Source organism: Telopea speciosissima, chromosome 9 (assembly GCF_018873765.1).
Source record: "Telopea speciosissima isolate NSW1024214 ecotype Mountain lineage chromosome 9, Tspe_v1, whole genome shotgun sequence".
Classification (NCBI taxonomy): domain Eukaryota; kingdom Viridiplantae; phylum Streptophyta; class Magnoliopsida; order Proteales; family Proteaceae; genus Telopea; species Telopea speciosissima.
The window spans coordinates 56,363,807-56,507,985 of record NC_057924.1 but is presented as its reverse complement, the minus strand read 5'-3'; the positions used below and the strand labels follow the sequence as shown (position 1 = coordinate 56,507,985).

Sequence of the window (144,179 nt, the reverse complement as noted above, 5' to 3'; positions counted from 1 at the left end):
GGTTGTCCCTGCTGAGGGGCTAACGGATGAGGTCTTCCACTGGTCTTTCCCTTCTCTCTATCAGTTCATCTCTCTGGTCACTGACCATGTTCTCTAGGTAGAGTGTCATCCCGTGGGTGTTACCATTATTCTTCTTCATGAAGGTGGCGTAGCACTCCCTTGCTTTCTTCTGATCTCCTCGGACTTTGCCTACCCCATTTTCGGTGGGGAACTTCATCTTCAGGTGGAGTGGTGATATGACTACTCTAAGGGCTATTAGAGATGGTCGCCCTAGGAGGCCGTTGAAGGACACCATGGTCTTGACAACCATGATAGTCACTTGTCAAGGGTGTACCCTGAAGGTGACGGGTAGTTCTATGGTACCTCTGATGGAGGCGGTGGCACTTGAGAATCCATGGAGGTAAGTGGGCTCTGGTTTGAGCTGATCGTCCCCGAACCTGAACTGTCGATAGGCGTCCAAGGAGAGTACGTCTACAGATGCCCCTCTGTCTATCAATACCCCGTGTACAGGTCGGTTGGCTACCTCCACCTATACTACCAGGGCATCCTCATATGGGAAGCTTAGTCCTTCCAGGTCTTCATCCGAGAAGGAGATCACCGTCTCGATCTTGGCTATCTTGTTTGGCTTCTCTGCCACTCCCACGAACCTGGCATAGGCTTTAGCCTTTCGGGTGGACTCTTGCCCCGATCCTCCAAGTTTGGTGAGGATGGGAGGTCCCTTGGTGCCACTAGGTTCTGTTGCATCTCTCCGCTCTTCTGGACGGTCTCTCTCTCAGCTTGTTCTGCTTTCTTCCCTTCTCAGTTCTACTCTATCTCTGTCACGACCTCTGTCTCCTTGGCCTGAGCGGTTGTCATGTCTCCCCTTCACATACTTGTTCAAGATTCCTGCTCTTAGAAGTTATTCTATCTCTTGCTTCAATTGATAGCACTCCTCTATGTCATGCCCATTCTCTTTGTGGAAGAGACAGTAGTTGTTAGGGTTTGGCTTCTCTGGTCCTGCTAGCATAGGTCGTGGCCAATGGAGTAGGTCACAGTCTTGGATCTGCATGAGCATCTGAGACCTGGTGGTGTTCAGTGGGGTGAACTCAGGGTTGCTTGCCCTCTCACTTCTCTTTGGGCGACGGTCAGTCCTCCCAGATGGGCGGTCGCTCTTCTCTTGTCGACGCTCTGTCCTCGACCTCTTACTTTCTTTGCTGTCATCAGGTGCTGACCTCTTGTTGTCCTACGGCTTGGCCTCGATTATCTTCGTTCTAGCTTTTAGTACCTCGACCATATTTGTAAACTCTTTGCACCTCTCTAGGAGCTCTTTTATAGTCCTGGTCTCATGACGTGCCAGGTCCTTGATCAGGTCTAGGTCCTTGATACCTCCTGCCAAGGCTGCATGCTGGGTCTGGTCATCCAAGTCTCGAACCTCCAGGGACTCCTTGGTGAACCTGCTAAAATACTCCCTGAGAGATTCCCCAGGGTTCTGTACCGCATTCAGTAGGTTGATGGTGGTCTTCTTCTGCTTGACACTGCTCTGGAAGTGGGTGATAAACCGTTCGCATAGCTCTGCGAATGAGCCTATAGATCTCGGTCGTAGCCTGGAGAACCATGATGTGGCTGCTCCCTTGAGGGATGCAAGGAATACCCAACAGGAGACCATGTCCGACCCACCATACAATGTCATCATGCCATTAAAGTAGTTGATGTGGTCATTGGGGTCCGTGGTACCATTGTAGAGTTCAAAGGTAGGCAGTCGAAACCTGGAAGGGAGCATGGCTGACATGATCTCTGTCGAGAATGGGTGCTGTCCAGGTATGGAATGTGTCTCGCCTTTGGTCTGCTTCTTCAACCATTCCAGCTTCTCATCTAGGTCGCGGAGTCTTCGATCAAGCTCCTCATCCCGTACCTATCCCTCAGGCCTGGCAGGACGTTCACTGCGACCTCTCTCACACTCTCTCCTGGAGTTCCCCTCCCGCCTTGAGTGTTGGCGGGATGGTGAATGGTCACGCCGCAATGACCCCTATCGCGAAGGTGAGGGGCTTCCCTCTCTGTAGGTCCGGCTTCGTCGTGGTATGTGACCTTCTTCAAGTCAATCGTCGAACACAGACATCCAGACCAATCTCTCGAGGCTAGGCACCCTCGCCCTGGGTGTTGGTGTCCTCCCACGCTCTAACCGTGGCGGGAGGTCTCTTATTCTCTTGGGACATTGGGAAGGCTCCCCCCGCTGCGGAGTGGGGGTTGCCCATCGTGCAAGTCTCTCTGATCCCACGCCCCTGGGAGATGATCTCCTAGGGTTTGGCTCTTGTCGAGGTACGGACTCTGCCCTTGCTGACGGTGACGTCCTTCGGTGGTGAGATGTCGCATGCTGTGTCAAGTAGTCTCGAAAGAGTTGTCGTTCTTTAAGGATTTATCGCTGCAGGTCGTTGATCTGACCTGCAGTTGCTGGTTCATTGGGGTCAGGTATCACCTCCACCACCACATCGTCTACCTCGTCATTGTTGGTCTCGTCGACCACAAACTGGTCATTAAGGGGGATCTCTTCCTCCAGAGGGACATGGTCATGGTCATTGACACTGCGGCAAGAGCACTCTAGGGGTGGTGATCCATTCCTCGCTACGTTGTTGGTGGAGGTAGTGGTCTTCCTTCATGCCATTGAATGAATATGGAAGCGAGCTAGTAGATGTAATGGCTAGCGTCGTTCCCACAGACGGCGCCAATCTGTTGTGTCAAGAAATCGTCGAGTGGTCCTACGAGTGCCATCACCTGCAAGTGATCCAAGGGATCAATAGAGAGAACCGGTGTGCTTCCGGCCTAGGGCTCTCGGATGCCAAAGTTAGATCTCCTGAGCAAATAGATGAATAGTGATATTCAATATGAGTTAAGATGTCCCCTGATAGGGTTGTGTACCTTACCTTTTATAGTAGTGTATGGCGGTGTGGAGAGTCTGAGTTTGATGGCGAGTGTGCCGTTGAGTGGATAGAGGTCCTGGATAGCAGGGCTCTATCCTGATTGGCCGTCTCCCCGCGGGAGGGAGTGTCCTGGTGGTATCAAGATCCTTGGCGGATAGATACTCGCGTGTGATGATAACATCATTGGTGCTTGAATCCATCTGGGTGACGTGACTTCTAAGCGGTGGCCCAGAGCCCTGGTGGTGGGATAAGTTTGCAGTGACAAGATTGGGTCATAGACGAGCGGCCTCGGTGTCCGTGGGTGTACATCATGTCTGAGTCCACGATGCCGCGCCTGGGTGTGAGGCCGCGCCTAGGTGAGGCCGTGCCTGGGTGCAGCCCACGCCTGGGTGTGAGACCACACCTGGGTGCAGCCCGCGCCTGGGTGTGAGACCACGGCTGGGTGAGAGGCCGTGCCTAGGTGAGGCCGCGCCTGGGTGTGAGACCACCCCTAGGTGAGGCCGCGCCCGGGTGGGACCCCAGATTGGTTCTCCTTGGTTCTAGAATGAGTCGCTTGGTTACACGTGACAACCGCTGACTGGTTCGATGAATCTTGGATGTATCAAGATGAATTCAGCTTTGGGAACATAAGAGCTGGTGATAGTGAGATGAACGGCGAAGGGAGAAAAGTGGGAGACAACAAGGCCAAAGTTATGCCTCCGGCTAGCGTGATTACGAGGCTTATTCTGATCATGGTGTGGAGAAAACTCATTCGGAATTCAAACACTTATTCTAACTTAATCGGCATGATCTAGGCTCTGGTTTCATGCAAGTCTGTTTTCTGGAAGAACATAATCAAGATTTAATTTTCTTAATTAATTTCCATTCCATTCCATTCAATCTTCCATGATTTATGACTCAGACTGTGTGAGCTTATTAATCTAATCTAATGGCAGAGTTGTGCTACTACTGCTTGTAGGTGGAAGTGGTTTAACTTCGTGGACTTCCATTCTTGATTTCTGATTCAAGAGCTCATCTTCCCCAAACCCTAAACGATTTGAGGAAGATGAGTTGCAGTTTTTTTTTTTTTTTTTTTTTTCTAGGTAAGGTCATCGTGGTCATTTTACCCTATCCAGGGGCAGAATGATCCATCGAAGTTCAAAAACTGGGATCCGTTATGTTATAACGTCTCTATCTAACGGTAGGGACTATAGTGGTACTTAGTTTGGAAAGCAGGGGTGCACGTGGAATTAGTGAAAATTCAGGGGGGCAACTGTAAGTTTGGCCATTTTCAGGGGGCATTTGGAAATAACCCAAAAATGAAAGCACCCACCTGCTTCTTCTCTCTCCCGTTTTTTACACCATTCTATTTTTTTTATTTTTCTTCAAATTTTTTATTTAATTAATTTTGTATTCAACATTTCATCCTCATCATTCTTCTTTGAACAGATCATGGTTCTAAGTATTGCCGTATTGGTATCTTATCGCCCATATCGGATGATATATACCGATTTTGCTAGTCACCAATACCGATACCATGCGATACTGTATCGGTAGCATGGTATGAACAAGGGGTAAAATAGTCAAAAAACTCATTTTTAAAGAGATTCAGGGGTAATTTTACCCGATACAGCCGATCCAAGCCGATACCGTATTGGTATCATATCGATTTTGCTGGTTACCGATACCCGTTCCGATATTGTGCACTAAAACCATGGAACAGATCGATTCTCTACAAAAATAGTAAAAAGTAAATTGAATAAAAAGAGGAAGAGAGAGAATAAGTGGGGTGTTTTGAAGAGAGCCGATCTATTCCATGGTTTTAGTGCACGGTATCGGAATGGGTATCGGTAACCTGCAAAAGCCATAAGATATCGATACAATATTGGCTTGGATCTGCTGTAGCAGCCAAAATTACCCTTGAATCTCCTTAAAAGTGAGTTTTCTGACCATTTTACCTCTTATCCGTACCGTGATACCGATACAGTATCGGTATCGATGACTAGCAAAACCGATACATATCACCCAATACGAACGATGTGATACCAATACTTAGAATCATGATCTGTTCGAAGAAGAACAATGAGGATGAAATGCTGAATACAAAATTAATTAAATAGAAGAATTGAAGGAAAAAAAACCGAATGGAATGAAAAACGAGAGAGAGGAAGTGGGTGGGTGCTTTCATTTTTACTATTTAATGACAAAAATAGTAAAAAGTAGAAGATGAATGATAGGTTAAATAGATTAGCAGATTACTAGGTGAAAAGAAGGGCAATCTGGGTATTTAAAAACATGAGGGTAGAAGGAGATGTAAAAGTTTAAAAGTAGGGTAGTATTAGAAAAGAAGTTTAAGTTAGGGTAGCTTTATTAATATAGATTAAGTGTAAGGCAGTGATAGTAATTGCCCCTAATAACCATAAAGATAAAATCCCTTAAGTCGATGCCACTAATAACTCTTAACCTTCTTAAGTTAACTTCAACCCTACTTGAGGAGCTTTTCTAGATTGAATTAACTTCGCACTTAATATATGGGACTCACAATCTTATCCATGTACTTAATCTGTGAATCCCAGGTGCCACTAAGAAAAGTTGGGGGGGGGGGGGAATCAGTGGATCTCAAAATTTCAATATTTCATAGAAATCATAGTAACAATATTTTCTCAATTGCAATTCAAAATTAGTTGAAGCAATCTCATAATTATTAATCACACATAAACACGTCCACCACACACCATAATGTGGCTGGGTCTACCAGTTTCCCACCACTTTGCACAGCAATCACTTTAAGTATATAATGAAAACAAAAGTAATGCAACAACACTAGATATACGTGGTTCAACCAAAGAGTCTCTACGTCCACAGAGGAATAACCGTAAAGGGTTTTGTATTTCCCCAATACTCCACCCAATGTTTTGATTACTACAATGATCCAGATGCCTGAACACCTGCTTCTGATTAAATCCTTCATAGTCTAGGGTAACAACCCCACACCAATCAAACTCCAACTTCATTGGAAATACAATATAAAATAGTAAAATCAAATTACAAACCCTTTCCCCAATACATGAACAGATCTGGGTTTTTTAACAAATATGCAACCCTAATTCAGAAACCAGGACTTGTAGTTTAAGAAATACCTCTACCCTATGCATTTCAGAGATCAATCTGCAGAGGAGGATCTCAAAGAATCGAATCATACATCCCAATGTTCTCCATTGCTTCACAAACAAGCCTTCAATGGTTTTTTCGTTCATATCTTGTTTTACCTATGTTTTCAGCTTCTGAAATTGCTTCTAATGCTTTTTTTTCTCGAAAAAATACACAGTTTTAAAAAAAATGGCGCTTGATGTTTACTCCGTATATGGTAGTTATGGTCTCCCAAAATGGATTGTATAAAAAGCCTGACCAAAGGGCATAACGAGCATTTTCCAAAAAGATCCGTGTGTATTCAGTCCATTGTACCCGCGAAGCATCGAATAAACTCTGTTATATACCAGAATGCAGTGTTGTTTTTTATTTGGTAATGACCAGAATGCAGTTACGCTCCAGTATAGCGCTAAACAAATTATAAAAGTCACGCATGGATCATGACGCAATGTCTCTCTCCGTTTCAATCAAACACCTCCATTTAGCATCTTTATCACAGATGCTCATCAACCACTCACAGGATTCTGGAAGTGTAACCAGATAATGGAGAACTACTGTTCACAGAATACCCTAAATTTTAAGCCAAAATTTTTTTGGTTAAGTATGGAAAACGTCTTCTCCAGATTCGCTCCGATTTTGACATCCTGTACAAAAATTTTCATAACATTTTCATTTCATATCGGATTCTAAACGAATCAGTTGCGTTTGAAAGAACACTCGACGAGCTTCAACTCCCATGTTTACCACTTCTTTCTATTCTGCTAGTGAGCCTTTCAAAAATAGCTTCAAAGACCACCCTTCACTAGAGACATGTGATGAAATTTTTCAATATTTTTTCGAAACATCACCTGAAGCTTCCACATGCCGCCAAAGCCTTTGTAAGGTTGAAATATGCAACCAAATACCATCACACATGCCCGAATACATCTTTAACACTACCAAAATACCAAATTGTCCTTGGCACTCAAATTGACTTGTTTGCATTGCCGACGTACTGTCTGACACCTCTAGTGCTGCCACATCATCAATATGACCAAAAATATTGCCAACAATGACAACAACACTCCATTTGACCAACATAATTCAATGGGTTTCTTAAATCCTAACTTTTGGGGTTATTAAAAATGCTCATTACGATAAAAAAATAGGGTGAAGGTTCTCTAAGCAAGCAGTATGAGGAAACACATTAATCAAATGCAATAAAGCAATATCATACATGGGAGGACACAATACCCATAGAACCCAATCACGGGCCAAAATACTTTATTCCAATATACCAAATTGGACACCCTTCACTACATCATTTCTTAGAGGTTAAGAAAGCACAAAATTGGAGTTCAGATTTGCTCCCCACATGGGGACGGGTGGGGACAGATCTGAACCCTCCATGGAGCATGGGTCCCACACCCCCATGGAAGGGTCAGATCTGTCCCCAACCGTTCCCATGTGGGTAGCTGATCTGGACTCCAAAATTGTGGGGTGCCATCAATTTACACTATTTTTATTAGGGTAAATGGTACATAGGATATCTAATGTTTTAATAAATTGTAAGTTAGATACCTGGCGTTTCATATATTGCGTTTGAGGTACCTAAACCAGATTAAAAGTAACCTAATTACTCAATTTTTTCCCCATCATTGTCCCTTCTCCTCCTCCTCCTTCCTCCACTGTAACCCCACTGGCCCCACAACCTGTTGCAACCCAACCCCACCCGATATCTTAAGGGGGTGCTTGACGGTCCAGCTCCTGCCACGGCTGAACAGGAGCCATATCGTAGAAACTGGGCACTTTACCTTTCACACCATTGAAGCCGGCTTCTTTGACTCAGGAAGATGCAGAAATTAATCGCAAAGAGGAGGGACAGAAGGACCCATTTGAGCTGCAACTTCCATGAAGATGTAGAGAAACTTTTTCCATTTAACCTATCATTCATCTTCTACAATGGTAGAAGGAGATGTAAAAGTTTAAAAGCAAGTTTTTTTAACAAGAGGGTAGCAATAGTAATCTGCTCCGTTCTAAAAATTCTTAAGGAGATGTTCTTTTATCTAGTCCTCTAGTCCAAGTGGCAACATCTTAAGGGGGTGCTTGACGGTCCAGCTCCCGCCACGGCTGAACACGAGCCATATCCCAGAAACTGGGCAGTTTACCTTTCACACCATTGAAGTCGGCTTCTTTGACTCAGGAAGATGCAGAAATTAATCGCAGAGAGGAGGGAGTGAAGGACCCATTTGAGCTGCAGCTTCCATGAAGTTGCAGAGAAACTTCTTCCATTTAACCTACCATTCATCTTCTACAATGGTAGAAGGAGATGTAATAGTTTGAAAGCAGGTTTTTTAACAAGAGGGTAGCGATAGTAATCTGCTCCGTTCTAAAAATTCTAAAGGAGATGTTCTTTTATCCAGTCCTCTAGTCCAGGTGGCAACATCTTAAGGGGATGCTTGACGGTCCAGCTCCCGCCACGGCTGAACAAGAGCCATATCCCAAAAACTGGGCACTTTACCTTTCACACCATTGAAGTCGGCTTCTTTGACTCAGGAAGATGCAGAAATTAATCGCAGAGAGGAGGGAGGGAAGGACCCATTTGAGCTGCAGCTTCCATGAAGATGCAGAGAAACTTTTTCCATTTAACCTACCATTCATCTTCTACAATGGTAGAAGGAGATGTAAAAGTTTAAAAGCAAGTTTTTTTAACAAGAGGGTAGCGATAGTAATCTGCTCCGTTCTAAAAATTCTTAAGGAGATGTTCTTTTATCTAGTCCTCTAGTCCAAGTGGCAACATCTTAAGGGGGTGCTTGACGGTCCAGCTCCCGCCACGGCTGAACACGAGCCATATCCCAGAAACTGGGCAGTTTACCTTTCACACCATTGAAGTCGGCTTCTTTGACTCAGGAAGATGCAGAAATTAATCGCAGAGAGGAGGGAGTGAAGGACCCATTTGAGCTGCAGCTTCCATGAAGATGCAGAGAAACTTCTTCCATTTAACCTACCATTCATCTTCTACAATGGTAGAAGGAGATGTAATAGTTTGAAAGCAGGTTCTTTTAACAAGAGGGTAGCGATGGTAATCTGCTCCGTTCTAAAAATTCTAAAGGAGATGTTCTTTTATCCAGTCCTCTAGTCCAGGTGGCAACATCTTAAGGGGATGCTTAACGGTCCAGCTCCTGCCACGGCTGAACAAGAGCCATATCCCAAAAACTGGGCACTTTACCTTTCACACCATTGAAGTCGGCTTCTTTGACTCAGGAAGATGCAGAAATTAATCGCAGAGAGGAGGGAGGGAAGGACCCATTTGAGCTGCAGCTTCTATGAAAATGCAGAGAAACTTCTTCCATTTAACCTACCATTCATCTTCTACAATGGTAGAAGGAGATGTAAAAGTTTAAATGCAGGTTTTTTTAACAAGAGGGTAGCGATAGTAATCTGCTCCGTTCTAAAACATCTAAAGGAGATGTTCTTTTATCCAGTCCTCTAGTCCAGGTGGCAACATCTTAGGGGGTGCTTGATGGTCCAGCTCCCGCCATGGGTGAACAGGAGCCATATCCCAGAATCTGGGCACTTTACCTTTTACACCATTGAAGTCGGCTTCTTTGACTTAGGAAGATGCAAAAATTAATCGCAGAGAGGAGGGAGGGAAGGACCCATTTGAGCTGCAGCTTCCATGAAGATGCAGAGAAACTGCTTCCATTTAACCTACCATTCATCTTTTACCATTTGAGCTGTAACTTCCATGAAGATGCAGAGAAACTTCTTCCATTTAACCTACCATTCATCTTCTACAATGGTAGAAGGAGATGTAATAGTTTAAAAGCAGGTTTTTTTAATAAGAGGGTAGCGATAGAAAGAGAGGAGAGTAGGGAGGCAGAGAGAATAAAATAGAAAAAAAACGCAGAGAGAAAAGGGGGTATGAACGAAAGGAGAAGAAAAGGGACATAGAATGAAAAAAGAAACGGAAAAGAGAGGAGAGTTAGCAGAAAAATAGAGAGCAAAAGGAAAAGAGAGAGAGAGAGAGAGAGAGAGACAGAGAGAGAAAAACCGATATGGGAGAAACAGAGAACTGCAGAGGGAAGGAGTAAAAGAAAAACAGAAAAAAGGCACTAAGACAGTGAAGTCGAGATTTCTCTGAGCCGAAGAAGACGCCCAGCCAGTGTGATTCTTCTTCTTCTTCACATTTTTATTTTTATTTTCTTCTCTTTTGCTTAAACTCCAGCCATGGTTATCAGCCTTCAGTGGCCAATGTCATCGAAACCCCAACAGAACCCATCGGATCATCTCCATTCTCCTTCCATTTTCCCAACCCCTTTCACTCATAACTGACTGCCCCTTCTATAAATTCACTACTGAGCTCTATTCCCTTTGATAGCTTAGCTGTGACTAATCCTTCCTTGCTCTTTTCTACGTTATTATGGATTCACAGGAGATGCATTTCAATGTTGATTCACTCACTGGTCCATTGTCATCGAATTCAGTGCCGTCGTCAAAATTATATGTGGTTGGACAATTTCTTTTGGAGCTGAGCAGATCCATATGGAAAATTTTCTCAACAGTAATCTGCTTCGTTCTAAAAATTCTAAAGGAGATGTTCTTTTATCCAGTTCAGAAGTTGTTTGTGATTCTCAGGAATCAGAAGCGAAGAAGAGGTAGTCGTGCATTCGAGAATTTGGATTTGGGAAAAACACTGGTGGGTTTAGCTTTACAGGGTGTGATAGGGCTTGTGAGTGTAAATATATCACAGGCTCCAATGAACCATCATCATGAACATGTGTTTTGGTTTTTGATTATTGGGTTTGGAATTTCATTTGCTGCTTCATTCATGGCGATTGTACTTCGACAGAGTTACCCAACAATTGCGAATGCTGGAGAGACGTTTGGTGCGATTTCGATTGTGATTACCTTCTTCACCTTCATGTCTTGCTATGTACCATCCAATCTGGTCTGGGTTATGGGACTCTGTTGTATTCTTTGCCTTTTTCCGTTCGTACTTCTATTTAAATCATCCGATGAATACGCATCAGACGTTGGAGGATCGTCAGTTAATATGGGTTTGCCTCGAGTTTCAATTGTATAAATCAGGTGACTCAGAAAAGATTTTCAAGGAGGAGTGGTTCCAGTTAGTCAAATGGCTGCTTTTTTGCCATTTTCTTCTTCTACAGAAAAGCCCAGCAGTCCAGTCCAGCATCTTTTTAAGGAGACCGTACTTGTCTTTTGTACAGCATAATAATATTTTTCCATGACTTGTTTTTTCTTTTGAGGGGACGTTTTCATATACGACCGCAAGCAAAATTTTTTTCTAAATTATATAATATAAATATATTTACGGAATAGTTTCTGGTAAAAGTCAGACAGAAATAAATGTAGACAGATACTATTTTGTCTTTGCTAATTATGAAAAAGGAATTCCCACTTAACCGGTCGATTTTGACTGGTTGAATGACTTGACTGGGTGTTAATTTTGAAAAGATTGGCTGTTTTTATTTAGTTTTCACTCGAGTAAGTGATCACAGTACGTACGTGTCAAATAAGTTTGCACGACGTTCTTTTCTGGTGACCATTGATTTCACCTAGTCCAATCTGAGTCGTTGAACGTCTTCCCCCAGTTCAATCGAAAAATCGACGACAGTAGGTCATTATTTGAAATCCTATCAACGGCTATGTAGCTGAATCCCGCGGAACTCTCTTCCCTTTCGGAATCTTAGGGAGAGTGGGAGAGTGGACGTCTCTTTCTACGATCGGCGATTGCCTTGCAGAAATCTCATGTCAATCCCTCTCTCTTCTCTGGTCTACCCTGCGGTGAAATGGTTTATCACGCGAGTCCTAAAACCCTAATGAGGAGCGATCTTCTCTCGTCTTCAGCCATCTCTCTTGTTTTCTTCTCCAAGGAACCAAAGACGAAGACAATCTCTGCAACTCCAAGGAAGTGAAGACAAGCTCTGCAACGGTCAGGTTCTTCATGACACTCTCTCTCTCTTTGTTTCTCTGCAACTCCAAGGAAGCGCAGACAGTCTCTGCAACTTCAAGCGAAGACAGTCTCTCGTTCTATCTCTCTATCGTTCTCGTTTTCTTTGTCTCTCTCTCTCTCTCTCTCTCTCTCTGTCTGTGTCTCTCTGTCTTTCCCTTTATCGTTCTCGTTCCATTGTAGTTAGGGTGTTTTTAAAAAAAATTGGAGTTATTGATTGCTAACCAATTTTTTTCTCCATTTCAGGTTCTAGGAAGTTCATTTGAAAATCTCCATTGGAAGGAACATCTTGGATTAACGCAGGCATGGCATATTTCTTCTCTCTCTCCCTTATCTATCGTTGCATTATAGTGAGGGGTTTTTCATGGTTTGTACTGATTGCATTCCATATTTTGGCTTTCTTCTGTGATTAGCCTGAATCTCACGGTTGTTCGACATTTGTTAATGTTCATTAGTCCTTTATCATGATATATTTATTACTTCTATTTTTTATTTTTTTTTTCTGTATTTGGGATTGGTAGCCTGGGAGAGTGATTAATTTGGTTATCAGAGAGGTCTACTGATGCCAAAGATTCTGGCATTGGAAAGTTTGGTAAGTGGCCTTTGAGGTTACAACCAGCAAGATGCACATCTGTGAGGGGCTTATTTCTAATCCAGTCAGGAACATTTGCTGAATGGAGTTTGTTGTAGGGTAAGTCTATTGACAGTAGAGATAGGATGCAATTTGGAAGGATTCATGGTGAGGGATCTGAAAACCCATTTCTTGACAGGTTAAGTTGCCAAAGTTTCTGTAGCCTTGAAACTGAAACTAGGATTTGACCAGTGAGCTGATTATCACTCAGAGAAAGGGTGGTAAAAGAAAGGTCCATGTGATCTGGGATTCTACCTGTGAGCTGGTTATGGCTCAGAGAAACGTCCATGAGATTGGGCAAGTTACAAAGGGAACTGGGTATCTGGTCTGAGAGCTTGTTATTTGAAAGGTCAATAGAGGTTAGATTATGAAACTGTCCAAAAAAATCTGGAATCAGCCTAGGGAGAGTGTCTTCAGCAAGGGCAGTTGACCTAGACTTGGAGGAATGGATCCTTCAAAGCTGTTATCTTCAAGGACAAGTTGGGTGAGGTGGGTTAATTTTGAGAAGCTCTCTGGAATAGGACCTCCAATCTGTTTCATCCCACTTATCACCAGTGTCTCCAAGAACTGGAGATTACCCAGAGAAGGGTACAAGGTGCCCTTCATGTACATACCACTCTCTCTGTCAGCAGGTCTCTGCAACTCCAAACCAATCACCCTCCCTGTAGGGTTACACTGAATGCCCTCCCAATCTCCTCCACAACAATCTTTACCAATCCATGAAGAGAGAATCTCTGTTGTGTCCTTCAAAATCTTGCCTTTGAATCCAAGTAGTACAGCTCTGTCTGTCTCTGAACAAATTGGGGTTTAATTAACTGTTTGAGTCAGGGTTTCTGGGAATAAAACAGAGAATTGAAAAAGAAGGCAAACTTGAAAACCCATTTCAGATCAGCATTTTGGGAAGTGGATTTTGATCTACTTTGACAAATTTCTTGAAAAATATTTGAGATTTCTAACCTGCTAATGGGTTCTCACTGGTGAGAACTCTACTGGAAGATGAAAAGCTGAAAAAGGGAATTTCTGTGTTTGTTTCTTCGCTTAGGGTGGAAGGTATGATGATGGAAACCAAGTGGGGAAGAGGTCCAGAATTATATTATGGTCTGAACCAGATGCAGGGTTCCTTCTGCCTTCCATAATATAAATCTTTTGAATAGTCTCAAGGCTGGCTTTTCTCTAAAAAGGCATAATTGCCCTTTCAGAATATCTATTTTTATTAGTCTTTAGTTGAAAATTCTCCAATTTTCTTTGACATTTTTTTTGCTTTGTAACTGTGAAAGAAAGTTTATAATAGAGATTTTGGCTGAAAGGGTTGTTATTTAGTGATCATTTTCATTTTTATAAAGCACCTTGGATCAATGGGTCCTTCTGGAATATCTATTTCTTGAAGTCTTTCAATGGGAATTCTTCTAAGGTCTTTGTAGCTATACCAAGTACCAACAGAGTCACAACTTATAATAAAAAACATGTAGAGACCCTTTTTGTAATATTAAATTTCTTGAAGGCCTTATATGAAAAGTATCTATCCTTAAGTTTGCTTATATAGTGAGTGGTAACAGAGGACCCAACATTTATATCAGCTTGTCTGTATTTTGTTTTAAGTTTTGAAGTTATAGTCAAAGTAGGAGTGGGAACTAGAAACTATGATGGACATGTGGTGAATTGGAAGAGCAGGGAAGGGTCAAACAAGTACCACAAATACCAAAGAGAAGAAAATAGAGAGAGAGAGAGAGAGAGAGAGAGAGGAAGAAGATCAAAGAGTTTATAATTAGTGCAATCTACAACTAGCATTAGAAATTAAGGCTCCAATACAAGAGCCACGACGGGCAACAACTCAACTTCAATTCAATAAAGCAAGTAACAATTTAATTATATAGTTTGTCCCACATCCTAAATGCTTTGAAATATAGAACTCCTCTGATTTTATTAAACCCAAAAGTTGATTTCCTATTTGAGCAAAACAGCAACCTTATAAACCTTAGATATTCTAAATTACTAAGCACCAAAAGTTCTATGAAGAAAGAATCAAAATGCCCTGTGGATGCTCTTCTTCATTTAAGAGTTTATGATCCTCCTATAGAATTGGTTGCAGCCTAGCTATTCTACATTACGGTGAGTCCTTTCAGTTAAAGAAATAGGAACTCTAAAGTAGAAATTGAACTAAAACTCCCAACAGGATTTGAAGTTCTAGAAGTAAAAATCTTGATGCAGTATGACACCCCCTTAGTAAATTGGCCATAACAATTCCCAAAGAATAGAATATGTATACCACTATACTGGCCAGATTTGAGCTGTTTATCTTATTTCTATCGTGGTAAATTAAGTTTTATCATTGAGTTATTTGAAAAAAATACTATTTGTATAACAAGTATTAAAATTGCCCTCTCAACCAATTCTTTGGGCTCACTTGCTCCATTTTCACAAGAATTCACCTAAAACCTGAAAACACAAACAAAAACCTTGAGTAGTTCCGTTCCAAGTATAAAAATGCATGTTTTATGGCCCTAAGATTTCACACATAAATATGCTCATCAGACCTCTAACGAAGGTTTGGACTCACCTCCCCAATCGTAGGACCTCCATGGTTCCATGAATGAAGGGCTGGAGGTGAGGATCTTCACAGATTTCAAATGAATGGCGATGGACGCACGATCGAATTCACTGTCGTGTCTCCACCCGTTAGTCCGTCCAGTATTGCCTAGCCATTTAACTTGGGCTAAGCCACGAGCGGACCCACTTGGTAAATCCGCCCGTAGTCCAGTTCACTCTCGGGAAAATCTCAGGGTTTGGACTGATGCACGAGCGGATCCATGTTCCACATCCGCCCGTGAATCCGTTCCATATATTTTTTGGGTTTGGCCTAGACGGATTCACGACCGGACTCACCTGGCTGCCTCTGTTCTTGCATCTGCCCTTGCTGTCTTGACCCAAACTTCAAATAATTTGTCGGGACCCTTAATGGGACCCCCCTATATACTTCTAACATTGTTCTCACTCATCCTCAGACTTCGAAATCTGTATGAGGGTACACGCACCAAAGCAAACCTTACCAAACACACCGCATGACAAGCAAGGCAAACTGTGAGTGGGCTTTGGGTGATGTTTGGGCTTTATATATATATATATAATTATATGGATTACATGATGGTTTATATGCTTGCATTCATTCTTGCCATGTTGCATCTTTGCATATAAAACCATGTTGGATACGAATTGATGGAATGTGGATATGTTTACTTTACTTCATACTATTGGGTTACGGTGTCGGGTATGCCGGTGCCGAAACCCCAAGATTTCTATTATATTCATTGTTTGCCATCCTGGTTTGTATGCGCTGTGCCGTGCTGGTACCCGGGTACTAGATGGAATGGAACGTTGATGCACCCGGAATACCTCTCGGGACGATAGGACTTGCATGTAGTATAACTGTGGCTAGAATTTAAGCTCCCTTATGCTACGACCCTTGCCAACAGGGGTTTATGTGTTGGATAGTCTGAGCACCTGTTGTCTGTGGAGGTGGGAGAGGCTAGGTCAGGGGTAGTGATGGCTATCGGGGTCTGCCACTGGGTGATCTATGGCTTCTACCAGCGTAGGCTCCCTTGTGATAATTGAGGTTTCACTGTGGTCATAGGTTAAGTGACCCTCAGTGTCTCTCGAGTTATCATAGTAGCATATACCATGACTTAGACTGTTTGTTAGGTGAAAAATATATCTAACATTTTATGCATCATGGACTATGTGTGATTGTGTGTTTGTGCACTCCCCTTTCCCCTCACTGGCTCAGTGGAGCTAACCCCCTGTGTATAAAAATTTTAGATTTTGATGCAGGTGATGATTACTTGGCCGACTTAGAGGTTCGATTGACAGAGAATGATAGTATCGGTGCAGAGGAGCCTAAGTTTGTGTTAGATGAACACGGTGATGGTTGCCCCTGTGATGACGGTGCTTACAGACACTGATGTTGTTTGGGGATTGTCCCCTCCTTTTGATTCTTTTGGGGCTTTGTGCCAGTTATAAACACTTTTTGTACTAACTTATTATTATTCTGAGTAGTTATGTAATGGTCAGTTAATGGTCAACACTAAACTATTACTATATTACTTAGTCAGGTGAACAGACTATAACTGCTTATGTAAATATTGCTTTTGCATACGCTAACTCTGACAATGATTGGAATATTTATTTTCTTTTTCTCAAATGTAATTATTTGGGTGGGTCCTTGGTTGTTGACTATGGCTTGAGACACTGTGTCGTTGATCCTAGTTGGAATTGGGGTTTACGCATGTCATCCTAATCACCCTCTTGACTGTGCTTATAGCCTAAGCTTGGGTTAGGGGCGTGACAGCATGGTATCAGAGTGTGATGCTTTGCATTAAACATGGTTCACCAAGAACTCTTGATTTACTCTACACAATAGGGTCTAAATTAAAAGCTTCCAACTTACATAATTGGAATGTGTGCAAAACATAGGGAGAAGACTAGCTAGGGAGGAATCCGGGAACCATAGCAAATAATAGGGACAACATCTGATTTAAAGAGTTAATATATATATATATATATGTAAGTTCCAAATACATCCAGTTGTTTGTTACTCAACCTCCTGAGGAGGTGAGCAAACCATACACAAACCCAACAAGAAAATTTCCCAAAATTTCAGCCAGAAGAACCATAATTACATATTCAAAAAAAAAAAAAAAAGAGAAAAGAAAAGAGCCAAAATAAAATATTGTTCACAAACATCCAACCAAACCATAAAAAGAAATTGTAACTGAGATGGTTAAAATATAATTCCAGAAGCCTTGGAGTCTAGTCCCCCATCTCATCATCACTACCCTCCTCCTCTTCATCATTGCCTTCATAATACAGGTAGGTGTTGATGTCATGAATGTCGTTCTCTACCCTTTCGAAGAGATGGTTGTGAGAGGCAAGCTGTCCATGGATACCCGCAAAACCCTGTAGCATGTCTGAATTGAGCTTGGCCATGTTGGTGTTCAGCTGACCCAGGGCATTAAGAATAGCATTCATATCTGAGGTTCCAGAATTGGAAGCTCCAGCGGCATACTGCACTGGAACTCCTCCCTCATCATCACCATCATCTCCTTCTGTACCCACCTCCTCGCCACCCTCTAGGACCACTGGCTCCCCATCACTGTATGTGTTGCCTCTGATCTGCATGCGGGCCAGGGAATTTCTCCCAAAAGGTTCCTTGTAGCTTTCATAGGGTGGCTCATCCCCCAGGTTAACCTGGAAATGCTCGAAGATGCGGGTAAGAAGCCTTCCATAGGGTAGGGTCTTCTCTATTCTAGACTTGAACAACACTTATTCCATGTGTTTGACTATGACAAAGGGCAGGCTTACTTGGACACCCTGATGTAAACAGTACCCCAGAGTAGCAGACATGAGGGAAGGCTCATTGTTGTGCCCCTTGACAGGCAGCCGATTTGTCTTATCTATCATAGTCAAAATCCACTGAGAATTGCCAAAAGTGGTCATGTTCATCCAGTATTCATATCTGTCATTGGTCATGGTGTTGTACAGCTGCTTGTACTCTGCCTTGGACATGCAAGTCAAGGGATCCCTCCCAGGTGGATGGAATACCTAGGCCCCAATAGAACTCATTCCTAGGATAACACCTAACTCTACCTTATTGAATGATATTTTGACTCCCTTCACAAAAGAATTTATTCGAAGTCTCCCTGCATCCTCTTAAATCACTGTCATATTGGAGTAGAAGTACCCAATCAATCTGAGGTAATAGTACCTAGGCAAGGTTAACATGTTGGACCACCCCAAGTGCTCAAATCTCGGTCCACCATGAAGGCGACTAACTCCTCTGCAATGACATCTCTTCCCACTTCAATCTTTCTGTAGTGAAGCTTCCGAGTGTATAGGTCCTCCGCCTCCGCTGACACAAAGAAGTTAGCATCAAAGCAGGATAGGGCCGGAGTTGGTGCTGTTGCTACTGCAGGAGCCTTGGTTCCCCTTGTCTTGGGAGCCATCTTTTCACCTTAAATAATCTACACACTCCAAATAAAAACAAAGGAGACAATGTGAGTGTTTAATCACTCCAATGTTAACAAAACATAGGAAACTAAGGCTAAAACACAATAAGTAATTTATTCACATCCACTAAGACGTTAAGGGGAGTTAAAAGAAAGGTAATATATATACTCAAGGCATAACACAAATTCCCTCTTAATATACCAAGAATCCAAATTTTCTTCAAATTTCCATAGGGACATTGACAATGGTGCCAACCAAGAAATAGTACATCAAAAATTTACATCAAACCCATGTAAGGTGGGGAGAATGAGAGATGCATTCCATGCCATAAGATATATTAGCCAAACCAGTGGGGGTTTTCGGTTTTGGCAAGGGTTTAACCAACCCTAGCCCTAATCGATGGGTGTATACATGGTCGAACATGTTCACATATGAATTGGAGCATAAAGAAATAAGAAAAATAAGGTTTTAACACTATTCAAGCAATCAAACACAAAGCCATAAAAATGGGAAGGGAAAACCTAGTTAAAAACCCTAGAAGAAGATAAAAAATCAACCCAAGGAAACCAAAATGGGAAAGCATCTCATACCTTGAAGTGGGGAGTTGAGATTTGAGGTTGAAGAGGTTCAAATCCACAATCTCAAGGCCAGAAATCTCGAGCGGACGAAGTAAAAGCTTCTCTTGCTCTATGTCTCCGCCTCCCATAACCAACCCAAAATGAAACTAAAAGGCGCAATTTGTATTCTTATCAAAAAATTTCAAGTGGACGCACAACCGGACTCACTATCGTGATTTCGCTCGTGGAACCGCTGAGTATAAAAAACCTAACTTTTCGTTTGTTGAACTGTGCGGACGAACGAACGAAACCACGATTTGAGGGTCCGCCCGTAGTTTCGTTTGGCTCGGTCTTTTGGGCCAAAGTGAACACCCTGAGAATGAACGAACGAATGGACTCACGTTCCCCATCCGTCCGTTAGTCCAGTCTAATTTTGCGACGGAGTCACGAATGGACTCAGAAGATTAGATCCGTCTGTCAGTCCGCCTGTGTTCCAAAGGGCTATTGGCCTATATTTTTGGCTCAGCCTCACTCTTAGGACCCTAGTTTCTCCTGTGTGTTGGTACACACACCTTGTGTGCAAATTGTGCTTGCTTCCCTTAAGGTCCCTTATCTTGCATTTATTTCCCTTGTCCTTGTGCTAACATGTGAGGCATCTTATTTATATCAGGTGCTAAAACATGGTCAATACTCGCAACCGAAATTGTTCCCCTCCTAGGGATGACGCCAGTGACATTTTCGAGGAAGGTTTGCCTACACCGCCTCAGGTGAACACTAATGCGAATGTTGTCACACTCTTAGGGAACATTTTACGCGATATGCAAAGGGAACACCGGGAATTCCAAGATGAGCAGCGCCCTTTTATGCAAAATGTGACTGCCCAGCTTCAGAATGTTGTGGGAAGGACCGAGAGTGCCACCTCCGGTGCACGAGGTCCCTAATCCCACAGCTAACACCACTCCTATCATTCTTCCTCCTGGGCTAGCTGCAAATGAAGTTCCTGTAGTGCAAGTGGTCCAAACTCCACCTCCTCCTACTCCGGCTACCCTACCAGTAAAAAATGTGGTACCGGAATGGGCTGATGCTTCCAAACTTTCTGAGAAGTTCCAAAAGCACCGTCCACCTACTTTTTACAGGTTGATCCATGACTCTATGTTCCCGGCTACTTGGATACAGGATCTTGAAAGGATCTTTGAGGTGCTACCGTGTAGTGACCTTGAGAAGATTCGGTGTGCCACTTTTCAACTTCGAGGTGACGCTAATGCGTGGTAGCGTTCCTCGAAGGAACATTTTTGGGCCAAGTACCCAAATGCAACTTGGGCTTAATTTAAAGAAGCCTTTCTCGAGAATTACTTCCCAAGGAATTTTTTAGAGAAGAAGGAGATTGAGTTCATGACCCTTAGCCAGGGATCCAAGTAGGTCCTTGAATATCAACAGATCTTTGAGGAGTATTTCTACTTTGCTCTGACCCACTTGAAGATTGAGGACATGAAGGCAAGAAGATTTGAAAGAGGGCTTAGGGCCAGCTTAAGTACTTCTGTGGTACTACACAAGTACCCCACCTATGCAGAAGTGGTTGAAGCCGCCAAGTTGATAGAAGATTAGCAGAGGGAGAATTATAGGGCCATACAAGCGGGCAAGAGGCCAATGCCATCTCATGACTCTAGGGGACCTAACAAGTTCCAGAGGAGAGGGGCTTACACCAATGTAGCTCCAATTCAGTCCCCTAGACCCGATGTGGCCCAGGTGCCTAAAGCTACATCTGCTCCTTATTATGGGACCCAGACTCTTATTTGTTACAATTGCAAAGAGTCTGGCCACATGGTTAAGGATTGTCCACAACCACGACAACTGGGTTCATGGCCCGCTATGACTTCTAAGGCACCCCAAGTAAAGATTGCTATTCGCCCACTTATTTCTCCTCCGGCAAGCAAGACTTAGGGGTGAGTTTATTCAATTACTCATGAAGAAGCCCAGTCTGACCCTGGTGTTATCACAGGTATTGTACTCAACCACCTTAGTAAAATTCTTTATGTTAAGTTTATCATGTTTGGCTATTCGGTGTTTGTCAGGCATGATTTCTGTGTGCTCCTTACTTACCTATGTGTTATTTGACTTGGGAGTGTCGCACTCCTTTATATCACCTTCCTTTGCTGAGAAATTACCAATTGAACCGGTCAGTATGGAACAAAAGTTGATAGTTAGTACACCGACTGGAAGCAAAGTCGAGCTTGACCAAGCCTTCAACTCTTGCCCTGTTCGGGTGATTGACCATGGGCTTGAGGCCAGTTTGATTATCCTAGATATGAGAGATTTTGATATCATTCTGGGAATGGATTGGTTGTCCACTCATGGAGCTAGCATGATCTGCGCAGAGAGGAAGATACTCTTCAAGACAGGGGAAGACAATGAGTTTGTGTTCAAGGGCAACAAAAGTAAAAATCCTAAAAAGACAATCATTTTGGCACTCCAAGTACAGAAGCTCTTAGCTCAAGGTTGCCAGTGTTACTTAGCCTCCGTGTTGGATACTGAAGCCCAGGTTACACCTATGGAAGAGATAAGTGTAGTGAGAGATTTTCCTGATGTCTTCCCGGAATACCTCACACGATTACCATACAGACTGGCCCCATCGGAATTGAAAGAACTTCAAGAGTAGCTTAATGATCTACTGAAGAAGGGCTTTATCAGGCCAAGTGTTTCCTCGTGGGGTGCACCTGTCTTGTTTGTAAAGAAGAAAGATGGTAGTATGCGTATATGCATTGACTACCGTGAACTCAACAAGCTTACAATCAAGAATCGGTACTCGTTGCCTAGGATCGATGATTTATTTGATCAATTGCAAGGCGCGAGGGTATTCTCTAAGATTGACCTCTGCTCGGGGTATCATTAGCTAAAGATCAGAGGTAGTGACATTAGCAAGACCGCGTTCAGATTACGCTATGGACACTACGAGTTTTTGGTTATGTACTTTGGGCTGACCAATGCCTTGGTAAATTTTATCGAGCTAATGAACAGGGTGTTTCACGATGTATTGGATAAGTACATTATCATGTTTATTGACAACATCCTAGTCTACTCCAAGAGCGAAGAAGAGCACGTTGACCACCTTCGCTTTGTGCTGCAGCGCTTGAGAGAGAAGCAATTGTATGCTAAATTCAGCAAGTGCAATTTTTGGTTACAGCAAGTGGCTTTTCTAGGTCATTTGGTTTCTGCGAAGGGTATTGAAGTTGACCCCGGCAAGGTACAGTCCGTAGTTGACTGGGAGACACCCAAGAATGTGGCAGACATTCGCAGTTTCCTCGGTCTAGCTGGCTATTATAGGAGATTTATCAAGAATTTTTCAAAGATTTCCACTCCTATGACTCGACTGACCCAAAAGGGCGTGAAGTTCGAGTAGTCAAACGACTGCGAGAAGAACTTTCAGGAATTGAAGCAACAGCTGATATCGGCTCCGGTACTCACCATTCCAAATGATACCAGAGGGATGGTAGTTTATTGTGATGCTTCCAAGCTGGGCCACGGCTGTGTTTTGATGCAGAATGAAAAAGTGGTAGCTTATGCCTCCCATCAATTGAAGGATTATGAGAGGAATTACCCAACTCATGACTTAGAGTTGGCAGTGGTGGTCTTTGCCCTGAAGATCTGGAGGCACTAGCTTTATGGAGAGAAGAGTGAGATTTACAGTGACTATAAAAGCCTTAAATATTTCTTTACTCAGAAAGAACTCAATATGAGACAGAGGCGTTGGTTGGAACTCATGAAGGACTATGATTGCACCATCCATTATCATCCCGGTAAGACAAACGTTGTGGTGGACGCTCTTAGTCAAAAGTCCCAGACTTTGTCCATCGCATCCTTGGTTATCAGTAAAGAACTTGTTGAAGAAGCTAGGAGGATGGATTTAGAACTATTGGTAGAGGGTGTTACTCTATCCCTAGCAGCCTTATCTGTGTAATCAACCGTAGTGGAAAGGATTCAATCAGCTCAGGCTTCAGATGAACGCTTTCAGGAAATTATTGAAGCTATCCAAGGTGACACACAACGAGATATAGATTTCACATTGACAGATGGCGGCATCCTCATTTTTGGAGAGCGGCTATGTGTTCCTAAAGACAATCAGCTGAGAAAGGAAGTGTTGTCAGAAGCACATGATTCTCCCTACTCAATTCACCTAGGTAATACAAAAATGTACAAGAACCTGAAAGGACACTACTGGTGGAGTGGGATGAAAAGGGATGTAGCTGAATTTATGGCCAGGTGTCTCACTTGCCAACAAGTGAAGGCAGATAGACAATAGCCCCATGGCCTGTTACAATCATTGCCTATGCCAGAATGGAAGGGGGAACACGTCACCATGGACTTCGTCACTGGACTACCTCGTACACCCAGAGGTGTCGATGCTCTATGGTTATTATGGATAGATTGACGAAGACATCTCATTTCATCCCAATCAAGGTCACATATTCTATAGATAAGTTGGCCCGCTTGTACATTGATAACGTGGTTCGCCTGCATAGAGTTCCAATTAGCATTATGTTTGCATAAAATAATAACCGCAAGCATACAAATTAATCGTAGCTACGGGTCAAACTCAAGGAGATACACGCTACCCTATTTTACTCACTTTAATGTAATGCAAAGTGAACCAAATTAAAGTGTTAAATTAAACTAATTAAACTAACAAAAATTAACGCGTCCTAACTCACAAGCATCTAACGAATTAAATTGGCATGAATTAAATTAGCGTCCTAACACATTTCCATCTAACCTATCAAACTCACGCGAATTGGAAGGGATAAATTGCAGCCACACACCACAATCACATAAAAAAAAATAAAAGAAGAAGGAGAATGAGATAAAAGAAGAGAGAATGAGATAGAAGAGAGGGAGAATGAAATTAAGAGTTTAGAGAGTAAAAACCTAGATGTGCTTGACACAGACTGAAATTGCTTGCACGAATGTAATTGAAGAGCTTAAATACTTGAACAAACCTTGCATGGCTTCCTCTTCTAAATCTCCAAGTCTTGTCATCAACTTAGGAACTTAGACTAGAAAGCTTGAAACTAAACTAGAATTATTACAACCACATTGAAGACATAAAATTAAAGCATGAATCAAAAGCATTACAACCATGGAATTGAAAGCATGAAATCAAACTAGAACTTAGAAATCAAAAAACTAGAAGAAGAAAAGAGGAAATTTCACTAATAAATTGAACTAAAAACTGAATTAAAACTAAACTAAAACTAACTTAAAAACTGAACTAAAACTAACTAGTTACAACCCAAAGGGCAAGGGGTATTTATAGGGGGAAGGAGAGAAGGGAGAAAAGGGAAGAGGGAGAGAGGCCTCCACGATTTTGGGGGCTCTTTCCTTCTAAAAATCGTGGAGGGGAGAGAGAGAGAGGGAGAAGAGAATTCAAAAATAGGGAATATTCCCTTCTCCTTCCTCCTTTACAATGCTTAACTCCCAAGAAAAAAAGAAGAAATAGAAAGAGGGAGAGAAGAGAATCCGAGCTACATAAACCTTCTATTTTTACAAAAGTAATTTTCTAGTTCTAATTTGTGCTTCATTTTCTTTGTAGATATCTTCTCCAAGCAATGAGATCAAGGCATCTTTGACTTTTCAACCTTCTATGGATGTGTAGACGCTGATATTTTGTCACCCCCTAATTGGCGATGATGACAACGGGACATGGACGATGGATGACGTACTCTCCCTCTTTTTAGACCCAAAGATACTTGACCCATAAGACCAAGAACCATGCTGAGCACAAAATGGCCCATTTTAGGCTCAAAAAAAGGAAAAATGGCACTGTGCTCCCACGACACCGTGGGAATGTGTACCGGATTTCCACGGCGTCATGAGGGGGTGTGACATCAACCTGCTGACGTCACCCACGGCGTTGTGGAAAAGTCCCCCACGGCGCCGTGGACATCTCCATGACGCCGTGGAGGACTTATCCGGCCAGGAGAGAGAAGGGGTCCCTCCCTATAAATAGGAGGGTCCCCTCCCACATTTTCCAAAGAATTTTGGGTGGAGAGACCCTCCCCAAGTGATTCCTAGCCTCTTTTCTTCCCTTTTCACCCTCATTTCTCCTCCTTTTCTCATGGGAGTGTGAGTGCTTGAAGTTTTCTTGTGGCGGACAGATCCTTCGATTGTCCCTCTGAGTATAGAGCGCTTTCGCTCCTTGGCATTGGTATCCCGTCTGTGCACGGATAACCATCAAAACTCCTTTGTTACAGATGTTATTCTGTCTGTTTACTCCTCTCCAAATCACTTGAAAGAGCCGTTACTCTGCCGAGAAAGAAGCAGTGTCAGTCCATTCGTCCATCTCCCCTGAGCCAGGGGAATACAACCATACAGGTATAATTACTGCATTTTTGTTGATTCAATGTAGTCCTTTCATATTTCATCATTTTAGTCCATATTTTGCACATATGTAATGTAGTTTATTATGCTTTAGTTCAATTCATAGCATCTGAATGTAGTTCATAATATTTCTCATCCCCGTAATAAAAGAGAGAGAACATCCGTCCTTATGTAGCATCTAACACAGAGAGACCGGCTGTGGCCGGACGAGGTGGGTGCCTAACACCTTCCCACACTCGTAACCTGACCCCTTACCCGAACCTTTGGTCGGACCATATGGAGTCACGTAGCCCGATTCCGCTCACCACGGGTAGGGCTACACTTAATGGGTCCTAGGCCCTAATCCTAGGTGGCGACTTCTCATCATATTAGCATATTTTAATGCATGATCCCAATCCCCTATTTATCAATATTATACATTGACAATATTATCCATATCCATATACGCACACACTCACATCTCCCAAAACCCCATGTCGCCATATACCATAAGGGCCTGGAGGAAACCCTCGTCCCAAGGGACCACGGTACTTACAGGATGAAAGAATATTTTTCAAAAGAAATCTATCCCAGTAAAATTCCAAAAGTGCCCTTGAAAAGTTGGAGGAGAGAGAATAAGGGTGATGACTAGGATTCCACTCAAAACAATTAATGCAATACCCATCATGCCCTCTAAAAATCGTGGATAACATGTGGGCCTCCAAAAACCATGGAAGGTATAGGCAGTGTGGGTACCCCCATGTGGGTAGCAATCCTTCTCTTTCTTCAAGAATGAAAAATTACCGAAACAATCCTATACTTGCAATAGATCTCCACCATTGTTTAGAAGTACCTTCTTTAATGTAAAAAATGTCCTTGGGCAGTGGCAAAATGACTATGGGCTTGCACTACAGCTCCTTTTTGACCCATTATCCTTTCCTAGCCTAAAAAGAATAATCGATTGCATGGTGGCCTAAACGAATGCATACTTGCGTTCTATCACATCCATCTTGCTCCGAATTTAGTCCTCTTTAGAGCCATGGAAAGAAAAATGGCAACTTTACGTGTAACTTGGGACATGCAGCTCCCGATAGTCCAGAATAGTCCAAAATAGCCCAAAACCTGAAAAGCACAAGAAAGCACCAAAGTAACTCTATCCAATGTGATAAAATGTATGCTTTATGCCCTAAGATTTCACACATAAATGTGCTCATTAGATTCCCCCACACTTTAACGTTACTTGTCCTCAAGTAAAGCAAAAGAAAAACTAACCTAGAATGCAGAAAATCCTAACTCACTTTCGTAGGAATCAGGTTGCACTTAGCATGTGCAACAAGCCTTTAAACCCCTAGGTTACCCCTAGTGGACGAGTTTTGTCTCGTGGGTGTTTGCAGTGAATATACACCCAAAATTCAATTGTAAATGAATGCTGTAAATTTTAATTATGGCATAAGTAAGACAGTGCACATAATCCCAAAAAGTGCTCAACTAAAGATCAAGGAGCCAAAGGTTCCCCCACACTTGAATTTTATCACCCCACATCAATTCAAGTAACAAACATGCATCAAGATTAAGGGATCTCCTCATATCTTCTGAACACTACTCACGTTCAAGTAAACCACTCATAATATCAATGGAACCAAAGACTTAGGCTTTGAGTATTTTTTACCATACTTTTTTTTCAGGCATTAAGGCAAAAGCTTTTCTTTCACAATAGTAAACTCTATTTCTACTCCACTACTGTTCTCTAAATGACATGGTGGAGCATACACCAGACACCCAAATACTTGGTAGCTTCACTTTTTGCATATATCTATAAAGACTTTGAGACATTGATGCAAGAGTTTTTTTTTTTGAGTTTCCTTCCAAAGAATTTCGAACAAGTCACCCTGCTTTCTGAGGCAACAGTGCCCTGTTTAGTCCCAAGGAATTCCACTTCCCTTTCTGTTTATATTTTTCATTTTTTTTTTCTTTTCATACACTTTCATGCCTTGTCTTGCCACAAACAAATTGGTCTCAACTACTAGCCAAAAGATCAAAGGGTCCATAAAACACATAGAGTAATCTAGCCATCTAATGAAATAATGCTCATATTTTCCAATTCAATCCCTCTCATCGGATGTATACCAGCTACCATCCTTGAAAAGGGATTTTTTGTATTATTTCGCATGCTAGGGCACCTAATTCCCTCTTTCTCTCGCTTTACAATCAAAGAAACGTATGCACAACACCAAACTACCGCCACAATCAAAATTTACCAAATAAACAAGCTCACACACCCCCCACACTTAAGTCATGTAATGTCCTCAGTGCATGCAGAAAATAAAGAAGAAGGACAAGGGAGGAGATGAAGCACTACAAGAAAAAGGGTTTTTTGTGGCATTTTTAGACGGGCCTTAGCGACGTTTACTGGTAAACGCAGTCATATAGGAACATTCGATGGTGTTTATTAACAAACGTCGGTATATAAAGTATAATAAGTAGAAATCGTGGCGTTTATATGTAATTGCCGCTACAAGCACATCTGTGGGGGCGTTTGGTTTGAATTGCCGGGGTATGTAACAATACAACGACGTTTATTTGTAATCGCCACAGTAGCATACATTTTTAGGGGCATTTGTTTTGAACTGCCGGGGTATATAAAAATACAATAACGTTTATTTGAAAACGTTGTAGTATCATACATCGTTGGGGGCGTTTGTCTTAGATTGCCGGGTATGTAACATCGTTTGGGGCGTTTACTTGTAAACGCCGTAGTATCATACTATATTCATTTTAGGGCGTTTAGGAAAAAATGCCGTTATATGGGGAGTTTCACGGAAAAACTCCAAGCTCTTTTCATTTCCCACCTCTTGCCGCGCGCTAACAATATCCTCTCTAAACTCTCAAATCACAATCCCTCACGTTTCTCTCTCAATCTATCACGATCCCTCAAATCCCTCTCAATCTCTCACCGTTCCTCTTCCCTATCTAATCTTCACATTCTCTCTGAGATTTCTCCCAAATCTCTTTCAATCTCTCTCCCGCTACAACCGTTGTGGACCATTGGGGGCTAAAATAATTGATTGAGGAATAAGGGGAGGATTCTAGGGTTGGTGTTGCTCTGGCCACCACTGCTAGGAGCTCCAGCCTACTGTAGTTGACATTGGTGTTTCTCTTGTCCTCCCTGCTCGAGGAACATCTCCTACTCTGAGGTACTTAGTACGTTCTTACTCTTGTTATTCCTCTTTTCTCTCCTATTTCCTCTGCTCTTTCTATTTGCAGTTTAAGCCAGAATCTTGTGACATTCAGGCTCATAAAGGTGATAGAATCAAAGTACACTATAGGGTAAGTGATCGTATGCTTCAACTGAATGTTGAAATCTATGGGGCGTTGCGATAGGAATGGGAATCACATGACTTATTCAGCCTGTACATGACCCATATGATAGAACCTGAAATTAGACTCCCAACATCTATTTAGAAACCTGCAAGACTGCCTGGATTAAAGATCAAAACAGCATTCTAGAGCCTTTGCTTTTTTCACTTTATTGCAGTGTAAAATCTCACCTCAATTTTTCATTACTTTAATTGTTATTAGCTTTTTATCCCTATAGACAGACATTAGATATAGTTTGAGTCTGCTGAATATTTTCCCTGAAGAGATCCGTTACTTTTGCCCTCAGCTTTAGATGATTAAATTAAGAAGATTGAATTTGGCGTAAGTCATTCCAAGGTTATAATTTTATATTGAAGTTTTTATACTTTGAATCTAATTTTCCCTTTTGGTTGCCATGATTTGCTGACTCAGTACACTGAGCCTTCATTGTAGAATGTTTAATTCATTAAAAAAATCTATTGGGAAAAAAAAATTGAAGAATGTCTTTCACATTACATGGTTTAGGGTGTTAATTTCATGGTTGCTGGAGGCCTCTATCTTTGTAGATCTCCCCTAGAGGTTAGCTAACCAACACCTCTTGCATTGTAATTTGGTAGGGAAAAGATACCATTAAAAGATTGGAGAATGTCTCGTTATATGAAGCTGATAAAAGTAAAGAATGCTCTAGTTTGGTGATCCTAACCAACTGCCTGAATTCTCATTATTGATCACTTGAAGTGGGACCAGGGTATGGATGCACATAGGGTGGGCTTGGGTGTAGCATTTGTTAAATTTCAAATACTGTCCTGATGGCTATCTTATGTGTTCAGATGTAAATTACTTATGGACTGGCCAACTAACACTCCTGGATCAAGATAGGAATTGGGGCAGACACAAGGGCTTTTCTAATGTCATAACTTTTGGCTTCTATCAGAAATTTGAAATTTGATAAGAATTCCGATTCTTCGGGGGCTGATGGGAACAAAATCTAGAAAGTAAGGCTTCTGGTGGGATAGGATGGAAACTGAAGAAAGAGGAGAAATAAGAGAGATATGAAATAGAAAAAGATGACGGTTGACCCCCACCCCCCCCCAAAAAAAAAAAAAGAAGTAGAAAGAATAGGAAGAAAAAGGTGGAAAGATTAAACCATTCGGAGTAAGGTGTCTTGCAACAACTTTCTTTGTTTTTAATGCTGGGAAAATGTATTGGTATACCAGTACAACGGAGGCTCCAAGATTTATTTGATAGGGTTTATAAATAGTTTATTTTGTGTTTTCCTTTAGGGAGAAAGAACACTACCTGGGTTATTTTATTATATTGTTGTTCTGAATTTAATGGTTGCAGTGTTGCACTATTGTATTGTTTCTTCCTGAGGTATCAGTTTTATTGTGCTTTGGTGAGTCTTTCATGTTGGGATTTATTGACAATAGTAAGGCATTGACCGGCTCTGCCACAACTTCTCTCTCTAAGGAGATACCCAGCGGCGGATTTCATGGGTTCTACATACTCTAACGAAACCAGTGCAGTTCTATTTAGATAAAAGACAGCACTAAACTTTGTTTTTGGGTAACGCACTTAACTAACGTTGGCTATTAAAGTGTACTTAATAGCCACATACTGACCCACTTGGATGGGTGGTCCATTGTTTGGGCTTTTTTCCTTTTTACGCCAAGCTGTCTAATGTAGTCAATGATTGGAAAATCATTCGCTTCAGAATTCAGTCTAGACATTGAGAGTGATTGGAGTAGTTAGACCTGATAATGGTGTAAACCCAAACAATCTCTTCTGTTCAGCCCTAGCATATTCTTAATCTTCTTAGTTCTCTGCTGTTCTCACTCTCATCCCAGGTTCAAGATAAACAATGTTTCTTATCCATCTTTTCTATTACATGTTATTTCATTTGGTTAACCTGGAATCAATGTTGTTTTTCACAATCTCCCTCCCTTCCTAACCCCACTTCTCTTATGAGGAATGTAAATCGGTGGATTTCTGATTTGAAACTTTATCCCTCTCATCTTAGTTTTATGATTCTAAGCTTCTTGTCCCATCCCCCTCAATTTTGGATTACTTAGAATTAACACAACCTGACTCTCTGATCCTCATCAGTGAGTCAGGTAGTTTTGCGACTGATACAAGAGAGGCTGGCTGGGCTGTTGTAGTAATTTATAGAAAGAACTTCATCTGAAAAAATTGTGTGTCCAATAGAACAACACATTTTGGGTTCTCTTTCAAGGCTTCTATGAGGATTACAGATAATTGGGTGTCCTTGTTATCTCTTCCCTTGTTCAAGTGGACAAGGTGATCAGTAGACCCATAAATTGACTCAGCAGTTGCAAGTGCCAGTCTTCTCTTTCCTATACAATCCATCCCTCGAATTAGAAACCAATTCCCATTCTTCTTGGACAATTTGGAGGAACCTATTAAAGCTTCTGCAATGGAAGGGATTATCGCAGATTGCCAAGGGATATTCTCATGCAATACCTTACAGAGATCTCTTTTTGGGTCCATCTTTCCTTCCTTTTTTGTACCTTGGATGCCATGGAATCTAAGAAAAGAGGATTGCCAAGAGCAAGAGTGGTCTTCACTTCCTGGCTTTCTATGCTTTTCAGAAAATCCAAGCTCAATTCTGACTGCCGGTGTTCCCATGCCTCTTCATTAGTGAAACCAAATTCAATTGTTCGTGACTGGTGACTTCTCAATTGAGATGCAATGCTTGTGATATGGTTGGTCTCCGATTCAGACTCGGTGAAAGAAATCGAAGTCGATTCAGGGAAAATGCTGGTTTGATTGTACTGAGATGAGGAAGGCCACCAAGGGTAAGATTTTGAATAGGTATAGCTCTTGGCACTTGAGTTTTGGTTGTTGAATAAGGAAGAGCCTTTCTGGTGGAGGATCTGATTAGGCCTTGGATGGTGTGGGCTGTGGCATAACCTGTTCCATCTTTTCTTCAATTCAACCAAATCATCCTGAAAAAAATAAAATATTAATAAAGGAGACACGTTGTAAGAACAGAGGAAGAGAACTTAATTGAAAGTTGTTTAAAACATCATCATCAACATCTCTTTACCTTGTGATGGGTGTCAGCTTTATATGGCTGCAACCAGTAAGGCAAGTTGGTTGGACCCTTGACCATGTCTTTGGAATTGCAAGAGCTAAGAAGAGAGGAAGATGGGTTTTGCTGGCCTGATGTGAATATGGCTGCCTCTTTTTCAAAATTGGAGATACAATCAGCACAACAGGTGAGACTGTCTGGTTCTTCCTTAGGAGTGAAAGGTTTTGTTTCTGGCACTAGAGATGTGTTTGGAGAGAGAGATACCTTTGAGTCAAGGGCACTACAAGAATGAAAAAAAAAGAAAAGATTAAATCTAATGCAAAAAAGGAATTTAAAAAAAAAAAAAAAGAAGAATCTCTAAATTTTTATTTTTCTATTTATTGTGGGTACTATATTTTATTCACATTTGGTGATTATCAAAAGAAAATTTCTTCTAGATCTATTCTAAAGAAGGGAAAGTGCAAACTGAAATGGTAAATAAACTTGTGGTTTAGCTGAAAATAAACAATTAGATCAATAAGTAAATGAACAAATAGAATGTATAAATAAAAAGATAAAATAAAGAAACCAGATCGAAGTTAATAAGTGGACCCTCTTTGAGAAGGTAAAATTAGAAGATATTTGGAAAAAATTAAAAAAAATTAAAAAATCAAAACAATGAATATTAGAAAGACAAATCCAAGCAAAAATTCAAGGATTTCATTATAAATCTAAAACTTGATGCATTTGAGTGAAGCAATTAATGGTTGGCTTACTTGGAAGTATGGAGGCTCAAACCCAATCCACCAGAAGGAACAGAGACAGCTTGAAGATTCCATTGAGTCTCAAGAGAGGGTTGCTTCATCTGGCACCTCATGAAAGTTTGATAATTTACAATGGCCATTAACCATACCTTACTGTTTAACCAGCTATAGTCTGAGAGCAACCTTCCTATTTCTGCAACTAGATGATCAGTAGCATTAAAACTACATACTTCTGCTGAGAATCCTCCCTCTTTCTCACCAACACCACCTTCAACTACCCATTTGAGATCTCCAGCATAGATGATTGCTCCCCCACCTCCTGTTACAAGAGAACCCACCTTCCTTCTCAAGTCTGCAACCTTCATCTCCATATCCTCTCTCTTCATGAACCTCAAAGAGACAGAGGATAACTGAAATTTAATAAAGTGGGCCGATCTTAATTCGTCAGGTACCTCGCCTCCTTCCACTTTCCCCATGAGCTCTGCAACCAGTCCTTTAGTAGTTGAAACAAAGTCCCCAACAATCACTGTATTCCTTCTTTTCTTCCTCATCAGAACCTCCAAAACCAACCTGAAATCCTCCTTTTCAGTGGCTGAATCAGTGAAGATGGAACTTAAAGGCTTCTTTGGAGTAGAAAAGAGAAGTGGGTTTTGCTCAGAATAGTAGTTCAACAAATGGGTCTACCAGAAACTGCTGTGGTTGCTAATCTCTCTATGAGTTTCAATAGAAGGAGAACAACTAGAAGAGAGAATCCCACCAGAGCTGCTATAGCACTGAAAAACAGAAGAAGCTGAAACGTCCTCTAGGTTGTTCTTCACAGATGTACTGGAGAATCCAGCTTCTCTCATTACCCTACTAACACTAGGGTCATCTAAAATGGATATAATGAGCTGCTCTAGTGCTACCTTAATGGCAAGGAGAGGTTGTTATTGCTGCTGTTCTATGCAACCTCTCCTCTGGTGTGCTTGAGCTCTCTTCAGTGCTGCAATGAGAGCATTTTAGAGAGAAGGTTGGCCATGAAGGAAAGGACCAGGTGTTGTTGGAAGTCTATTAAGAGCCACATTGAAGCAAAGTTCAAGAGCTCTGCATTGCAGTGGGTGAGAAGTTGAATGTGGATGAGACTTGAGACAAGCCCTCCTTAAGAGACAGCATCTTGGACTCAATAAGGTGGTAGCCTCATTACAGCTTGACACCAGCACCCCTAGCCCCTTAATTCTCCCCTCTTGGCCTAAGAAGATCAAGATTGGGATTGGAAGTTGGAACTAAATATCACTTGTATGTATCTTTGCGATTTCTATTCATCTTGGGTTTTAAAACATAGAGTACAGAGAAACAATTCTGTATTAAATCAATTATATACAGAGAAACACCAAAAGACAAATATAGAATCCAGCCTCTGGTTCAAACTTTGAAAATTTTCGGGTGCACAACCTTAAATATTCCTCAGTTCACTATTTCTTCCCCTATGCTATGTTGCTACTATATTTTACATATAGTTATTTCTCCTTGGATGTCATTTGTCCATCTGTAGTTCCATAAAACCATCCAAAACAAACAGATAAAAAATGGAACAGAAATCCAAAAATCCCAAACAAACAACAAACAAAAAAAAAGAACTCATTTAAGATTTCAGTCTATTTACAGAGAATTAGAAGGGAAAAAAAAAGACTAACCTCACAAAACAAGGACGCCTTTTCTTGTAGTGACAACCTTAAATATTCATAGACAAAGACATTGTTTTACTTTGTTTTCCCCTCAATAAGCAAACCTTAACAAGTGAAAGGAGACTATCTCAATTCTCCTGGCTGTTTGTTATGAAAGTTGAGTACCATGGGTTTTGGGTATATATGGAAAAGATTTTACAAAGTAGTCTAGAAAGACAAAAAATAGAGAAAAGGAGGGAAAAGGGTAATGTGGAGTTGGTAGCTTTGTCAATCCCTCTTTCTCTCTCTCTCTCTCTCTCTCTCTCTCTCTCTCTCTCTCTCTCTCTCTCTCTCTCTCTCGATTCTTGAATATTTTTTGTTCAGTAGACAATATCCATAAGTTCTATTCGTGCTTTTGTGAAAATGTGTGTTCATGACTCTCCCTCTTTGGTGCTTTTCTAATATTTGTTTTGAGTGTGATGAAAGAGTGCAATTTGTTTCCTCATCCGCCATGAGAAAGTTTCATTTTATGAATAGATCAGCGAGGTCTTTAAAATGGCTTAGGTGGTGGAGTAATGATTGGACACCATCCATGTAGTTTCTTGGGGATGAAAACATGATGTCCTATGCTCGAACATCTATGGTAATTTCAATTTGACTTCATACTTTTCTCTTGGCCTACTAACTTATTATTTTTATAATGAAAATGGAGATGTTGATGAGGTAATGGATAGTCTTTTCTTCTTCTGTAAATTGGTCTAGATGTTTTCAAATGAGTAGCTTTCCGTGTAGCAAACTTCACTTGATGGCATAGAGTTGTTCATGATTCTTTCTCAATAATTACTCCTCCTGTCATTCTAATTCCCATTTTGTATACTGCACTCCCCATTGCTATTGGCTCCCCAATGCAACTCTAGAGTACATGGAAATTTGTTTGATTCATACATGCTCTTTTTTTTTTTTTTTCTTTTAATGTTCTAGAAACTCCGGAAACAAGCAGAGATAGGTGTTGTGGTGTGGTGTGGAACTTTGCATGGCAGTTCAGTCATGAAGAAGTTGTTTCATCGAACAAATTTTATAAAAAACACGACTTCCTTCTCCACATTATTTATTTTTAATTGTTGCTTTGTATTTATTTTCTTCACTTTCGAATAAATGTGTCTATATGTTTCCCTTGTTAGGTCAATGTACATTGCTGTAGAGTTATATGAGACGAGAGAGAGGAAGGTCAGAGAAGAAGAATAGAAAAACAATGAGCATTTTCAGCCAAGTGAGTAGTAGTTTTCTAGGTTCTTTGACTTTATTATCTTTTTCTAACTCAAGTAGGGAACCTACTCCATTTGGTTTAGGATTTCCTTTGTTCTCTTTTCAAACTTGGGTATTTTTGGAACTCTATTTTCAACCTTAAAGATATAGCTGTTAGCATTATTTTTTTCATGGTAGTTTAAGCATGTTCATTGGTTGAAATTGGATATAGATGATGTACTAAAAATCTGGTCATGCTTCGTAGCTGAAAGTTAGCGAAAGTGTGTCTGCAGTAGTTCTTTTTTAGTTTGTTCTTTTGGGGATATCATCAGAAGATATGATTGAACTATACAATGACATAGAGATGGTGTATCAATCATTGTAAATTCTTCTTCATTGTTCTCTATGATACTTTATGCCGATATGAGCTGATAAAATTGGTACATGGTTATATTGCTACAGGTACTGCCTATTGCGAGTTTGATTTCAAACCATACACTTTGTCGACATGATCAAGCTAATAAAGATTGGTACATGGTTATATTGCTGCAGGTAACGTCCATTTGAATACTAATGTCAATGAGTGATTGCTAAATTTTGTGTGTTTACTGGAGTTGCTTGGCGATTTAAAGCACTCCTTATCTAAGGTGTTCATTGATTGAAGACATAGAGCAAAGTACATACATTGTTTATTTTATTTTTTAATTTTAATAATTAGTCATAGGTTGTAAGTGTCCTTTGGGGTAAGGTAGACTAAATGTAATTAAGTTTCAAACGGTCATTTGTACAGGTAAACTTAAACTATTTTGGATCTTGTCATTATTTCATTGTTTTTAGGGATGAATGTTCTCTTCTTTTTTTTTTGTCGAAGTCTTATGTCTCTTCACATTAATAGGTTAAAGGATAAGATAACTGAACAGGTTAAAAGATTTGCACCACAAAAATAACAGGTTGAAGGATTAGGTAAATAATTATATATTTTTTTAAATACTATATGTAGCGGCGTTTCTTACTAAATGCCGCTATATGTACCTTTTACCGACGTTTAAGAAATGCCGCTCTAGGATATGTTACCGGCGTTTATGTAAACATGCTGCAAATAAATCATATTATACCAACGCTTACCAATCTATAGCGACATTTCAGAAAACGCCGTTATAAAGTATATATAGCGACATTTGTTAACAAACGCCGGCGAAAGTATACATACACGGGCATATGGCATAAACACCGTGATACATTTTCGGCGGTATATTTGACGACATATGTACAAACACCGCTGAATCATATAGCGGCATTTTTTTTTAAGCTACGACGACATTTAAAAAATACCGCAAAAGACGTCTTTTCTTGTAGTGAAGGGGCTTACCAGATATAATAAAAAAGAGGATCATGAAGAGTCATGAGCTCTACAACAAGTACTTGGGGCATCAAAAAAAATCTCAATCCATGGCCGGCAAATGTAGAAAGGGCTTCAGAATCAGAAAACACTCGACCATGAATTTTAGTAAAGCGAGAAATAATATAGAAGTTAAGCACAACTGAGAAATATCCAATAGAAAAATCTGTCCTCATGGGACAGTGGAAAATGAAGGCATTAAAACTCATGCCATAAATCCTCCCCTTCTCTCCCGTTTGCAATGTAGAACACATGTCATATTTAAAAAAACCAACCAAAAACGGATCGCAGTAAGCATCAAAAGGATCATAAATATCAGTAACCTAATCAAGATAATCATAAAAAATGGGAGGTTTACTCAAATCAATCCTAGCAATAAAACTATCCGCTCCTTGCAGAACTTGGTTTGCCAAATAAAGATCACGATAATTTGCTTCAAAAGTATCATGACTAACATTATCCTCAATAAAATCATCAAACCTAGGAGGTTTGGACAAATCAACATGTGAGACAATGGAATCCTCAAAATGACAATTATCTGGGTTTTCCAAAGAGAGAGGGGGAGATCGAATTTCCAGGGTTTCTATACTAATATAAAAATCTGATTCTAAATCAGTGGAAACACTAGGCTCACTAAGATCAGAAATTTCAAGCAAAAGTTGGACGTCCCTAGGTAGCTCATCAAACTCCGCTTCACTAACATATTCAGGAGGCTCAATCTCAACAAATAAATCATCTTGAAAATCATTGTGTTGGGAGTGACTCTCATTAACCTCAAACTGGGGTGGTGGACTTTAAACATCATTAAACTGGGGATGGGGTGGTTCATCCTGAATAGGAATCTAGTAACATAGACTAGGTTCAGGCTGACTAGGTAATGTACCCATTTCCTCCTCCTGTAATATGGTGATCAGTTGAGAGAGTTGCTTCTCCATTCTATTACTACTTTCTACGAAAAGGGCAACGTTCCTGTCAAGCTCACTCATTCTTGTTGAATGCATTGGAGGGTTAGGCATTGGAGGACCAAACTGACCATGACATTGGAAATTGGGTGGTCCAGCTTGGTTATTCCATTGATCCCACGAGAAATTGGGATGATCACTCCACCCCTAATTGTAAGTGCCAAAAGAATTGTATTGAAATAGAGGACTCATATTCTCATCACAAAAGCTACCCCCATAAAGATTAGGGCATCCTTCCACAACAGGGATAGTCTGGGGATGTGACCAATCAAAATTTCCCGAAAGCCCATGGTTGGGTTGGGGAGCAAAATTGTACTAGGGGGTGCAAAATTGTTCTCTATCTCACTACTTTTGGCTTCCCTAGCCTGTTTAAACCTTTCCCCCAAAGTCATGGTTGCCTTAGCATAGTTCCATCTTTCCCCCAAAGTCATAGGTGGAAGTGTATCTCCCATTATTCTAAACTAACCACCCATCCCAAATTGAGGTATCCCTTAGAAAAATTAAAGAAAAATAAAAGACTAGAAAAAATTCACTAAAAGCATGAGGGAATAAATAGACAGTTGGTGCATTGCCCTAAAAAAGCGAAACAATGGTTCCAAAGCTGTAAGGTTGCCATATAGGTTGACAACAAGGGAACCCGTATAGTCTTCAGGAGCCACCTACGGGCGACTCCAATTGGATTCTAATGTAGAGTGGAGGACTACTATACGTTTCTGTTTTCGAGGCACTCACTATGTCGTTTTTCTATTATCAAAGTTGGTCACCTGCAAAGATAAGTCATATGCCATTCCACCCAATCAAGTCAAGATGCAGCATCATAGGTAACTTAATCCTATGAGGGACACCAAAAGAGGTTGGGTTTGAGCATAAGAAGGACTTTAGATTGGGCGCACAGTCTTTGAAACAGAAGAGAAACAAGATGAGGTTTTCAAATACTGGTTTTTTTTTTCTAGAAGAAAAGATAAAATAAAATAAAGCACTTTGAATTACTTAAAAATCAAAAAAATAAAGTGGACAATAATCTCCCTAGCAACGGCGCCAAAAACTTGTTTGCACAAAATAATAACCGCAAGCGTACGGATCAATCAAAGCTACAGGTCGAACTCAAGGAGATATACGCCACCCTATTTTACTCAATTTAAAGTAATGCAAAGTCAACCAAATTAAAGTGTTAAATTAAACTAATTAAACTAACAAAAATTAACGCGTCCTAACTCACAAGCATCTAACGAATTAAATTGACATGAATTAAATTGGCGTCCTAACACATATCCATCAAACCTATCAAACTAACGCGGATTGGAAGAGATAAATTGCAGCCACACACCACAACCACATAAAAAAAAAAATAAAAGAAGAAGAAGGAGAATGAGATAGAAGTAGAGGGAATGACATAGAAGAAAGGGAGAATGAGAATAAGAGTTTAGAGAGTAAAAACCTGGATGTGCTTAACACGGACTGAAATTGCTTGCATGAATGTAATTGAAGAGCTTGAATACTTGAACAAACGTTGCATGACTTCCTCTTCTAAATCTCCAAGTCTTGTCATCAACTTAGGAACTTAGACTAGAAAGCTTGAAACTAAACTAAAATTATTACAACCACATTGAAGACATAAAATTAAAGCATAAATCAAAAGCATTACAACCATGGAATTGAAAGCATGAAATCAAACTAGAACTTAGAAAGCCAAAAACTAGAAGAAGAAAAGAGGAAATTTCACTAATAAATTGAACTAAAAACTGAATTAAAACTAAACTAAAACTAACTTAAAAAATGAACTAGAACTAACTAGTTACAACCCAAAAGGCAAGGGGTATTTATAGGGGGGAGGAGAGAAGAAGGGAGAAAAGGGAAGAGGGAGAGAGGCCTCTACGATTTTGGGGGCTCTCTCCTAAAAATCATGGAGGGGAGAGAGAGAGGGAGAAGAGAATCCAAAAATAGGGAATATTTCATTCTCCTTCCTCCTTTACAATGCTTGACTCCCAAGAAAAAAGAAAAAATAGAAAGAGGGAGAGAAGAGAATCCAAGCTACATAAACCTTCTATTTTTGCAAAAGTAATTTTTTTGTTCTAACTTGTGCTTTATAGATATCTTCTCCAAGCAATGAGATCAAGGCATCTTTGACTTTTCAACCTTCCATGGATGAAAGAATATTTTTTTCAAAAGAAATCTATCCCAGTAAAATTCCAAAAGTGCCCTTGAAAAGTTGGAGGAGAGAGAGAATAAGGGTGATGACTAGGATTCCACTCAAAATAATTAATGCAATACCCATCATGCCCTCTAAAAATCGTGGAGCATTGGTGCTCCCTCTAAAAATCGTGGATAACATGTGGAACTGCAAAAATCATGGAGAGTGTAGGCAGTGTGGGTCCCCCTATGTGGGTAGCAGTCCTTCTCTCTCTTCAAGAATGAAAAATTACCGAAACAATCCTATACTTGCAGCAGATCTCCACCATTGCTTAGAAGTACCTTCTTTAATGTCAAAAATGTCCTTGGGCAGTGGCAAAATGACTATGGGCTTGCACTACAACTCCTTTCTGACCCATTATCCTTTCCTGACCTAAAAAGAATAATCGATTGCATGGTGGCCTAAACAAATGCGTATTTGCGTTCCGTCCCATCCATCTTGCTCCAAATTTAGTCCTCTTTACAGCTATGGAAAGAAAAATGACAACTTTACGTGTAACTTGGGACATGCAGCTCCCAATAGTCCAGAATAGCCCAAAATAACCCAAAACCTGAAAAGCACAAGAAAGCACCAAAGGAACTCTGTCCAATGTGATAAAATGTATGCTTTATGCCCTAAGATTTCACACATAAATGTGCTCATCACATTATCTCGGATCGGGATCCCAGGTTCACATCCAAATTTTGGGCCAAATTCCAGAGAGCTATGGGTACCCTATTGAGTTTTAGCACTGCCTTCCATCCACAGACCGACGAGCAGTCGGAGAGGACAATACAGATGTTGAAAGACATGCTTCGAGCCTGTGCCATTGATATACAGGGCAATTTGGATGAGCATATCTCGCTTATCAAATTTGCCTACAACAACAGTTACCAAGCTACTATAGTGATGGCTCCATTTGAAGATCAGTATGAGAAGAAGTGTCGTACTCCATTGTACTGGGATGAAGTAGGTGAGCGGTGTATCCCTAGGCCGGAATTGATCCAGGCAACCTGTGAAAAGGTGGACTTGATCCGCGAGCAAATTAAGGCTGCCCAGTCTAGGCAGAAGGGCTATGCAGACCAAAGGCGGAAGGATCTAGAATTCCTCATTGGTGACAAGGTATTCCTCATTGGGCCCTGTGAGGTTCTTGCAAAGATCGGACCGTTGGCTTACCGGTTAGCGCTTCCCCCATCTTTGGATGGCATGCATGATGTCTTTCATGTATCTATGTTGCAAAAGTACGTGGATGATCCTAGTCATGTTCTATCTCAAGAACCACCAGAGCTGGCAGCGGATATGCGGTATAAAGAGCAGCCTGAGAAGATCATGGACAGTAAGGTGGTGAATCTCCATAATAGGCCAATTCATTATGTGGAGTTAAAGTGGTGCAACCACCCGGAAGAGGAAGTGTCCTGGGAAGCCGAGGTAGAAATGCGAGCAAAGTACCCTTCCCTTGGATTCTTACAAGGTAAGATAAATTTCAGCAATGAAATTTTTGTAAGGTGGGGAGGATGTTACATCCGCACCCGGATTTGCTATTAATTATAATTTCTCTCTCCAATGACGTGTAGATTCTGTTGTCGTGTATGCTGGTGAGTTATTTTTACTTGTGGTCAAACCTAGCCACAAGATAGTTGACCAATTCACGAGCCTGCCTGTGGAGGAGAGGTTCCTTAACTAGCAGTGGGGAAGATTATCGATGGGGACTTCATCGATCATCCTCCTAGCATGAGTCCCCAGAGTGAAGAGTACTGGAAGGCATTCCCTGTGTCCCCACACCTAGACACCTCATTCGACGATGAGCTTAGCATCATGATCGAAAAACTCTTCAGGATCATGAAGGATACGTCATGATGGTCGAGGGGTAAGATACTGCCTTCATGAATGTTAGTGTACCTTCCCCTTGTTGGCCTTGAAGTGTGGGCCAAAGCCCGACCAATATCCTTGAAGTTCTGCCCTTTAAAGCAGCAATGGACGCACGAACGGACTCATCAAGACTGCTACCATCCATCAATCCGACCATGCTGTTTAATGGCTTTTGGGTGTTTTCCTTGTGTGGGACCCACAGCCTATGCCCCGGACACCCTATCTAGGCACCTAAACAAGGTTGGCCCCACCCTTTGGTCTCCTTGGCTTGTGGGTGTGCCATAAAGGTGGACCCATTTGCCTAATGGGCCTTTAAATGAGTTTTGGCTCACAAGGCTCAAGCCAAACAGGCCCTAAGTAGGGATTGGTCTTATGAACAAGACTTAGCCTTTAAGTCTCATTACTCCTTCTACTAACCCAAAACGTTGGGAGATGTGGAGCATTGAAGGCTTGGAGAAGAAGAGCTTGGAGGGGTTGTGGAGGTGGAGAATCATCCATAAATCCATCCTTGAGGTAATGTCCTCATCTTCCTCCCTCTCCTCTCCATTTTCGGGTTTGGAGATCCCCTTGGGATCGATTCCAAGCTTGGGGTTTCTCTTGGAAACCCAATAATCTTTAATGAATGCTCCCTTTCAAACTTACCTCCTCTTCCCTTAATGCCTTCATGGATTTGATAACTTTTATGTTGTTCAAAGCATTGGAGACCTAGTTAGGTTTGGGAAAACCTTGGAGATGGATTCAAATCCCTTGAATCCCCTAATTTCCTTAATGGACTATGTGTCTTGGACCTCTAACGAAGGTTTGGATTCACCTCCCCAACCCTAGGACCTCCATGGTTCCATGAATGAAGGGTTGGAGGTGAGGATCTTCACAGATTTCAAATGAATGGCAACGGACGCACGATCGGATTCACTGTCATGTCACCGCTCGTTAGTCCGTCCAGTATAACCTAGCCATTTAACCTGGGCAGAGCCACGAGCGGACCCACTTGGTAAATCTTCCTGTAGCCAAGTTCACTCTCGGGAAAATCTCAGGGTTTGGATGGATGCACGAGCAGATCCATGTTCCACATCCGCCCGTGAGTCCGTTCCATATATTTTCTGGGTTTGGCCCGGACGGATCCACGATCGAACTCATCTGGCTGCCTCCGTTCCTACATCCGTCCTTGCTGTTTTGACCCACACTTCAAATAATTTGTTGGGACCCACCTATACACTTCTAACATTGTTCTCATACATCCTCAGACTTTAAAATCTCTACGGGGGTACGTGCGCCAAAGCAAACTTTACCGAACACACCGCACGATAAGCAAGCAAACTGTGAGTGGGCTTTGGGTGATGTTTGGGCTTATATATATAGATTACATGATGGTTTATATGCTTGCATTCATTCTCGCCCATGTTGCATCTTTGCATATAAAACCATGTTGGATATGAATTGATGGAATGTGGATATGTTTACTTTACTTCATACTATTGGGTTACGGTGCCTGGTATACCAGTGCCGAAACCCTTGGATTTCTATTATATTAATTGTTTGCCATCCTGGTCTGTATGCGTCGTGCCGTGCTGGTACTCGAGTACTAGATGGAATGGGACGTTGATGTACCCGGAATACCTCTCGGGACGATAGGACTTGCATGTAGTATAACTGTGGCTAGGATTTATGCTCCCTTATGCTACGACCCTTGCCAACAGGGGTTTATGTATTGGATAGTCTGAGCACCTGTTGCCTGTGGAGGTGGGAGAGGCCAGGTCAGGGGTAGTGATGACTATCAGGGTCTGCCACTGGATGGTCTATGGCTTCTACCGGCATAGGCTCCATTGTGATAATTGAGGTTTCACTGAGGCGATAGGTTAAGTGACCCTCAGTGTGTCCCGAGTTATCACAGTAGCATATACCATGACTTAGACTGTTTATTAGGTGGAAAATATATCTAACATTCCATGCATCATGGACTATGTGTGATTGTGTGTTTGTGCACTCCCCTTTCTCCTCACTAGCTCAGTGGAGCTAACGCTTTGTGTACACAACTTTTAGATTTTGAAGCAGGTGATGGTTACTTGGCCGGCTTAGAGGTTCAGTCAGAAGAGTATGATAGTATCGACGCAGAGTAGCCTAAGTTTGTGTCAGATGAACACGACGATGGTTGCCCCTGTGATGACTGTGCTTACGGGCACTGATGTTGTTTGGGGATTGTCCCCTCTTTTTTATTCTTTTGGGGCTTTATGCTCGTTATCAACACTTTTGTAATAACTTATTATTATTCTAAGTAGTTATGTAATGGTCAGTTGATGGTTAGCACTAAACTATTACTATATCACTTAGTCAGCTGAACATACTGTAACTGTTTATGTAAATATTGCTTCCGCACATGCTAACTCTGATAATGATTGGAATATTTATTTTCTTTTTTTCAAATGTAATTATTTGGGTGGGTCCTTGGTTGTTGACTATGGCTTGGGACACTGTGTCGTTGATCCTGGTAGGAATTGGGGTGATGCGTGTCATTCTAATCACCCTCTTGACTGTGCTTATGGCCTAAGCTTGGGATAGGGGCGTGACAGCTGATCTTGTCAAGTGTGTTTGTGTGTCTTTTTCAGATCAGTCGCCCTTCTTATATAAGATATGTCCTCCCTCCTATCAGTTCGTGTAGTTCCTCTCCACCAAATCCCCCTTTCTCGACCCATATTTCCAAGCCCCATTTAGAAATCTCCACGCGTCCCACCAGGCCTACACCACCTCTAATTGCTAAGGCCATGGTGGGGTCCACCTCTGCCTCATACTTTCACGCTCCTTGAGCGACGCTAATCTCGTTGAGCCTACACCCCTGACACATGGCATAGTCCCTGGAAGATGGGGTGCAACCACGTCTCACACAACCCATCCTTCTACGGCTCTTAGCCTGGCCGTCCAACCCTGGTCTTGTAGCCCGGCTTAATCTGGACCGACGGTTTTTGGTAGCAAACAATGCCCCTCATAACCTCCTTGAGCAGCCCCACGTGGTTCGAGCTCACCAGGAGGTTGTGCTAGATGAGAAAACCGAAACGGTAGCGACATCTAGCTGATTTTTTGTGCCAAAATCCCTCTGCCTCTTCATCTTCTCAGGTAGTCAGTCTAGCAACTTTTGAATTTAAAAAATTCCCGCTGCCTCATAAATGGTGGCTCAAGTCTCACCTCCTCCTACTTAAAACCCTTTCTCTTTAACAAAGCTTTAAAAGCCCCTTTTCTCTCTTCTTCTTTCGATTCCATCCAATCATCTCTCAAAGAACCCTCCTGCTCATGTCACCGTGGTCAAGAGACCTGCAGAACCCTCAGTGGCCCAAAAGGTGGAGACGGTGCTCGCGTAGAAACGCCCACTCCTGTCTACTTCAATCCAGGTTGAGGTACAGATTCCTTCCCCCGAGCCTCCATACTTCAAGCTTGGCCCTGCTTTCTCTTCTCGCCCTGTTGGCCTCTCCAATTTCCCTAAGTATGAGGCGGAAGAGCTCTTCTTCCAATCGCAGGCCCCCTTGAACTCAAGGACAAGGCCTTTGGGCATCTATGGCCCCATTACCTCCCTGATTGGAAGACTTGGGTGGACCATGTAGTTTACGATTGTTCTAAACTCCTGACCACCCTCGACATCCTACAAGCCGTTCAGCTCTCAGCCACTTCCATTCCTCTTGATCGTCCCTTGCTCTAGGCTACCTTTCAATTCTGGTCACGGTCCTCAAACACCTTCCACTTTCGCTTTGGTATGGCAGCCCCAACTCTTCTGGATGTAGGAGGCCTAACTGGCCTTAAAGCTGAAGGGGAAGAATTCAACGGCTCAGCACCTGGCCTGACCAATACCCAAGGGGTTGAGATGGATCACGGCCTTGAACTCACAAAGTCTGCGAGTTACAACTTCTATCTGTAGACCTACCGCGAAACCCGTGGTTCAGTCTCAGCCCAAGAAGTCACGACATTTTTCCTCTTTTGGATCTACCATTACCTAGCCTGTGTTCATTCAAACAAGATCTCCAAGACTTACCTGCATCTAGCCAATGCTCTAGTCCAAGGCCGTTCCCTTAACCTAGCCTCCTATGCCCTGGCCGCCCTCTTTTTTTGGGGTGCCATGATATTATTGAGTCCAACTACGCATACGGTGGTGGCCTGTTCTGGCTCCTCTAGATGTGGCTTTGTGCCTATTTCATGGACTTGTACGCCATGCCCTCGGCTCTCCCGGTTTAGACCGTGGCCGGCTATTTGTTCGCTTCCTCCCCTCACCATGACGTGAAGACCCTAGAAGAGTATTACAACTTCTTTTTCTCTTTCAAGCCCGATCCAGAGGGTGATTTCTTTACCCATTTCATTCACTGGAAGCTATTCCCTCATGTCTCTCGCTGGCCATCGATCATCCCACGTCCGCCCCCGCCTTATGGGGCAAGTTCCTAGTCTGCCGGGATCTCCATATCCTGGAGCCATCTGGGAACAATACCTGTGGCCTTGAGATGTACAACCCCCATTGATGTGCACACCAGTTCGGCTTCTATCAAGCTATTCCCTACCCCAACTATTACTCCATCTCTAATTGCGAGCTGGAGCGGTTGGTGTATTCAGACGTGACCGAGATAGTTCGAGCCTCGGCCATGAATGCTCTGGTCCTTTCCCAGTCCAAACTCCAGTTCTTCATCCATCAGCCCATGGCATCTGAGGAATTTTTGTCCTGGTGGGGCACATAATCAAACAGCCAAAGTCAACTCAACTCCATTTCGCAATGATCTCGCGAGTAGGGATTCCTGCATGTAAAACACGCCAAAAAATAATTTAAATTTAGGATGTATTGGCAATTTCCAAAAAAATGTCCACCATTTGCTAGACTTTGAATTGAAAAGAGTGGGAGAGGTATTAAGTATCAAGAATCACGAGGCCCGACGCGTAGAGAATCAGTCGTCCTTGGCAAGAGTATACCGCCAACAATCATCACAACTGATAGAGGAATGTTAGTAATTTTTGGGAGAAACCAATAGGGAATAGAAGAAGTAAGCAGAGCAGTATTCCATTGAGAATTAGAGCAGAAATAACTTACCTTTTCATTCCTCTGAGTTGGATTCAAAGAGGAAGGTAAAGAACGCAATTGGCTATTGGGGATCCACGGGTCGTCCCAAAAAAAGGAATTGTTTCCATTACCTATTATGCAGAAGGAGATTCTCTTCAAAGAAGGAATCATACTGGCAATGTTAATTATTCCATGTCCATTATCCTTGCTTAGACATGACTTTGGGATTGAAGATCGATTTGGTAGGAAAATATTTTGCTATGAGAACACAGGCCCAAAGGGTATTGGGTTGTAAAATTAATCGCTAGGCAAGTTTGAGGATTAAGGCAGAGTTAGTGACCGACACCTTGCGAGTGCCCAACCCATCGAACTTGATAGGAAGACAGATCTTGTCCCAAGCAATCAAAGATGGCTTCTCGGTTGAGGTTGAACTCCCTGTCCAAAATCTTATGCATATCGAGTTGAGTGTTTCGCAAGTCTTAATTGGGAAGGAGAAGCACGACATAAGGTAGGTTGGAATTGAAGTAAGAGCCGATTGAATCATGACCCAATGACCTGCATAAGATAAAAAAAAAATTAGATTTCCAACAAGCAAGTTTATTATTAACTCAAGAAACTAAGTTGGTCAAGTCCTTTGTTTTGGATTTGGAATGAAAAAGATTGACCCTTAGATAAGTGGCTTGTTTGGATATTTCCTTAATTCCGATGACTAAGCAAAATGAATGTCTCTCAGCAGGGGTAACATTTTTGCTGAACCAAAGGCCACTCCTTCCATAGTTAATTTCTTGTCTAGAAAGGTCAGAAAAAAGATCGAATACAGCTTTGATTGTGCGGAGATCTTCGACTGTGACCTTGCAAAAAATAAAAGTGTCATCCGCGAAAAGAAGATGAGATATTTCAGGAGCATTTCTAGCAATCTTAATCCTATGGTATAGATTAAGGTCCCTATAGGTGTCCAGGAGTCTGGATAGCACTTCCATAGCAGAAATAAAAAGGTAAAGGCTTAAGGGACATCCTTGTCGAATTCCCCTGGAGGCTTTAAAGAAGTCAAAAGGGCTGCCTACCAATTTTATAGAAAAAGAAGTGTCGGTAATGAAAGCATTGAGAAGACGCCCCCAATCATCGCCAAATCCTAGAAAATCAACGATAGCCTTAACAAAGAACCATTCTAATCTATCATAAGCCTTACACATGTCCAACTTTATAGTAACAAAACCACCCTTATCTTTTTTGTGATTGAGATAATTGAAGATTTCCTGGGCAATAATAATGTTGTCAGAAATTTGTCGCCCAGATAAAAAAGCTGCTTGAAATGGAGAGATAAAAATAGGAAGATGAACCTTGAGACGATTGGCAATGACTTTGGCCAAAATTTTATAAGAGACATTACACTGACTTATTGGTCTAAAATTAGAACCTTTACAAGCAGAGTCCAATTTAAGAATTACACAAATTAATATGTGATTAACCCCAGAAGGAAGAGCAATCGAGCGAAAGAAATTATGCACAAAAGAAAGAATATCACTAGCTAAAAGATCCCAAAATTTTTGGAAAGAACAAACTTGAAAACCATCCATACCTAGCGCTTTCCATGGCCCCATCGAGGAGACCACCTTTCTTACCTCTTCCAAAGATGGTAAATCACAAAGGGAAACCTTGGCACTAGAAGAGAGGATTGGAAGAAAAAGATATTCCACAAAGGAAGGATCCAATGGAGAAGTTGTAGTGAAGATTTGTTTCAAATGTGAAGCAAAAGCTTGAGCCATGCTCTTTGGATCCTCCAATTTAGTACCATCTTCAGAGATCAAAAAATCAATCCTTCTTGTGCATAGGTTGGTTTTCGAAGACGTGTGGTAAAACATGGTGTTCCTGTTCCCATCCTTAATGTAAACATGGCAGGATTTTTGTAGCCAGAAAGCTTCTTCCGCATCATAAATCCATTGTAGTTGCTTAGAAATCCTATTCAGTTCTGAAACAATTGGAACATCTTTGTATTCCATAGTCAAAAAACCCTCCATGAGATTTTGTTTTATTACATCAATATGACCAAACACAGAATGGTTCCAGTCCTAATTATATAAATTAGTTAGGTTTCAGTAGGATCTGATTTCAATTCTTTTCAAGTTCCAGAGATATTTATTGTTTTTTTATTTTTCTCTGTCAGTAGGCATAATAGGAATATAGGATACGACAGATTTTGATGGAATTGACTAGAAAGGGTACTGAAATTGTTTCACCTTAAGTAATATCGGAATCGAGATTTGGAATGACGTCAAGTGAGTGAATACCCCGCCGAACCATCTATATTATTTTCTATAGAGTAAATTTCATGTACATCCCCGTAAGTATTCAATATGTCACGAACATCCCATATTTTAAAAAAATATCACAAACAATCTTTATTTTATGTTTTTATTACAACTTAGTCCATTCCATTAGGTCAGTGCACTTAAGTTGCTGTGAATTTTTTTATAATGGTCAAATTACCCTTATAAAAGGATGAAGTCACCATAATATCCTTAAGGGTAAAATCCCAAATTTACCCAAAAACAATCACCACATCGTTTCGCTCATGGGATGCAAGAGCAGTGGAGGCCGTGGGGAAGGGGAGTTGAGTTGCAGAGGAACTCAACTCAAGGACAGAGGCAAGGGAGGGGAGAGCAGGATAAGGGTGGAGAATGGAATGAGAATGGGAGGCGAGGTCGAGAGGGGGGTGGGGAGTGATCCTATCAAATTAGAGAATTAAAAGCACAGACATCTGGACCAAAACCTTTTCTGCTCATTCCCCGAAGAACAGTGTAAGCTTCTTTCACTCTCCCTGCCTTGCACAGGAATGAAACCATCAAATTGTAACTTTCCAAATCTGAGAAGTAATCCTTGGAAGAAAGAACCTGAAAAACCTCCAACATCTCATCAATCTTGCCTCTTTTACTTAGATTTCTACTCAAATTGCTCAAAGTAAGAAGAGTTGGTAACCTTCCTTGCCCAAGCATGTACTTAAAGAACATGATTGCAAACTCAGGATCAATGGAAGAGACTGATCCTATCAAAGCATTGAGAGAACATCCTCCTCAATTGGAAAATTTCCACTGACAATAACTTCACCCAATTCTTTTATTTCCTGTACCCGTCTTTCTGAAATCAAAGCAAAGATAAATTCTCTATAATTTTTGGCCCTAGCTGCCACCCCTAGCTCTCTCTTCTTCTTCTTCTTCAAGACCACCTCGGTTTCCTCTGATTCCCTATGGAACGAAAAGCTTCAGCCACAATCCTGTATATATGCCATAAAATCGGGTTTACATAATCTGCTCCGGAGCTCCTCCAATACCTTGAAAGCCTCTGATATCCTAGACAGACACCCTGCAAAGTCCATCAGGCATCAACTATCAAAAGCGCTATTAGGACTGTAAACAGATCGGATTCGGCTTGGATAGTACTATATCCGCATCCGCATCCGCATCCGATTAGCTATCGGACGGATTCGGATAGTACTAAACGGATACGGATTGGATATTTTATCCGTTTACATGTAAATATAGATTTTCGGATAGCTATTATAGCCTATCTGTATCCTCATCCGTTTAGCTTTTGGATGGATTCGGATAATACTAAACGGACACGGACACAAATACGAAAATGGATTTCAGCTATTCATTTACACCCCTGAGCGCTTTAATCGACCCGTTCATCTCCCAATTGCCATGTTTAATGTCGTCTAACAAACCCAATCACTGCACAGATCTGTTTTCAGCCGAAAACCCATGTTCATAGACCCGCATATGTGCAACCTAGGAGATTAAACAAGCGCAAAATAATCTCGATGGATTAAGTCTTGGGTCCGTCCATGATTTTAAAAGTCAAAATCAAACCAACAGAATCATCCGCATATGTAACCTAGGAGATTAAACAAGCACAAAGTGACCTACCCCCCTCCCCTCCCCCCTTGGGTCCATCCATGATTTTAAAAGTCAAAATCAAACCAACAGAATCATCCGCATATGTAACCTAGGAGATTAAACAAGCACAAAGTGACCTACCCCCTCCCTCCCCCTTGGGTCCATCCATGATTTTAAAAGTCAAAATCAAACCAACAGAATCATCCGCATATGTAACCTAGGAGATTAAACACCCCCTACCCCCCCCCCATTTTCTTTTCTAGGAAATCAAACTAATTTCTTGTTTCACTTTCTGCAGATGGATGATGATGCGTAGCTGCAATTAATGGTCATCGGAGAAGAAATCGCTGCACTTGATTGTCGACAGAGCTGGAGCTGGCGCAGGTGATGGTCGCCCACAATGGTTGAGTTCTCCTACGGTAAGAACCAACGGGCAGAATAGAGAAGATGATGGAATCTTGATAATTTTTATTCAAATTACTAAGAGGGTAAAATGGACATTTTAACTTTGGGTGGTAGCCCTGCTTAACGTCAGGGGGAAGGTTGATAGTTTGACCAAGTATGGGATGTCCGTAACATATTGAATAATTACGGGCCAGGACGTTTCCTATTATGAACAACAATGTGTGTTCCTGAGGGTTTTAATGTTTTAAAGCATGATTGGATATTACTTGCATGTTTTGCAACATAACTTGAACTCTTTGGAAGGAATGCATAAAATTCTAGTACTTATTTAAAGGCATGGTCTAGACTAAGTTTTTTTTATGGATTATGGAATGTAGTTGGATTGCAACCCTTTCAACAGGGGTTATGTGTTGGGATGGAATTGTGGAGCACACAAGTGAGGCAAGAGCGTGACATTAGGACATGGTCCGGTTTCGGGAGCGAAGAGATTTCCACTTACTTTTGCATTGTGGTTGAGTATGTGGATTGGGGGGTGAGGCAAGAGCGTGACGTTAAGGAGCATGGTTTCCCCTCCATAGGAACCCGTCACTAGATCCGAGAGCCAAGAGCCTGAGTCTCATCCCAATGATGTTGTATTATGATTTACTAAGTGATATTGATCTTTAGCAGTGCCACATCTTGGACCTTACTATAATTTTATATGGAAACTTGGTTTTATGGACATTTGGACTCATGGCATGTTTTGGATGAAACTCATTTTATTTTTCAGATATTTGTGATATGCACAGTTTGGAACATTACTATTGTCTTGGAAAAACATGTGTTTTCATCTATATGTTATGATTATGTTTCCTTTCATTCACTAAGCTTTCCTAAGCGTACCTATTTATTATTTTCAGAATCAGAGATTTAGGAGCCTTGTTATTGTGATGAGTGCTCTGAGTAGTTGCAAAAGAAGATTCTCAGATGAGAGATGCAAACATTATTAATGAACTTTATTTCCTTTTTATTTGAAACAGTTGTAATGGATTTGGAGTTTGCTTTAATTTTGACTTAAAATTTATTTGAGATATGATATAATAGAGATTACATTACTTTACCTTTAAATGTGGTGTCACTAGCACCTTAGACTTTGAGTAATTCGATTTAATATGGAGAAGATGGTTATTGAGGTTATTTGGTGATTATTAACTACCGATCTAGTTTGCGGTTCATTCTTCTAAAACCAAGTAGTCTTATGGACTTATTTAATGACCCTTACCCCTAGGCCAGGTTGGGGGTGTTACACCCAAGGTTTAAAGTATTGGTATCGAATATCGTATCGAAAAGGTGATTTTAAGAGGCATATCGTATCATACCGCATCGGGGATACATATCGTACGCTACAAATATGCATGAAAATGATTAAGATAGACAAGGAAATACACTTTTGGATTTCAAAAAACATTATAAATAAGAATGCATAAACACTAAAATGGAGAACAACATATAATGAGACAAGAGACTTTCATCAATTTGAGTATAAATCCTTGCAAATGATCAAGTTTGATGTATCAACAAACTTAGTTTTACCTAAATCTATCTATTTCTTGCAAAAGAAAAAAAAAGAAAAAGGATTAAAACCCATGATTTTAAAACAAAGATCCAGTTTTTCTGAAACCTACATTTTTCTGTGAAATCTCTTTTTTCTATGAAATCTCCATCAATCTTTAATCTCAAAAACAAAATCATAGTTTGATAGTCACATGGACCTTTAATGTCCGTATCAACGTGTATCGGTTGGTATCAACCGTATCGGTATGTATTGAGTTGTATTGGTCTGTATTGAGCCATATTGGCTGATACGTATTGATTCTCTCATGGAACCTTTAATGTACATATCGTAAGTATCGATACGTATCAATATGTATCGTATCGTATCGGTCTATATCGACCGATACAATACGATACCAATCGAGACATACTATTTTCTAAAAAAAAGATATGTATTAGTATGTATCTAGCTGTATCGATCAGTATTGAGCCGTAGCGGCCGAAACGTATCGATACTCTCACTGAACCTTTAAATTACATATCGTAAGTATCGGCCAATACAATATGATACCAATTGAGACATACTATTTTCTAAAAGACAGATACGTATCGGTTTGTATATATCATTCGACACTTACACCTAGTGACTTATGGGAGCATGGTTCATAATCTTGGTATCAGGATCGGATCAGTGTCTCAGATCAGATCAGCTGGATCATATCAGGATTGCCCAACTTGGGCCAAATATGACAATTTTGCCCTTGGTTTTTTGTTTAAAAAAAAAAATCCAATATATTTACCTTTTTACCCTTATCCGTACATGTGGATTGGATCAGTCTCGGCTGATACCACTCCGATCCAACCAAAATCGGCCGTTCCGATCCGAGATCACAAACCATGTACGGGAGAGATTGGACATGGGTCCTAAACCACATGTCGCCTGCCCATTGGTAGGTGATATTTATTTGTATAAGGTGTAAATCGTCTCATAGAGAATTCTGTGTGCCCCAAGTCTTCTATTTATGGGATGGGCAGGGGAGTAGAGGTGGAATGCCTCGATTCCTCAACATGGTGGTGGACTGTGCAGACTGCATGAAAGGCTCGAATTCTGAGGGGTTTGTATCGCTTCGATTTTGCTTGTGTTCCTGGCCATTACCGGAGAAGACCATCGAGAAAGGCTGCTGATCAAAGGCTAAAGAGAACCTGCAGCAAGAGAAAACCTCAAATAAAAAAGATAGAAACAAAGGGGGGAGGGGAGGGGGGACTCACAAGATCACAACAAAGAGGAAAATAATGAAACCTACGATAACACCATCATCGGAAGAGAGGCAAGAGCCGATACTGAGTTAGCTTATAGAAGCAAAGCGAAGCTTCGGGGAGAAGAAAATGGAGGAAATGAGTAGATGGCAAAGGAGAAAACCCCAAGCAAGTTTCACCAAAATCAATAAAACGAGGCCGAAAAAGTAAGACAAAGGACCCTAGGGTCAGGCGCAAGGAATTTTTATCACCTGCGGTTCTCTTGTCCAGTACGGTTTCGTAATGCCTCTAATAAAAGGGGGTGGATTCCACCCGGACAGTTTGTTTGGTCAGGGGGTGAAATGGTCATTTCAACCACCTCTATGAGAGGAACCACACAACCGTACCAATCAGTGAACCTCAGGGGATAAAGGTCCGTAAAGACGTCTGTGGTCAACTCACTAAAGTGCCCCAATCTTTGGTTCCAAGCCAAGTAAACGTCAATCCTTCAACTTATGGATAGAAAAGTGGGAATGGCGTATTTCAAATTGTACAATAAAAAGAGTCGGTTTTAAATGATGGAGAGAATGTAGGGCCAAACTTATTGCTATTGAACTCCCTAAAAATGTGCAATGCGATAGTTCAGGATGGAGATGTCAACATTCTTGACAGTTTGGACATCCAACGATGCTGAGCTTAAGGAAAAAATAAAAAAACTGAAATTAAATCAGGCAGGGAGCTTTAGGATTTTTCGGTGTTTGTTTTTTAGTAGAAACAATTGTTGGTAATTATTCTTACGTCGAAACAAGAGAGTCTTGGGAAAAAAGAAAAAACCATAGCCTTGGAAAAGTGTGAGGGAAAAGACTTAGGAGAGAAATTTCCTAATAATCGATAAGAATTCTGTGACAGAAGAAAGATCACCGAAAGACTTTGAATGAGAGAATTTTGGCGGCAATTGATAAGAGGTAAGAGAAGGGTTTCTTGGACGATCGAGTACTACTAATTCTGGCGAGAATTTCGCCAGAGGAAACTTCTTTACGAATCTTACAATAAGTGGTTTAGGAAAAAAATAATGTGTGGGGACCATATGGACATAATGTATGTGCACTCTTTCCACTAATCCAGAAGTGACTCTCGACCGGCTTTTGCCATTACTGAGTTTTCATTATAAAAGGAAGAAAATCCAGTAATCTATCAGATAAAAAGCATTTCCGTGGAGTGGACGAAACGCTACCACTAAGTAAAGAAAGTGGACCAACGTGGAATTGCAGCGCTGCAAATCTTTACCTCGTTTGACGGGGACTTAGGTTGGCGGGAGAATTGAGTTTGGTTCATCTATATGTACGCGTGTGTATGTGTACTTACATATGAGAGGCAACTAACTAACTATCTGTTCCAATTTTTATATTTACAAAGGGAAGAGAGGTATTTATGAAAATAAAATAAACATATGATTGGCTCTAGATGTATGTGCAGATATTTCATGTTCGAAAAAATTAAGATCGAAAAATATTGATGTGACCTTTCATGTTCTCACCCTAATCATGGTTGTTTAACTTGGAATTGTAAACTCACGGAACAGCATTAACAAAGAACTTGAAACCCAATCCCACAACATTTCCACCCCCAAGCTACCCGTTAGACAAACGGGCCAATCCATAGATTTAATGAATCTTTTTTTTCTAAGTCTAAGATTTGTTTTTTCTTTTCGATGACATGGGATGGACATGGTAGAAAATGTGAAATGTTGTTTTCACATATGCAACATTCAAACTTGTTTTTCGGTCAAGGTGCACTAGAACATTTCATTGAAGTTTCATTATTTGATGATGCATCCTTGTATTTCATGGTCTTAATTAAGGAAAAAAAAAAAGGGTGTACCTAGTGCTCGAGGCTCTAGCCATTGTAGGGTTTGGGGAGGGTTAAAATATATGCAGTCTTACCCTTGCTTTCAACAGATGGGCTATTTTCAGACAAGAACCCGTGACCACTTGGTCACAATGGAGCAACATTACCGTTGCACCAAGGCCTGCCTTCTTTTTATGATCTTAAAAATCGATTGCAAATAGGAGGAGACGCTTGACCTTTATCCATATCGAGGGTCCCCGATTTCAATTCTCACTCGATCCTGTATCAGGGAATCGGTATCATGGTTTTAGTGCATGGTATTAGATCGGGTATTGGTCGCCAACAAAACTAATATGGTATTGACATGGATCATCCATATTGGACAAATTTACCCTAGATTTTCCTTGAAAAATAGATTTTTGACTATTTTAACCCTTGTCCATATCTTTTCACCACCACGATATCAGAATCAATGACTAGCGAAACCGGTACAAACAATTCGATATCAATACCTCAAACCATGATTTGTACTGATCTAGACCGATACTGGGTGATATTGATTTGGATAGGATCAGTATTGGTCAAGATGGGATTGCTAAAACCTTGGTCAGTTCAACTGAATCCTCTTCAATAACATTTAACTACCCCTACCAAATTCGATTTCATATCCTCCATGTCCCCATGAGTTTGGTTCCTCTGTATGTACCAATAGGTGAACGTACATGTGAGAGTCAATCACATTTTAATTTTGTTTCCATAAAATCCCCTCCTCCCATTGTAAATGGCAAAAATAGGACAGGTGGTTGGCTCTCACATGTACATTCACCTGTTTGTATGTGCACATGATGCATTCTCTGTCCCCACACCCTGGAGGTGGCCTTCACACCCGTGGATTGTGTGAAATCAGTGTGTAAACGTCATTGGAGAGAAACTATGAGCGGTCTCAAGACCCTTTTACAATGAAAGAAAGAAATGACTGGATAAATAACAACAGCGTGTGAAGTAATATATCTTCTATATATATATATATATATATACATATACTACACAAATGCAATGGACCAAAGGCAAACCCAAAGTCAAAGCAAAGCCATTGCAGGAGAAAAGTGAGAATATGTTGAAGCTTCAACCGCAACCATTACAAACTTCTGGAGTGATTGTTGCTATCTCTTGGATTACTGGGTTTTTTATTTTTCAGCTTCCATTTGAATATATAGATGGGAATCCAATACCAACAATATTCATTCCAGGTCGACCGTCAATCTTTCATGCTTTCTTAATACTACTTACCTTTGCATTCTCCGGATCGATTTGTGCAGTCTATCTCGGCAAAATTTATCCGCAGATCGCGAGGTTTTGCAGATACTTGGGTGTTTCATCGATGGCTTTAGCTCTGTTTATAGTGATCTGGGTCATCATCGTTCCCACGCTTTTCTAATTAAGATAAATTATGAATCTGTCAATTTTTATGTTTACAAGTAGTTGTAACAGAATTTCAAACGTTATGAAATATGAATAAAGGCTTGGTGGTTGCAGTCCTGTTGCAATATTTCAAAAATAATGAATAAAGGCTTGAATTGGTGGTTGCAGTCCTCTCTCTCTCTCTCTCTCTCTCTCTCTCTCTCATGCCATGCAAAAAAGCTTATCTATTTTTATTTTGGGGAAAATTATGCATACGTTATGCATATGCCCTCTGTATTTTGCCTAAAATAGGAATAAACCCGAAGTTTCGAAAAACTGGCTTGAACATCCCCTTGATTTCAAAAAAAAAAAAAAAACACAAAATTAATGGTTCATTAGGAATTTACTGTTAAGGGATGATGTGGGATATATATAACTGGGCTTGAAATGATTCTTATACCCTTTCTTAATACTTCTAACAAACAAATGACTGTCTCTTCTTCTAACCATGATGAAGATAAGGATCATTGGTAATTTTTTTTTGGGTCAAGAAAGCTGAGCTTCATTCAACGAAAAGGGATTACACTCCCACCATCTACCACATGAGAGGTAGCTAGGCAGGGATCAGAATTGGGCCAAACAGTCCTCTCCGTAACAGATTGTGCCCTCCGGGCAAGGGTGTCTGCAACAACATTTGCAGCCCTTGAAATATAATGGAACTGACAGTCCTCAAAGTCTGGGACTAGATGAAGAATGTCTTCTAGAACTGGTCTAACCGCAAGACGAGATGCCGTAATTGTGAATTCACCTAGAGGGGGGTGAATAGGTAAATGTAGTGGAAAATAAAAACTTTTGCAGAAATAAAACTGTTATCAAAATAAAACAAATAGATTGCAAAGATAACACCAAGATTTATAGCGGTTCAGCCAAAACTTGCTTACGTCCACTCTTCTCACCTTAGAGAGAATTTCACTAAAAAACAATCTTGAGAATGAGCAAGAGAACTCGTACAAATCTTGATTTGAGAGCAAGAAGACTCACACAATTAACTAATCTTGATTTCGAGCAAGAGGACTCAAACTACTCTTGATTCCGAGTAAGAGGACTCAACTAAATAATATAGTAAACAAAATTACTAGGAAAAGGGTTACCTCAACCTTAGTATGTGTGTAAACTACCTTCCACCCTTGGAGCTCGAAGCTAGATGAGGTAGAGGAACTTGAGTGTGTAAGCTTGTGATGATTGGATGCTTGAATGCTCATTTGAGGCTATTGCAATTAGAGCTTTGATGAAGTCTCTTAATGATGGTGATTAGTAGTAGTGATTAGAGTTTTAAACAAGTGCCTATTTATAGGCTAGGTAGCTCTAATAAATTTAGAAACTGTCTTAAGATCGGATTGAATTAGACAGTTATAATTCGGTATACCGATTCCTAATCCGGTATGCCGGTTCACCAAATTTCCTAAAAAGATCTGTGATATAACGGTCAAATTTCCAACAGTCATATCTGATCCGGTATACTGGATCATGATTCGGTATGCCGGTTCAGGGTAAAACACAGCACAGCTTGATCCGGTATGCTAGATCACAATCCAGCGTGCTCTGGCAAGCTATTGTAGGCAATTTTCTGAGATCACAGCTGATCCGGTATGCTATTTAAGGACCCGGTATGCCGGCTTAGCTAGTTTCTGCTGAAATGAGCTAAGTCCTTTGATGGAATACCTTAGGGGTTTTCAAATGAATTTGGTCATATGAATTGGGGTTATTTTAACCTCCGAAAGTCATTCTATATGAATGCATGCGTGTGTGCGTACATTACATTAATTTTGACTTTAAAATGTTTACAGCTTAAGTACAACTTGCCTTCTTTAAGTCTTGAACTTCTTGAGTGTCTTCAAAGTAAGTTCTTCTAACTTGTCTTGGACTTTATCTTCAAAAACTTGTTCTTCATTATCCATGATTCTTTGATGTCTTGAAAGATAGAACAAAATTGCTAAGTTGCTTTGAGCATTAATCACTTGAATTGAATGCTCCCCCTTACTTGGTGCTATGCTCTTATCTAAACATCTTAAACAAGAATTAGTACAATACAATATGGTTTTATTTGTTATGATCAAAACCTCTATATCATCATGACAAACGACTTGGAGTTTATGTATGAGGTCTTATCCTCAACAATCTCCCCCTTTTTGATTATGACAATTAATCCAAAAATAATAATGAAGCAACTTTAATTAGAAATTCAAAGAAATTGCACACATCATTTATAAACTTGAAATAAGCATAAATTTCAAATAAACATTCCAATACAATCATTTTATTCCATTTCCATTTCCATATATTTCTCCCCCTTTGTCATTATCAAAAAGTGGGTAGAAACAGCAGGAAAAACAATTTTACAGCAGATTCACTTACTCAAAAGGGTTACACATACCCAAGTCTCTTCTAAGTGTGTAGAATTTTTCTTCACTTAAGGGTTTTATGAAGATGTCTGCTAGTTGCTTCTCGGTCTCAATAAAGTCAAGTCAAATTTCACCTCTTTGAGTTGTATCACGTAAGAAGTGATGACAAATATCAATGTGCTTTGCTCTTGAGTGTAAAATCGGGTTCTTGCTTAGGTTTATAGCACTTGTGTTATCACACCGGATAGAGGAAGTGTCAAAGTTAATTCCATAGTCTTGGAGAGTTTGACTCATCCATAACACTTGTGCACAACACCGTCCGGTTGCGATGTATTCGGCCTCGGTGGTAGACAAAGCAACAGAATTTTGCTTCTTACTAAACCACGAAACCAAACATGATTCTAGGAAGTGACAAGTTTCACTTGTACTTTTCCGATCAACATGACACTTAGCAAAGTCGGAGTCAGAGAAGCTAATTAGGTCAAAGTCATTGTCCATAGGGTACCAGAGGCCAATACTTGTAGTTCCTTTTAAGTACTTAAAGATTCTCTTTACAGTACTCAAATGGGTTGTGTTGGTTATATATAGTCTTCATATAAATTTGAAAAACTATCTGTTACAAGTAGATAACTTTAGTCGGTTGTAGATTAGTTATAACAGCCGGATAATATTTTGAACTAGTCAAACAAAGATTTAAAATTTGAAATACAAACAATCCCATAACCGTTTCCTTAACGGCCACCCTCAAGTGGAAGATGGTCTTCGACTAATCTTCAACTTGCTTCTGATGTAGTCGAAACGTTGTTTGGATAACGATTTGGTGAAGATGTCCGCGATCTGATCGCGAGTGGTGATAAACTTCACTACCAATTTCCCTTGTGCAACCAACTGTCGAATGAAGTGGAAGTCGACTTCGATATGTTTGGTGTGAGCATGGAACAAAGGATTTTGAGTAAGATAGGTCGCCCCTAAATTGTCACACCATAATACAGGTGGATAGGTGAGATTCACACTGATGAGCACATTGATGTGTGAAATCTTAGGGTCATAAGCATGCATTTTACGGAGCTACTCGGGTATTTTTCTATGTTTTTTAGGTGTTAGGTCTTTTTGGTCATTTTATGCTATCGGGAGCTGAATCTCCAAATTTACTCGTAAAGTTGCCCAATGTTTTTACATGACTGTATTCAGAACTAAAATTTAGACTAGATGGACGTGACGGAATTCAAGTACGCATTCGTTTAGGCCATCATGCGAGCAATTATCGTTTTCGGACCGTAAAAGAATAATGGATAAAAAATGAGCTGAAATGCAAGCCCGGGCCAGTCTGCATTTTTGGAAAGTTATATGTGGCACCAAAGAAGACAATTATGATCAAGGGGTGAGATTTCTCCATGCCATATCCAGCCCATTCCAGCCCAGTGTTTGACATGCTATGGACCTAGTGACAACATGTGATACATGAATTTCACTCCTACACTTTCTCTCTCATCCGGTTCAATTAATTAGTGCAATGGCTCAATTAATGGTTCAATTGTTGAATTGGTTCAATTTATTCGAGTGGATTCAAGTGAACCAAACCAAGATTTGGTTCTCACAAGTGATTCAATTATCAAGGCTATATGGAGTAGCCAAGTTGGAACTAAGGAGGACTCATCAAAATCGTGGATTCTTGTGAGGCCAGAATAAAGAGAAAAAAAAAAAGGAAGAGAGAAAATCTCTCCTCCTCACCAAAACGTGGACAGCAGCCCCTCCCCCCTTGTGCGTGAATGAAAAAAGAAGAAATAGAAGAGAAGAAAAAATTAAAGAAAGATTAGAAGAGAGAATCAAGGAAAAGAAAGAGGGAAGAAAGAAAGAAAACGTGGACAGCAGCCCCACCTCTCCTCCTATTTTCTCTCTCTCTCACAATTCCATCTCTCACGGATTCTCTCTCTCTCTCACAATTCCCTCTCTACGCTCTCTCCCATCGACTTTCCATTTCACTTTTTCTCTTTTGTATTTTTTTATTTTGTTTTGTCCTATCCCATCTCATTCCACGGTTCCCATCTCTCCTCTATCTCCCCACCATATTCTCTCTCTCCCATATTTCCTAAAACCCCTCCTCTCTCTCTCCTAAAATCATACATGCTGCCCACATCCATCTCCGATCTCTCCACGGCTCTCACATCTCTCCTTAAAATCTCTCTCACCTAATTTATCTCCTCTCTCCTCAAAAGCTCTCCACGATCCAATCCCTCTCTCTCTCTCTCTCTCTCTCAATTCTCTACATATCTCTCTCCTACCCTCGATCTAATCCTAGCCCTCCATCCCACCTACTTTGTGTAAACCCTAAATCTCTTGCACACCTATATATACCCTTGTATAAAAACGTGGAAGCATGCTTAGCTTTTCAATTTTTAATTTTTTTAGTCTCTCTCTCACTCTCCCATGAATTCTCTTAGGCTATTTTTTTTCCCTATCCCCTTGTTCATGTGTTGAACTCATCTTTTGATCTTTTAATTTTTGTTCTTCATTGTAATAGTTTTCAAGTTTAATGAAAGTTTTATTTCATCTTCTTTACTTGTTCTTCTTAGGTTAGTTTTAATGGTGATGTAATTAACTAGGATAGCCTATATGGATTTGTAATTAATTAATTAATTAGCATCTTCATCACTCAAACTTCTCCAACTTGCAAGATCGTGTGGGGAGTGCGACCTCTCCCCCAAGTTAATTGTTTTCTTCTCTTCTTTTTATTTTTATTTCATTTTAGTATTTTAAATTGTTTCTCATTCTCAACTTTGATTGGGTTTTATCCTAGGCAAATTAGGTCCTTAGTTTTTAGGTTCATTCTATTTATAATTCAATATTTTCCGTATCTAGATGGATGTTTAGGACGTCAATTTCCGTAGATGCATGTGTTAGGACCGTAGTTTAGCTTAATCTATCACTTGTTACACTTTCGCCTTACGTGAGAAAGGAAAAATAGAGTGCCTACATCTCCCTGTGTTCGACCCGTACGCTTACGGCATTTTTTTAACTCAAACACACACCAAGCTCATTTAAGAGAGATATGAGCCATACGATTTTGACAGTAGCATTAGCTATAGCTCGATATTTTGATTCAGTGGAGGAGTGTGCAATTGTGGATTGCTTTCTGGCGGACCATGAAATCAGATTATCACCTAGGAATATTGTGAACCCACCTGTTGACTTCCTGTCATCCGAACAACCTGCCAATCTGTATCACTGTAGGCCACTAGGCGTTGGGGCTTTGTATTTGAGATTAGCAAGTCATGGTTTATAACGTCTCTTTGAGGTATCTCAGAATTCTTTTGACAGCCTGCCAATGCTCATCAGTTGGCAATTTTAAAAATTGACATACATTGTTAACCGAGTAGGATAACTCAGGCCTTGTCAATGTAACATACTGTAGAGCTCCCACTGTACTTCGATAAAGCGTTGGATCAAATAGAGGAGTGCCAATAGAAATAGAGAGCTTAGTTGATAGTGCCATGGGAGTGTGAGCTGGTTTAACCCCATCCATATTTGTTTTCTTCAGCAGATCAACAATATATTTTTGCTGAGAAAGTAATAGCCCTTGGGGATGCCGTAGGACCTCTATACCCAGAAAATAATGGAGTTCACCTAAATCTCGAATTGCAAACTCCTTGTGTGCATCAATTGTTTTCTGAAGGAGTATAGAGTCAGAACCGGTGATGTCAATGTCATCTACACAAAACCAGAATATAAATCTTGTGTATCCCCTGCTGTAGAATAAACAAGCTTGTATCGGTTTTAGAGCCTTCAAAACCTAATGAGACCAGGTAATTGCTTAGGCACTGAAACCAAGCTCTTGGAGCTTGTTTTAAGCCATACAAGGACTTGTGTAGCTTGCAGATACAATTTGGCTTTTCCAGATCTGTGAATCCTTGAGGTTGGCTCATATAAACATCTTCGCTCAATGTGCCATTTAGGAAGGCATTGATTACATCAAGTTGTCGCAATTTCCAGTTGTTTGTAGTAGCCAAGGATAGCATTGTCCTCACAGTTGTGGGCTTCACACCAGGACTGAATGTTTTGATGTAACCAATTCCTTCCTGTTGATTGTACCCTGTTGCTACTAGGCGGGCCTTGTATCGCTCAATTGAGCCATCAGCTTTCCTTTTGATTCAAAACACCCATTTTCTGCCCACCACATTTTTGAACTGGGTTGGAGGAACTAAGCTCCATGTTCCATTTGTTAAAAGTGCATTGAACTTCAGTAACATTGCATCTCTCCAATGACCATATTTATTTGCTTCTGTAACTGAAGTAGGTTCCTTCTCCGAGTGTGACTCAATCAAATGAGCCGAAGGTAATGGGTACCTTGTTGAAGGTCTTGGATTGGTTCGGAGCTGCATTGGGTGAGTGCGTTGTAGTGCCTCATTTTGAGTGAAAATTATAGATGGCGGAGGATGAGGAGATGGAATAACACCAATGGGTAAAACCGGTGATGGTGGTGAAGAATTTCCTTGAGCATGGGTACCTGCATCACTAATTACAAGATCTGACACATCAATGTTTGTTAATGGGGTTGGGAGAATATTAGCATTGGAATGAGAAATGGGATTGGGTTGACTAGTAGTGATTAATGGTGGTGGGGACTATGCTTGTGTTGTACCTGTGACAGTGCCAATGGATCCAAGAGCGCTTGATGATGATGTATCAGATAAAGTCACAGTCAGCCATGGTGATGATGGTGAGACACATGTATGAGATGGTAGTAATGGGTTACCAAAGGAAAAAAGATCCTCAATGAAATTGGCATGGCGGGCGATATAAATGCGACCTATGGAAATATCTAGGCAACGATATCCAAGCTGTAGAGGACTGTATCCCAAGAAAACACAAGTTGTAGACTTAAGTGCAAACTTGTGTGAGTTATATGGGCGTAGGAGAGGAAAGACAATGCAGCCAAAAACTTTGAGGAATGTATAATCTGGTTTGGTGTTATATAATCTTTGGAAAGGGGATAGGTTATGGAGAACCACTATTGGGAGCCTATTTATCAAAAACATTGTGGTTTTGAATGCATAGGTCCAGTAGTTTAAAGGCATTGATGCATGAGCCAGTAATGACAAACCCGTATCAACAATATGTCTGAGTTTTCTTTCGGCTGCACCGTTTTGCTCATGAGTATAAGGACAAGAAACTCCATGAATAATCCCACATTTTTTGAAGATATTGATTCAACTTTCTATATTCCCCACCCCAATCGGACTGAAAGGCTTTTATAGAACGAGAAAATTGCTTTTCTACCATGGTTTTGAATTGCTCAAAAATGGAAGAAAGCATAGAACGATTTGTAAGTGGGTAGAACCAGGTAAACTTTGAAAAATCATCAATAAATATTAAGAAATAGTGATTGTCAGTAGTTGAAGTGGTAGGTGTTGGCCCCCATACATCACTAAATATTAAATCAAGTGGATTTTCACTTATTGTGCCAGTACTTGGTAAAGATGTCTTGTGAGACTTTCCAAGAAAACATGAACGGTGTTTATTTAAGGAGGATGATGAACACGGCAATGAATGAGTATGTAGCAAATTACGGACTATCCGAGATTGGGGATGACCTAGCCGAGCATGCCATGCGTCTATAATAGCCTGTCGCTTAGTTGGACATTATTAGCGGATGGAGTTGATGATGATTGAAGGCCCTCTAGTCGATACAAAACCATCCTTAAGATGCCCTTGGAGTAGAGGCAGCTTGGTCACCTGATCCTTCACAATAAAATGAAATTGATGAAATTCAAAGAAGCAGTGATTATCTTTGATGAAGTGATGAACAGATAGTAAATTTTTGGTGATTTTTGGGACATGTAATATATTGGAAAATTGAAATAGATTATTGGAGGGAGATAATAGTTTTGAAGAACTAATGTTGCTAATATTCAATCCAACACCATTACCTACACGTAGAACATCATTACCATTGTAGACATTAGAGATTTGCAAGTTTGATAGATCTGGTGTCACGTGGTCTGTAGTAGTAGTGTCTAGAAACTAATCGGCCATTGGATTTGGTGGTGTAGGCAATAGTCCAGCCATGTTTTGCAGTTGGTGATGGAGTAGCAGCAGCATTATTGGATGAATTTGCATAACGGAAAATTAGCGGTTTGCCGTGTGACCCTTTTTTGTGCAAATTTGGCGTCATTCCCTTCGGCGAGTGCCTTGATTGCGCCAACGATTAAAGTTGTTGGCTGTAGGTGTTGGTTGAGGCAGTGGATTATTTGGAAATGTGGATGGAGTAGAAGGTGTGGCAGTGGATTTGGGTGGTAGTTGTGTGAGATGGGCCTCAATTGGCACTTGAAAACTCTTCAGACGGAGTTCATGATTAAGAAGGAGACGATGGAATTCATAAAAGTTCAGAGGTTCTGTCTTTGTAGACAGGGCAGATACAGTATCACTGAAATCCTCTCCAAGGTTGGGAAATGCTATGGCATTGAGTTTTGCATTTCCAAGCGGCTTATTGGCTGCTGCGAATTGGTCTGAGATGATCTTGACTCCACGCAAATAGGTAGCCGCAGATTTGTCTCATATTGATGTGTTTTGCAACTATCTATGCAATTGTAAGACACTAATGTGAGACAGTTTCAAACGAAGTTTGAAGAGCTTGCCAGACTTCTAATGCGATGGAGAGACCAACAACGTATGGAAGGATTTCTGGAGAGAGGCTGGAGATTATCCTCTAGCCGGTCTCATAACAACCTCAATGTGTCCTGGCCGAGGGCCTAGACACCCGAAGTGTTGTAGGCATGGTTTCAAGCAAGCATTAGGACAAACTTATTACGAGCTGATCTTTGCGGACCCATTCAGAGTAAGCTAGGTTGGGGAGTGGAATAGTAGAGCCTGCTGGAATGGTTGTTTCAGTGAGGCACTGTAGGGTGTCGTCAATATAGCCAACGAGTTCTTGGCTGCGCAAGAGAGGAGAAAGTTGTGTTTTTCGTAAGAGGAAATTGTCGGAGTTGAGTTTCAAAGTAAGATGATGATGAAATGAAGGTGCAAGAGCTGAAGAAGAAGTCATCGTTGAAGGGGTTGAAGCAGAAATAGAAGAGGACGATGAACTGCTGGACATTTGAATCTCGTGGATCAGAGCCGAACGACTGATACCATGTTAAGAATAGAGAAGATGGAATTCTGTGGAATCTCGCATACCCTTCAATGGGTTGCGGTGGTTCTATATAGTCTTCATTTAAATTTGAAAAACTATCTGTTACAAGTAGATAACTTCAATCAATTGTAGATTAGCTACAACAGCTGGATAATATTTTGAACTAGTCAAACAAAGATTTAAAATTTGAAATACAAACAAACCCATAACCGTTTCCTTAACAGGGGTGTCAATCGGTCGGTTTGGTCCAAGTTTGGGTTGGCTTTTTCAATTTCGGTGTGGTTTTTAGGGAAATCGAAACCGAACCAACAAGGAATTTTCGATTTCGGCTCGGTTTCGATTTCGATGCATTTGGTTTCATGTCGGTTTCGGTTTATGATAACAAGTTGATAGCGGTTTGGATTTGGTTCGGTACCGGATTTTTTTAAAACGGGGTGGGTTCGGTTTGTGCCTATTTTCTTCTCTTTCTCTTTTCAACTACATAAAATATTTCATTAGCCCCACATTTAAAAAAAGGAGATCAATGGAAGAAGCATTGTTACAAATCAATTTCCCTATTTTCATAGCCTCATACTCATTGATTTGTAACAATTCCCCTTACAACCATAAATTTGCTCTGTAATATTGAAAACAATTCAATTATTCATAACATTATACTCATTGATTTTTTTATCGGTTTCATTCGGTTCGATTTTTGGTTTGTTATCGGTCGGCCTGGTGCAGTCTGATTTTCAACCGGTTCCATCATACCCCAGTCCAATATTGGATTGGTTCGGTTCAGTCCAGGTTTTTTTGATCAATTTTAACGGTTCGTGCTAGGTTTTGACGCCCTTAGGTGTAGGTGTGTTGTAGCTTCATGTAAAAGTTTAGATCCTTATGCCTATTTGTTTAGGGGGTTTAGTAGGAATATTCTTACTACAAGGCTGAACAGTCAAGAAAATGGAATAATTCACTTCCCCTTTGGGTTCATAAATACCCTCTTAGGTTTTTGTATTTTCTAAAATACCCTTTAAGACCCCATTTCCTTGGCTGCTAGCCTTATAGCAGGAATGAGTGTAAGTGGGATTTTGGGGGGATGGGACCCACATGGCCACATGGTAATGGGGTATGGGACAGGAATAGGAAAGTTCACTTTACCTGTTTACCATGACTTTTCCATTCCAATATACGTTTGGTTGCTCACTTGCTCTATGTGCGGAGAATGTTCCAGGGAGTGCGTTGGAGATAGGTCAGTTGAGAGAGAGAGAGAGAGAGAGAGAGCATGGAAGATCAATGGGGGAGAAGGTAGAACTGTAGGGCTGTAAACGGATCGGGTTCGGCTCGGAGAGTGTTATATCCGCATCCGCATCCGATTAGCTATCGGATGGATTCGGATAGTGCTAAACAGATACGGACACGGATACAAATCGGATATTTTATCCATTTACATGTAAATATAGCTTTTTGGTTAGGTATAGCCTATCCGTATCCGCATCCGTTTAGCTTTCAGACGGATTCGGATAGTGCTAAACGGATACGGACACGGATACGAAAACGGACTTCGGCTATTCATTTACACCCCTAGGTAGAAGGGGCAGGGGCGAAGAAGCCAGTGGAGTCCACTTTGGAGCAGAGAACACACCAGCAGCTAGTCTATATCTCATTAATTGCTCACAAAAAAGAATTTATAGTATTTTTCCATGTTGCGAACAGTTAAAACAAAATAAGATTCCATAATAGAGTACTAATCACAAATTTTCCTAAAGTATCAAACCATGACCTAAAATCAGGAAGATTTTCGAAGATAATCACTCATTTCTTGGTATGAATATATGGAAGACGACAGTTGAGGGAATGTGTTGCAGCGATTGGAAATATCTTCAAAAATATCACCAATATCATGGGATGAAGATGACACAGTTAGATTGTTTAACCTACTGCAGTTTTTCTCTCTAAGCTGTTCAAAGAGGTTCTTGAAAAACAACAAATCCGCCATAAAATAGTGGTTTTTCATATCGTTTCTAGAGCTGATGGAACGCGTTAAATCAAACCCTTTGACCTATCCTATACTAGACTGGAACAATCTAACACCCATACACTATATGGAGCTCCATTAAACACATAACACAGGAAAAAAAAATCCTCTCCAATTCCCCAAAAGTGCAGTGGGGTGTAGTTTCGGGGTGGAGATGTCGACCCTGGCAGGCGTGACATCCAATGGTATTGGGTTCTAGAAGAAAGAAAAAAAAAACTAAGGCAGTGCAACTTGGACTGTTGGATGTCGCGCCTGCCAAGTGTCGACCTCTCCACCCTGAACTGCACTACACCATGGGGAATTTGATAACACACATCTGTTTTCCATCAGAACCCATCATCATCGTTCATTAATTCTGTTTCTTCCGCTTCATAATCATCAGAAAAATAATCCTCTCCAATTCCCTAAAACTATGTAGTGCGGCAATTCAAGGTGGAGATGTTGACACGTTGCAGCTCAGGCATCCAATGGTGCCGAGCTCAAGAAAAAAAACGGAACTCAATGAGCTCAGCCCGTTGGATGTCCGAGCCGCCACGTGTCAGCATCTCCACCTCGAATTGTTGCACTACACAGTTTAGGGAATTGGGGAGGATTAAAATCCTAATCAACACCTACAATAGGGGTACCAACCGGTCGGGCTCGGTCGGGCCTAGCCGGGCCTCACGGAGCTTAAAGCTTGCACTGTGACCGCCCATTCAAGTATTCGGGCCAGGCCTGGTTGGGTTAGGTTGGGTTTCGGGCTATAATTAGATGATGTAATCGATCCTTAACTGGGCCTTAAACGGTGCAAAAATGGGCTATGGGCCTGTTTAAATATAAACAGGCTTTAAACGGTGTAGCCCATTAAAATTGAATATTTTTATGTTACAAAGAGGTGTACCATTTTGCCACCTCTTTTCTGTCTTTTCCCATTAAAATTGAATATTCTAACCGTTCGATGATGGCCAAGTCATTAGAAATAGGCTGAAATAGTGCAACTTGTGTTGACCGATGTCCCATGATATAAATTTAAGCTACCAAATATCATAAAAATATACCCAATACATTAGGCCCAGCCCAACAGAAAGCTAATGTCATAAACAGATTTAGGCAAATAAATCAAACAGGGCCCAAGCCCATAGAAAAGTTTACAACTGAAAGGGTTGGACTAGGTTGAGCGCCCGACAGACTAGGACCCTACATCGGGACCGCCCGGTTAGTAAACGTGTTGGGCTCAAGCCCGACACGTTTAGCAAACGGTCTAGCCAGGCCGAGCTTTAGTCGGGCGGGCTTGGTCGATTCTATTGGACTGGGCCTGGAATTGACACCCCTAACCTACAACATCAAAGGAGTCATCTTTACTATATGTATTCTTCAAGTTGATATCTGCATTCTTTTACTCACTAAGAAAAGATACCAATGGAGATTTGAATGTCGCAGAGATTAAAGTGTGGAAGCTTGTTAGTTGTTAAAGAGAGTCTTGCGTCTCTTGGAGAAAGTCCAACTCTTCTTTTTTGTTTTGTCATCTCAATCATCATCTACCATCTCTCCATTCTCCTCGTTTATGGTGATCTCAGATGAGAAACGATGTGGTGTGCGAATGAAGCAAGCAAAATAACAAATCCGACTTAGGGTTTCAAGAACGATGAGAATTGGTTTTTTTTTAACACATGTGCTAGGTACACCGTAGTCTGTATTCCCTCTTCTTTCGCTCACAATTCTCGAGTCTCCATTGGAAACATGCAACTACTAAATACCCTTCTCTGTGTACACTGTGTTGCACTTTTAAATATGGGAGAAGGGTCTCTTATTGGTGAAGCCTGATTTGATCTAGAAAGTGCGGTTGAAATCTTCGGAGGGTCATTTCGGTCTTGAAACAACCTCGGAATGTCAAAAAATGGAGGGATTGAGTTGTGTTGGATTCGTCGAGATCTTCAAAATGAGTACTTTTGAGCCATATGTTATATTTTGGTCCGGTCTTGTATTTTTTGGTAATTTTTGGATCAGGGGCACTTTTGTACTTTCTGGGGTTAGGACTTCCCTATATATAATGTTCTTATCTCTTTGAGATAGGGTTACAAGGATTTGTAACATTTCTAAAGAATAATAGTGAAACCTGTTCTACTGCTCGACCATGGATGTAGCTTCCATCTTGGGGGTGAACCACGTAAATCTCTATATTGTGCGTTGTGTGCTCTCTCTCTATTTTCGTTTTTCTTCTGCAAATTGTCATTCTGGACGTTGTTTTCTTAACAGAGTCAATATGCTAGTGTTATACTATAAGCTTGCACCTTATGTGTCTTTCTATCTCTCTCCCCTCCCCTCCCCTCCTTGAAATGATTCCCTTACACCTCTAAGAGAAGAAGAGAGAGATAAACATTTAATGTTCTTATCTCTTTGAGATAGGGTTACGAGGATTTGTAACATTTCTAAAGAATAATAGTGAAACCTGTTCTACTGCTCGACCATGGATGTAGCTTCCATCTTGGGGGTGAACCACATAAATCTCTATATTGTGCGTTGTGTGCTCTCTCTATTTTCGTTTTTCTTCTACAAATTGTCATTCTGGACGTTGTTTTCTTAACAGAGTCAATATGCTAGTGTTATACTATAAGCTTGCACCTTATGTGTCTTTCTATCTCTCTCCCCTCCCCTCCCCTCCCCTCCCCTCCCCTCCTTGAAATGATTCCCTTACACCTCTAAGAGAAGAAGAGAGAGATAAACATTTAAGGTCCTAACTTACAATATACCACTAAGCATACCCAGCATTTTTCCTATATGTTTTTCCTGACAAGAGACAAACACTTATTGCAAGTTGAGGGTAAGTATTTCATCAAAACAACAAAGTTGAGGGTAAATATACCATTATAAATAATTCATAAAACCCCATTTGCTAGAAAGGTTTTTGTGCTCTTTTTCAGTTTTCCCTCCTACCTTTATCCTATCCTTCACTGGGAGGAAGGGCAGAAAAATAAAGAACGGAGCATCAAAGTCTCCTTTTCTGTTGCTGGTTTCTCCAATCTACAGTGAAAACTCTCGATTTTTGTTCTCAAAGACTAGTCGAGAAGATGCATTTTATCATGGCTAAACTGATTTTTTTTTTTTAATTTTTAATTTTTTTATTTCTCAGTGCATTTGGGGTAAGTGCAAGAGGGCTCTCCGGTCTCCACTCGCACTCGGCTACCAGATTCAGCCCAGGTCACTCACTCTCTCTGGATTATTAATTTTGAAGTCGTAGGAATCAGGGCTTTGTGTTCACTGTTATTTGGTTGGTGGAGAAATGTAATCCAACCCAAACCTCACTGTGTTTTCTGAAAGAGATATTGATTTATGAATTGATGGTGAGATGCATAAGTTTTCTAATCTAGTATTTGGAGTACAAGATGGGTCTTTTGGCCCTAGAGTTGTTATTTAGTGGGCATTGACTCCTTGAATACCAATTGCTTTATAAATTGTGAACGACATAATTTTGCTGACATGTCTGTGTGTATTGATGAATAACTCCATTGAAAATAAGGTCAAGATTTTTCCATCATAATGGTACTGATTTTATTATAGAATGGATTGACATTCTTATATTGTCTCAGTTTCATATCCTACTTGTATGATATGAGTTTCAGGAATCTCCATGGTTGCCACAGTTATTTTACTGTTTTTTACTAGGTTCATCTTCTCAATCCCCTCTTTTTTTGGGGCAGTGTTTGGTATGCATTCTCTGTCGATTTTGCATTCTCTAACGATACAAGCAACTATTTTTATCATCCAAGAATGTGAAATCGACATAGAATGCATACAAAGGCTGCCTCGGTTTCACTCTGACGGGCCACACACATCGAACCGTTTGTACTTTTCTAGTTGCAGCTCGAGACTCATTTTATTCCCATTCTCTATAATCCTGGGTAAAAAGAATGAACATGAAAAAGGGTTTTGAGCGTTTCACCCTGCCCATCTCAATTCTGCAATCTGTCTTAAGTGAAGGTAAAAATTTAAGAGAAAAGTACTGTTTTCATTATCACCATTAAGGATTACTTGTTGCAAAATCAAAATCTTTATTCTTACAATGTCTCTGCACAGGAGGTTTTTTTTTTTTGTTTTTGTTCTGTTTCCATCTTCCCAGTTCTTTGTCCATTGTAGAAGTGTTTTTTTCCCTCCTTGTTTCATAGGCCGAACTATGAGGTGGGTGCAGGAGCTCTGATAATTTTATTTGTGTTTATATTTTCTTATTTTTATGGGCTTTTTGTGCTTGGGTTATTGTTAGAAGAAAGGTGAGAAAACAGAAGAGGAAGAAGAAGAAAAATAAACAATAAACATTTCTTTTTATCAGTCTCACACATTTCTCAGTTATTAACTTATTTTTTTTGACAGAGCATATTCAATGGTTGGACTATTAAAACATAAAGGTGAAAAGGGAGCCGAGATGTGTTCTTTGGTTTTCCTCTGTTTTGAGTATTCGTTTTTTGTCCACCTCAATTATCTTGACCATGCATTCCTTACAAGAAATGGTTTTTTTTTTTGGTATCATGATAGGGATATTGGTTTTACTGTTGCTTTGTAAGAAAATCCTCAGACTTTGAATAATTGGGATACTTTAAGAACTGGTATGTTTTGTTATGAAAGCTTTACCATCCATTTAAATCCTTTTACAATTACTTTAAGCCTTCCTTATTGATCTAGATATAGTTTTTCAACTTGAACAACTTGCATTTTAGGTATGCCTATTCAGAAGTGCCAAAGAGAAAAGAAATTAGTAATATCATTATATACATTTATATGAATTTCTTGATCTTAACTTCCTTATTTTTTTAAGCTGTCTTTATCTCTCTTAATAAAAATTCTCATTGTATTGGCCGCAATGAGATTATTATCATTTCCCCCCTTTTTATGTCATAGTTTCACATCTTTTTTTTCCTTTTTTATTAGTTTAACCATAAGTAGCTTTTATTTTAGTACTGAGTTCCTTTTTGTGTTATGATAAAAAATGATGTTGTTCTACATTGCAAGTGGTTAAAGCAAGTGAAGTCTCTTGCATTGCTTTTGCAGGTAGTTTAAGATAATATGAAAAACTAATCTAATTTACTAGAGATGGCTAAAAGTTTGCTGCCTGGTCCCCTATGCCGATGAGGTGTACTTTTGGGTGCATAGAACTATGATGGAAGTATTAAATAATTGGGGCTAACATCAGCTCAGGTTTGAAGACCAAAGTCACAAAAATGCAGTTTTTTGAAAATTTTTTGAGAAACCTTTGAAAGGGAAGGACTGAATTGTACTCAACACAAGCAACTATCCCTTGTAGAAGTTTCTGTCAATTTCATCTAGGTCAACTACTAATTTTCATCTTGTTTTAGTCTATTTGCTGATGAAATATTGAAATTGATTAGAATTTAGGTAGATTTGGATTTTTTTTTGCAGATTGCTGCACAGGTAGCGGACACTGTAAAAAGAGAGAATGGATAGGGAGGAACCTTTAACGGTCATTTGCACAGTTGTAGCTATAGATCCCACCAGCTTCTGCTATAGAGTATGCTCTGTTTGTGATAAGACACTCCCCGATAAGGGCCCTTCTCTGTGCCAATTCTGCAATATGAAGGGCTTCATCGCAGGCTCCTCTGATTTCGAACGCCTCTATCGTGTTCTTGTTGAGTATCTCAATTTCTAGAACTTCTTTTGGCCTCTCTGTTCCATTTTTAGATATTAAAATCTAATGAAGAAACCTTCTGTTTTGTTTCATCAATCATCGGCAATGAACAATTGGGCACCTATTTAGCAGCTGTCCGTCGCAACGGAGAACAAGGTTTTTGTTGTGATATGCTTTGATAGGGCAGCTCGAGTTCTGTTTGGTTGCTCTGCTGATGAATTCTTCGAGTTCAGCAAGCTAAACCCTCTTTCAGGTTGGTTTTATACTTGTTGGAACATGGACATAGTGAATATAATATTTTCAATTTTTAAATACTGAAATCAGAGAGTCTAGAAACAGCCTCTCTGCGAAAGCAGGGGTAAGGCTGCGTACATTATAACTCTCCCTAGACCCCGCAGCGACAGGAGTCTCTTGCACTGGGTACGTCCTTTATTATCCTAACTGTGGGTTTGTTGGTATGTTTAGCTGTGGCAGCAGGCAAGGTACTAGAGGGAGAGATGTTCCAGATGACACTATCCAAACCAAAGAATGGCAATGCCCAGTATCTCCGAGTTGTGTCTGTCTTTCCTCTGCGCTCAGACTTTTCCCCAGCAATCAACACCTTGAAGAAACTATATGGTGTTGGTGGGAGTTCCTCCTGAATCTAGAGTCTAGCTTTTAGCGATACCTCCGTAAACCATGTCTTGAAAGTTGGAACCATACTTGTTAGAAAAGATAACTGGTGAAGAAATGTCAGCCACTTGACTTCCTAGTTCTACTAGTTGCCCTTGTGTTGTGTCCATCTCTTCAGCATCTTCAGGGCAGCACTAGGCTATGTTGGGACCATGTGACCAGCATCACAGGGCTGTTAATTACAGCAGATTCTTCTTAATCAGTGAAGAAAAACAGTTGATACAAATAACCTATTAAGGGTTGCCCTAAAATACATAAGAGAGAGAGAGAGAGAGAGAGAGAGATGCTTACATTGATATTACCCTGCATGTAATTTTCCATTGGTACTGGAATCTGTGAAACACTATGTAGACAGTTTTAAACCTAGGATGACCCCTGCAGCTGAAGCAACATATGATTCCTGAACCAAGTTATGGAATCATATGTTATTCAGGGCTTAACACTTGAAACATGACTCCATGACTTTATGCTTCCGATTAAAGTTGGTTCTGGTTAGGTTATGTACCTTGGAAGGGGTTAGGCACTTAGTCCACTGAGCTCACTTGATTTTTCAATTTGCTTCATGTTACTCATTCTTTAATAATTTATGAACCAACTGTCTTAGTTGTTTCCGTATTGTGCAAAACATTAGTGAGATTAATATGGATTCCTTAAATCATAAATTAAGACATAAAACCTTTTTTCAAACCACCCAATCAACATTAGTGTGCATGGTCTGAGGGTGATAAAATGAGATGTCTATAGAATTTTAAAGCATTAATCAATTGTCTTTAAATTTCTTTAAAATGATCGCGTTGTGATCTAAGTCCAAAAAAAGCGCAATTTTAAGGGAAAAGTATCTCCTCTAGTTCCTTGCCCAGCCTAATTCCCCCAATGACTGTAATAAGGGGGGTAGACCCAACTCGAGCAGTGTGTTCGGGCAAGGATAGGTGGTCATTGCCACCCCCCCCTCTTATTATTATAGGCACTAGGGAACTGGGCTGGATAGGGAACTGGAGGGGACAAAGATCCCAATTTTAAACCTTGAAAATGGAAACTTGGAAAGGGATGGATCAAGTCCTGATTAGTTGGTGCCTAATTTAGCTTCTCTTTGATCAGATACGGACCTTTTTACCCATTGGTTCATATTCTTAAAAGGATCTCATTCTTCTTCTCCCTCCCTCTACTGCCAAAGAGTTTGTCTTCTAGTCATTAAACTGTTTACTTTGTACTAGGGGTGTCAAAACCTAGGCCAAACTAATAAAATCGATCGAAAAATCCAGATTGAGCTGAATCGATTATAATTGAACTGGTTTTAGACTGTGGTATGATGGGATTGACCGAAAATCAGATCGCACCAAACCGAATGAAATCAATAAAAAAATCATTGAGTATGATGAGGTTATGAATAAGTGAATTGATTATCCATTGATTTCAATAAGAGATAGAAGATTTCAGGTTGTAAGGGAAATTGTTACAAATCAATGAGTAATGAGTAGGAGGTTATGAATAGGAAAATTGATTTGTAACAATACTTCCATTGATTTCCTTGTTTACTAGACAAAATTAGTTAAACATTTAAATGAATGATTTGATAGTAGAATTCATTTTATCATTTCAATATTAGTAATCTTTTTACTTATTAGTTATCCATTTATTTTAATGCTAGTTATCTTCATCTTACAATGATAAACGCTTATTTGATTTGTAACAATGAAATTTAATATTAGTTATCTTTCACAATTTATTCCCCTTTGTTCTGATTACAACATGAATACATCAAATTAATTTTCCTATTCTTTGTTTACTTGTGCGACTTGGGGAAGATGATTTAAATTGTTTTTACCGAATTTTTCCTCACGACATATTATAAATGTAAGATTTAATTGCACTTCAAGTCCGAAAACAAAAAAATCTAAATCGACATTAAACAGATATCAAAAAACTGAAATAAATCAAAATTGTATCGAATCAAAACCGAAACCAACCGAAATCCGAAGTTCCTTATTGATTTGGTTTTGGTTTCACTTATTCCTAGACCGACACCGATTCAACCTGACAAAAATCAGGCCACACCGACTGTTTGACAACCCTACTCTAATCTCACAAAGCAGGGTTTTAAGAATCGGGAATGGGATCGGTCAGTCGGCCGATTCGAATCCGACTCTGTACCTGAAAAGGCCGCTGTTCAATTTCCTCCTCTCATCTATATTCTATAGTCCTCTAAAACAAAGGTTCCTAAATGGAGGGTTTTATATAATACACAAAGAAATGGACGATGAAGATTCAAATATCCATCCATGTAATAATATAGACGGTTCAGATTTAACATTGCCTAATTGTCCGAAATACGAATTTGCCATTGCACCTTCTAGATTTCAGACCGCCGCCGTCTTAGGTCGGTATTCTGGTTGTCTTGGGGCGGAAGATTAAAGAGCTCTAAACCTTTTAAACATAAAAACCATTACGAGATAAAGTTTTTGAGACAAAACCCAGATTTTTTTTTTCTCTGTTTATCTTCTCATTAAAGAAGAATCGTATTTTTTCTTTTCAATCTGAAGGCGTCTGTGATCATGTAAGATTTCTCCCTCTCACGATTTCTGAGCTCGATTTTCATTCTTTAGGGTTCCATAACTATTCGGGAGTTGTTGGTGGAGATCATTTTATGTTACTTCAAGTCGAATAGGGTTCACTAGATAAACCATTTGGTTTTCTTGCTAACAGTGTTTCTGATTTTTGTTTTTTGCGTTGCAGATACTCAGTGTTGATAGTTTGAAGCTTTACTTTTGCGGAACGATTGACTAGCTTTGATGGTAAGGCCATTCCTGTTCTTGGGTCTCTCTCTGTTTGTTGGCTGGTTCTTTTGCCTCTTAGTTTCCTATTTACACGAGTAGTCTATTGTGGGAATTTCTTATTTCCAGAAAATTCAACTTCTGGTATTTTGTAAGAACTGTTAGATTTTATCTGAAATTAATGAATGCAATCAAATTGTAAACCCACCCCCCCCCCCCCTAAAAAAAAAAATTTAAGAACTGTGGTGTTGTTACTTCAATTGTAGATGCTAGGATAATTGAACTTAACGCTCTTTAGTTCATATTTCTTTTTAGATTAAGGTGCCTTAAAATTTTAAAGATTTGAAGAGGACTTAGAACTTCATGTTGGTTTTATTCAATTTCAACACGGACACTCACTGATTTGGGGCAGAACAACGTCTAACAAGTGATATTATGGTGGAAATTCAGTCCAAGACCACATTCTTCTACAAAAGTACTGCTTAACCTAATACATAGTTGAATATCAAGGTGTGATTCAATAGAAATTGGTACATAGTTGAATGTCAAGGTGTGATTCAATAGAAATTGGTGAAGTGGGGAAACCCGCGTTCAATGTTAGTAACATAAGATTTGAGAAATAGATTCTGTGATGTTAAAGATGATGGAAATCTAGAACGATGAGTATGATGGTGTTTTTGGGGAGGTCTAATGAACTCCTCCTTGTGGAAAGATCAAAAGTGCTTGTGCATTAATTTAAGACTCTGAGCTATGTCCTGTGGTGGATTGATCTTACAGAAATGTGTAGTAGTATTTTAAAAATTGCAGGAAGTTCTTAGACTACAATTGTGCATGACTTGGGGAAAAGTGTTTTGTGTGGCCCCTTTTAAGAAGGGTTTCCAAAAGGGTCCACTATTTTGAGCCATGTGAACAGTGCTGTTGCAGTTTCATCTGTTAGATAGAGAGGATGTGATTTGGGTTAGTCATATGTCAAATTTCATACTTAAATTCAATCAAACTCCTATTTATGCCCATGCACGTCTTTGTAATCCAACCGCTACTATGCACTCTCCCAAAGTCCTGAAATTTCAAAGTTAAATTTTGCCATTTGGCGAAATTTATTTGGCTGAAACTTGACATGTGAACAGGGGACTTAGGGGTCTACCTATCCACAAATTTGGGTCCCAACTCCTGCCTGATTTTTATTGTGGAAGATTTTTAGGACTATTTAGAGGAAATGTTTCCTAAATGGACCGTGTAGGAAAATTACCCCAAATAACATATACCATGCCTATTCGAAGTACAAAGTTGACATGTCCATGTAAAATGGCTTCTGACCAGTAATAAGAGTGTAGTCTCAATGACCATTTATGTTCAAGTCTGCCAAACTTTGTTGGTAGAACAGTTCTTTGGATAGAAGACTGTTTTTGATTTTGTGGCAGCGTCAAGCAATTTGGCTTCTCATCTTCTTCCTAATTGTTTTTGTGTCCAGACGACTCCAATTGTAGCTGGTGTTTCAGTAGCAGCTGCTGCTTTGGGAGGCAGATACTTGATCCAGGCATGGCAAGCATTCAAAGCCCGTCCTGTTGTACCCCGGGTGAGAAGATTCTATGAGGGTGGATTTGAGCAGATGATGACTAGACGAGAAGCTGCATTAATACTTGGCATCAGGTAGTATTCTGTTTTCACGGAACTCCTCTTGAACTATTTCTTTCGTAGGAGCACTTGAATCAGGAACAAAGAATAGGAAAAAGCTGAAGGGACACAAATCAATCACCCCCCCCCCCCCCTTTGAATGCTTTCATATTTGATAGTTAGAATCACTGAAGTAAGGATTCTGAAGGAATATGGTCATAATGCTATGTGTCTACTGTGGATTGGGAACTTGAAAATGTTCTAGGGTAAGATCCCAGTTGAACAGTGGACAACATAGGTAGCTTATTGCACGTTCTTTTAGAATCAATACAAATTCTCATTGCTTATGGAAAATCAATTTATCCTGGTTTCAGAGAACATGCTGCCATGGAGAAGATCAAGGAGGCTCATAGGAGAGTGATGATGGCCAACCATCCAGACAGTGGTGGGAACAAGTATCTTGCTCAAAAAATAAACGAAGCCAAGGATGTCATGATGGGGCGAACAAAGGGTAGTGATTCTGCATTGTAGAATAATGTGGTGGAGGCTGATTATGTAATCTGATTTTGTTCTATTATTGCACAAAATTTTTGTAACAGGTGACTGCTGTAATAAACTATTTTTTAAGGGATGTCTTTCATCTCTATATGAGTGAAGAAAAAGAATTGTTTCCGAAACTGTGTTTCTTTCTGAGTTCTAATATTCTTGTAGATTGGTTTACAGGAGGCTGGATTTGGAAACAGAATTTCTTCATTCCAAGCCGTGAGGTTTGGCTTTTTAGTTTATGTAGATCTTTAGATAAATCTTTGAGAGTATGGACCCCTAAATGATGGTTGACAAATCGTATATGATCACTTTTGGATCCTGCAAAATTTTGAGTTTGCGTCGTTGCTCTAATCTCATGCTTAAATTAACTGTTTGGAGTATAGCAACCTTGACAAACCTTTTTATTAACAAGTTTTGTCTGTGTCTACCTATTATGGTTCTCTTTCAATGTGTAGTTTTTTTTTTTGGATAGGTAGACCTCAAGGAGATTTGAACTCGTGACCTTGGGGTTCTCTCAATGTGTAGTTGATTGTGTATGTGTAAGGTTTATGTCAAGACTTGGTTCAGGTAATTGGATTTGAAATAGGTTTGCAAAATTATGAGACTGATACATTCGAAGCTGTCAAGGCCTTGCCTAGGCATCAAGGTACTGCAAGAGGGGCAGTGCTTACCTAGGTATCAGTCACCTAGTTTTACAAAATGGCAGTGTCCTTGGATATCTCTAGATGAAAAGAAGGTTTGGCCATTGTGGACCTTAATTCCTTTTCAACAATCTATCTAGTCCACATGGGTGTAACTCTGCCATTGTTCCATGCTTTGTTTTTAAAAATTGTGGACTAAACCAGTGGTTGAACTAAAAAATTTCGGCATTCAAAAGACATACAGAACCTTCAGAGTCTTGATTGTAGTAGCTTGATCCAAGTCAATCCCTGCATCATGGCTTGCCATTGCTTCCATGAATTAGATATTTTGTTTGAAAAGTATTCACTTGTCTTCCTGCCTTGATCAATTTGGGTAGAGAATCACATAAAAATCCTTCCCCGGTTGATTAGTTGGGATAAGGTTATGATTGTTGTTGTTGTGTTGTTGTAATCACATAAAAATCCTTCCAGCTCCTCCTCCTCAATTTGTTTTGGAAGGCCCATCTGTAATAATCACAAGAAATGTTGGGTTTAACGTTGTTTATCTAGACCGGTTGATGGGTTTGATTCAATGGTCCAATTTGGGTTCATTAGAGTTTTCTAATGCAGTGGGTGTTGGTGGAAAATCCAACACCTACACACAAGGGCACAACGCACGTGGTAGAGCCGTAGAGGTAACGCGGGTGTGCCAGAGCCTTTGACGCAGATCCAAACGGAAATGGAAACGGCCTGTCCCAACTTTCGACCAGGACGAAACGGCCTGTGCTAAATGACTAAACGGTCTGTTCTAAGATGAAACAGCCTGCTCAATCAAGACGAAATGGCCTGTTCTAACTGGAGAAATGGCATGTTCTAAGAGGCCAGAAACGGCCTGTTCTAACTTCTAACCAGGACGAGAATGGGATCCTTCCATGCCTGAGTAGCTCTAAGGTCTTTTGGGTGAAGGCAAATCACGATGGACAAAGTAAGGAAGAAGATTGAAGATCAAATTGCTTACTTGCAGTCAATATCTGATTGGAGTCATTACAACTTGCGAAATCCGACATTGATGAGATTTACAACCTAACGTTTACAATACATCTACTTTAACGGCCGGTTCTAAGATGAAACGGTCTGTTTACAGTAGAACTACTCTACGACCAAATCGCATAATCTCACAGAAATGGATTTGATGAAGCTTCACGACTCTGCCAGCCATGGATTGATGGAACTTGCAACTTGATGTTAATGGTCGCCTTCTGAAACACAGTCCAAAAGACAAGATTGCTGGAGTTGTTTTCCAAGCATCTCCCAAAATCGATCTTGATGAAGCTTCCACAACTCTGCCAGCCACGGACTGATGAAGTTCGCAACTCGATGATGATGGTTGTCTTCTGAAACACGGGCCAAAAGACATGATTGCTGGAGTTACTCTCCAAGCAAGGCCTACATGAATGTCCCTTGAAACACAAGCCAATGAGGCATTGGTGGCTAGAACCCAACTCCAGCAAAAATTACAAAGAAGGATGAAAGATTACATCCTGAAAGATAAAAAGAAAAGGATAAAATAAAGATAAAGTGCAGGGTGTTTTGTTGATTGTGGTGTTTGTCTTTTTTGCTTGGCTTTTGTCTTTTATAGATAGATCCCATAAAGGCTCCCATTTGGTAGTTGCCATAACCGCCGCACTCATGTATCTACAATCCCCTTGTTCCAGTGCCACGTGTCCCTGATTTTGCAGACAACCCCTTCGTGAAGTAATTCCCACTATTGCATCTCCTACTTTTCAGATTGCTACCTAGTGGGATGGGCCCCTTTCCAATAACCAACTACTATGCACTTTTATCTCAGCCTCCCTTCTCACGTTTCAGCCACGAGGTCATGTTCCTTGGCCCACCCTTGGTTGAAAGTGGGAACCAACAGTGCGTGTTTCTTGGCCTACCCTTGGCTGAAAGTGGGAACTATCAATGCCCTTCACAATCCCATTTGAACGAGGCCACACGAGTTCGAGTGGGATTGTGGACATGCCTTTATAGCCTTATGTTCGGTCACAATGGAGATGAGCGGTCACAATGGAGATGAGGGTGAACTAGCCTTGAGGTGGTCCCACTCGAAGTCCCACTTGAATAATCATTTTCGGTCTCAAACTCTCCAAGGAGATGAGAATGAACCAGTCTCGAGGCGGTCTCACTTGAAGTCCCTCTAATAAATGCATTCACTTTATAATCCTCAAGGGCCTTTTCAAGAAACAAACCAGCCTTGTACGTCACAGAGTCCACCATGAATGGTAACGCAAGTGATTCAGGGCTGGGTTCCTTCAACAGATTATCCACACATTCCCCTTCTTCAAGAAAATTTAAATAACTTGCCCTCGCTTGAATGAGATATACTACCCTGGCATAAGGTATAGCAACCGTTGCCAACCAGGGGCAGCAACCACACTCAGGCGCAACTCACGCTTGCAATGGCTCGCTTGCTTCTCTCTCCCAACGTTTTTCTTCGATTTCTTCTCCATGGTATCTGCGGCTGCTACCCTCTGATTCTATAAAAAATGACTTTTCAACCATGTTCCAGATGGGTGATCTCCTCCATGATTCTTTCCTGCAGTCCCTGAAATGGCGGTCTTTGAGTCCCTCTCATGATCATCGTTTCACAAGAAAATAACTGTTTCATGTAGAAAACGTCGAAATCTACAGATCCATGGAATGAGATTTTGTCATAGATGACTGGAGTGTGATATGGCATGCCACATAGAGCACACTTAAAAGACGTTGTGAGGAGCCATGCCTCTTCTCTTAAGAGAGAAAATAAAGATATATTTATCACTCCACGTATGCCCATAAAAAAAAACGGCTAATAGGTTCCTATGAAAGAGGGAGAGATTTTAGGGGTGAGGGAGTTAAGGAAAAATGGGAGTTGTGGGTGGCATGTGGAGGGAATTAGAGGGAGGTAATTTAAGGAGAGAGATGGGAGAGAGAAACGTAGGAAAGTTGGTGGTTTAAGAAAAAATGTAGATAATAGTGGGGGTTAAGGAGTAAGTGGGTAAGACTTGGGATGCAATTATGGTGGTTTTTACCAAACATTTGAAGCGTGCAAGCACACATTTCATGCATGGGATATTGAAATAACCACTTTCCCACTTAAACTGCCCAACCAATGGCAAATTGAATATTGATTTGTTGTTACGGCAGTAAAAATGGAGAAAACGGCCTTTGCACGGCTCCGAGGTCGGTGTCGTTATAGCCGTAGGCACAATGAATCCATGTTCCATCATGGAAAATAAATCTAATTGTACGACATGTGTCACACACAGTCTCCTTAAACGACTCTATTTACCTTTGCTCTTGACCGATTGAAAGTGTTTAGGCTGGCAAAACAAGACTTAACCTAAGGTAGGGTTCAGTTCATTGTTATCTTGATCGGTCAGCTTGACCGAAATAATAATCCATGATCGGTCTCTCTATTTTTTTATTTTTTTTATTTTTTACAGGCAGTTCTTGCAGTTGAAAGTGGCTATGCAGCAAATTTCTGCTGCCCTTGCCCCTTGCTTGGTGTCGAGTAATGGCCGAAGAATAAACTATTGGTCATTCAAAACACCAACAACAAGACTAGTAAATAAACCATGCCCCTGGTTGGTCAATATTGACCAATATCCGGTAAGTTACGGCTTCTCAATGCTCGTTTAGGGACTTGCCCCTTGTTGAACACCTGCGATGCACGATTTGTAAAATTTGCCCCTTGTTGAGCATCTATATTGTCGGCATGTTTTCTTCTTTCTCGAACCATCACAATTTCGCTTTCTGGTGTCCCATCGGGCGTGCCCCAAATGTGTTGGTGGAAAATCCAACACCTACACATAGGGGCGCAACGCACGTAGTGGAGGTAACGCGGGCGTGCCAGAGCCTTTGACGCAGGCCCAAATGAAACTGGAAACGGCCTGTCCCAACTTTTGACCAGGACGAAACGGCCTGTTCTAAGATGAAATGGCCTGCTCGGCCAGGACGAAATGACCTGTTCTAACTTCCAGCCAGGCCAAAACGGCCTGTTCTAACTGGCGAAACGGCATGTTCTAAGAGGCCAGAAATGGCCTGTTCTGACTTCTAACTAGGACGAGAAGGGGATCCTTCCATGCCTGAGTAGCTCTAAGGTCTTTTGGGTGAAGGTAAATCACGATGGACAAAGTAAGGAAGAAGATTGAAGATCAAATTGCTTACTTGCAATCAATATCCGATTGGAGTCATTACAACTTGCGAAATCCGACATTGATGAGATTTACAACCTGACGCTTACAGTACATCTACTTTAACGGTCTGTTCTAAGATGAAACGGTCTGTTTACAGCAGAACTACTCTACGATCAAATTGCATAATCTCACAGTAATGGATTTGATGAAGCTTCACGACTCTACCAGCCATGGATTGATGGAGTTTGCAACTTGATGTTAATGGTCGCCTTCTGAAACATAGGCCAAAAGACAAGATTGCTGGAGTTGTTCTCCAAGCATCTCCCAAAAACGGTCTTGATGAAGCTTCCACAACTCTGCCAGCCGCGGACTGATGAAGTTCGCAACTCGATGATGATGGTTGTCTTCTGAAACACGGGCCAAAAGATATGGTTGCTGGAGTTACTCTCCAAGCAAGGCCTACATGAATGCCCCTTGAAACACAAGCCAATGAGGCATTGATGGTTGGAACCCAACTCCAGCAAAAATTACAAAGAATGATGAAAGATTACATCCTGAAAAATAAAAAGGAAAGGATAAAATAAAGATAAAGTGCAGGGTGTATTGTTGATTGTGGTGTCTGTCTTTTTTGCTTTGCTTTTGTCTTTTATAAATGGATGCCATAAAGGCTCCCATTTGATAGTTGCCATAACCGCCACACCCATGTATCTACAATCCACTTGTTCTAGTGCCATGTGTCTCTGATTTTGCACATAACCCCTTCGTGAAGTAATTCTCACTATTGCATCTCCTACTTTTCAGATTGCTTCCTAGTGGAGTGGGCCCCTTTCCAATAACCAACTACTATGCACTTTTATCTCAGCCTCCCTTCTCACGTTTCAGCCAGGTGGCCATGTTCCTTGGCCCACCCTTGGTTGAAAGTGGGAACCAACAGTGCATGTTTCTTGGCCTACCCTTGGCTGAAAGTGGGAACCAACAGTGGGTGAGAAGTCTTCAAGTGGGTGAAGTCTTTAAGGAATTGGAGTTTTCCAAAATAGTTGAAGAGTGTAGAATCTTTTAAGTAGTGGATTCTTCAAGAAGGTGTGATATCAAGGTTGAGAGAGAGAGAGACAGAGGTGTGTACAAGGGACTTGAGTTTGGGTACTAAATTGCAAAGATTGTACTGTATATCTTCTCTTGTTTTTAATGGAAGATTGAGTCACTTTGTAGATGTAAGCGGTATTGTTGAACCATATAAATATCTTCTCTTTTGTGTGTGCTTGTTTTTCTGGTTTTGCATATACGATTTTGTAAGTCGTACACGAAAATCACCTAATATTGTAGCTGATGTACCTTGGTTTCAAGACGATGAATTATATGATGATCCATCATACTCTAGACTTGCAATGGCAATTGGCAATTGGCATTTGGCAATTTGTTCCCTTTTTGTGTAATCCTCCGTTTGGAAGAGGTCCAAAAGGTTCCACTGTTACTGAATATAATTTACCAATATTTAGGGCCTGACAGGTTCTTGAAGGAATCTAAGGTTGTGTTTGGTATGCATTCTTGGAATACTCACTTCTGAATGCATTCTAAATCTAGAAATTATTTCGAGGATGTATACCAAACACAGCCTAACTCTATTTCTGAGGCACTAAAGACTAAATTTCCTTTGTCCTTGAAAAGATATTTTGATAAATTAATAAATTTAAGAAATTTATTAATAGATAAATAAACACGGGTAGATCATATTCCTATAAGTAGGGTATGGGGGAAGCGAGATATGCATGTGTATCACCGGGCAGGTCCAAGGTGCCCACTGGATAACCTTTAGTCGCAAAGCAATGGGCAGCAACCGTCGCCTTCGAAGTAGCAGTTTTAGTCTTCCAGGCTTTCCAGGTTTAGAGCAGTTGCTTCTCTTTCTTGCTTTTAATATCTTTTCGTGTCTTGTCTTAAGCTGTCAACAAGAGGCGCCATCAGTAGAGTGAGAATGTAATCCCAACCAACTTCTATCTCTGATATGGTTCATGAAATATGACAGCCAAAAACTGTGATTTAAAATTGGGAAGAGAACACTACCCGGGAATGTAGCCTCTGCACCAGCGTGGGGGCAATGAGAGTGCACATGGAGGCTGAATGGTTATTTTACGTGCTCCTGTGTCTTAGTGCATGAACCACACCACTAGTTAACGTTCTTTTACTCTTTAAAATTTATGGCTTCTGAAGTAATACAAATGACATCTTTGGAAATAATGGAGATGATCACAGTTTGAAGGTAAACTAATGGGCAGGGGAGCAAATGATAACGCACGCGAAAGGATCTCGTGTGGGGGGGGGGATTTCCACCTTTCATAAGGGGCGGGACGATCATTTTGCCCCCACTTTACTTGGTGTGAGCAGTACACTCCCCCATGGAGAACTTTTCACCATAATAGATATAGGTGATGAGTAAAAGAATACTAAATATTCAAGCCTTCAAGGCATAGAATTTCTCAATTGACACAGGATGTTCTTTAGATTGAATACCTACATTATATCTGATAAAACGATTTTGGTGTATCCAGAAAAATACCAATCCAACCCAACTCATGAATAAAATAACAGATTTTCTCTAGTCACTTGAAATTACTAGTGAGACAACTGGTGTGGTATAAACGGGACTCCTACAACTCCACCCTCTATCTTGTTTCACAAGTACTTTCAAGCGATTTGTGGGGAATCAGCAATGGATTCGGTTTCTATGGATTCTGATTTAAGCCAGAAATGACGTGAAACAGACCAAAGTTGCTCCCATTGCGACCGCTGTGAGCCAAAAACAGTCCTACGATAAAACGGGGGTAAGGCTGCATACATTATGCTCCTCCAAGTCTCGTAGCGGTGGGAACCTCATGCACTGGGAGCCAAACTTCAAATGATGATATTTCCCTCATCCGACCTCCATTTGAGACGATTCAACTTGCAAAATTTTCGTCTTTGGAGAGCTCTACGCACAGGAAAGGAGAAAAGAGGTGTGCCATTTTTTTTTAAAATCAGGGGATTCCCTCACTAGTTATCCTTGCCCAACATTACCCCTAGCATGACTTTATAAATGTTAATTTGTTGTCCAGAAACCTAAGAAAATGAGTTTAGTACATTGGTTAAATTTTCAACATTTTTTTGCAGAGCAGAGATTAGGAGACTACAAGAAGGGCTTTACAGAGCAGTGCAAATGGGAAGCAATGGCATAGACATATGGTCAAATTCTCAGGAGTCAGTGACTTGGTTGACCTAGAAGGAAGATCATTGTTGGCCATGGGAACTTTCTATCTCTTTATGATTTATGCAATTTGTTAAAACAATTTCTCTCTGTAAATATTATTTAACAGGATAGGTTTTATATGGCAGACAAATTAGCAAAACATGCAAGGATAATATGCAGTGAGCAACTCTGTCTGAGTACTCCTTGAACTTACCATTCCAAGTTCATAAAAGATATAACAGTTTAACTTTCATCTAAAAGAACATTTTTTGCACCAAGTCCTAGTAAATAGAAATCAATAGTCCAAGGTATATGATAGAAAGACCTAGAATATCTTCATACATCCAAGGTAACTACAGAAGTGAAAAGCCACACAAAAAAGGAAAGCAAACAATTAGAAATATCATGCAGTGCGATTAGGGTGTACAATCTTATATATGTAATTACTTTTCACTAATCTATGAAAATAGGCAGTGTTTTTATCATCATAGGAACCATTAATCTTTTAATTTTTTATTTCGAAATGACTCTTCGCATTTTAGTAGATTAAGAGAATGGATTCCCCACAAGTAGGGTGTGGAAATCATCCCCTCCCCGACTACATCTGTCTTGTCACTGAAAAGCTAATAAACCATCAAAAGACTACAAAACCTGAACTCTATTAACCCTTCAAAATTTAGAATCCCACTAATGAATACATAAGCTACATTTGTACAAGTTGATGCAGATTCAAAATGTGAACTCACTGGGACATGAATCATCTTATGCCTGCTTCAAGCCACACGAACTTGGAGGATGAGATGTACATGCCTCTTGAAGATGGATCTCAACTCTTCATTTGCTTCCACACCTATTCTCCTATATTTAACATGAGCATACACATTCACATTAAAAAGGGAAAATGAAAATATTGTCAAGAAAAAAATCATGTGAATTTAATTATAGGTAACAAGGGCAGGGAAAGGGTTCAAAAATCCTAAAAGCAACCTCAGTGATCAAGATCATCCAAGTGATTACAGATAAGAGATCTCCCAGCTCAAAAATAAAAAAAGAGACCAATAGATTATTGTACCAAAAGACAGTAGACCTCAAGAGTAAAAGAATCCTGGGCTCAGAATATAATTACCCTATTTTGGATCCATTCTTCCCCACCAGAATCTTGCGCTGGCTTTGTTTATGAGTGATAAAATGCTGCTCAATCCTAAGAGAACCGTCCCTCAGCTCCTTCCAATCCATCAAGCGATGATCCATAGTATAGGGAATTTCCTGGAACAGGAGAGTATGTCATCTACAAGGGAAAAAAGCAACCACGAAACTTACAGATGTAAGAATAGCAGCAGTACCTGATGAATATGGTGTAACATCTTTTCCCGGACAACTTCTAATGATATGTTCTTCATTACATCTTCACTCAAGATGATGGGATCTTCATCCCAGGGTCTTTTAACTGCCTAAGAGAAATAAAACATTTAATCGCCACAGTTAGGAGCATTTAATGTAACATGGTAAAGAAGAAAAAATGCATATGTTACTTCGGAACTACTTAAGACTGTAAAATTAAGTAAATGAAAACCATTTTACTGAAATGCAAAAGAAATAGCATGTTTAGCAATCTAGAGTATCAACTAATCATTAAAGAAAGTAATAAGATGAAACAAAGAAGAAACCGTATAGTCAAACGAAAAACCTGATTAGAAAGGGGAGGGGGTAATCACTTGAGTAATCATATTTGAATAAGAATAAAAATTGTCTAAATACTACAAACTAGCAATAATTAAGATAAAAAGATGATAACATGCCTGATCCATCAAATATTGAGTGAGATCTTTTACTCCTGAACCTTTGAGACCCGATATCATGAAATATCTACAAAATAAATGATAGAACAATGCATAAAAAAACTTACACAACTAGAATAATATAAAAAAGCAAAAGAAAATACCTTTCATATCCAGGAAGATCACTAAATTCGTTAGCAACTTTCAACAAGTCTTTCTTCACTTCAACCAGATCAACCTTATTCATGCATAACACTCGCTTTTGCTTTGGGTGTGCCTGTGCTCCCAAATGTTTAATCAACCCTAAGACCCTTTTGTCAGGTCTACATCAAAGCAAAAGTTAAATAGTTCAAGGTATAGTGCTGCCACACATACTACAAGCTATATATATAATGCAACTGAAGCTTCAGAAAATAGAGAGCATATAGGATCAAGAAGAACATGAACAGGTAATATATAGGACATTTTGCACAGATAACCAACCCAATTGCTCAACCATTATATAGACAAACTACTTGAATGTATCACAGCAACTCTGTATATGCACAACAGCACAAGAAACCTTAAGAGTCATAAATAGTACTTTAGGTTAGAGTACTAATAAGATTTATGTTTTAACATGCATTATATTAGAGGGGAATCAAAGAAACCTTAAAGTCATAAATATGTCAGATTTGTAGAAAAGTTAATGGAGACCAGTCACAAGTGATAACCAGTCCACAAGAGGATTGCAAACTTCAGGTCCAACAACAGTAAATTCTCTGATCGGTTTTCAGATTTGCAGGAAATTTCAAAACAATAAAATAAAATACAAGAAATCGAAGAAGGGAAGAAGATGATAGGATAGTCTCTTTCAGACTCGGGTCTCTCATCCATGGCCTCTCACCAATGGCATCTCACCATACATCACAGACCAAAGTTCAAAGCTGTGTTTTGTCCTCAATCTCATTAATTAAAATTTGTGTATAAGGTGTAGACCCTTAGACTCAAAAACAGACTCACACTAAAACGGAAAGGCCAAACCCAATCCTTAAGTAACAAGGTAACATAAACTGACTAGGAAACTAAAATAATGAAAGAAACTCTCAAAACATGACTCTAACTAAATTAATAAAGTAAATCACGTTTTCCTACTTTCTACCCATATTTTAGGCCCATTACAAAGAAACCCATCAAAGGCCCAATAGATACATAACCCAACCCAAAGCTTATTTCCAATAAAATAAGCCCTTTAGATGACTTATTTGCATCAAAAGTACTCAACTTGATGTTCTGAAGCTGGGATTTGCTAATCTGCTTATGTGGTAGGATAGAGTTAAGGACCCAAACACGCCTGATCCGAAAATCTATCCACTTATATTTAAGAGGTCTTTACATAATCCTAACGAAGGAAGAAATTTTTTTTTTTTCAGAAACTCGCATGTTCGTGAAATTTCCTAATGAGTGGGTGGTGGAAGGACTATGTGCTGGCTAACTTATTCTCATGTTTTCAATTGTAACCTAGACCTTGCATTAAATTAACCTAAACCGTCCATTGAATTTCCACTTAGTCACCGGTTCCCGGTTGTTACGGTAACCAAAAACAAAAAGGAAAAGAGTAAAGAGGGAATGAAGAGAGAGAGAGTGCTAGCTTTGATCATTAGGCTTAAGCACTGATTTTCTGTGATGGCTCAAGGATGGAAGAGATGACCCCTATTTATAGCTGCAAAGAGGGTAGGTGAAGGCTGGAATTAATTTTGGCGAATTTGATAAGAAATGAATAGTTAGATGGTGCCTAAAAGCAAAACTAAAACATAAATTTAATGGCTTTACACAAGAAAGATTAAGATCTGAAACAAAACTTTAATGGTTTTATAAATGAAAGTTTGAGATTTCATGTGGGAATTTTCTAAACTAAAGAATCACAATATTTTTCGGTGGATCACAATAAAATTTAAGCTTGAAGGGGAAGTGAATCTTGACACATCTTGGCAGGGGGGAATTTAGAATACTCCTTTCATATGCAAATATGCCAACTGCCTTTTTTTTCCAGTTCTCAAAAAACACACTCTATGAAATTTATGATCTTGAGATGTAAAACTGTCTTTTGGGATAATATATCCATAAAAAGTTGGACAATTGTAGAACAATTGTTGAAGCCAACAAAGAAGCCTGGAAGATTTCAAATTCTTTAAAAATATTTCCTATTTTAGAAAAGATACATCCGTTTTTAACCAGTTCCATTATTAAAAGAGTTTAAAACACGTGAAAGCTCCTTGATTAAAGGAAAGAATTGAAATTTGAACCAAACTATCATTTCCCATTAAGATACGATGCTGACCTGGGAGGGTGGGTATAATTGCAAAATAAACTTGCTCCTTTCTTAAACAAGCCTGCTTCACTTATCACTTCCACAGCCGTAGCAGACCACGATGGTCCTTATTGTAGTGACATGGTTTGGGCTTAGAAATGGTTCAATGCATGAATGCATGCAGCAAAGCAGAGAATGGGCTCACATGAGGAAGAACTGAAGACATTCAGCAAACTGAGATTTCTCTCAACCATTGAGCCATTGGCAGATCACATGGGGTTCTATCAATCTTTGTTCAAACATTCAAGAAACTCTTCTAACAGATCTGAATTTGCACTCCAAGCTTCACTTAGTATTTGCACTTCCCCTTCAAGATTTTGTTCTTCTAAGAGATGCTTTCAGCAAAGAAGGGCTACGTATTGTACTCTGTAACCAGATGCTCCTCTCACACACACACAACTAGGGCTGCAACAGGATCAGGTTGGGCCGGGCTTTTTAAAACCCCAGGCCCAACCCAGAGTCCCATTAGCTGGCCCGGACCTGACTCAAGCCCTGAAAAATTCAACACTGAACTGCCCTCAAGGTTGGGCTGGGCTGATCCTGATTGTCCCTGATTGGGGAGGGGGAAAGGAGATGCAGGGGGGATGGCCTGGAAGAAAGAATAGGAAGAGGCAGACAGGGTTGGGCTAGGCCGGGCTGAGCCCAGCCCGGCCCTGACTCAGGGACAGAAATTCCTAGCCCTGACCCGCCCTCAGGGCCAAGGTATCTCAGCCCAGGCCCTGTTCGGGCTCAGGGAGGGCTAGGGCCGACAGGCCAAACTTGCACCCCTACTGACACAAGTGCAGGTTCTTAGCACCCTTTGTCTAACACTCTTTAACCCTAAACAAGCAACGGGGCTACTACAACATAAGAGAGAGGAGGAACATTTGGCAAACCACACATGTTGCTATCACTATTCACTACCACTTCAATGGCAGTTTTCGTTGGTTTTCAAGAGGCTTTTGAAATGTGGAATTCCCAAGATGGAAGGAAGAATCTGGGAGTTTTCACAGGTTCTCTGGGACAACTCCAGAGAGATCATTGTATGATGCATTGAAGCTCTGGCGAATGCTGGATAAGTTTTCTACAAAAGAACATATGAAACTAGTGATATATGTAGAAAAGTTAGGTAACTAAGACTAGCCTTGCAAGATGTCAGAGAACCAGAGAAGTCCCGCAAGGTCAAGCACTTTATACACAAATTGGTTAGGAAACAGATCTCAATGTGGTGAAAAAATCCAGATCCCAACGACAGTGTTCCACAGGAAGGGGGGAGGAAAGAACTTAATAACACACCACTGAGCAAATTGTTTTGAAGATGAAGTTCTTGCAAAGTCAGCCTGCATGTCTGATCCTTCAGCATCAAACAAGATGGGATTGGTTCCCCATTAATGATTTTCAACATCAAATTAGATCGGTTCCTGCCCCTTTGGAAACGATTGTTAGAGCTAAAAAAAGTTTGAAGAGAATCGAGACTTCTGAGACAACAAAAGGGTTAAAGAGTCGAATTTACACAACTGCAGATACTTGGAAATAGGCGAACAAGGAGTCTGAATTTTGGGAGTGATCCTATGTGAAAATTACAAGAGATGACCTTGTCTAAAAAGAATTCGAGTATTGTGACCAAGGGCAAATAAAAGAGGTTATAACTGTCAGAACCAAGTTGGTTACAAACAGATTACCATTATTCCAAAAATAGGGAAATAATGCATTGCAACAAAATACAGACACATCCATATTCATTTTGGAACAAGGCAAGCTCCAAGGACAATGGTTAGGAAAGTTTTTTTTTCCGAAAGTTTCGCCTTTATTTGGTCGAAGTAACCTTATAAAAAAAGATTTTATAAGGTTAGGAAAGTATTTTTTGAAAAGATTTTTTTTTTCAAGGAAAAAAAAAAGATTCTAAAAAAATTCTGAAAGATTCCAGGCTATTCTATAGGCTTCCAAGATTATTTTTAAAGTTTTTCAGCATTTTAAGGATTTTTTTTTTGGGTGACAACAAAGTTCTCTCTCTCAAAAGCATAGAAAATATTGCACAAAAATTTTTATTTTTGACAAATGGAAAAGAAATCAAAACGTTAGCATATGAAAGAATATTCTAGATTCCCTCCACCTAAAATCTCTCAAAATTCCTTTACTTCTCCCCCAAGCAAAAAGTCCTACAAAAATTCACCAAAATTTGTGATTCTTCACTTTAGGAAAATTTCACATAAAATACCAAGCTTTCGTTTACAAGTAAAACCTAAGCCTTCGTTTTGTATATCAGCAACATCTAGCCATCTATTCTTACCATATACACCAACTCAAATCAAAACTATTCACCCTATCCCCTCCACAGTCCACACCTATAAATAGGGTAACCTCCACCCAAGGTGTCAAGAATTGGTATTGATCAGCATATCGGAAGGGTGGTTTTAAGAGACATATTGAAGAGACACTAAGATACGCATGGATACACTTAAGATAAGCAGTATACACCATAAATAAGCAATAATTAGGTCCGACCATAGGCTGTTAGGTGGTTGGACCCAATATCCGCCACACGGCAGATCAGTAGGGGGTTGGAGGCATAAACTTTGTTTACAAGTATATCCGCCACATGGCAGATCAGTAGGGAGCTAGAAGCATAAATTTTTCTTACAAGTATGCTCCAGGATACCCTAATTACTTGTCAGTTTTGAATTCAATTGGGAGTTAACCATATGGCAGTATAAAGCTTTGAAGATTTACAAAACAAATGTATGGTTAAAACACAAAAGAAAGATATACATGGGAATAAATGTAGAGTTTTTCTGTGAAAATTGATCTACAACCAATCTAGACCATGCCCTTCCAATTCAACTGTTGGATTTGCCAAATCATCCTTCCATGTAGCACATTAGGTGGTCAGTGCATGGAAACTTCTTGGGTTGGACAGACCACAAAAACCTTTACTGAACTATAAAAGAAAAGGGGGCATAACATGGGGTTAGCAACCCAGCCTAGGCTGTATCGACCAAGACGGTTCGACATAAGTTTTCTTTCTTTTTTTGGGGTTTGTTAAATGCCCCTCTCAAAATGCCCATTTGTCCAAATGCACCCCTACAACTTTACAATTTACACGTGCCCCCCCTACTTTCAAAACATTGTAACACTTTAGTCCAATCCGCTAGTCTGGGACGTTAGACGTTAGTTTCAGGGAATCTAATGACCAAAATGCCCTTGTGACAAAAACCCAACAAAATTAAAGAGTAAAGTGACCAAATTGCCCTCATCTTTCCCAAATCGTTTAGGGTTTGAAACTGAAACCCTAAACCTAAACGATTCCAGAGAAAAATAGAAACTCTATGATCTCCATGCCAATGGAGCTTTAAAATCTAGGGCTTCCTAAGCTGTGAAGAATTCAAAGTTGTTGCTTCCGTTGTCTTGAAATTTGAAATCCTTTTTGCTCGTTTACTTAGAGTGCTAGTTTAACTCTTAAATATCTGGGGGAACGTCCTTGTTTGATTGGGAGAGCTTGTGCTTCTATGCTTTTTTTCCCTATAAGTTATCTCTAGATTCCTACACTTTTCTTCTCATTTCTCTTTGGACGTTTCATTTCAGTTCAGAATTTTGCCTTTCTCCTTTGGTCCAAAGAAGAAAAAGAAGCATTTGATCTTTAATTTTATTTTCGCTACTACTGTTGAAGTTCAAATCTACGATCTTCTACCATTCATTCTTGAAGCTAAGTCTCCTCTTGGAACTTTGAATCTGGAAACATTAGCTTTCGTGTCTTTCCTCTGAGTGGAGAAGACATACCTCGTAGGATTTCAGAATCTTCAGTTGCAAAGCTTTGAATTTTGCGGCTTCTGACTCAATGGCTCAAAAAGGAATCTGTCTTTTTGGGAGTTCTTAAAAGCCATTACTGACTAGCTTCTGTTATATTAACAATTCAACCAACCCTTGCTTCCCACAGGGCACCCTCTTTAATTTATGTTTCAAAACTTCCCTTTCTAATCTGATTAATTTAGTCATTAAACAATACAGCCCAGCTTCCAAATCTATTTAAACCCCCTAACTCTACTCTTTTCAGACAAACCAGCACCAACACCCACCTCCCCCAAACGATTTTTCTATTTTTCTCTGAATCATTTAGGTTTAGGGTTTCAGTTTCAAACCCTAAACAATTTGGGGAAGATGAGGACAATTTGGTCACTTTACTCTTTAATTTTGGTGGGTTTTTATCATAAAGGCATTTTGGCCATTAGATTCCCCAAAACTAACGTCTAACATCCCAAACTAACGGACTGGACAAAAGTGTTACAATGGTTTAAAAGTAGGGGGCACGTGTAAATTGTAAAGTTGTAGGGGTTCATTTGGACAAATGAACATTTTGAGGGGGGCATTTGACAAAAACCCTTTTTTTTTTTACATATTGCAGTGTATCGTTGGTAGCCTATAGACAACGATGTGTGTCGCTACTTATACCGTGCCTCCACCAACATGTCATCACAAAAAATCAATCCTCAAGCCCAATGATCAAAGTTGACAACCTCTATGGTTATCTAAGAGCTGGAGATCTGTCTAGAGAGAGAGAGAGAAAGAAGAGAATTCAACTGCGATCACTACCGTTAATTTGCCAAGCAATCAAGAAGATCTGAGAAGCAAGAGTCCACCATTCCAAATAATCCAATATCAAAAAATATTCAAGGACCTCCTAATTAAATTATATCTCTACAAGATTTATATCATATCACTTCACGATTTATAAGTCAGCATTTTGGTCATAATTCTCAAATGACATCAATGTCAGCAAGGTTATGTAAGTGACTCAAAACCTCTCTGATGCTACCAAACTCGAGTCAAATGGCAAATTTCAATAGACCTGAATTTTTTGACTCATGTAATATTCTTAAACCAGCTAAGAACTTAAATAATAAGTGATTCCAGAAAGACACAACAATGAAAATACAACTATTAATAACAGGTACCACAAATTCATGGACCTTTTCTCAGGTTTATTGGTTGGGACAATGGGATTTGTTCCGAATTGTTTCATTAGGAGCACTTGGCAGATTTAGTGTGCAGAATGTTGCCTGGGAGAAGCAATATTAGGCCCTACTACTCAAATTAATTTCAAAACCAACTCCATCGTAAGTTAAAAGGGATAACTGGTATCCATTCTCCATAGTGATCCTCACCCATAAGGGTATTTGATTTTCTGGAAGTAATCGCCTTTGGCACAGATTTGATTTTCTGGAGTGACACTTTGATTATCTTTGCTCTTCCAGGGTGGTTTTATTTTTATTATTTTTAATTAATGACTTAGAAAGAAGTCAAAACTCCAACAAAATGGTCAGCAATACAAGAATGAAATATACACAATTTAGGAGAGATTCCTGAGAGATTTTTTCTCCCTTCAACTTATGAATCACTACCAACCCCATTTTCTCCTGAATTTTTTGTGAGCTAAAGAACAAGCAAAGGAGGTTTAGATTTAACAAGAGATGCCAAAATGAAAAACATAGAGAACGTATATGAAAGGTCAAGAAAAATTACTTACTTGGAAAGATGCCTATGGACATCAAAAATAACTATTAGCACATCGTACAGAGTAACCGAGCTCCAAGCACTTTCTACACGAACTTTCACATCAGTTTTACAAGGGTAACCACGACTGTTCAACATTAGTCCTGGAGTATCAAAGAAGCACTGTTCACAAGCAATCAGTACTGTGTAGAAGTAGAATAAAATGCTGTAACGAAAGTAAAAAACCAAAAGTTGGTTAACATTTGATGATCTATTTGCAACAAAGGCAGAATCAATAAATTAAACACATCAAATATCTTTTGCTCATTACAAATTCATTAAATATAATTAGAAGCAAATGTATTTAATTTTTGCAACAGGCAACAGGCAGCAGGAACAGAAAATCTAATAAGATGGCCAGTTGAGGGACCAACAGATCTGGCTAATCCACCCACCTATATGGGGGATGGTAGGTGCACCATAGGAACACTTAACGAGTTAATGTTGAATGGGTCAAAGCATCATGAATCACAGGTAGCCCCTAGAAATACCAATACTTCATAGTTTCATTTTATAACGACTAATCATGGGCATCCGAAAAATTATGCACCAACTGATGACGTGGCAACAAATATGCTAGGGGAAGAGGTGTAAAAATCCTCTCCAGCACGCATCGGACGGCTGGGCGCTGGCCTTTGGGTGCGTGCCAGCCTGCCCAGCTGTCTGATGGGCGCTGGACGCACTGGCGTGCTAGAGAGGATCCAGACTCAGGGGAAGAGTGCAAATTGAAGGTAAAATTACCTTCAGATTGGATTGGATCAACCCAACTATTAGTCGAGTAACGGTGTAGTTGCAGATATGCTAGGGAGAAAGATTACACTCAAAGTTTCTATTATTTCAAACTAGTTGATCTGATCCAGCACAACAACGAGCTGGGAGATTATGCGGCCACAAATATGTTGGGAAAGATACTGTAAAATAGAAGGCAAAATGTTTTTTCCCAGTTGGGTACGTCCAGCCCTGAGTTGAAAATGAGGTGGAAGTTAGTTAGCACCTAGTATTGAATGGAAATATCTTAATATTTTTCAAATGAAATAGAAATTTTGACTGGGGGTGGTAAAGGTGAGTCAGGACTCAGATCAAGCCCAAACACTAGTCAAGTGTAGGGCTGAGATAGAGGTTCAAAACTCCAAATTTTGGCAGTGATGTGATGATTGGATAGGCTGGTATAAAGGCAGTTCAGAAATAAAAACTTGGATTTTCAGAACTTAGGAACTACCAATCTGCTGAACATATCAGGACCAAGTTTAGGTCACTGACTGTCTGATCAATACAAATATGCCTCTGAATATCTTTGAAACCAAATGGTCAGATTTAGAGAGAGAGATGATTCTTAGCTGCAGCAATATAACACAATTACAGGGTAACTGCAAGGGTTTAAAATTACAGGAACTGATAGAAAAAGCAAAACAGAAAATAAGATATGACCTTAGTTTCCCACTCAAGCCTAGGTTAGAATCCCACAAACCAACCTAGCCTCCCACTAGGGTTTCTGCGTCCCACAGACCTGCCTCTCACACTAAACAGCCTAAAGCCATTCTTTACTCAGACTTCAAATCGTGGGCTTGTTGAGAGCCCCTTATCTTTATTAATAGCTGTCAAAAATCTCCCTCTTGCATGGGGAGGAAATCTCTTACCAAAATACAATGTAGAATAGAAACTAGTCTAGATTGCCATCTAATTCTAATAACTGAAATCTAATGCCTAGTAACTGAAATAGAAACTAATAACAAAGAATCCTTTGGCATTCCTCCCATACAAGACTGAACTTAAGAAACTCTCAATGGGACAAAAATACAACATTAACTGGCTTTTATAACTGCACTCAATAGGCCTTTAAAATCTGGAAATCATTGGGAACTTTTAATGCTTGTCTTCATAGCTGGCTGCTGAACAATACTGGTCCTTCTTGTCTTCTTCACACTTCGATCTACATCAACTTTACCCCACTTAAAAGAAACTAGACCTCGAGTTTTATTAAGTTTAGGGATACGCATTGTGTAATGGATGTCTTGTTTAAGCCCATAGCAGAATTCTGAGAGTTCCTTGAAGTTAGGAATGAAATCTTGAAGGAGTCCATTATGACAAACTCTATGTGCTCAACCTCAAAATCAGACGTGTACTTAACTACCGTATCCACAGAGTCTTCTTCAGTTGTGTGACTCGACCTCCACCACTTCAAACTCCATTGCATTGTCGAGTTCCTTGAAGTTAGGAATGAAGTCTTGAAGGAGTCCATAATTCAAATATTCTGGTGGGATGACAAACTCTATGTGTTCAACCTCAAAATCAGACGTGTACTTGACTAACGTGTCCATAGAGTCTTCTTAAGTTGCATCTTCGACCTCCACTTCAAACTCCATTGCAATGTTGACCTCCTTGGGTTCTTCTTCTTTGTTGTTCACCATCACCTCAGCTGTTGGGGCCAAACATTAGACATTTACGCCCAAAGTGTCCATATCATCTTTGTTTCCAGCATCTCCAATGTCACCACCATTGATCTTTCCATTGATTACTGCATTTTCAACCGTGTCTTCTTGGGGATCACAAACTTGCATCTCAGGATTGGCTTCAATGATGGCAATGACGAAATTGCTTTTGTGACGTTGCAGACAGAACTTAGCATATGCCCGTGACCGTTACAATGGTAGCACTTGATCTCTCCATCATTAGACATAGGTGCTTTACCCTTATCCACGGCTCTAGGTGTAGCTCAGTTTGTGAAATCAACAGGTATGGGGGCTGGAAAATATTGTCTACTGTCTCCAGATTGCGGGTGGAACCGCTGGGTGGTCAAGTCTTCAGCCGAAAGAGCCTTTCTCAAAGCAATCATGTAAGCATGTAATAGTGGCCAATTCCATCTTATCTCTGGTTTTAGGTCGTAGCCGCAATCTGAAACGAGAAATCAACTGGTCGTCTTCCTTGTCTAGTCTTGAACGAGCAATAAGGTTATCAAATTGATCCATACATTCCTCAACTAAAAGAAACCATTGCCGAAGGGTATTGAGCTGATCATGAAGTCTTCGCCAAAAAGTTTGTGGCATGTACTTCTTTAACTCCTCCATCTCCTCCCACGTAGTGGGTTCTTGCCAATGATGAATTAAATATCCTCAAAGTAACATCACCATTCCTTTGCTGTCCCCACAAAGTTGGAGCGTGCCAACTTCAATTTCTGAACCTCCGATAGGTCGTACCAGTCAAAGTAATCACCAAGTGCACACATCCGATCATGAAACTGCTGTGGTTCATGTTGACCGTTGAACTCCTTTAGCTCCAGCTTCACCTTATAGGTATCATCAAACTGTCTAGGTGTGACATCATGATCAAAGTGTGCTGGAGCACGTTTTTCTTCATAGGTGGCTGGTGTACATATGATCCCTTGAGCAAGTCGAGGAAAAGTTTTAGGAGCATTATGAGTTTTGAAATGCTTCTGTCCCACAGTTTGTGAAGCTAATGAGACTCCATATGTTGCTCCATGGTGGTCATTCTTTCTGTCAATTGCCGAAACATCTCAACAATCTGAAGATTAAGGTCAAGGGGCTGATTTGGGGTGTTGGAACTCCCCTTAGCCATGGCTCTGATACCAAAATGGTGTAGGGCTAAGATTGAGGTTCAAATCTCCAAAATTTGGCAGTGATGCAATGGTTGGATAGGCTTGGGTAAAGGCAGTTCAGAAATAGAAACTTGGATTTTCAGAAATTAGGAACTACCAATCTGCTGAACAGATCAGGACCAAGTTTTGTTTGATGACTGTGTCTGATCAATAGATACATGCCTCTGAATATCTTTGAAATCCAATGGTCAGATTTAGAAATATGGCTGATTCTTAGTTGCAGCAACATAACACAAATACAGGGGAACTGCAAGGTTTGAAATCGCAGAAACTGATAAAAAAAAACAGAAAATAAGATATGGCCTGAGTTTCCCACTCAAGCCTAGGTTAGAATCCCACTAGGGTTTCTGCATCCTACAGCCTTATAATAGTTTGCCGAGGATTCAACTGAAGCATCAGAGCCCTACAGAATGGAGTCTGAAAGGTCCACTTTGCCAACGCTGGAATCTCTCTATCTTCCCATAATTTAGATAATCTTTCCAAGTTCATGCATATTAGTTAACCTAGGTAAGCAACTAGGATTAAAATATTCATTACAGTTAGATTAATTAGGTACATAATACATAAAAACAACCAGTATTCAACAAGAGTTTGGGGGAACACCTTCCCCAAGCGTAACCTGACCCTTACCCAGAGATCTAGAGCAGACCACAGCCGTCCATTGCAGTTAACATAGCGTCCCTCCTGCAAAAGAGGGACATCATTTGTGGATCCTAGACCCTGGTCTAGGTGGTGACTCCCCTAACATCACATCTTCCCCCCATCCCATTTGGGTGTGCTCGGATCTCCCTGATCTCTTGTACCTTCAAGGTGGGTTTCAATAACCCTCTCCCATAACTTCTTCATATGACTCATTAGTTTATGCCTATATAGTTACTGAGGCTATGAATATCTCCATTATTTTTGTAAATAGGAACCACAATACTTCTCCAATCATCTAGAATTTTCTTCGAGCTCATAATCTTATTAAACAGCTTGATTAGCCAAGATAAACCACATGTACGACATGTGGTGTCTTGTTGAGCAATGCAGTCTTCGGGGGCACTATTTCTTGAAATGACTCCATTTAGTATGTTCAAATTATTATAAAGATCTTCATACTTCCTCACCCTTACTTTGCCCACAATTTTCTTATCCTCATCCTCTGTCTCGTAAGTCTTTTAGTGTTAAAACTAGCTTAGTCTTAATGGCTGCTTGAACCTCATCATCCCACCACCAAGTCTTCCTAGTGGGATGACGTTTTCCTTTTGATTCCTCTAGGACCTCTTTGACCACTTTCTTGATACAAGATGTCACCTCATTCCATATCGTATCAGTGTCTCCCTCCAAGTCCTAATTTCCTTGTTTGATCACTTTATCAGTAAATGAATTCAAGGAATCGCCTCTTCAGCTCCAAAACCTTAACTTAGAGCAAATAGGCTCCACTATCTTACGTTTTTCTGTACTGAGGCACATATCCAGGACCACCAATCTATAGTGTCTGGTTAGGCTCTCCCCAAGTATAGTCTCACAGTCCTTACAAAACGGTCTGCCGGACATTCTTGTTAGGAAGAAATCTATTTGGCTAATATGTTGACCACTTTTGTAGGTAACTATATGCTCCTCTCTCTTTAAAAAAAATGTTCACAATAGATAAATCATAAGCCACAATAAAATCTAAAACTGAGATCTCCTTCTTCTCTCCATAACCATAACCTCCATGTACACTTGCCTCTACGATCTCTCCCCACATGATGATGCAGGGCCATCGGCAGCCCCTGCCAAGCCCAGCCCAGGCCAAGTCAACCACCCCACGAGGTACCAGCTTAGGCTCAGGCCCAGGCCTCCTTGGCCCCCTGATTGAGCCTGCAGCCCAGGAGACCCAGACCAAGCCCAGGCTTTGCACGGTCTGGCCAGGCCTAGCCTGCGTGCAGCTTTTGTAATGGCAAATGTGTGGCCCAGTTTTTATTTAGTCTCTTATTTTTATGTCTTTTCATATATCTAGGTAGTTAAGTGTCTTTTAATCTTCCTAGTTTCTAGTTAAGTGTCTTTTCGTATTCCTAGGTAGAGTTAATGGGATTGTTTTAAGTTCGTAGGTGCCTTTTAAATTTCCTAGTTAGAAGTTTGAAAGTTGTAGTTAGTTTATTTAATGTTTTATTGGGTTTATTTTCTAGGTGTGGAGAAGCTCAAAAGTCCTTTTGTACTCTCAATGTATCTAGAGGCTTTGGCCTCCACATTTTCTCTATAAATGCAAAACCTAGGGAGGGTTCTCATAACCTCCAGAATTTTGAATTTGCTCTCTTTTGTGAGACTTTGCTGTGGATCTCAGCGTTTACATCTAAGGTGGATCTCCTTGGTGGTGGCCTAGGTGGGACTCCTACGGCTAGTAGACTGGTGGGACTCCAATTCTACATCTATCTATCCATCTTCATCATCACCACCACCAACCTTCATCATTCCTGTCCTTATTCATCATCACCAGATTCGATCCTGGCAGCAGCCCGACTTTGCTGTGGATCTCCTTGGTGGCAGCCTAGGTGGGACTCCTACGGCTGGTAGACTGGTGGGACTCCAGTTCTACATCTATCTATCCATCTCCATCATCATCATCACCACCACCAACCTTCATCATTCCTGCCCTTATTCATCATCACCAGATTCGATCCTGGCAGCAGCCCTTTTTTGTCTGCACCACATGACCATTCAATTAATGTCTAGTAACTGAAATAGAAACTAATTACATAGAATCCTTTGGCAATCCTCCCATGCAAGACTTAACTTAAGAGACTCTTAATGGGACAGCACTGAGCCATTAAATGGGCCTAAAATAAAACATTAACGCATTAAAACTGGACCTGATAGGCCTTTAAAAACTGGAACTTGATGGGGGCCTTTTAATACTGGTCTTCATTTCATAGCTGGCCGCTGAACAATGTTGGTCTTTCTTGTCATCTTCACAGTTCGATCTACATCAATATCGAAATTTGTATAGAAATTTTACCGAAATTTCACCAAAATATTTTTGTTTTGACAGAGGGTGAAATGGGGCAAAATCCAAAATTTTGAACCTTTCCCTATGTGTATCAGTGAAGTCCTTCACCAGGTGATATAAGTCAAACAGGGGCATTTTTTTATCTATGCTATAATTTGAGCAGGTTGCTTTTTGTGATACTTTGATACATTAAAACAAATTATACTTGCAATTAGAAAAAAATAGATGAAAAAAACATAAAGAATCAGAATGATGTGTGCAAATGATTCTCCAATTTTGTGAACCCAACAGGTGGGTCCTGGGTCCAGAATAGGATCTAGGAAACCACATAAATAGGGATGACACTTAAAACTAGGATCTGAACTAAAACTTTTTAAGGAAAAAGTTTTTTCTTTTTTTTAAAAAAGACAGAATTCATAAATTAATGAAATTTGAGGAAAAACCAGTTTTCTAACAACATAACAAACAGAAACCACACTCTGTAGTCAATAGTAAATAATTTCAAGAAACAAGAATAGTTGACGGTGAACCAGAGGGGTAAAATATGAGCTTTAACTCTCCAAATCCTAATCAAACTGGACTGTAAATTAACCAATAGAGTCCGATAGGCTTAGAGAGCTGATCCAAACCAAGAAACTGAAAAACTAATAGAATTCTGGAAGGTACAATGAGTCAGTTGCAAAAAATTCAGAAATCAGAGCAAGATACTAAGAGGGAGGATTAAACAATGATAAACCAGCACCCAATCAATTGAATTAAGAGAATCCAGTGACAGAAACTTAGGAACCAGATTAGAGTTCAGTCAGATTACCAGCTAAGCAACTATGAGAAAAAATAAGTCTCAGAAATATAGCTTGAAAACAGGGAAGCCGCCTGTAGCAGGAAAGAAAGAACAGTAGCGAGAATAAAGGATGAGGAGAAGGATGGGTCACACCTGAGAAAAAGAACTAAAATCTGAATTGATCAGGGAGAGAGAGAGAAGACAACTGTTGACCAGCAAACATGCACAGTAGTAAAAAACACAATTTTTTTTTTCTATTATTCCACTGTGTCGATTGGGCAAGCTTAGGCAGAAAAAATTATTAATAACTCAATTGAACTGGAGACCAAACTTAGGCCTGGGCTTCCAAACTAGGTCTTGTCTGTCCAGAGAGGCTTGTGCAACTGCATCACCAACACAGTTTTCAACCATGCACACACCTTAGTAACCAACGAAGGGCATGTCAACCACATTCATTTTCTTTCTTCCATACCAAGAAAAGCAAAGTGATGCATGATAAAGATGAGGACATACAATCTGTGTGTTTCCTTTCGTCATCACTCCTAAGACTTCATGGATAGTTGTATTTGTCTTCCGAGAAACAGCAGCGACTTTCGTTCCAACCTAAATTTATGAACAATGTAGACATCAGCATAAAAGGAAACCATTAATGAACATTGAGAGCTTTTTCTCCATAATGGAAAGTAACTCATTATCAATGAATAAACAACACTATTTAGCTTTAAAAGTTAGAAAATCATTTCCATATTTCTTTTCTTTTCATAAGGTAGAGATTTTACAATGAGAGAAACAACTCAGAACAGAGATGAGCAGATCACTAACAGAAATACAATTACTAGGAGCCACAGTTTTTGCCTACATAGGTTTACCACCTATGGTTCAACACCTTGATTTACAACATTGATGATTGATGTTCTACTTTAACAATCTAATAGCCTCAATAAAAAAGCAGAAATAGAAGCTGCATGGGCAACAGAAGAAGAATAAACCAAAATTGTTGCTTCAGTCAATTACTAGAAGACATAAATGCAGAATCAAACTTATTTTCACATGATAGTGGACAACTGGAAATTCCATAGCACCTTCAAAACTTGTGTGAGGCAGCTATATTACTTGCTTTAGGGATCTTCCAGCAGCAAATGACCAAAAATATTAAAAAGAATATGGCGCTGTGGAAAGATACTCTGAAAAAGGTCTACGCTATTTTTTCAACTTTAACCCGTGGTCCCACTTCCCAGCTCCATAGGCGTTTGTAGATTGTCCAGTATCGGCTGCGTTGAGATTGTCTAGTTCCAGCTTTGGCTTCTGTAGAGGCTGTTCCAGTTCTTGCCTCGCCTCTACAGTTGCCGTTTTAGGCTTTTAGCCTTGTAGGTCCTTACAGCTTATTTTCAGCAGTTAATGTGAAACTTCCCAACAAAAATAGTGAAAAGCACAAATTTGGAGGGGTTTTCAAACCAGAGAGGCAAGTTCTGTTGAGTTCTATCGAGTCCAGTGAGATATGTCGAGTTTTGGGTCAAAATATGGTCGACCGAAATGAATCGAGTTTGAAATATGGACTGAAACCTCAGCAACATAGCGAGATTTCGGTCGAGATCTTGTGTGTTTTATGTATCGCAAGGCATCTCGACTGGGTGGGCCACATAACAGAGACGAAAGCAAGATTTCACTGAGATCTCGGATAGATCTTGTACCATGAGGTCCAGATGCTTGCCAACCGAGCTCATTACACTGGGTAACTTCACGCCGCTACCTACGACGCACAAATTGTCACTAAACTTTCTCAAAATGATCAAATTGCCCCCAGATCGCAGGGTTTCAGCAAAACTGGCATAACTTTCTTGTTTTAACTCCATTTTGCAAGCCGCGAGTTGTGCGCTCATAGAAACGAGAGGAACGTCCTTGTGCAGAGAAAAACAATAAAATGCTCACAGAGACCACAATTTTCACAGAGAATGCTTCAATGATGATTTTCTTGATCTGCATACACATGGAGCATGCAACATACTGATTTGCATCTGGAGACGTTGTGTGGGAGTACCCAGGCAGAGATATTCTAGAGTTGTAAACATAGTTATCAAGGCGTCGCCTAGGCGAGCGCCTTATCGCCATGGCGGTGACGCCTTGCTTTTTGCCCCTCTAAAACGCCATGGCCGTCTTCCCGCCTTGATAACTATGGTTGTAAAATCCTATTTTCTATGGTGAAGGGTTTTGATGATTGGTTAGCTGTTTTGAAGATCGTAGCATAGTTCGATCGACTCCTATGCATTGGGGGAGATGGTCATCAGTGGGATTACACTGATTGAGGTAATCAACATCCTACAAGTTCCTATTTTTATTTCTAGGGTTTTTTTTACTGTTGAGAAAACCTAGAATGCCTATGTAATGGGGGGGGGGGGGAACTTGAATCTACTATTTTGCATTGAATATTGTAACCTAGCAAGTGGGGACTTGCCTAGGGTTTTGGGATTGGAGTCCTTGCCCTTGTGTTGTCAAGGGTTGAAGCAGGACGGTGTTCCTGAGTCGTTGATGCGGCTGAAATACATCAAATGGGATTGTTGTCCATGCACTTGTGTAGGCAAGTGTTGAAGTAGGATAGGGTGTTCCTAAGCTGTACCTTGCAGTTAAAAATCACTATTGAGTGTTGATTGATACAGTGCCATCGGTGTTGGGAATATCAAGGGTGTGTTGCAACATATGTTGGGAATATTTTTGGAGAAATTTTTAGACACTGATTCACCCCCTCTCTCAGTGTCAACCTGGGAATATCAACAATCACTAAGAGAATATATTCAGCAGCATCCAATCTCCAACTGGGACCCACACAAGATCGGATCTCCCTCATCAAACACACACAGTAATAGAGCTGGTTGACAACCAGTTCAGCTGTTAAGACAAAACAAGAACCAAGGAACCATGAGCTGCTGGGCTTCTTCCTCCTATGGTAGCCTATACTGCATCATGTGCTGGTTGTGGATGCACTTGTTTTGGTTCCCAGATTGTTGCTGGAGATTCAAATCCTTCAGCTAGTTGTTTGTGTTCTTCAAAACAGGTCAGGTTTCTTAGATTTCTGCCACTTGCAGTTATAAGTTTTCAAGTAAAATTTTACCTACTCTGTTCTAGCATGAGTTTGTTTGAGGAAGGATCTTCAGATCTCTCTAATTCTAGCTTCATTCAATCTGAGATTTTGAAGGTAGTTTTACCACCTGAAGGCGACACCAACTTGGTAGTTTGGGTCTCAAAAGCTGACTGAGCAGAGAGGATCAAATCGAAGCTCAGTTCTGGTTCTTGGGTTACTGCCACGTTTAAAGTAAATTAAATACTAGAAAGTATAAGTTAGGTGCGTCGTTTAGTAAGAGGTCTTGCTCCCTCTTTCCTGCGCCACTTGACTTTAGGTGGAACCTTTTAAAATTCCTTTTCTTCTTTACCCTTGCTTGTTTGGCATACATAAATGAAACATGTGGCATGCATTATGAACTACATTTTACATTTAATTACAAATTTTCCTACAAATATAAGAAAGATAAAATGCAGAAGATATCTCGGGATGTAGTGGTAAATGCCATTTGATAATAGAGTCCCCAAGTTCCATTATTTTTCCAGATCAGATTTTCTAACACATCAAATTTCAACTCCAACTCCTATGTCCACACCCTACAAACCCAGATCCAACATAATGGATTTAAAAGACCTAATTCTCAGATTTTCAATGCCTTATAAGACCCTTTGTTTGAAATTATAGTCACACACTGAGCCTGAATAAAGCAGCCACATACCTTCCATCTGTCCATCACCAAGCCCTACAGCACCAACCCAAGAAGCACTGTGGCTGAACAGGTATTGGATCCCCAGCTCTAGGACTGGCAAGAGGTCAGGTTTGGTACGAGGCATCCAACTTACCTCTATCAACTACACAGGAATCTATTAATTATATAACCTAACCAGGCCAGGAAACATACCAAGCCCAACTCTAACACAATAAGTCATTAGGGGGCAGCTCCCAGGTTTACCCCACCCCATTGCCATTCTGATGCAGCTGCAGAAAAGAAGAGTAGGAGGAGTTAAGCCCTGTTTTCCAATTGCTAAGTAGGAGCTAGTCTCAGTCCATGTCACAGGGTAAGTTTATTCCTTTGATTAGACCTGTTTTTCTATGTTAAGTCCTAATTAGTGTCCTAATAGGCTACTTGCTATAGCTGGTGGCAGGTCTATTTCTCATTTTTTAGACTAGTTTTAGGAAATCCTAATCAGTATTTGATTGAGGCCAAGGTCCTTTTCTTAGTCTACAAATAAATTGCAAGGCTACTAAGCCAACCCCACATTTTATGCAATAGAATCCCAATCCCCCCCCCCCACTTCTTTTCTGTGAGTGCTGCGAGGGTTTGCAGTGTGGCTTGGGCAGATTCTCAGCATAGTTATCAAGGCATCGCCATGGTGTCCAGGCTCCTTGGTCTCCTTGGACACCTTGGGCGCCATGGCTGGCGCCTTGCCACCATGGCGGTGTCGCCTTGAATTTTGCCCCTCTAAAACGCCATGGTCGCTTTCCTACCTTGAGAACTATGATTCTCAGATTCGTTGTGGATTCCAGGCATCTGAACTTGCAAATGGATTCCTGTTCCTCTCTCCAATAGAATCCCAGTACCCCCACCCCCTCTCATTTCTGTGAGTGCTGTGAGGGTTTGCAGTATGGCTTGGGCAGATTCTCAGGTTCCTTGTGGATTCCTATTCCTTTCTCCCCTTCTACAATCTTCTATTTTCTATTTATTTTCCAACATCTCAGGTTAGTCTTCTGCCTATTTCCTACCCTACAGCACCTCTGTTTTCATTCTTATCCAGTTAACTTCTATAAATCATATCTTCTTATTTATTCATCTGTTTACTCAGAAACTTCATATCTAAGATTTATTTGAAGCGCTCTCTTGTTTAGTCAGTTCCATATTCTTCCCTGTTGTTTGGAGATCAGATTTGCTGTTACACTCTTTCTTACTTGTACGCTAGACTTATTTATTCTAGATGCAGTATCAAAGAAGAAGAGAAGGATGAGCTGATCTGGTCCTACTATGGAGTTTCTTTGTCTTTAAGAATCTAATACAGTCCTGGTCTTGGCGTAGTAATTAGGAGTCACTTTTGATTTGTTTATTCAGTACTGCAGGCTGGAATTAGGTCAGTATTATTCTAGCTTGAATTTCGAAAGTTATATTAACGTCCTAGATGGAATAGGAGTCTCCATTAGCCAGTCGATAGCTTAGTTTTTGTTTTCAGTCATAGACTTTAAGTTTTGGGTTTGATTTTTGTCAGTCCATATTGGAGTCTGAAACTATCCACTCAATTCTATAAATAGATTTAAAGGCATAAACCCCCCACCCCCCAATAAGTTTATGAATTATATTTCAGTTTTCTTCTACACATTGTTAAATCAGTACTTGCTCTGAGTAGATTCTCAGGTTCAACTTGGTAGATGCCAAGGGGATTACAGGTGAATTCCGGACCTGTTATATCTCTTCAATTTTTCAACTTAATTTATCCCAACAATAAACCAGTTTATTCTAGCATCTAAACAACTGTGGCACCCCTGTTCTATCAAGTTTTCCTGCTGTGATAATTTCCAGAATACTGCTTATTGTTGTCTCAGATTTGGTATTCAACTTACTGAGTAATTGTTTTCTGGATACCTGATATCTTATACTGCGTTTGAACTGTTGGAATACTAGTACAGGATCTACAGCCTTGTTTTCCTAGTAGTACTAGGATTAGCCTACAGACCATAATAGATCTCTCTCTGCTGAGATCTTCTGCAGTCAGAGTATTCATTAACTGTTATGAATGATGTATTACAAAGAAAAGAAAATTGGCAATTCCAGACTAACTATTCAATTCCCTCCAATACTAAATAGTGAAATTACCCCCAAAAGAAATACACAAAATAGTGAAAAAAGAACAAAGCAAGCAACAAACCATGAAATTTGTGAGAGCTGATTTCCCAGCATTAGGAGCTCCAATAATACCAACAGATAATGACTTCTGATCTTCCTCCTTCACAACCATGTCCTCTTCTTCAACATCATCAGGCTTCTCCAATGCCGCGTGAAGCAAAGCTTTTGCAAGTAAGGTAGCACGCCGCCCTTCTTCATCTTCAACCACTACTTGAGAACTTTGCTTTTGGGTTTCAATCCCAAAGATTTTCTGATCAGCTCTCATCCGATATGCCTCATTCCATATAGGCTGGCTTGGAAGTTTGGGATCAGAATCAAAACCGATAGTAGGCAATGTATAATCACTACTGTCAAAGGCTGGAGTGTCATCACTGTCTTCACCGGTATTGATGGGGTCGTCTTGTTGAGGTGAAGATGCGTAGAATCGAAAGACATGGATAGAGCTGAGATGATTTTTGTGGGTTAACGTAGAAAGGGTTGAAAGTCCCCTCAGAGCTCTCAAAGCTTTCATTTCAGGTTCTGAAAAAAAAATTGACAGATACGCTTATTACACTACAAAGTATTGAAGAGAGAGAGAGTGATCGAAGGCATTGGATGGATAGATTTCAATCTTGGTGAAGAAACCCTAACACTCGTCCTTCCGCATTTTTCCTGTCAAGTCTTAACACGGTCGGCTATGGGGTTTAACGGCTCTCTCTCTCCCTCCTCCTAATTCTTTATTTCATCCGCCTCCGTTTCTCTTATATTTGAAAAATCTGACATGCCCTATCCTTCGCACGTTTAACCTGAAACACTGAAACCGAAATTGATGGATTATAATCTTGTTAAAGGCCTGATTTGGGATGATTTCTATTTCGGAACTGGAGTGAAACAAAAATCAAATGAAATAGAAATTCTGACATAGTGTTGGAGCTATTTCAATTTTGAAATTGAAATTGATTTCACTCTTGATTTTTAATGAGCATAATGATCACGTAAAGGTTGCTCCATTATGACCAAGTGATCATGGATTTGAGTATGGAACAATTTCTTTGTAAAAGCAGGGGTAAGGCTATGTACATTACAATCCTCTTCACATCTTACAATGGCAAGAGCCTTGTGCACTAGATACTCCTTTTTTTCATTAATTTGATTAACACAATAGTGATTTCATGTTAAAAATAAGACATCACACTTCTATTCTTAATGGTCTAATCACCCCATGACCCCATCACTATGCCACATCAAATGGATTTTTTATTTTAAAATATTTTAGATGGCTGCATCCTTCCTCAACAAAAATATATTTTTGACTATTTCAAGAAATCAATCTCCAATTGAAATAGAAATCATACCAATCTGCCCCTTATCTTCCCTCCTAAAAATTTCACTTTCCCTAATTACTTTCTTCTCTCACTAGTCACTTGCTACTTCTACAGTTCTACCAATCGCTTTTCCAAATTACCCTTGGAACATTTCTTATACGAAAATTTATAGACAAAAAAACTTTTTTTTTTTTGGGGTAGAAATAGGGAGTTAAAAAAAAAAAGGGGGTTAAAAGTAGAGCGGAAGACTTCTTATTCTCTGGATATTGTTGTGACTCGTGAGCAGATTAGAGATGCAGAAAGCAATTGGTCTTTGCAGGCGTTCATTAGGTCTTATCAGAAGCTTCTGCACTTCTGCCCCTACTTCAAATGCAGCCACAGTAGTACTATCAAAGACACCAAAGCGTAGGAAGAAGAAGAACTTCTTTGAAGTTGCTCAATTTCTTCCTAACTGGGGAGTTGGATATCAAATGGCGAAGAGTCACTGGGTTGAAGTCTCATACCAGATCACGAAGATCAACCTCTACAAGGTTTCTTGTTTCTCTGTTTTTATCCTCTGATGCTCACCTCCATAAACCCCCCTTCCTCCCGGAAGAAACCACCATTTTCATTTATTTTCATAAATTTATCGTTTTTAGGTTTGCATTGTATGGTCTGTTGCAGGATGGACGACATGGTAAGGCATGGGGGATTGTCTACAAAAATGGTGAGTCTTTCTTTCTGTTCGATGATTTTAAATTTCTACAACTGGCATTTCTTATTTTTCTTTGATTCTTGCGGCTTTTGTTTTCGATAGATATAATTGCAGCCTATTGTATTTCTAAAAAGTATTACAGAAGATACGTTTTAAGATTGTTGATCTAATATTTCTTGACAGATTGGTGCAGCCAGTTGCCAGTGGTGGATATGGTCAAGGAAACCAACATTTATTAATAACTAATCTGTACTGTTTGAGGTCTGTAATGTAGCTGGGAACAATCCCTCAAAGATGATCCTAAAACAATGGTTGGATCTGGATCTGCAGAAGAATCCTACTTAGGGTAGGACTCTGGATTAGGGTTTCCTGATCAAGGGATCAATCTCAGATTCTAGGAAAACCAAAGATGTATTGAAAGGATGATCAATCAAAACCAAAAGCAAGCATTAACAGTTAACTATCAAGGTAGAACAAGAAACCGAAACTAGGACTGAAATAGAAACCAGTTCTGAGAATTCCAGTAATTCGAGTAGCAATAGGACTATCAAAACATGATCAAAATCTGATTTTGAAACCGTAGGATGATGTAGAATGAGCTCCGATGTCCAAATCTGAAGTTTGATTTAAGAACTGAGATGTAAACAATGAGAAATAGAAATTTTTAGCTACTAGAACATGAAGAATAACTAAATAGAAAACCTGAATCAGTGACAGATAGACTAGAAGAATGGAGGAATAGATGAACAATATGAAACAAGCATCCCACCTGGAACTGGGCTAACATCCCATCAACCAACCTTAGTATCTCACAAGGGTTGTTGCCTCCCACAACAGAGTATTCTGAATCCCATAGAACATAGAGGCAGCAAAAGCCAATTTTATTCAATAGCAAAATCATAAAGTGCTCTATGGATCTTGCATCAATATGTAGAAACTAAAAGTGTACTCAAAATAGGAAAGGAATATGTACTTGAATAGGGAGGAAAGAAATATAATTGTCTCTTATAACTAAACTCTATCTTAGCTGGTTAGAATAGGTGTCCCACATGATAAATATCAATCCAAAGTAGGAATAGGAGTTCTATTCAGCAAGACTCTATCCTATCCTTAACAACCAGGGAAATAACATCTACTTAATGAAATAAAACACACAAAAAAGTTGTAAAGTAAATCCCATATGCCTACCTCCTACCCATATTTTAGGTGCATTAAAGTTGCCTATTACAATCAAAACCCATTGAACCAAAGGCCCAACACATATAAAACCCCAACTCAAGGCTTATTCCCACTAAAATAAACCCATATCTGTAATTTATCTGCATTAGGGGCTTTTACAATGAATTTCATATTCAACAAATTATTGTCGGAAGCCTGATTGCAACTTTCGAGAAGATTCAAACTATTTACCAGATTAATTTTGTATTTGTGTTTATTTGGCAGAAGGTGAAAAGGTTTTTTACACCACCCACTTAGGGAGGCCTTCTTTATGTCGCACCATGCATATGGCAATTTTAATCATCGGGTAGCTATTGAATGGTCTACACTGGCCACTTGTAAAATTTCAGTGCAAAATTCAATCATATAATCTCCCACGTGTTGGTATTATCCCTCTTCTTTTCAGCTGCCACTTTCTTTTCAACTATTTCTCAAAGGTTGGAATCTCTAATGGATCTTGATAGCTTTATTTCACCATGTGACCTACTCTGTTAAGGCTGAAAATTGATGTGGACAGGGGACCTTGGGGCCTTACCTGCCTTTCCACAAATTTGGACCCCTCATGATTGATAAATGTGGCAGATATTGGGAAATATAGGAACCATTTCCCTATTCAAATGCAAATAAATATGTAGATACTTTAAAGCACACCTATGTTTCAACTATTAATTAGGACATTTGGGCTGGATGATTGTACTGCTGATGGCAGGCAAAAGCAGTCCGATGTGTGTCAGATTCTTATGATGACCCTTATGTAAACCACACACTTAATCCTTTGCTCTATTGGACCCATAGGCTCCATCTTGAATTTTTTCTTGTTACATCAATGATTTTCATTGGAGAAAATGTTCTATATAGTTGTCTAGCGCTTTGCCATTCAACTAGATTATCCATGTGTCTGCACATATGTTTGTTTGTGGTGCATGGAATAAAGTTAATTCCAAACCCCGCTGATGCAGGAAAATTGCTGTAGTGGGCTATTTTATTGGAAATAAGATTTGGGTTGGGACGTTGGGTTACTCATGTATTGGATCTTTGGTCCAATGGATGTCACTTTAATGGGCCTCAAATATGGGTAGAAGCTAGGATTACAAGATTTACCTTTTTAGTTAGTTAAGTTGGAGTTGTAGCTGGTATATGTATTGTTTTTAACTCTTTTATACAATAGGTGATTTCTTCAACCATTCCTCTCTTGCCTTCCCTCTCCTTTTAGTTTTCCTGTTTCAGGTTAGTTTTCTAACTCAACCAACTCTGCACACTCCTGTTTTACCTTCTTCTTTCAGCCTCTTTAAATCATCATAAATCCTTCATTACTTTTTAATTTATTCTGAAATTTCATGATTACGGCTTTGTTATCATTCTTTCTTGAATGTATTGTTAATTGGGTTAAATATGCATGCACCCCCTAAGTAGTCCAATAATTCCACATGCCCCCCTGAGATTCTGACAATTCCACATGCACCCCCTGCTTTTCAAATTAATCCTATTTATGTTCATGCAGTTAATATCAGGCGTTAAATGCTAACGGATCTGACATTGAAGAATGTAATGTACAATTATACCCTTGCTAGGGCATAATTACCACAATGCCCTTATGAGTAGATATACCCATTATCTTCCATTTTTGCACAAAGGAAGAACGAGGAAAGACCAAAATGCCCTCATCTTCTCCAAATCATCATCATCTTCTTCCCCAAATCTTCTCCAAATCATCTTCTCCCGTTACCACAGCACCCTTCCCCTCTCCATCGACTCCCACTGCAACAACACCCCCACCCCTTTTGTTTTCCCTGCTGTTACAGTGAGGAAAAAAAAAACGAAAGAGAATTTCATTTTTTTCTTCCGAGATCGAAGTGAACCCTGATGCTCTAGCCCTGGCCGAGGGAGAGCAACACCTACAAAATTCACAAATCCGCTGCTTCTGTGATTGTGAAGAACTCCCAGTTATTCACAAATCCGCTGCTTCTGGGAAATGCACGAACCGCTGTTAATGCGAGATGGGGTTAATCCTTTATATTCATTTTTGCCCTTTACTGAAATGAGCTCGATTTCAGGTGATCACAAACCATGGCTCGATCCGAAGTTGCCCTTACTTTATCCCAATGCAATGGCTTCAACCTGGGCTTGATCGATCCATCTGTATCGCCTCCCCCATTAGGCCGCTCCGAAGAACTGCCACCATTCTGATTAGCCTCTGCAACTGATGACGGTTTCTCAGATGTGGTTATGTTTGGGCTAGAAATCTGAGGTTCGGTTCTGGGAAATGCATGAACCGGCGTTACTTGGATATTTGTTTCCGAAGGTTTTATTTTGGTTGACATTGCTGGCAGCGGCCTCGACGATTTGCCAATAGCCGAAACCATTCCTCACCATCTCTTTCCCTTCTTCTTCCCATCTCCACCGATTGCAACAAAGGATCGAAACCTTATTTCTTTTTCTTTTTATAAAAGCTAATCTGTAATTGCAGGGAAGTTGCAACTTGAAATTTCAGCAGAGAAAACCCTAAACCTCATGGGAAAGAGAAAGGAATTGAAGAGGTGAAATTTTCCAAACCTCACGGCTTTGTGTGGTGATGATCACACGGGAAAGAGGATGGTGTGGGATGGGGCTGCAGGCGGTGATGGTGTTAATGGTGGGTGGCGGTGGTGGTTGTGGTGGTGGCTGCTGCAATGGTGGGTAGTGGTGGTGGTATTGGGTATCTACATTTGTAAAAGGAAGATGAATAGGGGAAGATGAGGGTAGGGAAAAAATGTCTTTTCAAATTGGGGGGTGTTTAGAAGAAAGGGTAGTTTGGCCAATAAACAAAAATTTTAACGTCTAACACGTGATAGTACGGCATGGACTAAAACATGGATTAAGTGAAAAGCAGGGGGTACCCGTGGAATTGTCAGAATCTCAGGGAGGCATGTGGAATTTTTGGACGACTTAGGGGGTGCATGTGTATTTAATCCTTGTTAATTTCCTGTTTGATGATCATCTATAAATCATCTTTCTTACCTGCTCTGTTTTCCATAATCTATATACCGGACCTATCACACCCCTTAGCTCTTAATGATTTTCTTAGTAAGTTTGGTGGTCAATAGGGCCCATATTATAGGCTACTCGACCTTAGTTTCATGCTGATCTAAGCAGTCCTTGTGAAGATAATAGTTTCCTCTCATATCAGTCTAGTTAGGTTCTATCGAACTATATTTCAAAAACCGATTCTATTTCGATTTATTATTCTCAGTTTCTACCCCTATCTTTTATAAAATTTCACGTGAGTCTCCTGTTGCGCTTGAAATTTGCACCCTTGAGCAGGTTCTATCCCTTGAGATTCACTAGTTGAGTTTTAATGATACCAATCTGCAATACCTGGTCATGGCAAAGTTTCCTGATATAATCAGAACAAGCCAACTCTATAGTTTGCCATAGTTGACTTCCACTAATAATTATTATGTTGACATAGAAAATCTATGATCAAACCCTGAAGTGTTGACCTTGAATTTGTCACAAAAAGCAGCATCTAACTAAAACTGAAGTAGAGAGAAGAGGTAACAGGCAGTTTCTGAGGGCATTTATCCTCCTGACCTTTTCTTTTTGAGATTGTTTCTGTTTTTTTACACGTTGTGTTTGATGTACAGCTCCTTGTGCCCTTCTAATATTTCCATAAGCCCATATATTGTGATCCTTACTGTTTATTCTCCTCATCATGTGACTCATGTCAACTTTTTGATGTATCAGTTGTTATAGAGTATTTTTTTTTCCATAAAGAATTCTTTGTGGTATCATTTCTTTGGATTTACTAATGGTGCATCAAATATTCATGAATGGATAATTTTATGCCTAATTCTCCCCCTTTTTTTTTTTTTGGGGGGGGGGGGGGGGAAGGGGTCAATTGCCTAATTGTTGAGATCGACAAGTTTACCAGAATGCTCATGTTAAGGAAACTTGTATTCTCAAGGATTCTAGAGTGCCATCGACACCTATACTGTAATACAGCACAGATTGCCGAAGCATAAAATGTTATGGGCATATGGTATGCTTTTTGTTCTTTTGGGTTTGAAACTATGAATTGAGCAGAACAAAAATGTTTGCCAAGATTGTGAGCTTGATGTATTCTTCTGTTTTATTTGGCCAAAGTTTTTCTAGATGGGCTTGTAAAGATTCTCCAGTCAGGCACCTATTTCTGCCATGTGGAAGTGTGATTCAATTACGTCTGTAGGACATCTAGAGAATGCCCCTGATTGAGCAGGTGTCGAATTCCAAACTCAAATTCTGTCATAAAACCGTCTTTCCTTCCATTTGCAACCATCCATTTATCAGGATGAACCATTGTACGTACAGCCCTGGATTTTTCAATGCTTTGTTTTGTCTCTTGTCTAACTCCAATTGGGGTGAAACTTGGTATGGTGGGCAGGGGATCGTGGGGGTCTATATGCCCTGTAAATTTCAGCCACATTCAACATGACACATGGCAGATCTAAGTGCCTGTCTAGAGAACCTTTCTAAATGTGCCAATCTTGAAGTTTTACCCCTTTTCTTACCGAGTTTTCAAGTAATTGATCTGACATATCAGCTGATCATGGCAAGACACCATCCCATTTGATATTATGCTGACAGCACATAGCATTGCCCAGAGCTTGGATAGGATTGGGCCAAAATGGGCAATCTAATTTGGATTGGCAAACCTTATTCCTTCTCAATATTGATTTTGAAATCCTTAATGACAATAATGCTTCTGCATCATCTTTGTAAGAGGAGTTACTTGTTCAGATCCAAGGGCCAGTAACTTATATTCTATCATGAGGGGCCTTCTTGGTTTCCTTGTAAAAATACTCAAATCATGAGAGGCCTACTTAACTTTTTATACTATTAATTGAATTTATTCATTATATTTATTTATCTTCCAATTACATTAAGTTGATGCTTTAAAGCATCTCATGCAGGTTTGCCAGCTGCAGATGCTCCCAAAAAAATAAGTGGGGTTCATAAGCGCTGTTGGAGGTACGTTCCAGATTCAAAGAAAGCAACAGAGAACCTACTCAAACAAGAAGCTCAGGCAGCTTGATGTCTCAGATTTGAAGCTTCCAGGTTTTGTCTATTCTTTAATGTATTCATCTTGAATTAGAGGGATCTATGCCATTGTTGCAGAGATCTGTCACGTCTGATGATGAAATTTTTTACACAAAGCCCAACCCATTTATTCTTGGATCCTCAAGTTTCAACACTGTCCTGTGAATTGCAGTTCTTATGATGATTCATTACCGCCACATTGGCTACGCTGGGTGGGTGTGTCACCCATCTCACTGCAAATATCAAACCATAATGGGCATGTTATGTGAGAGAAAGTTGTAATTACAACTGATCTCTAGTACCATGCTATATTGTTATGTTCAAAATTTTGAACCATACTTTGCCTTGTGTAACCTTCTCATATGGGCTGAAAGTTGTAAACAAGATAGGGGTGTTGGGTTTTCTATCCAGATTTTCAGTCGTTTGGGCTGGAACAACCAAATCTGGAAGACAACCAGTTCTTGGAATTCAATGCGAAGTTTGAATCTGAGGTGATCTAATGGTAGCATGGATCTTCTCTTTCTAAGTATTCTGCTGCTATGGATGCTACATCATTGTACCTGCCAGACACAAAATCGAAACTCAACTTTCTGGATATTTCTTCTACCCTATTGTATAATCCAATCATGATTAATAAACATTGGGTCATAAACATTTCATTTCATTTTGGACTTAAGGCGCCCCCCCCCCCCCCCCCTCTCTCCAATGAAATAAAAATCCTATCTATTTTGATGCCCTTATGCACTCTCATTGGCCCTATGCTGATTTAAGTACACCACGTGATCAAACAATAATTTGTTGGTCATATGAAATTATATATATTGAAAGGGAGAGAGCTCCTTGAAAGACAGCATGGCCTTTGCACAATCAGTGAACAGAAACATCAACAAGAATGGGATTTCTGCCTTTCATGGAGACAAGGTGATCATTCTGCGCCCCTCTGTGATTAGGTGCAGCGATGTAACCAGTAAACAATCAAGGGCCGCTCATTTACTCGAATAGGACCCACTGATTACCATTAGAGTCCTCTCATTGGTCGTCCAGATCTACACCCATAGAGGTTAGAGCCTGCTCAAGCATATCCGTCCAAAATCAAATCCAGCCATAAAAGCTGCATCCATGTACCTCTTAGCCGACACCCTTGACTCTCTACCCACAGGCTGGCCACATCCACTAAATCGAGAGCCATCGCCAGTTTCCACTCGCCAGTCGCCGCCTCCAGTATCAAACTTTTTTAAATGGATAAGTCTTCCTTTCAAGCTTCTCACACAGCCACTGTGCCTACCACTATCTCTTTCCTTGAAACCTTATAAATAGATTTCCGTCACTCAACCCACTTATCAGTCTCTCACAAACCTTCTCCCCTCACTTGAAAAACAAAACGCAAAATGATGACATTCTTCTATTCTCTCCCTTCCCTTCTTCTCCTTCTTCTCTCCCTCTTTTCACACCATTGCTTACTTGTAATCTCTGCATCATGCCACGTGGACGATGAAGCTGGCTTATTGGGTTTCAAATCTGGCATTACCGAAGATCCATCGGGCATGCTCACCTCCTGGAAGTCCGGTACCGATTGCTGCACTTGGTCCGGGATTAATTGCCGAGTAAACAACCGAGTCACTACAGTCTCACTTTACGGGCAAACCAACAACCCGAAAAGTTACCTGTCGGGTACAATCTCTTCATCACTATCAAAGGTTCAAAACTTGGACGGAATTTACTTCCAAAACCTCCACAATATCACTGGAGGTTTCCCAAAGGTAATCTTCGATCTCCCCAAGCTGCAATTTGTCTACATCGAGAACAGCAAGCTTTCGGGTCCTTTACCCGCTAACATCGGCCGGCTCACTCAACTTGGTGCTCTGAGTTTTTCCGGAAATCGGTTTTCGGGTCGGATCCCAAGCTCAATTTCTCAACTCACCCAGTTGGGTCAGCTCAAACTTGCCGGAAACCTTCTCTACGGCGAAATTCCTGTCGGGATTCGGCAACTCAAGGACCTGACATATCTGAGTCTCGAACAGAATATGCTTTCAGGAAAAATCCCTGATTTTTTCTCCTCTTTGACCAATCTCCGAATCCTGAGTCTCTCAAACAACAAATTTTCCGGTGAGATTCCAGCGACAATTTCATATCTAGCACCAAATCTTCGTTACCTTGAGTTGGGTCACAACAGACTTACAGGCAAAATTCCAAACTATCTTTCCAATTTCAAACAATTAGACACAGTTGATCTTTCTTCAAACAGTTTCTCAGGTGTTGTGCCCAATAGTTTCAAGAATCTCACCAAGATCTTCAATCTCGACCTCTCTCGCAATCAACTTGTTGATCCTTTCCCTGAATTGAACGTGAAAGGGATCGAATCACTGGATCTCTCTTACAACAAGTTCAAATTAGGTGAAATTCCGAAATGGGTTACTTCATCGACCATCATTTACTCGCTCAAGCTTGCTGGGTGTGGGATTAAGATGAAATTAGACGATTGGAAGCCGGCACAGACCTATTTCTACGACTACATCGATCTGTCAGACAATGAAATCACAGGTAGCCCAGTGGGATTGTTGAACAGCACTGAATACTTAGTGGGATTTTGGGGTTCTGGGAAACAATTAAAGTTCAAGTTGGAGAGTTTGAAAATGCCCAAAACGCTGAAATACTTGAATTTGTCTAAGAATCTGATGTTTGGGAAAGTTCCGGCGAGCATTACACAGCTGGAAAATTTGGATGTGAGTTATAACCATTTGTGTGGGAAGATTCCGGCGAATAAGTTTCCGGCCTCGTCATTTGTCGGCAATGACTGTTTATGTGGCTCTCCCCTTTCTCCATGCAAAGTTTAGAAGATGATAGAACCATAGAATGTGTTTTTTTTTTGTGTTTTTTTGTAAACAGAATATGTGTTGCATACTCAGTTGGACCTTGGTAGCTTATGAATAAAATGTTTGAAACAAGCTGAATTGCAAATCGCAAATTTCATGTGTGGGGTAGTAACTAGTTTGCCTTATATCTTTGTGTCGGTTCATTGGGGTTATTAGATTTGTCTCATGTTGAATTTTCGAGGTTTCTGTCTGTTCTCTAATATTCGTTGACTTCGTTTAGTTGTAAGGAGAATTAAAGGAAAGGGAAGAAAAAATTTTCAAATAAAAAAAGAAACTTTTGTAATCATTACCCCATGTGACACCATGTAATCAGTAACCTGTTCAAGTGTGTCTAATTGTTTGAAATTGGAAAGATAGTTTGGAATTTTGCCTGTAACCTGTCGGCTCAAGTCCGCTCTGCCTCACCCTGAGCCTGAACAGGTCCTAGGCTGGATTTTTCAACCCTGAAGCCTGAAGGCGAGTTAGGGTTGGAATTTTTAGGCCGAGGGTTAGGGTCGGGCTGGGCCAAGGTTGAGGCCTTAAGCTGAGCCCGACCTGGCCCTATATTGAATTATGTTTTACAATTTAGTGTTTATATGTTATAGTTTTTGTTTAGTACTTAATTATTGGGAAGTAGTTTTCCGTCCGGGAATGTGGCCTACGCCAGCACTCCCATGTGTCTATCTCTCTCCTCCTCAAAACAAGGGGGAGAGGTGTCTTTTCATATGGGGAGGAGAGAGATAGACTCATGGGAGTGCTGGTGTAGGCCACACTCCCGGACAGAGAACTTTCTCCCTTAATTATTTATTGGTTTGACCAAAAAAGAACTAATTATTGAACGAAAGTATTAAAATGTTAAGATTGGATTAAGTTTTTTAGCCAAAAAAAAGAGTCTAATAGTCAATTGAATATGAAACAAACCAATGCCCAATCATGCATAGGAGGATGCAAATGGGAAAAAAAAAGGGTCAGTTAGGATCGCAAAAATCAGGGTCAATCAGGACCGGGCTAGGCTAGGCTGAGCCCAACAGGGTTGGACCTGGGCTGAGATATCTCAACCCGACCTAGGGCCGGCTTGGGCTTGGGCTGAGCTAAGAGGTCATAGGGTTGGGTAGGGGTGTTAAAAAAATCTGGCCCAACCCGGCCCTGTTCACCCCTAATTGAAACAGAGAGCATAATTTGTGAATGTATTTGTATTCATCTTAAATCAGTGGGAGATTTTTTTTTTTTTTTTTGCTAAAAAAATAGTGGGATTCAAGTTTCATAATGTAGGTATCGAAGTTGGGATCGGTCAAGGCTGATACCGATCCAGAGCAGTCAAAATCGGTTTTGGATCAGTAAAAAATGATAAAAATCTGTGTTTAACTAGATCAGTAAACATTTTTTGTGTATAGCGCCTCTTCCTCTGCCCAACCCATTTATTTTTGGGGTCCTCAAAGGGTCATGATTGTCCCGAGAGTTGCACTTCTTGTCATGAGTCATTACTGTCCCATCGGCCAAGTTAGGCAGGTCACATGTGGACTTTTATCCTTTCAGGTGTAGTGCACTTTAAAGTGCATCGGACGATGCACTACACTTGTGCATTGGTTTTGTATCCTCCCAAGTGCAGTGGCCACTGTCTGATGCACTTTAAAGGTGCACTGGACAATGCACCACACTTGAAAGGATAAAGATCCGGTCACATGCTCATCTCGTATGTCCAAATATCAACCCAAAATGAGCGAAAATGGTAATTATAAAAATTACCTCTGATCTCTACTACTACAATTCGTAGGCTGCGGCATGTTTAATTTTGAACAATATTTTGCTGAGTCTGAATTCTCTCGATATATAACTAGAGTGATGGAGGGAACTCGATTGTACAACGGAATAATTGATTAGGATATCTCTTGCATTCGAAATCATTGTATAAAAATCATTAATCAAACGGAAAGGGAAATGAGTTACTTCAGAATTGTAAGTGCAGTTTCTCCTCCTGATAATAACTCTTCCTCATCCGAAAAATGCAAGGAATCGATCTCTTCAACTCTTGAACGGATCGAAAACGTCAAAAATTGCACATGCTTATTTTCTCATTTACCCAAATTTCTCAACAACAACAACAAAGTATGGAAAACATAGTTTTAACCAACCAAAAAAAAAATTAGAAAGGGATGAGAGAAAGATGAAAAATAAATAGAGAAGTGAAGAATGAAAGATGAAACATAGTAAGAGAAAAGAAGCACAGCCCAAGTTCTTAAAAACACAACAATGAGAGGAGAGAAATCAATTGGAAGGATCTCTCTTCTTAAACCCTTGCTAATGCCTTACTCCCTCTCCCTTCGTTATTTCTAAATCCCACTAAAGTCAATGTCCAAATTGTGTTTGATTGGAATTCCTAATCCCATCATGTCATGTCCGTGTCCATCTCTTTTGATAGTTTTCTATTCCTAATTTGCTATAATAAGGAGGGAAGCAGTAGAATAGAAAAAAGAATATTTATCTAACATAATTATCACCTAATAATTTTTTAATCTAATTATCTACTAGATAATTAAATTTTATTTTCTAAAAGTATAGATATTCACAATTAATTTTATTAATCACAAATCAACCCTTCCACAAAACAATATCACATAGTGAATTGCGGGACATGCAATTTAATTACTGCCAAATCCCATTTCATTGTACATGTCTGTACCATTACTTTGTGATCATGATCAGACTCCCAAAAAAAAAAAAAAATGAATACATTTTTTCAAAAACTACTATCGATAAATTTATATGAGAAAATATTTTTATAAACAAGTTAGAAAACATAGCACTGGATCCAAATTTCCGTCTATTCATACATAGACACACACACTTTCTCTACTTGATATTCCAATGGCAGTGGATTCCATGTTGAGCATCTCTTTTGTTCACGATACGACATCATGAATTTAGTACACCAATGTGTTGTCCAATGGGCATCAACCATTAGTGTGTCAAAGGGCAAACCAAATTCTACAAAGTAAGAATCTCGTTCCTCAACCAGTACTAGCAGTAACACATGCGAGATTATTACATGATTCAGTTCAATTCACATATCATATGTGTACCCACGTATGTGCCCTGAAATCACCATTCCTAGAAGCACATAATGTGAAGACTTTCTGAATAGGATGTCCAACCCTATCTCTAGTCGAGAACATTTTAGGTAAAAACGTTAGGACAATCATAGCCCGTTAAATAAATATGGGCAAGAGATCTCTACTTGGTCACATGGTCTCTACACAAGCGTCTGGGCCAATGGGTGAGCACTGGGGGTATCTACCTAGGGGGCAGATGCGTCATCTCATGGTGCCCTGTGAGAGGCGTAGGAAACACCACCAAGTAGAGATCTTTTTTCTAATAATTGCCTGAAGGAGCCACCCACGTACCCTTGTTGCCTAGTGATCATCGGGAGCTCTTCTAATCCGAGTCATCTGATTCATCAAATATCACCTGTTGGATGGTTCCAGATAAGAATATGAATCAATCCTTTGTTGTGTCAAGATGATTAAGAGGGGGGGGGATCTTTTTAGCCCTTAAAAGAAAGAAAATCTAAAATAATTTGGATTTGGATCCTCTGCAGCCTAGGCTTGAACGACCATCTTCCTGCGCTCAACCCACAAGCCGCCATGTGGATTTTATAGCAATCTAATGGTTGGTAGACGACATTTTTTATCCTGTTCCAACACCCTTCTCTCTCTCTCTCTCTTTCTTTTGTCACCTGCAACTTTCTTCCTCCCCAGCCACTTGCAACTTTCTCTCTCTCTTTTGATGACGACTCGGGCTGCTCTCAATTCATCATCTTCCGTGATGGTGAGCATGAGGAAGTGTTGGAGAGAAAGGCATGGTAGGGGACAATGAAAATGTTGGAGACTATACCTTGATTTTCCCAAAAGGTTAGGTTACACGAATTCATCATGCAAGTTGCTGGTTTGGTTGGATCTGCGATCTGGATCATCTTGGATTGGATCGACTAACCTAATTAGCAAGTGAGTTAATCTGTAGGAATTAGGATCAGAGATCACTGGTTCTACCGATCTAATTCTTATTTCTATTCCTTAAACCCCCTGTTTGAATTTTAAATGATTTTAAAATTAAAGATTTAAAATATTATTTTATTTTATAAAAGGTGTGTTAGACAGTTGAGTTCTTTCCGAATAGACACCTAAATAGCCAATGAATGTACTAATTAGAATACTTGTTGGATTGGCTAACAAACAAGTCTTGTGAGAATAGACATGATTTGTGACATCTTTTGAATACATCTTTTAGTAGTGTCTCTTTCTCTCTTATATAAAGAGAGGAGGTTTTGCTCATTGATCTAACATTGTTTTAAAGCAATCTTAAATATTGTTTTCTTTTCAATAATAGTTTGTCTCTGTCAATGAGCAGTTAATGAGTATAATCTTTAGACACTGCCCAATTAGTAATCACACTTGGAGTGTTGTCAATTGTGATTGGATTGTTTTATCTTGAAAGTGAGAACGTAAGGTCAATCCAATCTGATCATATTTAGGGCGTTCAACTATCTTAAGGACAATACCTTAGTACGACTAAACTAAAGTACGTGTTTGCTGATTCAAGTGATACAAGAGGAGGTATATTGATCCTGTCAATTCCCACTTCAACTTCTAAAAGGATATTTCGATGACATACAATGTGCCATACAAACATATAAGTCTAATACTTTTGGCCATCCTATTATATTTACAACGACTACCCCTATCATCCTATCATAAACAAGAAATTATAGGTCCGAAGAGTGAATCATCTCTCTCCATTGAAACGTGCAAGTATGAAATTATGAAAAAGAACGTTGCACTTTCAGAAACAAGAATGCACAAAATTATCGTCCCACTCCCACCCCCCAATAAAATAAAAATCCTATCTATTTTGATTCCCTTGTGCACTCTCATTGGCCCTCGCTCTAGTTTAATACCACACGATCAAACAACAATTTCTTGCCCATATGAAATTATATATATTGAAAGGGAGAGAGAGTTCCTTGAAAGACAGCGTGGCCCCTGTATACTCAGAGTGAACGGAAACATCAATAAGAATGGGATTTCTATCTTTCATGGAGATGGAGGCGATCATTTTGTGCCGCTGCGGCATATACTGTAATCAATCAAGGGCCGCTCATTTACTTGAATAGGACCCACTGATTACCATTGGAGTCCTCTCATTGGTTGCCCACGTCTAGATGTATAGAGATTCGAGCATGCTCAAGCAGATCCATCCAAAATCAAATCCAGCCATAAAAGCCGTGTGTCCATGCACCTCTTAGCCGACACCCTTGACTCAACCCACATCCACTCGCCACGTATATCGAGACGCCATCGACAGTGGCCACCTCCATGTCCAACTTTTTTAAATGGATAAGTCAAAGGTCAGATTTATCAAAAAAGATAAGTCAAAGGTCAACCTGCTCACACAGCCACTGGCCCACTATGCCTACCACTATCTCTTTCCTTAAAACCTTATAAATAGATTTGTCACTCAACCCACTGATGAGTCTCTCACCAACCTTCTCCCCTCACTTGCAAAACAAAGCCCAAAGTAATGGCATTATTCCACTCTCTCCCTTTCCTTCTTCTTTTTCTTCTTCTCTCCCTCTTTTCACACCATTGCTTACTTGTAATCTCTGCATCATGCCACGTGGACGATGAAGCTGGCTTATTGGGTTTCAAATCTGGCATTATCGAAGATCCATCGGGCATGCTCACCTCCTGGAAGTCCGGTACCGATTGCTGCACATGGTCCGGTGTAGAGTGCCGAGAAAACAACCGAGTCACTACAATCTCACTTTATGGGCAAACCGACAACCCGAAAAGTTACCTGTCGGGTACAATCTCTTCATCACTATCAAAGGTTCAAAACTTGGATGGAATTTACTTCCAAAACCTCCAAAATATCACTGGAGGTTTCCCAAAGGTAATCTTCGATCTCCCCAAGCTGAAGTACGTCTACATCGAGAACAGCAAGCTTTCGGGTCCTCTACCCGGTAACATCGGCCGGCTCTCTCAACTTGGTGCTCTGAGTTTTTCCGGGAATCGGTTTTCGGGTCGGATCCCAAGCTCAATTTCTCAACTCACCGAGGTGACTCAGCTCAAACTGGCCAGAAACCTTCTCTACGGCGAGATTCCTGTCGGAATTCGGCAACTCAAGAACATTACATATCTGAGTCTCGAACAGAATATGTTTTCAGGAAAAATCCCTGATTTTTTCTCGTCTTTCGCCGATCTCCGAATCCTGAATCTCTCAAGCAACAAATTTTCCGGTGAGATTCCAGCGACAATTTCATATCTAGCACCAAAGCTTCGCTACCTTGAGTTGGGTCACAACAGACTTACAGGCAAAATTCCAAACTTTCTTTCCAATTTCAAACAATTAGACACACTTGATCTTTCTTCGAACAGTTTCTCAGGTGTTGTGCCCAAGAGTTTCAAGAATCTCACTAAGATCTTCAATCTCGATCTCTCTCATAATCAACTTGTTGACCCTTTTCCTGAATTGAACGTGAAAGGGATCGAATCACTCGATCTCTCTTACAACAAGTTCAATTTAGGTGAAATTCCGAAATGGGTTACTTCATCGACCATCATTTACTCGCTCAAGCTTGCTGGGTGTGGGATTAAGATCAAATTAGACGATTGGAAGCCGGCAGAAACCTATTTCTACGACTACATTGATCTGTCAGACAATGAAATCACAGGTAGCCCAGTGAGTTTGCTGAACAGCACAGATTACTTAGTTGGATTTTGGGCTTCTGGGAATCAATTAAAATTCAAAATGGAGAATTTGAAAATGCCCAAAACGCTGAAATACTTGAATTTGTCTCGGAATCTGATGTTTGGGAAAGTTCCGGCGAGCATTTCACAGTTGAAAAAGTTGGATGTGAGTTATAACCATTTGTGTGGTAAGATTCCGGCGAATAAGTTTCCGGCATCGTCATTTGTCGGCAATGACTGTTTATGTGGCTCTCCCCTTTCTCCATGCAAAGTTTAGAAGATGATAAAACCATAGATTATGTGTTATCCGTTCTGTTTTGTTTATTTGTCTCTCCTCTCCCTCCATTCATACTCAGTTGGACCTTGGTAGCTTATTAATGAAGTGTGAAACAATCTGAATTGCAAATAGCAAATTCAATGTGTGGAACAGTAACTAGTTTACCTTATATCTTTGTATCGATCCGTTGGGGTTATTGGATTTGTCTCATACTGAATTTTCGAGGTTTTTGTCTATTCTTTAATCCTCCTTAAAACAGAGCATACTTTGTGAATGTATTTGTATTAATCTTAAAACAATGGAATTTTTTTTTTTTTTTTTTGCTAAAAAAATTCTGTGGGATTCAAGGTATGGCCAAAACCGATCGGCATGATCAAAATCGTTTTTGGATCGATTAAAAATGATCAAAATTCGGGAATCACTAGCTCTGTCAAAATATTATAAAATACTAAAAATCGATAGGGATCAATCAAATATTCAAAAAATGGGTCAACATCACCAAAAATTCGATCATAATATCTAAAACAAATATCGAATCGGATCGACCAATCCATTTGAGTTGACCGATCCACAATACAATCCAGGAATACCTTGTTAGGTCGATCTAACGTCAAGATCGGCCTCGACCATTATCGATTTGATCCAACCAATATCAGCCCACTTGGATCTAGACCAATTAATTTAGAAATCTTTGTTTGATGAACACATAATTCCAACATAGAATACTAAATGCATAAGGAGAATGTAAAACCTTGATCAAGATCGAGGACCACTGACTTTTGGACTGAGATATATAGTCAAAGGGATAGGTTTTTTCTACACTCTCCATTTTTGGAGTTTAAAAATCTACCACATGTGACATGTTGATTGGATGGCAAAATTTGTGGTCAAATTATCCATCACCTTGACTCATGTAGTGACTTTCAGCCCAAAAGCATTGCACCATGTGCCACAATACATGGGACGTCAATCTTGATCAAGAGTAAAGCTTTCTTCATTTTTTTTGGTTATGGATGGCATATAAGCCACTAGGGATTGACCCCCCAACTCAAGGAAGGACGGCCAGGGGTGAGGGAAGGGAGGGGGGAATAACATCAAGATCCAACAGGGACGGGGCAGGGGAGAGTTGAACAAGCAACCTCTTTTTGGACTAACAGAATTTTTTTTCTGTCCTGTTCCTTGTCCGGTACAGTGGTTCAGTTCCAATCAAAGGGAGGCAGAAATGACATTTTAATCTCCCTTTGACAGTGTGTTCGGGCAGGGGGTTAGATCATCATTTCTGTCTTCCTATGAGTGGAACTGGACCATTTTACCGGGCAGGGAATAGGAGAGGATAATGATCCCTTAGGCCAGTGCTCTATTACACTAGAAAACTTCGTAAACTCGACACAGATATTGTTCTCATCTTTTAGGAGTGCTTCTGATGTTGTGTCTTGCCTCCCCTATCTCCTCTAGCTACTTCGTTTGATCACCATCTTCTTTCCTCTTATCCTCTTATGTCTACGCCCCCAAACACCTCATTGTTCTCATCTTTTAGGAGTGCCTCTAATATTGTTTTGTAGTAAGAATTGGTAAGGAAGTCAGAGATATCACACCTCATGTGAGATCGATCCTAGTGATTGAATCTAGACACTACTTTGGAATCTTTTGAGTGGAAACTAGACCTCTAGTTGAAGATCCTTGGATCAGAATCTGATATAATGATAGACTCCAAAAGAATACAATTACGGAAATTAACAGAACCAACAGAAATAATCCCATCCATATTGAAAATAAATGCATGATATATGTGATATAATAAGAAACTTAATTACCCGAAGGAGACACCCAAGTACCCTTGTTGCTTAGTGATGCTCTGGAGGAATTCTTCTATGACTTTTCAATTATCACCTGTTGGATGGTTCCAGTTAAGAATATGAATATATCATTTGTTGTGTCAACATAATTAAGATAAAAAAAAAAGAAAAAAAGAAAAATAGAGAAGTTTCTCTTTAATTTACCCCATAAAAGAAAGAAAACCCAAAATAATTTAGGACATGCATGGATTTTATCTTTAGTAAAGTTAATTTGATGAGGAACAAGTAATAATAATAATAATAAAAAATTAAAATTTCTTGTTTAGAGATGTACATAATATATAGTAGAGAAGAAAAGTAAGAGACGATCAAAGATAATTTAAGGCCAAATGTTCTCTGTGCCGGGGCGCAGGCTGCACCCAGACACATGGGGGTTTGTGAAATGACTACCCTGTCCCCCTGAATGGCAGGCTCATGTGTCTGGGCGCAGGCTGCACTGCGGCAAAGAGAACATCAACCCATAATTTAATTACCGCACCTTGACTCTTTGTTGTAGGTGCAACTTGTCATTTTGGTCATCCCACTCCAACGCATTGAACCATTGTTCTTGTACCATAATTTCCCTCAGTTCTGTCGCGATTGTTCGTGGAGTCGCAGGGAGCCTTTTTAATTTGGGGCATTGCTGGGTAACCAAGCATCGTGAATGCTCGAATAGTAATCAATTTTAGATCCAACATCGGATCATTTACTAATCAATCGGTCCATTTTGGGCTTTAACCGATCGGTACCAATCGAGCTTATTGGTGCAGGCCAAGTTTTGGTACCCCTAAATTAGGTTATATGAGAAGTGCCTCTTTTTTTTTTTTGTTAAAAGGGAGCTTATATATTATACCTTACAATAACAGAATTACATTCGCAGGTATTTCTTCCCCACAGCATCACTCTGCACTAGATGTGAGAGAGCAGCTGGGAGGGAATCTACACAAAGAGAAACCTCCTAAGAGGATTGCAAAAAATTCGCTAAGAAATCTGCACAACAGTTAACTTGTACATGGTGGGCAAAAACAAGCCATCTCACATCCCATGCTATTTGAAACGACCCAACAACCATTTGAATGGCAACCATCGAGTCTGACCTTACTTGAACATGGGAAAGGCTGAGAACCCGAGACTTGGTAAGACCACATCTGATGGCCAATAGCTCCATGCGTATAACACTTGTATCAATACACCCACCTGCAACTGCAAACAATGGTCTCCCCAAGTGGTCACGACCAATGGCACCATACCCACTTCGTCACTAACGTACCGAGCCATCCATTTGGGAAGCGCCTCTTGATGTGGTGGTGGCTGCCAAATGCCAATCATAGTGGAGCCCCCCCCCCCCCCCCCAAATCGGATGCTTGACATCAAGGTTTTTTTTTAAATATACTTGACATCAAGTTATTCACTCATTGACCCCCCTTGGCCACCCTCTTGGGATGCCATCCTAGTGGCCTATGGGCCTTGTAAGGAATGATCAAAAAAGAATAAAAAAAAAATTTAACTATTTCTAGAACTATTTAAACCTCGGAAAAAAGGCGTACTCAGTATTTTTTTTACACCAAGTCGAATGAACATAAGAAAGTTTGAGTGAATAAGAATTTTATTGCACTCAGGAATGCTTGGATAAAACTTGCATGCTCGGTTGCTTGATGGATGCTTTTGCCAAAGCCACACCTATTTATAGGCAACCAATTCTACAAAGAATCCCTAGAATCATTACAAATGTCCCCCATCCAATGGTTAGAAACATTCTAGCCAAGGACCCTAGAACATTCCCACCTCTTTAGTGGATAATTCTAAAAACCTCTTATTGTGTTTGGTATTTGCAAGCATGGTTCGTAATTTTGGATCGGATCGGCCGATATAGTCTGGATCGGATCGGTATCGGTCGAGGCCGATCCCAAGATTAGACCGATACAACAAGGTTTGACTGGATTGATCGATCTGCTCCGATCCAACTGAATATTTTTTTATTTTTCAAAAATTTTAACTTTTTGTTTTAGTTTTTTATATTATCTTGACCAATATCGACTGATACTAACCGATACCAACCGATATTGATCGATCTGATTCAGATAATATCGGCCAATCTAATCCCAAGATCACAACACCGACCAACTCTGCCGATACATGACCTGATCCATAAAAAACGATTTTGGGGGGTTTTTTGACCGATTCTAACCGATTCTGACCGATTTGTACAGATCCAATCCCAATCCGAAAAAGGTTTCAGCCATGACCGATCCCGAGTCCGATACCTAGATTTTGAACCTTGTTTGCAAGTAATCTCTAAAGCTTTCTAGCTTCCAAAGGTTTCTCAAGTCTCTCAAATTCCCACATAATGGTCAAAAGCTCTAGATAATGAACCCATGCTTAGCCCAATAGCCTAAGTTCATGGACTTTGTGGTTGGCCCATGTCACACAACCCACAACCAGAACCAGTTAGTTTTACCTGTTAGGCCCACACACCTCTTCACATTTTTTTTTCTTCCTGGTTTGGTAAGACCGTAACACCCCTTCACTCTCCTTCTTGGAGGGAAAGTCGTTCAAAATTTTCACATGTGGCCGAATTTATTTCGACGTTTTTACACGTTTTGACTGAACTCTGAAGTTTGTCAGATTTGATTATCTTCTGCAGCGACTTCTCTGTATTTTTTATTCTTCTTCTCCTCTTATAATCTTTCGCTTATTTGCTTTGAATAGTCTCTTCCTGAAAGTCAATTGTGCTTCTAGGTTTGTAGGAATTCGATTTTTCCCCTATCTACAAAGAAAAGGAAGAAGATGACACAGTCGAGCAGTAATAGCAGTAGCGGAAGCGGCATAGATTTCCATATACCTGTTGAGATCTTATCTGTGATTCCAACAGATCCATACGACCAGCTCGATTTAGCGAGGAAGATCACATCCATGGCGATTGCGTCTCGGGTGTCGAAGCTGGAGATGGAATCTGGTTGGTTGAGGCAGAAGATTGTGGAGAAGGATCGGTTGATTGTCGAACTTGAAGAGAAGATTTTAAGGCTGGAGGAGGCGTTTCGGGAGACTGATGAGCACTTGAGGATTGTCTTGGAGGGGAATGTAAGGGTTTTGTTTTGTTGAAATTTGGTAACTGGTTTTAATGAAATGAGAATTTGAATCCATGTTTAAACTTATTTAATTTATATATTTTTTTTGGGTGTGATGGTCATTGTTTGTGACGAAGAGAGGAATTGAATTGATGAGGATTGATTGTTTGGTAATTGTTTATAGGCTAAGCTGTCGAAGGAGCGAGATTCTCTAGCTTTGACCGCGAGGAAACTGAACCGGGATTTGTCTAAGGTTGGATTTTTATTTTAGATTTTTTGGAACCTGAGATCTTGATTTGGGGATACTTCTCAATTCTTCCTTCTCAATAGCTCATATATATCCAACTTAACTCAACCAAGCCTTTTCCCAGAAAATGGGTGTCAGCTACATGTGTTCTGTTCCGCCATTTAACTCTATTTAAGGTCATGTCAGTTCATAAGCAATATAGGTCATTCTCACTACTTCTATTCAGGTCAATATAGCTCATATATTGAAGAATATGAATTTCTACTTACGATCATCACAAATTGAATTATAATCAAATTTCTTTGGGTTGGTTGCCTATGTTCGTTATTGGGGATTACACTATTCGAACAATTACAAATTCCACTCAAATAAAAATAGCTACGGGGAAACTCCTTGATTAAACAATGATTACCAATTACTAAGGTTCGGTTTTGATCTAAAGGGGCTCATATCCTTTGATTTGAGTATTTTTACAGTCTTTTATGTAAACATGCACCATAAACCTGTTGGAGTTGGGAAACAACCTTCTCTTTCCGATGTGAGCAACGCATGAATACGGTATGTGCAAGATCAACAAAAACTAACAAAAAAGAAACAATCACACAAGAGACGGGATTTACGTGGTTCAGCAATACCGCCTACATCCATGGAGTGATTCAATCTTCCACTAAGAACAAGAGAAGAAAAATAGTACAACCCTTGCGATTTGATACCCAAACCCAAGACCCTTGTACACCCTTTCTCTCTTCCCTTTCTCACTTAGCCACTCACTCACTCACCTCTTCTTTCTCCCTTTATCCCTTGGTGTCTCTACACCCCTTTCTTCTTGCTTTCTTCTTCTTCTTTTGGCACTTTCTCTCTCCTTAGAGAAAACCCATTAATTCTCTCTCCTCTATCTTGTTGGAGAAGATTTGAATTCCTCTCTCCTTAGAGAAAGCCCACTCACACTTCTTCCAAAGAGACTCTTTAAAGACTCCACCATGCTTAATGTCTTCAACTACCAAACCGTTTTCACTTACTTGGAAGTTCCAACATTGTGAAAACTCTACTCCTCCACTTGAAGGCTCTTTACCTCCCATTCAAATGGACAACCCAAACTTGACCATTGAATCAACCCATCAACCTGTCTAGATAAAAGCCACCAAACCCAACAAAATCATGGTGTTGAGCTTCTTCCATGTTCCTCAATTCTTTGGTCTAGCCTACAAGGCTACAACTATCTAAAGTCTGTGCCCATTCATGGATGTAGAAAGTTAAGGATATTTGAGTAGTTCAAACCGATTAATTCCGAGTGCAGGGCATATAAAACATATAAGAGTGAATAGAGTACCATAAATGTCATCCTATCTTCAATGTCAAGGTTGAAACTTTGAGAAAGAATAATTGTGCGTATTGATTACTCAACTTTTTAACTCCCTAACAAGCTATAATTGCTACATTAATGGAAACTCACATCTCCTTGTTAATGATTCAGATGAAGTTTACATTAGGTTCTGTATTTATTTATTCAATTGGAGTTCACTTGGAGAATGTGGAAAAAAAAATCCAGGAAAGAAATGTAACAGTCTCTAATCATGGAGATGTTTTACCTCTATGAGACTTGCTAATTTTTTAGGCTCTCTAACTTAAAACTTAAAAGTACATGTTTCCATGCAGCATGGGCTTGGTGATACTCCTATTGTATAGTTAGTGCCTGGTGGGTCATGAACTATTGATGATTACGATGAGAGCAGTTTGAAAGGCAGCTGATGAAGAAGGAGAAACATTAGTATGAGAATGCCACTTGGCATAAATTGATAAGAGTTTTTTTTTAATAATTATTTTTAATTTAATTTAATTTTATTGAGTTGGAGATTCAATATCGATGTAAAACATTAGTGATTGACTAACAAGCAAGGTATGATGGTTGGAGGGAGAATGATGGAGCAGTAGCCTATTAGAAGAAGATGATTGAACCTAGAGATTGGTGGGACTTCAAATTTTTTGGCAGAATTACATATTATACCTGCCTTTTAAGCAACCTGTAGAGGGCGGGCCTTGGTGCAATGGTAAGGTTGCTTCATTGTGACCAAGTGGTCACGGGTTCGAGTCTGGAAACAGCCTCTCTGTGAAAGCAGGGTTAAGGCTGTAGACATTATGACCCTCCCCAGACCCTGCAGTGGCGGGAGCTTTGTGCACTGGGAACACCCTTTTAAGCAACCTTTAATTGGATAGTTAGGGGGTAAAAATATTGGTTACAGCAACAAAATTCACCAATGTTCACAACAATTATCCATACCCTTTGATCATAATACATATGATGCCTATTGACAGCAAAAATATCGAAGCATGCTGCTGCAAGTTAGAGGAATCAAGCTTAGCAAGTTTCCAGCCCCACCAAAATTTCCAATGTGTCCTGCAAGCTATGGAGGCAGAGACCTTTCAAGGTTCTGGCTGAACTGGCTGGTCTTTTGATGGGTTGGATTCATTTCTTCTTAGATTTCTTGGTTGAAGTCCTAGAGTATCTTGGACTGATTTGAACGAACTGCTGTTTTTTCATTATTTCTTTCTGTTAATAAGGACAATATGATAATTCATTATTAGTTTCTAAATTAGGCATATTTTGTTTTATAACAGGGATTAATTATTTATTTGATTATTAATGTATGTTAATGTCTTTTCTTTCTTTGGATTAGTCACGGCTGATCATTTATAACAATTACAATTTAAAAGCAAAGAAAAGATATTTTAAGTTCTTATTTTTCTTTAGAACACAGAGTAAATCCTTCTTGTTTTGGCAGTTGGAGACGTTCAAGCGGCAATTGATGCGATCACTTAGTGAGGATAATTCATCTGTAAGATTACTGAATAAGTCTGTCAGTTCTAAATATGTGCACGTGTGATTGTGCGTGGGGTTAAACGCAATTTTGTATGCTTGTCTGTTAATCTCTGTGTGATTTGATTTGTTTATAAGTCATATTATGCTTACGAATACTAAATCAAAAGTTGAGTTCTCTTTTTTTTTTGTTTTAGCAGCAAGCTGAAACTGTTGATATAGGAACATGCGATCAGTTAGTTGCTAAACCTTATTCCTTGAAGGGTATATTTACATCATGAAGCTTTTATCTGCTGCAATTTTTAGCAACAGTTTTCATTATATTTGTGGGTCTGCATACATAGTTTTCTTGATGCCATCTTCTGGCTCAGATGATGGAACAAATGGGTCCACGACACCACATGTTGTTAGTGGCTCTACAGAAGCGGAGAACCTGAATAACGACGGTATGCTGATAGACTTAATGTTAGTTGATTAATGCTGTTGATGTGATCGTGCATACTCATGATGTCTCTCAAGCTGACTACTGGTTTGCAGCCATCAGATATGCCAGGAATAAATATTCTTTGACTCCATACATCACCCCACGCCTAACTCCTACCAGAACACCAACAGTGATCTCCTCAGGTTGCTCTCCGAAAGGGTACTCTGCTACTGGATCTCCAACGATGACATCCGGTATCACATCACCCACAAAATCCCACCTTGAAAGACGATCTACATTTTCATCATGGTACCCATCAAGCCAGCAATCCTCCGCAGCAAGCTCTCCCCCTAGTGGACGCCCATTGCCAGGTTTCTTACAACTTTAATTTTATAATGCTTGTTACCATGTATTGTTGCTATCATCATTGCATTTTAAAAGCTGCTATAGGTACAAGGGCAACTTTCTGCATTTGTAGGATAGGGAAAACATAACATTTGATTGTCATGAACAATGCTGATGCAAAGTTCTTTGGTTCCTTGATATGGATGCTCATCTATATTCCCAGTGCTTAATGTACATTCGCCCACTGGAGTGGTCATGGCCAAACTACATGGTGCTGATGCTTGTAATGATCTGGACTTCTGACCATTTGATTTCCTTGGAATGGTTAACACTGAACAGAATATGGGTGGCATTTCAAGAAGCACTTGGTAGCCCTATATAATTGAGTTATCTATGTGGTCTGTTTTGAGGACATAGCTCATCCCAAATGTGTCCCATTAATTGGATGCTCTCCATTAATACGTACAAACCAAATGATGTGAATGGCAGTGTTGCTAATGTATTATGCCATGCTGTTCTTCCTTTACTGTGTATGGTCCATAGTTGTCACGTCGTCACAGCGATCCAAGTCGGTGGAGGGGTGTCATGTCGATATATCGACATGTCGCCCACCATGGCGTTGCCATGGCGATCATATCGACCATGTTTTATTTTCTATTTTCTCTATTTTTAATGTCATTTAGTATTCTATAATATATACCCTATAACATCAAAAATTAAATGAAAGTGTACTACTAATCTACTATGGTTTAATTCATGAAAGTGTAATATCCATTAGTGTATATGAAATCATGGATTATCAAATAATTGATAGCAATAGTCTTGCTGATAATAAAGTTGAAAAATCATGAGTTGAGATATGATTCATATGAAAGTAACTACAAAAGTAACAAAACAAAAAAAGAATTACAAGAATGTAATTTATATTGAGTGAATAAAGCTACTAAACAACCCATCTAAATAAATAAAAAAAATTGCTGATGTGAATGTGTGATTGTGTATTAGTCAATAGTGTATTAGTGTTTTTTGTTTGATGTTTTTTAAAATTTTTTTTATGTTAAGGAAAAAACATTAAAATAAAAAATGGTTTAAAAAAATTAAGTTTTATAATTTGAAACAACCATGTCGCCTGATATGGCCATATGTCGTGGTATGGCGTCCATGGTGGCGCCATGGCGACGACATGGAGGCCATATCGGTCGATATTCTTACATCGTCCATATCGGTGGTCGATATGCCCACTTCTCCAGCGATATGATGCCATGGCGTCGATATGGCGACGCCATGACAACTATGGTATGGTCTATGTGTGAATCACAGTTATTTGGACCTGCATCTAATTACTTATTGTTTATTTCATTTGTAAAACTTTAGCACGAACTCCTCGAATTGATGGCAAAGAGTTCTTCAGGCTAGCCAGGTCAGTATTCATATATCTAGTTCTCTGATTAATAACATAAAATGGAAATGATATTTGCGTTTCTAAAGATTGTTTTTGGGTACTGGAATCCATCCAGGACTCGTCTCTCATATGAACAATTCAAAGCATTTCTAGCCAACATTAAGGAGCTTAATGCTCATAAACAATCACGAGAGGTATTCTGCCTTTTGACTCTTCCATTAACAAGTCCCTTTTTCTTCTTCTGTCTTTGTTTTTTCTCAGTTGCGTATTTTGCTTTTGGGTATTGACTGAACAAAGCAATGGTTACTTTTTCCATTCAGGAAACCTTAGAGAAGGCAGAAGAGATATTTGGAACAGATAACAAAGATCTTTACTTATCTTTTCAAGGGTTGATTAACCGCAGCACACATCAGAGCTAATGTACTTTCTCATGGATCATGATATTAGGTTTTCTTATCCCTTTTCTCTCTTCCCCTTGGAATTTATCTTTTGGATATTTTAAGCTTTTAATCCTGTGAAATACAGTTTGTAATGGTTGGGTGTTGATCTCCATGTCTTGAAATCCTGTGGGAATGTTAGAGTTGAGATGTAATAGGTAGGCTTCAAATAGAAGTGGCGATCCTTGACAGTTGACCCGACACCTACCGCTTGCCCTAACTTTGTCATCTAATACATTGGCTGATCTCCAGCATGAGAAGTCAGATCAGGTATTAAACTGGTTGGAATCAGCGAGGGCTGCGGATCTGGTGGACTATTGTGCTCCATTGGCTTTAGCCCAAACCAGTCTAGCTTCCCTGGTTACTTGCCTAAACCTCCATAACCTACCCAAACCTTCTTGATAGTCCAATTCAGATGTTTGTATTATGGTTGACATTGTTTATTTTGTATAAAGGTTGACGGAAAATTATAGCTGAAGCTTTTTTCTTTCTTCCCCTCTTCTTTCCCTCTCCCCCACCCCTAACAATTGCACATGCAGTGTCTGTTACCTTGATAATGCACTCAACCCCTTAGCTTTCAGTTTCCCTGAAAGTTCAAACAGAAGAAATTTACCTAAATGCTCTTAGTTGTAGTCTAATCTTGTGGATTCTTTAGTCATGAAACATAGAATTAGAAATCATTGAATTCTGTTGATGTTTCGCATGTGCATGAGAACTGTTATATATGGTAGGTCTAAGCCTTAGTATTGATTTTTATCATGTGATCTAGAAGGTGGGAAGTTTTTAAATGATGGGAGATCATTTGACATGTGATCTGTTAAATGACTTGTCAAATGATTGGATGGTTGATAATCATCCAATTGGATATAGCATAAATTCTTTCTTTGGAAGAGGAGAAAGTAGGGGGAAAAAAGCCATTCTAGGCCAGAATGGTGGTTAAAAACAGGTGTTTGTAGAGGTCATATGACAACTGCTATGGCTGGTTATTTGGTGTTCAAATTTTATTGACATGTTGCTAATGTTGTGATCTATACATTTTTTAAGCCTCAGCTTAAGTTTTGTTTTGCCTTCTCATGCTACAAAACTAGTCATTGAAAAGTCAATTTTGGGAAGTTTATAGGACTTAAACACTAAGGGGAAAATCCAATAAAATGTGCAAAAAATACTTGAATTTAAATCCCATTAGTGGGGGAGGCAACAAAGGGCCAGCCTTGATGCAACGGTAAGGTTGCTCTATTGTGACTAAGTGTTCACAGGTTCAAGTCTGAAAACAATTTCCTTGAGCCTCATGCACTAGGTATGTCTTTTACTGGGGAGGCAACACATGTTAATGTGCTAAAGAGGTCAATACATTATGAGGCGTATTATAGATAGTGGTATAAAACATTTCACATGGCCAACCAAAGGATAATACTTTCCAATCAGTTTGTTGAATGGGACTGTCAAATTGACACCATATAGGTATTTAGAATTTGATATCTTTTTTTGATTGCCTTTTATCTCATTCCCAAAAGTATTTTTAAGGCATAGGAAATAAAGGGTTTTTAAAATAATTTGAAAGTGACTTATCATTTTGTTATTATTAAAAAGAATATTCTTATTGATACTCTTTCCGGTGTCAAATAACATATTCTTTTCGAGTACTTTGTGTTGATAAGAAAATCTCATAAACAGACCCTAAGATCCTTTATTGTTACTCCTTGCACTCCATCTATTCATCCTTGAGTACTGTGCAACAAGGCAGGTCACAGTAATTTTTATGTAATATTATGGATAGTGCTTTCTTGGTTGACTCACGTGAGGAAGCTGTCCTATGCATCTATATTTTATTGTGTAGTATATTGAATCGGACCCAAACTTTGTGGACAAGTAGAACTCAAGGTCTGCAGTATTTTAAATTGTAACCCAAATAGACATGGCCATGCGGTAGAATGAAGCTCTGAAATTCTACTAAAAGGTTAAAGTTTTGGAAAAAAAGAAGTGGAACATTTATGTTTTAAAACAAGAAGATTCAAGTACATGGGGGGTATATGATTTGGTTTTCATGTGAAACTTGGCACATGGTTGGACTTGCCAAAATACCCTTTCACATGCATGGTACACCTAAGGGAAGGGAAGTGAGAATTTTTAAAACTTAAAAAGAATCTTTTGTAACTATTACTCTAAACATAATTGTATAATTATTTTAATTTCTTATCATAGTTGTAAGACTTTTGATTTGGATGATAATCTCCCTTATCGTTTTATATGATGGGTGATGTGTTGTATTTATATTATTAAATCAAAACTGTAATTCAAATTTATAGACAAATTACAAGGGTTAGTGTTTTAGTCAAGAACAAACTCTTGCTAACTTGTAGGAGTGAAACCATCCATGTAAGTCGGAATAGTTGCACCGTGTGGAGACTTGTTCAATGGATAATTTGAATTTTCAAATTTTGAATTATCCATTACACGCTCCCTCAAGAGAGCAGTCGATTGCACACTGTGAGCTTGTCCCGTAGATTACGGTACTGCGGTCGTGGTAGTCCTTTGGTAAAGATATCAACAATCTGATCATGACTTGAGACGAACCGGATACACACTTGATATTTTTTTTTTGGAGCAAATACACAATTGATTGTCTGCTACTTGTTCACACAAAATGAAATCGGTTTCAATGTTTTTTGTGTACGCATGAAATAATGGATTTGTAGTCAGATAAGTGGCCGACGTCAATGTTATCACAATAAAGCATCGGTGGTGGGGATCTGGTGCTGAGATCAAGGAGTAATTGACGTACCACAGTAACGTAGCCGAAGCCTTGGCTAGCCCCTGGTATTCAGACTCTTTAGATGATCTTGCCACAATATGTTGTTTCTTAGAGCTTCTGGAGACTAAGTTTTTCTTACCAAGATAGATACAATATCCGCTAGTTGATCTTCTATCATGTGGACAACCAATCCAATATGCATATGTGTAAACATTGAATTGTGTCGAATTTGAAGCACAAATTTGAACATCATGATCTAGAGTACCTTTTAGATATCGTAGAATTTGCTTGATTACCGCCCAATGATCTGTTGTGGGATTATGCATGAATTGGCAAACTTTTTTTTTTTTTTATAATAGAGATTGCAATGTCAGGCCTGTTGAGTGTCAAATGTCGGAGTGCACCAACAATACTTCTATAGAGAGTGATATCTTCAAATGCTGACCTAGTACCATGTGTAAGAGATGACATGGAGCTTGGTGTAGGTATTGGCTTTGTTGTTTCCATATTAGCCTTGTGTAGAACATCCATGTAAGTCAGAACAGCTACACCGTGTGTAGCCTTGTTCAACGGATAATTTGAATTTTCAAATTTTGAATTATCTGTTACAATAGTATATCCAAGTTTTGCTGTCAAAGTATGGAAAAAACTTGGTATTATGATAAAAGTTCACCCTGCAAGCATGAACATAAAGGTTTAGGGCGCACATGGAAGTATGGGCAAATGGAAGTAGAGGATTCGAGCTCCTAAGAGTAGTCATTTCATTCAAACAATGTTAGTGGTTAGGGTTGTTTCCTCTCAACCACAAAGAGTCGGTTTCGTTACAATTATTTATTAATGGAAAAATTAGTGCGAATATTAAAAAATACAGAGAGGTATTTGCTATTATAGTATGTAATTTAATACATACTATAATAAATTCTCATCTTTTATAGAAAATGACAATGAATATCAAAAAAGAAAAAGGCTGGGTACACCGCTTGTGTACCGTAAGTTAGTTCCCACTGTGTCTATATCTCTTTTCATTCGAAGTGTGCCTATCCCTCCCCCATTTGAAAAACTAGCGAATCCTTAAATGGAAAGTCAATTGGTACCATGGTTTTGAGAAAGAAGATTCTATAATTAATGTCCTCACAAGAAAACATGGAAAGCTCTTAAAAGTGGTCAGTTTTCCACTGACAATTCCGTCGTTTGAAAGTTACACACAGGACTAATCTCAAGGAGTTGGCTAATTTGGATTCTCTACTGCCAAGCTGTCTGGTAGGACCGTGCTGCCCAGACACGGTGTTGCGCACAATGTCCGCCTTACCCCTGCCCAAACGCCTTACCCAAGTGGGGGTAAGGTAGTCATTGCACGCAGCACTGTATCTGGGCAGCAAGGTCCTGTCGGGCAGCTCAGCAGTAGAGGATCTGGATCCGGAGTTAGCTCCCTTATATAAATACCTAGGCCAAGCTTCACATTTTGATATGAAAAATAAGAATAGGAAGCAACCAGTGAAGCTATGGAGGTAACCTTTGCCTTCTAATCTTTTGATATTTCTCCTTATCTTTTTTTTGTTTTCCTGCTTTATTTTTTGGTGTGTTCTTTAATTCCATAAAAGATTATATATGATGGCTGTATGATCTTCTTGCTTTCTATGTCTGTGCTATGTTTCCATGTATTAGAAAAAGAGATCGCATAACCATTT

At 40.0% G+C, this 144,179-nt stretch overlaps 8 protein-coding genes, 1 long non-coding RNA gene and 1 pseudogene across 14 annotated transcripts; 7 read left to right on the top strand and 3 right to left on the bottom strand.

Moving 5' to 3' along the window:
• The first annotated feature begins 22,171 nt into the window (after window positions 1-22,171).
• LOC122639139 (uncharacterized mitochondrial protein AtMg00860-like) lies at window positions 22,172-22,561 on the top strand. The gene has a single exon (XM_043831968.1). The coding sequence runs from the start codon at window positions 22,172-22,174 to the stop codon at window positions 22,559-22,561; it is 390 nt and encodes a 129-aa protein (XP_043687903.1).
• An 8,474-nt stretch (window positions 22,562-31,035) lies between these two features.
• LOC122639138 lies at window positions 31,036-36,853 on the bottom strand (annotated as a pseudogene).
• A 28,122-nt stretch (window positions 36,854-64,975) lies between these two features.
• Window positions 64,976-80,186, top strand: LOC122641120 (mitochondrial import inner membrane translocase subunit TIM14-1-like). Of its 2 annotated transcripts, XM_043834442.1 has the most exons (4): window positions 77,480-77,682; window positions 77,862-77,920; window positions 79,371-79,549; window positions 79,888-80,186. In XM_043834442.1, the coding sequence occupies exons 2-4, from the start codon at window positions 77,918-77,920 to the stop codon at window positions 80,042-80,044; spliced, it is 339 nt and encodes a 112-aa protein (XP_043690377.1). In that variant the 5' UTR covers window positions 77,480-77,682; window positions 77,862-77,917; the 3' UTR covers window positions 80,045-80,186. The 2 variants fall into 2 exon arrangements, with proteins under 2 accessions (XP_043690378.1, XP_043690377.1); XM_043834443.1 differs by lacking the exons at window positions 77,480-77,682; window positions 77,862-77,920 and adding an exon at window positions 64,976-64,980.
• On the top strand, window positions 71,957-75,195 carry LOC122641119. The gene is made up of 4 exons (XM_043834441.1): window positions 71,957-72,019; window positions 74,231-74,456; window positions 74,589-74,709; window positions 74,922-75,195. The coding sequence occupies exons 2-4, from the start codon at window positions 74,268-74,270 to the stop codon at window positions 75,095-75,097; spliced, it is 486 nt and encodes a 161-aa protein (XP_043690376.1). The 5' UTR covers window positions 71,957-72,019; window positions 74,231-74,267; the 3' UTR covers window positions 75,098-75,195.
• Window positions 80,187-88,690: 8,504 nt separating the features above from the next.
• Window positions 88,691-111,723, bottom strand: LOC122639812 (GTP-binding protein ERG). Its single transcript, XM_043832798.1, has 9 exons — window positions 111,623-111,723; window positions 111,046-111,546; window positions 105,610-105,699; window positions 97,706-97,854; window positions 90,020-90,178; window positions 89,877-89,943; window positions 89,421-89,528; window positions 89,204-89,343; window positions 88,691-88,935 (listed from the first exon to the last, which is right to left on the bottom strand). Exons 2-9 carry the CDS (start codon window positions 111,532-111,534, stop codon window positions 88,851-88,853), a joined length of 1,287 nt encoding a protein of 428 aa, XP_043688733.1. The 5' UTR covers window positions 111,535-111,546; window positions 111,623-111,723; the 3' UTR covers window positions 88,691-88,850.
• Window positions 111,724-112,393: 670 nt separating this feature from the next.
• LOC122639815 lies at window positions 112,394-133,880 on the bottom strand. Its single transcript, XR_006329576.1, has 3 exons — window positions 133,773-133,880; window positions 124,440-124,451; window positions 112,394-112,409 (listed from the first exon to the last, which is right to left on the bottom strand). It is a non-coding gene; the product is annotated as an uncharacterized LOC122639815 (long non-coding RNA).
• LOC122639814 lies at window positions 112,589-129,465 on the top strand. 2 transcript variants are annotated; one of them, XM_043832804.1, is made up of 6 exons: window positions 112,589-112,857; window positions 112,991-113,033; window positions 115,751-115,756; window positions 119,174-119,296; window positions 122,336-122,350; window positions 129,382-129,465. In XM_043832804.1, exons 1-4 carry the CDS (start codon window positions 112,621-112,623, stop codon window positions 119,287-119,289), a joined length of 402 nt encoding a protein of 133 aa, XP_043688739.1. In that variant the 5' UTR covers window positions 112,589-112,620; the 3' UTR covers window positions 119,290-119,296; window positions 122,336-122,350; window positions 129,382-129,465. The 2 variants fall into 2 exon arrangements, with proteins under 2 accessions (XP_043688739.1, XP_043688738.1); XM_043832803.1 differs by lacking the exon at window positions 115,751-115,756 and having other exon boundaries at window positions 112,590-112,857; window positions 119,168-119,296.
• On the top strand, window positions 120,680-122,178 carry LOC122639811 (DNA damage-repair/toleration protein DRT100-like). The gene has a single exon (XM_043832797.1). The coding sequence runs from the start codon at window positions 120,683-120,685 to the stop codon at window positions 122,126-122,128; it is 1,446 nt and encodes a 481-aa protein (XP_043688732.1). The 5' UTR covers window positions 120,680-120,682; the 3' UTR covers window positions 122,129-122,178.
• On the top strand, window positions 127,678-129,207 carry LOC122639809 (LRR receptor-like serine/threonine-protein kinase GSO1). The gene has a single exon (XM_043832796.1). The coding sequence runs from the start codon at window positions 127,721-127,723 to the stop codon at window positions 129,164-129,166; it is 1,446 nt and encodes a 481-aa protein (XP_043688731.1). The 5' UTR covers window positions 127,678-127,720; the 3' UTR covers window positions 129,167-129,207.
• Window positions 133,774-140,217, top strand: LOC122639813 (uncharacterized protein At4g15545-like). Of its 4 annotated transcripts, XR_006329575.1 has the most exons (11): window positions 133,774-134,082; window positions 134,254-134,322; window positions 137,097-137,150; window positions 137,329-137,395; window positions 137,503-137,577; window positions 137,669-137,926; window positions 139,275-139,320; window positions 139,418-139,496; window positions 139,623-139,749; window positions 139,898-139,951; window positions 139,998-140,217. XR_006329575.1 is itself a non-coding variant. In XM_043832802.1 (10 exons), the coding sequence occupies exons 1-9, from the start codon at window positions 133,789-133,791 to the stop codon at window positions 139,719-139,721; spliced, it is 1,038 nt and encodes a 345-aa protein (XP_043688737.1). In that variant the 5' UTR covers window positions 133,774-133,788; the 3' UTR covers window positions 139,722-139,749; window positions 139,882-140,217. The 4 variants fall into 4 exon arrangements, 3 of the variants coding, with proteins under 3 accessions (XP_043688737.1, XP_043688736.1, XP_043688734.1); XM_043832802.1 differs by having other exon boundaries at window positions 137,332-137,395; window positions 139,882-140,217; XM_043832801.1 differs by having other exon boundaries at window positions 139,898-140,217.
• The last annotated feature ends 3,962 nt before the right edge of the window (window positions 140,218-144,179 follow it).

What these genes read in the sequence shown, in the direction of transcription:
- LOC122639139 (XM_043831968.1), top strand. Translation starts at nt 22,172, where the DNA reads ATGAACAGGGTGTTTCACGATGTATTGGATAAGTACATTATCATGTTT.
- LOC122641120 (XM_043834443.1), top strand. An exon ending in GCATTAATACTTGGCATCAG is followed by an intron (nt 79,550 to 79,887) that starts GTAGTATTCTGT and finishes TCCTGGTTTCAG; the next exon opens with AGAACATGCTGCCATGGAGA.
- LOC122641119 (XM_043834441.1), top strand. Translation starts at nt 74,268, where the DNA reads ATGGATAGGGAGGAACCTTTAACGGTCATTTGCACAGTTGTAGCTATA. An exon ending in AACGCCTCTATCGTGTTCTT is followed by an intron (nt 74,457 to 74,588) that starts GTTGAGTATCTC and finishes CCTATTTAGCAG; the next exon opens with CTGTCCGTCGCAACGGAGAA. An exon ending in CAAGCTAAACCCTCTTTCAG is followed by an intron (nt 74,710 to 74,921) that starts GTTGGTTTTATA and finishes TGGTATGTTTAG; the next exon opens with CTGTGGCAGCAGGCAAGGTA.
- LOC122639812 (XM_043832798.1), bottom strand. Translation starts at nt 111,534, where the DNA reads ATGAAAGCTTTGAGAGCTCTGAGGGGACTTTCAACCCTTTCTACGTTA. An exon ending in GATCTTCCTGGATATGAAAG is followed by an intron (nt 89,944 to 90,019) that starts GTATTTTCTTTT and finishes TTTATTTTGTAG; the next exon opens with ATATTTCATGATATCGGGTC. An exon ending in TGTTACACCATATTCATCAG is followed by an intron (nt 89,344 to 89,420) that starts GTACTGCTGCTA and finishes CTCCTGTTCCAG; the next exon opens with GAAATTCCCTATACTATGGA.
- LOC122639814 (XM_043832804.1), top strand. Translation starts at nt 112,621, where the DNA reads ATGCAGAAAGCAATTGGTCTTTGCAGGCGTTCATTAGGTCTTATCAGA. An exon ending in CGAAGATCAACCTCTACAAG is followed by an intron (nt 112,858 to 112,990) that starts GTTTCTTGTTTC and finishes GGTCTGTTGCAG; the next exon opens with GATGGACGACATGGTAAGGC.
- LOC122639811 (XM_043832797.1), top strand. Translation starts at nt 120,683, where the DNA reads ATGATGACATTCTTCTATTCTCTCCCTTCCCTTCTTCTCCTTCTTCTC.
- LOC122639809 (XM_043832796.1), top strand. Translation starts at nt 127,721, where the DNA reads ATGGCATTATTCCACTCTCTCCCTTTCCTTCTTCTTTTTCTTCTTCTC.
- LOC122639813 (XM_043832801.1), top strand. Translation starts at nt 133,789, where the DNA reads ATGACACAGTCGAGCAGTAATAGCAGTAGCGGAAGCGGCATAGATTTC. An exon ending in TTAGTGAGGATAATTCATCT is followed by an intron (nt 137,151 to 137,328) that starts GTAAGATTACTG and finishes TTTTTGTTTTAG; the next exon opens with CAGCAAGCTGAAACTGTTGA. An exon ending in TAGTGGACGCCCATTGCCAG is followed by an intron (nt 137,927 to 139,274) that starts GTTTCTTACAAC and finishes GTAAAACTTTAG; the next exon opens with CACGAACTCCTCGAATTGAT.